General features: G+C 52.8%; 3 protein-coding genes across 4 annotated transcripts in view; 2 read left to right on the top strand and 1 right to left on the bottom strand.

The window, feature by feature from the left end:
- WFDC1 (WAP four-disulfide core domain 1) overlaps positions 1-2,345 on the top strand; it is a 40,864-nt gene extending 38,519 nt beyond the window's left edge. The window contains exons 4-7 of one of the 2 annotated variants that reach the window (XM_069739494.1): positions 462-602; positions 801-842; positions 1,666-1,729; positions 2,115-2,345. In XM_069739494.1, coding sequence (XP_069595595.1) covers positions 462-602; positions 801-842; positions 1,666-1,727 — 245 coding nt within the window. In that variant the 3' untranslated portion in view covers positions 1,728-1,729; positions 2,115-2,345. The remainder of the gene's footprint in view (positions 1-461; positions 603-800; positions 843-1,665; positions 1,730-2,114) is intronic. The other variant, XM_069739495.1, reaches the window with a different exon arrangement.
- Positions 2,346-23,617: 21,272 nt separating this feature from the next.
- Positions 23,618-125,390, top strand: ATP2C2 (ATPase secretory pathway Ca2+ transporting 2). The gene is made up of 27 exons (XM_069739493.1): positions 23,618-24,043; positions 48,124-48,234; positions 61,363-61,479; positions 61,688-61,777; positions 61,863-61,898; positions 63,794-63,855; positions 65,733-65,841; positions 78,501-78,650; positions 82,732-82,800; positions 84,217-84,292; positions 88,378-88,444; positions 88,516-88,640; positions 89,549-89,646; positions 89,749-89,850; positions 90,001-90,090; positions 96,866-96,967; positions 97,059-97,215; positions 97,330-97,500; positions 100,107-100,204; positions 100,284-100,334; positions 100,466-100,632; positions 102,628-102,696; positions 115,944-116,060; positions 118,171-118,318; positions 118,730-118,825; positions 118,908-119,049; positions 124,941-125,390. The coding sequence occupies exons 1-27, from the start codon at positions 23,759-23,761 to the stop codon at positions 125,057-125,059; spliced, it is 3,024 nt and encodes a 1,007-aa protein (XP_069595594.1). The 5' UTR covers positions 23,618-23,758; the 3' UTR covers positions 125,060-125,390.
- Positions 125,391-132,282: 6,892 nt separating this feature from the next.
- On the bottom strand, positions 132,283-143,830 carry MEAK7 (MTOR associated protein, eak-7 homolog). Its single transcript, XM_069739482.1, has 8 exons — positions 143,661-143,830; positions 140,105-140,253; positions 139,406-139,633; positions 139,124-139,271; positions 138,249-138,674; positions 137,726-137,844; positions 133,600-133,779; positions 132,283-132,864 (listed from the first exon to the last, which is right to left on the bottom strand). The coding sequence occupies exons 1-8, from the start codon at positions 143,716-143,718 to the stop codon at positions 132,748-132,750; spliced, it is 1,425 nt and encodes a 474-aa protein (XP_069595583.1). The 5' UTR covers positions 143,719-143,830; the 3' UTR covers positions 132,283-132,747.
- Positions 143,831-144,179: the final 349 nt, after the last annotated feature.

Below are 144,179 nucleotides of genomic sequence, written 5' to 3'. Positions count from 1 at the left end.
GTGTGATGATGATGGGTGGTCATTACTGATGTGTGATGATGATGGGTGATCATTACTGATGTGTGATGATGATGGGTGATCATTACTGATGTGTGATGATGATGGGTGGTCATTACTGATGTGTGATGATGATGGGTGGTCATTACTGATGTGTGATGATGATGGGTGATCATTGCTGATGTGTGATGATGGGTGATCATTACTGATGTGTGATGATGATGGGTGGTCATTACTGATGTGTGATGATGATGGGTGGTCATTACTGATGTGTGATGATGATGGGTGATCATTGCTGATGTGTGATGATGGGTGATCATTACTGATGTGTGATGATGATTGTGATCATCACTGATGTGTGATGATGATGGGTGGTCATTACTGATGTGTGATGATGATGGGTGATGTCTGGATGATGAGCATCTTCCCTTTCCCGCTGAGAATCACCGCTCTGCCCCTCACAGCGGAGGCGTGCAGCACCACAGAGGACGGGGACGAGCCGCTGCACTGCCCCACCGGGTACGAATGTCACATCATTAACCCCGGCAGCCCGGCCGAGGGCATCCCTAACAGAGGCCAGTGCATCAAGCAGAGGGGGAACTCAGGTCAGTGCTCTCGGTCTGCCCCTGGGAAAGCTGGGTATTACAGGGGTCCTGAGGCTGAGGGTGTATAGTGGGATGGGCATGGAGAATGATATTCTGGAGGAAGGCTGGTGGTACCCCAGGGATGGCTGCACTACTGGTGCATGATGGGAGAGGGGTGCACGTGGCATCAGTGACTTCATTTCTCATGTTTCATTGCAGACGGGAGAAGCCTGAGACACAAGTATCCCAAAGATTATCACGGTGAGTGCTCGGCAGCCGCGGGGTCTGCGGCACTGTGGGGTCTGCGGCGCTGCGGGATCTGCGGCGCTGCGAGGTCTGCACCGCTGCGGGGTCTGTGCCTCTGTGGGGTCTGTGCCTCTGTGGGGTCTGTGCCGCTGCGGGGTCTGTGCCGCTGTGAGGTCTGCACCGCTGCGGGGTCTGTGCCGCTGCAGGGTCTGCGGCGCTGCAGGATCTGCGGCGCTGCGAGGTCTGTGCCTCTGTGGGGTCTGTGCCGCTGCGGGGTCTGTGCCGCTGTGAGGTCTGCACCGCTGCGGGGTCTGCGCCGCTGCAGGGTCTGCGGCGCTGCGGGATCTGCGGCGCTGCGAGGTCTGTGCCTCTGTGGGGTCTGTGCCTCTGTGGGGTCTGTGCCTCTGTGGGGTCTGTGCCTCTGTGGGGTCTGTGCCACTGCGGGGTCTGTGCCGCTGTGAGGTCTGCACCGCTGCAGGGTCTGCGCCAGCATCACACACCGACTCATCCCTGGGTCCCTCCTGGGTCACTGCTCGATATCAGCGAATGCCACATTGGAAGCCAGTCGTAATGCCACGTACAGCTGGGGGTTTGTTACAGTGTCTCAGTCTAGTGGCAGCACGCCGTCATCCCCGTATATACCATAATGGAGGGTGATGGTCGGTGTGTGAGCGACCGGGGGATCATCTGACGCCCCCATAATGTGACCTGGACCCTCTCTCCGTCCTGATGCTTGGGGACAGTGTTTCAGTCTGGGCTGCTTTGCCATTGATCAGTCAGTAGGGGGCAGCGTCCGATTACCGCTGATAATATAACGGATGACGCCTCTGTGTTGCAGGCGGCAATTACAACAACGTGGTGGTCACGGGCGATAAACAGAGCAAGAAGCTGCTTGGTTAGAGGTCAGTGCGCCGCGCTCCACCACGTTCGCAGCAGTCCTGTCACTTTCTGGCTTCTTTTTTAGATACTTTACATTGTTTTCTATATTCACATCCAAAGCTGCCACAACATATGTCATCCACATGACGTGATATCTGAGCTCCCAGAATGCACTGTGCTCCCATAATAATAGCGCAGCAGAACTGTGATTGCAGCTCTGGAAGTAACTGGAGACATGAGACTGAACCTCGCTACTTCTCGTGTCCTGAGTTTGTTACACTGTATCAGTGCAGGCTGTTTAGCTGGCAGAGATGGATACATTGTAACAAACCCTCAGCTGTGACAAGCATTGGGTTCAGTGATGGCAGGGTTGCAGCTTTAGGATGTGTGTAATTGATGTATCTGCAGGTAGTCGGTGACCCCTATGGAGGACGTATGGAGTGGGCCGCTATCGGACTCCACGCTTCCATCCCCCATCAGCCGATTAGGTAAAGCTGCGCCATTATTCAGGAGAGACGGAGACTCGTGGAGACCAGAGACCAGCGTGTCCGGAGCCCTGGGAGATTCACCCCGTGGTTCGCAGGGAGCGTCGGCGGTGTACACGGAGCTCCACATCCCATTAAAGCTTTTGTGTTTGGAGCCCATGTTGTGATTTGTCCGTCATTGAGCCGCGGTAATGGCGAATACGACCACCGCTGGCGGCCGCCGCTGATTTCCGCCGTCAGTGTTCACGCCACACGGTTCGTCGAGTCCTGCCGGGGGCGCAGAACACAAATCTCCATGTTATCAGCATGCAAAGAATCCAGTGTCACCGCCCATAAGAATGTAATAAAGATGGAAGATTCCAGAAGATCGGGGCCAATGGCCGAGAACGTGTGACCCGGGCAGGTATCTAGGTCAGCCGAGGCTCAGATACTCCAGGCATTCCTCACTAATCATGGCGTGCCTCGGCTGCGCCTGCATTCAGCGCGGTGATGATGGAGAACACCCAGCGCTGCTCCCCTGATGATCTGTATAAAGACAAGGTGCGGAGCGGTGTCGGTGCGGAGCCGGTGCGGAGCCAGCGCGGGCCCCGGGCCCCCACTACACATCATTACTCCTATTCCTGCTCTTACCTGAGGAGAAGCCAAATTATTCAGAAAGTAATAATGTCAGCGCCGCCCCTGTGGCCATAATACCGTGCGACCCCTGACAGCGGGCGAGTGTGCCGCCCGCTATATCTATACGTCAGTATACCTACACCACAGTGCCACCGAATGTGTGTAATATCATGGGGGCATGGCTCAAGACCCTCCGTATACCAGGGACAGCCCACAACACCCGCAATATACCGGGACACCCGCAATATACCGGGGACACCCCACAACACCCGCAATATAGCGGGAACACCCTCCGTATACAGGGAACACAACACCCGCCGTACACCGGGGACAACCCACAACACCCTCTGTATACCGGGAACACCGCACAACTCCTTCCGTATACAGGGAACACCCCACAAGACCCTCTGTATACAGGGAATACTCCACAAGACCTGCCATATACCGGGAACACTCCATAACACCCGCCGTATACCGAGAACACCCCACAACACCCGCAATATACCGGGAACACCGCACAACACCCGCAATATACCGGGAACACAACACCCGCCGTATACCGGGGACACCCCACAACACTCTCCGTATACAGGGAACACCCCACAAGACCTGCCGTGTACCGGAAACACCCCACAAGACCTGCCGTGTACCGGAAACACCCCACAAGACCCTCCGTATACAGGGAACACAACACCCGCCGTATACCGGGAACACAGCACAACACCCTCAATATACCAGGAACACAGCACAACTCCCGCAATATACCGGGATCACCGCACAACTCCCTCCGTATACAGGGAACACCCCACAACACCCTCCGTATACAGGGAACACCCCACAAGACCCTCCGTATACAGGGAATACTCCACAAGACCTGCCGTATACAGGGAACACCCCACAACACCCGCCGTATACCAGGGACACCCCACAACACCCTCCGTATACAGGGAACACCCCACAAGACCCTGCGTATACAGGGAATACTCCACAAGACCTGCCGTATACAGGGAACACCCCACAACACCCGCCGTATACCAGGGACACCCCACAACACCCTCCGTATACAGGGAACACCCCACAAGACCCTCCGTATACAGGGAATACTCCACAAGACCTGCCGTATACAGGGAACACCCCACAACACCCGCCGTATACCAGGGACACCCCACAACACCCTCCGTATACAGGGAACACCCCACAAGACCCTGCGTATACAGGGAATACTCCACAAGACCTGCCATATACCGGGAACACCCGCCGTATACCGGGAACAACCCACAACACCCTCTGTATATAGGGAACACCCCACAAGACCCTCCGTATACAGGGAATACTCCACAAGACCTGCCGTATACAGGGAACACCCCACAAGACCCTCCGTATACAGGGAAAACTCCACAAGACCCTCCGTATACAGGGAACACCCCACAAGACCCTCCGTATACAGGGAAAACTCCACAAGACCCTCCGTATACAGGGAATACTCCACAAGACCCTCCGTATACAGGGAATACTCCACAAGACCCTCCGTATACAGGGAATACTCCACAAGACCTGCCGTATACAGGGAATACTCCACAAGACCCTCCGTATACAGGGAATACTCCACAAGACCCTCCGTATACAGGGAATACTCCACAAGACCCTCCGTATACAGGGAAAACTCCACAAGACCCTCCGTATACAGGGAATACTCCACAAGACCCTCCGTATACAGGGAACACCCCACAAGACCCTCCGTATACAGGGAAAACTCCACAAGACCCTCCGTATACAGGGAATACTCCACAAGACCCTCCGTATACAGGGAATACTCCACAAGACCCTCCGTATACAGGGAAAACTCCACAAGACCCTCCGTATACAGGGAATACTCCACAAGACCCTCCGTATACAGGGAATACTCCACAAGACCCTCCGTATACAGGGAACACCCCACAAGACCCTCCGTATACAGGGGAAACTCCACAAGACCCTCCGTATACAGGGAATACTCCACAAGACCCTCCGTATACAGGGAATACTCCACAAGACCCTCCGTATACAGGGAAAACTCCACAAGACCCTCCGTATACAGGGAATACTCCACAAGACCCTCCGTATACAGGGAATACTCCACAAGACCCTCCGTATACAGGGAATACTCCACAAGACCCTCCGTATACAGGGAATACTCCACAAGACCCTCCGTATACAGGGAAAACTCCACAAGACCCTCCGTATACAGGGAATACTCCACAAGACCCTCCGTATACAGGGAATACTCCACAAGACCCTCCGTATACAGGGAATACTCCACAAGACCCTCCGTATACAGGGAATACTCCACAAGACCTGCCGTATACAGGGAACACCCGCCGTATACCGGGGACACCCCACAACACCCTCCGTATATAGGGAACACCCCACAAGACCCTCCGTATACAGGGAATACTCCACAAGACCCTCCGTATACAGGGAATACTCCACAAGACCCTCCGTATACAGGGAATACTCCACAAGACCCTCCGTATACAGGGAATACTCCACAAGACCTGCCGTATACAGGGAATACTCCACAAGACCCTCCGTATACAGGGAATACTCCACAAGACCCTCCGTATACAGGGAATACTCCACAAGACCCTCCGTATACAGGGAAAACTCCACAAGACCCTCCGTATACAGGGAATACTCCACAAGACCCTCCGTATACAGGGAAAACTCCACAAGACCCTCCGTATACAGGGAATACTCCACAAGACCCTCCGTATACAGGGAATACTCCACAAGACCCTCCGTATACAGGGAAAACTCCACAAGACCCTCCGTATACAGGGAATACTCCACAAGACCCTCCGTATACAGGGAATACTCCACAAGACCCTCCGTATACAGGGAACACCCCACAAGACCCTCCGTATACAGGGGAAACTCCACAAGACCCTCCGTATACAGGGAATACTCCACAAGACCCTCCGTATACAGGGAATACTCCACAAGACCCTCCGTATACAGGGAAAACTCCACAAGACCCTCCGTATACAGGGAATACTCCACAAGACCCTCCGTATACAGGGAATACTCCACAAGACCCTCCGTATACAGGGAATACTCCACAAGACCCTCCGTATACAGGGAATACTCCACAAGACCCTCCGTATACAGGGAATACTCCACAAGACCCTCCGTATACAGGGAATACTCCACAAGACCCTCCGTATACAGGGAATACTCCACAAGACCTGCCGTATACAGGGAACACCCGCCGTATACCGGGGACACCCCACAACACCCTCCGTATATAGGGAACACCCCACAAGACCCTCCGTATACAGGGAATACTCCACAAGACCCTCCGTATACAGGGAATACTCCACAAGACCCTCCGTATACAGGGAATACTCCACAAGACCCTCCGTATACAGGGAATACTCCACAAGACCTGCCGTATACAGGGAATACTCCACAAGACCCTCCGTATACAGGGAATACTCCACAAGACCCTCCGTATACAGGGAATACTCCACAAGACCCTCCGTATACAGGGAAAACTCCACAAGACCCTCCGTATACAGGGAATACTCCACAAGACCCTCCGTATACAGGGAATACTCCACAAGACCCTCCGTATACAGGGAAAACTCCACAAGACCCTCCGTATACAGGGAATACTCCACAAGACCCTCCGTATACAGGGAATACTCCACAAGACCCTCCGTATACAGGGAATACTCCACAAGACCCTCCGTATACAGGGAATACTCCACAAGACCTGCCGTATACAGGGAACACCCGCCGTATACCGGGGACACCCCACAACACCCTCCGTATATAGGGAACACCCCACAAGACCCTCCGTATACAGGGAATACTCCACAAGACCCTCCGTATACAGGGAATACTCCACAAGACCCTCCGTATACAGGGAATACTCCACAAGACCCTCCGTATACAGGGAATACTCCACAAGACCCTCCGTATACAGGGAATACTCCACAAGACCCTCCGTATACAGGGAATACTCCACAAGACCCTCCGTATACAGGGAATACTCCACAAGACCCTCCGTATACAGGGAATACTCCACAAGACCTGCCGTATACAGGGAACACCCGCCGTATACCGGGGACACCCCACAACACCCTCCGTATATAGGGAACACCCCACAAGACCCTCCGTATACAGGGAATACTCCACAAGACCCTCCGTATACAGGGAATACTCCACAAGACCCTCCGTATACAGGGAATACTCCACAAGACCTGCCGTATACAGGGAATACTCCACAAGACCCTCCGTATACAGGGAATACTCCACAAGACCCTCCGTATACAGGGAAAACTCCACAAGACCCTCCGTATACAGGGAATACTCCACAAGACCCTCCGTATACAGGGAACACCCGCCGTATACCGGGGACACCCCACAACACCCTCCGTATACAGGGAACACCCCACAAGACCTGCCGTATACAGGGAGCACCCCACAAGACCTGCCGTATACCGGGGACACCCCACAACACCCTCCGTATAGAGGGAACACCCCACAAGACCTACCGTATACAAAGAACACCCCACAACACCCTCCATATACAGGGAACACCCCACAACACCCGCCGTATACCGGGGACACCCCACAACACCCTCCATATACAGGGAATACTCCACAAGACCCTCCGTATACAGGGAATACTCCACAAGACCCTCCGTATACAGGGAATACTCCACAAGACCCTCCGTATACAGGGAATACTCCACAACACCCGCCGTATACAGGGAACACCTCACAAGACCCTCCGTATACAGGGAATACTCCACAAGACCCTCCGTATACAGGGAATACTCCACAAGACCCTCCGTATACAGGGAACACCCCACAAGACCCTCCGTATACAGGGGAAACTCCACAAGACCCTCCGTATACAGGGAATACTCCACAAGACCCTCCGTATACAGGGAATACTCCACAAGACCCTCCGTATACAGGGAAAACTCCACAAGACCCTCCGTATACAGGGAATACTCCACAAGACCCTCCGTATACAGGGAATACTCCACAAGACCCTCCGTATACAGGGAATACTCCACAAGACCCTCCGTATACAGGGAATACTCCACAAGACCCTCCGTATACAGGGAAAACTCCACAAGACCCTCCGTATACAGGGAATACTCCACAAGACCCTCCGTATACAGGGAATACTCCACAAGACCCTCCGTATACAGGGAATACTCCACAAGACCCTCCGTATACAGGGAATACTCCACAAGACCTGCCGTATACAGGGAACACCCGCCGTATACCGGGGACACCCCACAACACCCTCCGTATATAGGGAACACCCCACAAGACCCTCCGTATACAGGGAATACTCCACAAGACCCTCCGTATACAGGGAATACTCCACAAGACCCTCCGTATACAGGGAATACTCCACAAGACCCTCCGTATACAGGGAATACTCCACAAGACCTGCCGTATACAGGGAATACTCCACAAGACCCTCCGTATACAGGGAATACTCCACAAGACCCTCCGTATACAGGGAATACTCCACAAGACCCTCCGTATACAGGGAAAACTCCACAAGACCCTCCGTATACAGGGAATACTCCACAAGACCCTCCGTATACAGGGAAAACTCCACAAGACCCTCCGTATACAGGGAATACTCCACAAGACCCTCCGTATACAGGGAATACTCCACAAGACCCTCCGTATACAGGGAAAACTCCACAAGACCCTCCGTATACAGGGAATACTCCACAAGACCCTCCGTATACAGGGAATACTCCACAAGACCCTCCGTATACAGGGAACACCCCACAAGACCCTCCGTATACAGGGGAAACTCCACAAGACCCTCCGTATACAGGGAATACTCCACAAGACCCTCCGTATACAGGGAATACTCCACAAGACCCTCCGTATACAGGGAAAACTCCACAAGACCCTCCGTATACAGGGAATACTCCACAAGACCCTCCGTATACAGGGAATACTCCACAAGACCCTCCGTATACAGGGAATACTCCACAAGACCCTCCGTATACAGGGAAAACTCCACAAGACCCTCCGTATACAGGGAATACTCCACAAGACCCTCCGTATACAGGGAATACTCCACAAGACCCTCCGTATACAGGGAACACCCCACAAGACCCTCCGTATACAGGGGAAACTCCACAAGACCCTCCGTATACAGGGAATACTCCACAAGACCCTCCGTATACAGGGAATACTCCACAAGACCCTCCGTATACAGGGAATACTCCACAAGACCCTCCGTATACAGGGAATACTCCACAAGACCCTCCGTATACAGGGAATACTCCACAAGACCTGCCGTATACAGGGAACACCCGCCGTATACCGGGGACACCCCACAACACCCTCCGTATATAGGGAACACCCCACAAGACCCTCCGTATACAGGGAATACTCCACAAGACCCTCCGTATACAGGGAATACTCCACAAGACCCTCCGTATACAGGGAATACTCCACAAGACCCTCCGTATACAGGGAATACTCCACAAGACCTGCCGTATACAGGGAATACTCCACAAGACCCTCCGTATACAGGGAATACTCCACAAGACCCTCCGTATACAGGGAATACTCCACAAGACCCTCCGTATACAGGGAAAACTCCACAAGACCCTCCGTATACAGGGAATACTCCACAAGACCCTCCGTATACAGGGAATACTCCACAAGACCCTCCGTATACAGGGAAAACTCCACAAGACCCTCCGTATACAGGGAATACTCCACAAGACCCTCCGTATACAGGGAATACTCCACAAGACCCTCCGTATACAGGGAATACTCCACAAGACCCTCCGTATACAGGGAATACTCCACAAGACCTGCCGTATACAGGGAACACCCGCCGTATACCGGGGACACCCCACAACACCCTCCGTATATAGGGAACACCCCACAAGACCCTCCGTATACAGGGAATACTCCACAAGACCCTCCGTATACAGGGAATACTCCACAAGACCCTCCGTATACAGGGAATACTCCACAAGACCCTCCGTATACAGGGAATACTCCACAAGACCCTCCGTATACAGGGAATACTCCACAAGACCCTCCGTATACAGGGAATACTCCACAAGACCCTCCGTATACAGGGAATACTCCACAAGACCCTCCGTATACAGGGAATACTCCACAAGACCTGCCGTATACAGGGAACACCCGCCGTATACCGGGGACACCCCACAACACCCTCCGTATATAGGGAACACCCCACAAGACCCTCCGTATACAGGGAATACTCCACAAGACCCTCCGTATACAGGGAATACTCCACAAGACCCTCCGTATACAGGGAATACTCCACAAGACCTGCCGTATACAGGGAATACTCCACAAGACCCTCCGTATACAGGGAATACTCCACAAGACCCTCCGTATACAGGGAAAACTCCACAAGACCCTCCGTATACAGGGAATACTCCACAAGACCCTCCGTATACAGGGAACACCCGCCGTATACCGGGGACACCCCACAACACCCTCCGTATACAGGGAACACCCCACAAGACCTGCCGTATACAGGGAGCACCCCACAAGACCTGCCGTATACCGGGGACACCCCACAACACCCTCCGTATAGAGGGAACACCCCACAAGACCTACCGTATACAAAGAACACCCCACAACACCCTCCATATACAGGGAACACCCCACAACACCCGCCGTATACCGGGGACACCCCACAACACCCTCCATATACAGGGAATACTCCACAAGACCCTCCGTATACAGGGAATACTCCACAAGACCCTCCGTATACAGGGAATACTCCACAAGACCCTCCGTATACAGGGAATACTCCACAACACCCGCCGTATACAGGGAACACCTCACAAGACCCTCCGTATACAGGGAATACTCCACAAGACCCTCCGTATACAGGGAATACTCCACAACACCCGCCGTATACAGGGAATACTCCACAACACCCTCCATATACAGGGAACATCCCACAAGACCCGCTGTATACAGGGAACACCTCACAAGACCGGACTTTTCCGGATGCATACAGCTCTATATGCCGTAATTAAGCTGTGAACCTGTAGTCAGTCATGTGACTGTGCCACCAGCAATAACCAATCATACTGCGGCTTTCATTTTTTCAGTGCAGACTAAATGATAAAGGCAGTGATCTGACTGGCTGATAATGAGGGGGGAATTCAGCAGTTTCTATGACAACAGCTCTGGTGATGGAGACTACAGGACAGACAGGGCCCAGGTCACTGCTCTCCCTGCGTCTGCCCGGCTGGCTGCTCCGCCGAAAAGTAAGGACCCTACATAATGTCACCTGCCACATAGCGGCACGAGCGAGTGCGGGTCAGTAGCAGGAGTCTGTCTGTACATTACTGGTAATAGTGGAGTAGTTGAGGTAATAGTGGGGTAGTTGAAGTAATAGTGGGGGTAGTTGAGGTAATAGTGGGGGTAGTTGAGGTAATAGTGGGGGTAGTTGAGGTAATAGTGGGGTAGTTGAGGTAATAGTGGGGGTAGTTGAGGTAATAGTGGAGTAGTTGAGGTAATAGGGGTAGTTGAGGTAATAGTGGAGCAGTTGAGGTAATAGTGGGGTAGTTGAGGTAATAGTGGGGGTAGTTGAGGTAATAGTGGGGGTAGTTGAGGTAATAGTGGGGGTAGTTGAGGTAATAGTGGGGGTAGTTGAGGTAATAGTGGGGATAGTTGAGGTAATAGTGGGGTAGTTGAGGTAATAGTGGGGGTAGTTGAGGTAATAGTGGGGTAGTTGAGGTAATAGTGGAGTAGTTGAGGTAATAGTGGGGGTAGTTGAGGTAATAGTGGGGTAGTTGAGGTAATAGTGGAGTAGTTGAGGTAATAGTGGAGTAGTTGAGGTAATAGTGGGGGTAGTTGAGGTAATAGTGGGGTAGTTGAGGTAATAGTGGGGGTAGTTGAGGTAATAGTGGGGTAGTTGAGGTAATAGTGGAGTAGTTGAGGTAATAGTGGGGGTAGTTGAGGTAATAGTGGGGTAGTTGAGGTAATAGTGGAGTAGTTGAGGTAATAGTGGGGGTAGTTGAGGTAATAGTGGGGTAGTTGAGGTAATAGTGGGGGTAGTTGAGGTAATAGTGGGGTAGTTGAGGTAATAGTGGGGGTAGTTGAGGTAATAGTGGGGTAGTTGAGGTAATAGTGGAGTAGTTGAGGTAATAGTGGGGGTAGTTGAGGTAATAGTGGGGTAGTTGAGGTAATAGTGGGGGTAGTTGAGGTAATAGTGGGAGTAGTTGAGGTAATAGTGGAGTAGTTGAGGTAATAGTGGGGGTAGTTGAGGTAATAGTGGGGGTAGTTGAGGTAATAGTGGGGTAGTTGAGGTAATAGTGGGGGTAGTTGAGGTAATAGTGGGGTAGTTGAGGTAATAGTGGAGTAGTTGAGGTAATAGTGGGGGTAGTTGAGGTAATAGTGGGGTAGTTGAGGTAATAGTGGGGGTAGTTGAGGTAATAGTGGGGTAGTTGAGGTAATAGTGGGGGTAGTTGAGGTAATAGTGGGGTAGTTGAGGTAATAGTGGGGGTAGTTGAGGTAATAGTGGGGTAGTTGAGGTAATAGTGGGGGTAGTTGAGGTAATAGTGGGGTAGTTGAGGTAATAGTGGAGTAGTTGAGGTAATAGTGGGGGTAGTTGAGGTAATAGTGGGGTAGTTGAGGTAATAGTGGGGGTAGTTGAGGTAATAGTGGGAGTAGTTGAGGTAATAGTGGAGTAGTTGAGGTAATAGTGGGGGTAGTTGAGGTAATAGTGGGGGTAGTTGAGGTAATAGTGGGGTAGTTGAGGTAATAGTGGGGGTAGTTGAGGGAATAGTGGGGGTAGTTGAGGTAATAGTGGGGGTAGTTGAGGTAATAGTGGGGTAGTTGAGGTAATAGTGGGGGTAGTTGAGGTAATAGTGGGGGTAGTTGAGGTAATAGTGGAGTAGTTGAGGTAATAGTGGAGTAGTTGAGGTAATAGTGGGGGTAGTTGAGGTAATAGTGGAGTAGTTGAGGTAATAGTGGGGGTAGTTGAGGTAATAGTGGAGTAGTTGAGGTAATAGTGGGGGTAGTTGAGGTAATAGTGGGGTAGTTGAGGTAATAGTGGGGGTAGTTGAGGTAATAGTGGGAGTAGTTGAGGTAATAGTGGAGTAGTTGAGGTAATAGTGGGGGTAGTTGAGGTAATAGTGGGGGTAGTTGAGGTAATAGTGGGGTAGTTGAGGTAATAGTGGGGGTAGTTGAGGGAATAGTGGGGGTAGTTGAGGGAATAGTGGGGGTAGTTGAGGTAATAGTGGGGGTAGTTGAGGTAATAGTGGAGTAGTTGAGGTAATAGTGGAGTAGTTGAGGTAATAGTGGGGGTAGTTGAGGTAATAGTGGAGTAGTTGAGGTAATAGTGGGGGTAGTTGAGGTAATAGTGGGGGTAGTTGAGGTAATAGTGGGGGTAGTTGAGGTAATAGTGGAGTAGTTGAGGTAATAGTGGGGGTAGTTGAGGTAATAGTGGGGGTAGTTGAGGTAATAGTGGAGTAGTTGAGGTAATAGTGGGGGTAGTTGAGGTAATAGTGGGGGTAGTTGAGGTAATAGTGGGGGTAGTTGAGGTAATAGTGGAGTAGTTGAGGTAATAGTGGGGATAGTTGAGGTAATAGTGGGGATAGTTGAGGTAATAGTGGGGGTAGTTGAGGTAATAGTGGGGATAGTTGAGGTAATAGTGGGGGTAGATGAGGTAATAGTGGGGTAGTTGAGGTAATAGTGGGGGTAGTTGAGGTAATAGTGGGGGTAGTTGAGGTAATAGTGGGGTAGTTGAGGTAATAGTGGGGATAGTTGAGGTAATAGTGGGGATAGTTGAGGTAATAGTGGGGGTAGTTGAGGTAATAGTGGGGGTAGTTGAGGTAATAGTGGGGGTAGATGAGGTAATAGTGGGGTAGTTGAGGTAATAGTGGGGGTAGTTGAGGTAATAGTGGGGTAGTTGAGGTAATAGTGGGGTAGTTGAGGTAATAGTGGAGTAGTTGAGGTAATAGTGGGGGTAGTTGAGGTAATAGTGGGGGTAGTTGAGGTAATAGTGGGGGTAGTTGAGGTAATAGTGGGAGTAGTTGAGGTAATAGTGGAGTAGTTGAGGTAATAGTGGGGTAGTTGAGGTAATAGTGGAGTAGTTGAGGTAATAGTGGGGGTAGTTGAGGTAATAGTGGGGGTAGTTGAGGTAATAGTGGGGGTAGTTGAGGTAATAGTGGGGTAGTTGAGGTAATAGTGGAGTAGTTGAGGTAATAGTGGGGGTAGTTTAGGTAATAGTGGGGGTAGTTGAGGTAATAGTGGGAGTAGTTGAGGTAATAGTGGGGGGTAGTTGAGGTAATAGTGGGGTAGTTGAGGTAATAGTGGGGGTAGTTGAGGTAATAGTGGGGGTAGTTGAGGTAATAGTGGGAGTAGTTGAGGTAATAGTGGGGGTAGTTGAGGTAATAGTGGGGTAGTTGAGGTAATAGTGGGGGTAGTTGAGGTAATAGTGGGGGTAGTTGAAGTAATAGTGGAGTAGTTGAGGTAATAGTGGGGGTAGTTGAGGTATTAGTGGAGTAGTTGAGGTAATAGTGGCTGTAGTTTAGGTAATAGTGGGGGTAGTTGAGGTAATAGTGGGAGTAGTTGAGGTAATAGTGGGGTAGTTGAGGTAATAGTGGGGGTAGTTGAGGTAATAGTGGGGGTAGTTGAGGTAATAGTGGGGGTAGTTGAGGTAATAGTGGGGGTAGTTGAGGTAACAGTGGGGGTAGTTGAGGTAATAGTGGGGGTAGTTGAGGTAATAGTGGGGGTAGTTGAGGTAATAGTGGAGTACTTGAGGTAATAGTGGGGGTAGTTGAGGTAATAGTGGGGGTAGTTGAGGTAATAGTGGAGTAGTTGAGGTAATAATGGGGGTAGTTTAGGTAATAGTGGGGGTAGTTGTTATAGTGGGGGTAGTTGAGGTAATAGTGGGGGTAGTTGTTATAGTGGGGGTAGTTGAGGTAATAGTGGGGGTAGTTGAGGTAATAGAGGGGGTAGTTGAGGTAATAGTGGGGGTAGTTGAGGTAATAGTGGGGTTAGTTGAGGTAATAGTGGGGTTAGTTGAGGTAATAGTGGAGTAGTTGAGGTAATAGTGGAGTAGTTGAGGTAATAGTGGGGGTAGTTGAGGTAATAGTGGGGGTAGTTGAGGTAATAGTGGAGTAGTTGAGGTAATAGTGGGGGTAGTTTAGGTAATAGTGGGGGTAGTTGAGGTAATAGTGGGGGTAGTTGAGGTAATAGTGGGGTAGTTGAGGTAATAGTGGGGTTAGTTGAGGTAATAGTGGGGTTAGTTGAGGTAATAGTGGAGTAGTTGAGGTAATAGTGGGGGTAGTTGAGGTAATAGTGGGGGTAGTTGAGGTAATAGTGGGGGTAGTTGAGGTAATAGTGGGGGTAGTTGAGGTAATAGTGGGGGTAGTTGAGGTAATAGTGGAGTAGTTGAGGTAATAGTGGGGGTAGTTGAGGTAATAGTGGGGTAGTTGAGGTAATAGTGGGGGTAGTTGAGGTAAAAGTGGGGGTAGTTGAGGTAATAGTGGAGTAGTTGAGGTAATAGTGGGGGTAGTTGAGGTAATAGTGGAGTAGTTGAGGTAATAGTGGAGTAGTTGAGGTAATAGTGGGGGTAGTTGAGGTAATAGTGGAGTAGTTGAGGTAATAGTGGGGGTAGTTGAGGTAATAGTGGAGTAGTTGAGGTAATAGTGGGGTAGTTGAGGTAATAGTGGGGGTAGTTGAGGTAATAGTGGAGTAGTTGAGGTAATAGTGGGGGTAGTTGAGGTAATAGTGGAGTAGTTGAGGTAATAGTGGGGGTAGTTGAGGTAATAGTGGAGTAGTTGAGGTAATAGTGGGGGTAGTTGAGGTAATAGTGGGGGTAGTTGAGGTAATAGTGGGGGTAGTTGAGGTAATAGTGGGGTAGTTGAGGTAATAGTGGGGGTAGTTGAGGTAATAGTGGAGTAGTTGAGGTAATAGTGGGGTAGTTGAGGTAATAGTGGAGTAGTTGAGGTAATAGTGGGGGTAGTTGAGGTAATAGTGGGGTAGTTGAGGTAATAGTGGGGTAGTTGAGGTAATAGTGGGGGTAGTTGAGGTAAAAGTGGGGGTAGTTGAGGTAATAGTGGGGGTAGTTGAGGTAATAGTGGGGGTAGTTGAGGTAATAGTGGGGTAGTTGTAATAGTGGGGGTAGTTGAGGTAATAGTGGAGTAGTTGAGGTAATAGGGGTAGTTGAGGTAATAGTGGAGCAGTTGAGGGAATAGTGGGGTAGTTGAGGTAATAGTGGGGGGTAGTTGAGGTAATAGTGGGGTAGTTGAGGGAATAGTGGGGGTAGATGAGGTAATAGTGGGGATAGTTGAGGTAATAGTGGGGGTAGTTGAGGTAATAGTGGGGATAGTTGAGGTAATAGTGGGGTTAGTTGAGGTAATAGTGGGGATAGTTGAGGTAATAGTGGGGGTAGTTGAGGTAATAGTGGGGGTAGTGGAGGTAATAGTGGAGTAGTTGAGGTAATAGTGGGGGTAGTTGAGGTAATAGTGGGGGTAGTTGAGGTAATAGTGGGGTAGTTGAGGTAATAGTGGGGGTAGATGAGGTAATAGTGGGGATAGTTGAGGTAATAGTGGGGGTAGTTGAGGTAATAGTGGGGATAGTTGAGGTAATAGTGGGGGTAGTGGAGGTAATAGTGGAGTAGTGGAGGTAATAGTGGGGGTAGTTGAGGTAATAGTGGGGGTAGTTGAGGTAATAGTGGGGGTAGTTGAGGTAATAGTGGGGGTAGTTGAGGTAATAGTGGGGGTAGTTGAGGTAATAGTGGGGTAGTTGAGGGAATAGTGGGGTAGTTGAGGTAATAGTGGGGGTAGTTGAGGTAATAGTGGAGTAGTTGAGGTAATAGTGGGGGTAGTTGAGGTAATAGTGGGGGTAGTTGAGGTAATAGTGGGGGTAGTTGAGGTAATAGTGGGGGTAGTTGAGGTAATAGTGGAGTAGTTGAGGTAATAGTGGGGGTAGTTGAGGTAATAGTGGGGGTAGTTGAGGTAATAGTGGGGGTAGTTGAGGTAATAGTGGGGGTAGTTGAGGTAATAGTGGAGTAGTTGAGGTAATAGTGGGGGTAGTTGAGGTAATAGTGGGGGTAGTTGAGGTAATAGTGGAGTAGTTGAGGTAATAGTGGGGGTAGTTGAGGTAATAGTGGAGTAGTTGAGGTAATAGTGGGGGTAGTTGAGGTAATAGTGGGGGTAGTTGAGGGAATAGTGGGGTAGTTGAGGGAATAGTGGGGTAGTTGAAGTAATAGTGGGGGTAGTTGAGGGGGGTGATGCTCTGCTCTGATGGGGGTGATGCTCTACTCTGATGGGGGTGATGCTCTGCTCTGATGGGGGTGATGCTCTACTCTGATGGGGATGATAATCTGCTCTGATGGGGATGATACTCTGCTCTGATGGGGGTGATGCTCTGCTCTGATGGGGGTGATGCTCTGCCCTGATGGGGATGATGCTCTGCTCTGATGGGGGTGATGCTCTGCTCTGATGGGGGTGATGCTCTGCTCTGATGGGGATAATGCTCTGCTCTGATGGGGGTGATGCTCTGCTCTGATGGGGGTGATGCTCTGCTCTGATGGGGGTGATGCTCTGATGGGGGTGATGCTCTTCTCTGATGGGGGTGATGCTCTGCTCTGATGGGGGTGATGCTCTGCTCTGATGGGGGTGATGCTCTGCTCTGATGGGGGTGATGCTCTGCTCTGATGGGGGTGATGCTCTACTCTGATGGGGGTGATGCTCTGCCCTGATGGGGATGATGCTCTGCTCTGATGGGGGTGATGCTCTACTCTGATGGGGATGATGCTCTGCTCTGATGGGAGTGATGCTCTGCTCTGATGGGGGTAATGCTCTGCTCTGATGGGGGTGATGCTCTGCTCTGATGGGGGTAATGCTCTGCTCTGATGGGGGTGATGCTCTGCTCTGATGGGAGTGATGCTCTGCTCTGATGGGGGTGATGCTCTGCTCTGATGGGGGTGATGCTCTGCTCTGATGGGGGTGATGCTCTACTCTGATGGGGATGATGCTCTGCCCTGATGGGGATGATGCTCTGCTCTGATGGGAGTGATGCTCTGCTCTGATGGGGGTGATGCTCTGCTCTGATGGGGGTGATGCTCTGCTCTGATGGGGGTGATGCTCTGCTCTGATGGGGTGATGCTCTGCTCTGATGGGAGTGATGCTCTGCTCTGATGGGGGTGATGCTCTGCTCTGATGGGAGTGATGCTCTGCTCTGATGGGGATGATGCTCTGCTCTGATGGGGGTGATGCTCTGCTCTGATGGGGGTGATGCTCTGCTCTGATGGGGGTGATGCTCTGCTCTGATGGGGGTGATGCTCTGCTCTGATGGGGGTGATGCTCTGCTCTGATGGGAGTGATGCTCTGCTCTGATGGGGGTGATGCTCTGCTCTGATGGGAGTGATGCTCTGCTCTGATGGGGGTGATGCTCTGCTCTGATGGGGATGATGCTCTGCTCTGATGGGGGTGATGCTCTGCTCTGATGGGGGTGATGCTCTGCTCTGATGGGGGTGATGCTCTGCTCTGATGGGAGTGATGCCCTGCTCTGATGGGGATGATGCTCTGCTCTGATGGGAGTGATGCTCTGCTCTGATGGGAGTGATGCTCTGCTCTGATGGGGGTGATGCTCTGCTCTGATGGGGGTGATGCTCTGCTCTGATGGGGATGATGCTCTGCCCTGATGGGGGTGATGCTCTGCTCTGATGGGGGTGATGCTCTGTTCTGATGGGGGTGATGCTCTGCCCTGATGGGGGTGATGCTCTGCTCTGATGGGAGTGATGCTCTGCTCTGATGGGGATGATGCTCTGCTCTGATGGGGGTGATGCTCTGCTCTGATGGGGGTGATGCTCTGCTCTGATGGGGGTGATGCTCTGCTCTGATGGGGGTGATGCTCTGCTCTGATGGGGGTGATGCTCTGCTCTGATGGGAGTGATGCTCTGCTCTGATGGGGGTGATGCTCTGCTCTGATGGGAGTGATGCTCTGCTCTGATGGGGGTGATGCTCTGCTCTGATGGGGGTGATGCTCTGCTCTGATGGGGGTGATGCTCTGCTCTGATGGGGGTGATGCTCTGCTCTGATGGGGGTGATGCTCTGCTCTGATGGGAGTGATGCTCTGCTCTGATGGGGATGATGCTCTGCTCTGATGGGAGTGATGCTCTGCTCTGATGGGAGTGATGCTCTGCTCTGATGGGGGTGATGCTCTGCTCTGATGGGGGTGATGCTCTGCTCTGATGGGGATGATGCTCTGCCCTGATGGGGGTGATGCTCTGCTCTGATGGGGGTGATGCTCTGTTCTGATGGGGATGATGCTCTGCCCTGATGGGGGTGATGCTCTGCTCTGATGGGAGTGATGCTCTGCTCTGATGGGGATGATGCTCTGCTCTGATGGGAGTGATGCTCTGCTCTGATGGGGATGATGCTCTGCTCTGATGGGGGTGATGCTCTGCTCTGATGGGGGTGATGCTCTGCTCTGATGGGGGTGATGCTCTGCTCTGATGGGGGTGATGCTCTGCTCTGATGGGGGTGATGCTCTGCTCTGATGGGGGTGATGCTCTGCTCTGATGGGGGTGATGCTCTGCTCTGATGGGGGTGTTGCTCTGCTCTGATGGGGGTGATGCTCTGCTCTGATGGGGGTGATGCTCTGCTCTGATGGGGGTGATGCTCTGCTCTGATGGGGTGATGCTCTGCTCTGATGGGGGTGTTGCTCTGCTCTGATGGGGGTGATGCTCTGCTCTGATGGGGGTGATGCTCTGCTCTGATGGGGGTGATGCTCTGCTCTGATGGGGTGATGCTCTGCTCTGATGGGGGTGATGCTCTGCTCTGATGGGGGTGATGCTCTGCTCTGATGGGGGTAATGCTCTGCTCTGATGGGGGTGATGCTCTACTCTGATGGGGATGATGCTCTGCCCTGATGGGGATGATGCTCTGCTCTGATGGGAGTGATGCTCTGCTCTGATGGGGGTGATGCTCTGCTCTGATGGGGGTGATGCTCTGCTCTGATGGGGGTGATGCTCTGATGGGGGTGATGCTCTGCCCTGATGGGGGTGATGCTCTGTTCTGATGGGGATGATGCTCTGCCCTGATGGGGGTGATGCTCTGCTCTGATGGGAGTGATGCTCTGCTCTGATGGGGGTGATGCTCTGCTCTGATGGGAGTGATGCTCTGCTCTGATGGGGATGATGCTCTGCTCTGATGGGGGTGATGCTCTGCTCTGATGGGGGTGATGCTCTGCCCTGATGGGGGTGATGCTCTGCTCTGATGGGGGTGATGCTCTGTTCTGATGGGAGTGATGCTCTGCTCTGATGGGGATGATGCTCTGCTCTGATGGGAGTGATGCTCTGCTCTGATGGGGATGATGCTCTGCTCTGATGGGGGTGATGCTCTGCTCTGATGGGAGTGATGCTCTGCTCTGATGGGGATGATGCTCTGCTCTGATGGGGGTGATGCTCTGCTCTGATGGGGATGATGCTCTGCTCTGATGGGAGTGATGCTCTGTTCTGATGGGAGTGATGCTCTGCTCTGATGGGGGTGATGCTCTGCTCTGATGGGGGTGATGCTCTTTTCTGATGGGAGTGATGCTCTGCTCTGATGGGAGTGATGCTCTGCTCTGATGGGGGTGATGCTCTGTTCTGATGGGGTGATGCTCTGCTCTGATGGGAGTGATGCTCTGCTCTGATGGGGATGATGCTCTGCTCTGATGGGAGTGATGCTCTGCTCTGATGGGGGTGATGCTCTGCCCTGATGGGGGTGATGCTCTGCTCTGATGGGGGTGATGCTCTGTTCTGATGGGAGTGATGCTCTGTTCTGATGGGGGTGATGCTCTGCTCTGATGGGGATGATGCTCTGCTCTGATGGGGATAATGCTCTGCTCTGATGGGAGTGATGCTCTGCTCTGATGGGGGTGATGCTCTGCTCTGATGGGGGTGATGCTCTGCTCTGATGGGGGTGATGCTCTGCTCTGATGGGAGTGATGCTCTGCTCTGATGGGGATGATGCTCTGCTCTGATGGGGATGATGCTCTGCTCTGATGGGGATAATGCTCTGCTCTGATGGGAGTGATGCTCTGCTCTGATGGGGATGATGCTCTGCTCTGATGGGAGTGATGCTCTGTTCTGATGGGGGTGATGCTCTGCTCTGATGGGGATGATGCTCTGCTCTGATGGGGATAATGCTCTGTTCTGATGGGAGTGATGCTCTGTTCTGATGGGGGTGATGCTCTGCTCTGATGGGGATGATGCTCTGCTCTGATGGGGATAATGCTCTGCTCTGATGGGAGTGATGCTCTGCTCTGATGGGGGTGATGCTCTGCTCTGATGGGGGTGATGCTCTGCTCTGATGGGGGTGATGCTCTGCTCTGATGGGAGTGATGCTCTGCTCTGATGGGGATGATGCTCTGCTCTGATGGGGATGATGCTCTGCTCTGATGGGGATAATGCTCTGCTCTGATGGGAGTGATGCTCTGCTCTGATGGGGATGATGCTCTGCTCTGATGGGAGTGATGCTCTGTTCTGATGGGGGTGATGCTCTGCTCTGATGGGGATGATGCTCTGCTCTGATGGGGATAATGCTCTGCTCTGATGGGAGTGATGCTCTGCTCTGATGGGGGTGATGCTCTGTTCTGATGGGGATGATGCTCTGCTCTGATGGGGATAATGCTCTGCTCTGATGGGGGTGATGCTCTGCTCTGATGGGGGTGATGCTCTGTTCTGATGGGAGTGATGCTCTGTTCTGATGGGGATAATGCTCTGCTCTGATGGGAGTGATGCTCTGCTCTGATGGGGGTGATGCTCTGCTCTGATGGGGGTGATGCTCTGCTCTGATGGGGGTGATGCTCTGCTCTGATGGGGGTGATGCTCTGCTCTGATGGGGGTGTTGCTCTGCTCTGATGGGGGTGATGCTCTGCTCTGATGGGGGTGATGCTCTGCTCTGATGGGGGTGATGCTCTGCTCTGATGGGGTGATGCTCTGCTCTGATGGGGGTGTTGCTCTGCTCTGATGGGGGTGATGCTCTGCTCTGATGGGGGTGATGCTCTGCTCTGATGGGGGTGATGCTCTGCTCTGATGGGGTGATGCTCTGCTCTGATGGGGGTGATGCTCTGCTCTGATGGGGGTGATGCTCTGCTCTGATGGGGGTAATGCTCTGCTCTGATGGGGGTGATGCTCTACTCTGATGGGGATGATGCTCTGCCCTGATGGGGATGATGCTCTGCTCTGATGGGAGTGATGCTCTGCTCTGATGGGGGTGATGCTCTGCTCTGATGGGGGTGATGCTCTGCTCTGATGGGGGTGATGCTCTGATGGGGGTGATGCTCTGCCCTGATGGGGGTGATGCTCTGTTCTGATGGGGATGATGCTCTGCCCTGATGGGGGTGATGCTCTGCTCTGATGGGAGTGATGCTCTGCTCTGATGGGGGTGATGCTCTGCTCTGATGGGAGTGATGCTCTGCTCTGATGGGGATGATGCTCTGCTCTGATGGGGGTGATGCTCTGCTCTGATGGGGGTGATGCTCTGCCCTGATGGGGGTGATGCTCTGCTCTGATGGGGGTGATGCTCTGTTCTGATGGGAGTGATGCTCTGCTCTGATGGGGATGATGCTCTGCTCTGATGGGAGTGATGCTCTGCTCTGATGGGGATGATGCTCTGCTCTGATGGGGGTGATGCTCTGCTCTGATGGGAGTGATGCTCTGCTCTGATGGGGATGATGCTCTGCTCTGATGGGGGTGATGCTCTGCTCTGATGGGGATGATGCTCTGCTCTGATGGGAGTGATGCTCTGTTCTGATGGGAGTGATGCTCTGCTCTGATGGGGGTGATGCTCTGCTCTGATGGGGGTGATGCTCTGTTCTGATGGGAGTGATGCTCTGCTCTGATGGGAGTGATGCTCTGCTCTGATGGGGGTGATGCTCTGTTCTGATGGGGTGATGCTCTGCTCTGATGGGAGTGATGCTCTGCTCTGATGGGGATGATGCTCTGCTCTGATGGGAGTGATGCTCTGCTCTGATGGGGGTGATGCTCTGCCCTGATGGGGGTGATGCTCTGCTCTGATGGGGGTGATGCTCTGTTCTGATGGGAGTGATGCTCTGTTCTGATGGGGGTGATGCTCTGCTCTGATGGGGATGATGCTCTGCTCTGATGGGGATAATGCTCTGCTCTGATGGGAGTGATGCTCTGCTCTGATGGGGGTGATGCTCTGCTCTGATGGGGGTGATGCTCTGCTCTGATGGGGGTGATGCTCTGCTCTGATGGGAGTGATGCTCTGCTCTGATGGGGATGATGCTCTGCTCTGATGGGGATGATGCTCTGCTCTGATGGGGATAATGCTCTGCTCTGATGGGAGTGATGCTCTGCTCTGATGGGGATGATGCTCTGCTCTGATGGGAGTGATGCTCTGTTCTGATGGGGGTGATGCTCTGCTCTGATGGGGATGATGCTCTGCTCTGATGGGGATAATGCTCTGCTCTGATGGGAGTGATGCTCTGCTCTGATGGGGGTGATGCTCTGTTCTGATGGGGATGATGCTCTGCTCTGATGGGGATAATGCTCTGCTCTGATGGGGGTGATGCTCTGCTCTGATGGGGGTGATGCTCTGTTCTGATGGGAGTGATGCTCTGTTCTGATGGGGATAATGCTCTGCTCTGATGGGAGTGATGCTCTGCTCTGATGGGGGTGATGCTCTGCTCTGATGGGGGTGATGCTCTGCTCTGATGGGGGTGATGCTCTGCTCTGATGGGGGTGATGCTCTGCTCTGATGGGGGTGATGCTCTGCTCTGATGGGGGTGATGCTCTGCTCTGATGGGGGTGATGCTCTGCTCTGATGGGGGTGATGCTCTGCCCTGATGGGGGTGATGCTCTGTTCTGATAGGTGTGATACTCTGCAGACCCCTCCTCGGGCTCTGCCGCAGCCTCAGTGCTGACTCCACACATGCGCGGTGCGGCCGGTGATGAGGAGCTGCTCTCCCCGTCCTCCTCTTCCTCCTTCGGGCATGGCCTCCTCCTCCTGTCCCCAGTGCTCGGGCTCCGGGATGGGCCGGCACCTGCTGGAGGAGGGCGGGGCCGCGCTCACCTGTCCCAGGTATAGTCCGGAGCCCCCCGCCCCTCTCCCTCCGGAGCCGCCGCTCGTGTCCCCGGGGAACATGGGGGGGAAGCGGCTGCAGCGACTGATGCACAACGTGCGCCGCCTGCCACATAAATACCATCTGCTGGGGGGCAGCGAGCTGAAGGCGGAGGTGAGTGCGGAGGATGGGGGGTACACACCGGGCACTGATCACACCTGAGGGTACACACCGGGTACTGATCACAGCTGGGGGTACACACCGGGCACTGATCAAACCTGAGGGTACACACCGGGTACTGATCACAGCTGGGGGTACACACCGGGCACTGATCAAACCTGAGGGGTATATACGGGGCACTGATCACAGCTGGGGGTACACACCGGGCACTGATCACACCTGAGGGGTATATACGGGGCACTGATCACAGCTGGGGGTACACACCGGGCACTGATCACACCTGAGGGGTATATACGGGGCACTGATCACAGCTGGGGGTACACACCGGGCACTGATCACACCTGAGGGGTATATACGGGGCACTGATCACAGCTGGGGGTACACACCGGGGACTGATCACAGCTGGGGGGTATATACGGGGCACTGATCACAGCTGGGGGTACACACCGGGCACTGATCACACCTGAGGGGTATATACGGGGCACTGATCACAGCTGGGGGTACACACCGGGGACTGATCACACCTGAGGGGTATATACGGGGCACTGATCACAGCTGGGGGTACACACCGGGCACTGATCACAGCTGGGGGTACACACCGGGGACTGATCACAGCTGGGGGGTATATACGGGGCACTGATCACAGCTGGGGGTACACACCGGGCACTGATCACACCTGAGGGGTATATACGGGGCACTGATCACAGCTGGGGGTACACACCGGGGACTGATCACAGCTGGGGGGTATATACGGGGCACTGATCACAGCTGGGGGTACACACCGGGCACTGATCACAGCTGGGGGTACACACCGGGGACTGATCACACCTGAGGGGTATATACGGGGCACTGATCACAGCTGAGGGTACACACCGGGCACTGATCACAGCTGGGGGTACACACCGGGGACTGATCACAGCTGGGGGGTATATACGGGGCACTGATCACAGCTGGGGGTACACACCGGGCACTGATCACACCTGAGGGGTATATACGGGGCACTGATCACAGCTGGGGGTACACACCGGGCACTGATCACACCTGAGGGGTATATACGGGGCACTGATCACAGCTGGGGGTACACACCGGGGACCGATCACAGCTGGGGGGTATATACGGGGCACTGATCACAGCTGGGGGTACACACCGGGCACTGATCACACCTGAGGGGTATATACGGGGCACTGATCACAGCTGGGGGTACACACCGGGGACTGATCACAGCTGGGGGGTATATACGGGGCACTGATCACAGCTGGGGGTACACACCGGGCACTGATCACACCTGAGGGGTATATACGGGGCACTGATCACAGCTGGGGGTACACACCGGGGACTGATCACAGCTGGGGGGTATATACGGGGCACTGATCACAGCTGGGGGTACACACCGGGGACTGATCACAGCTGGGGGGTATATACGGGGCACTGATCACAGCTGGGGGTACACACCGGGGACTGATCACAGCTGGGGGTACACACCGGGGACTGATCACAGCTGGGGGTACACACCGGGGACTGATCACACCTGAGGGGTATATACGGGGCACTGATCACAGCTGAGGGTACACACCGGGTACTGATCACAGCTGGGGGTATATACGGGGCACTGATCACAGCTGGGGGTACACACCGGGCACTGATCACAGCTGAGGGTACACACTGGGGACTGATCACACCTGAGGGGTATATACGGGGCACTGATCACAGCTGGGGGTACACACCGGGTACTGATCACAGCTGGGGGTACACACCGGGGACTGATCACAGCTGGGGGTACACACCGGGGACTGATCACACCTGAGGGGTATATACGGGGCACTGATCACAGCTGGGGGTACACACCGGGGACTGATCACAGCTGGGGGTACACACCGGGCACTGATCACAGCTGGGGGTACACACCGGGGACTGATCACAGCTGGGGGTACACACCGGGCACTGATCACACCTGAGGGGTATATACGGGGCACTGATCACAGCTGGGGGTACACACCGGGGACTGATCACAGCTGGGGGTACACACCGGGCACTGATCACAGCTGGGGGTACACACCGGGGACTGATCACAGCTGGGGGTACACACCGGGCACTGATCACACCTGAGGGGTATATACGGGGCACTGATCACAGCTGGGGGTACACACCGGGCACTGATCACAGCTGGGGGTACACACCGGGCACTGATCACAGCTGGGGGTTCACACCGGGGACTGATCACAGCTGGGGGTACACACCGGGCACTGATCACAGCTGGGGGTACACACCGGGCACTGATCACAGCTGAGGGTACACACCGGGCACTGATCACAGCTGGGGGTACACACTGGGCACTGATCACAGCTTGGGGTACACACCGGGCACTGATCACAGCTGGGGGTACACACCGGGCACTGATCACAGCTTGGGGTACACACCGGGCACTGATCACAGCTGGGGGTACACACCGGGGACTGATCACAGCTGGGGGTACACACCGGGCACTGATCACACCTGAGGGGTATATACGGGGCACTGATCACGGCTGGGGGTACACACCGGGCACTGATCACAGCTGGGGGTACACACCGGGCACTGATCACAGCTGGGGGTTCACACCGGGGACTGATCACAGCTGGGGGTACACACCGGGCACTGATCACAGCTGGGGGTACACACCGGGCACTGATCACAGCTGAGGGTACACACCGGGCACTGATCACAGCTGGGGGTACACACCGGGCACTGATCACAGCTGAGGGTACACACCGGGCACTGATCACAGCTGGGGGTACACACCGGGCACTGATCACAGCTTGGGGTACACACCGGGCACTGATCACAGCTGGGGGTACACACCGGGCACTGATCACAGCTTGGGGTACACACCGGGGACTGATCACAGCTGGGGGTACACACCAGGCACTGATCACACCTGAGGGGTATATACGGGGCACTGATCACAGCTGGGGGTACACACCGGGGACTGATCACAGCTGGGGGTACACACCGGGCACTGATCACAGCTGGGGGTTCACACCGGGGACTGATCACAGCTGGGGGTACACACCGGGGACTGATCACAGCTGGGGGTACACACCGGGCACTGATCACAGCTGGGGGTACACACCGGGGACTGATCACAGCTGGGGGTACACACCGGGGACTGATCACAGCTGGGGGTACACACCGGGCACTGATCACAGCTGGGGGTACACACCGGGCACTGATCACAGCTGGGGGTACACACCGGGCACTGATCACAGCTGGGGGTACACACCGGGCACTGATCACAGCTGAGGGTACACACCGGGCACTGATCACAGCTGAGGGTACACACCGGGCACTGATCACAGCTGGGGGTACACACCGGGCACTGACTGATCACAGCTGAGGGTACACACCGGGCACTGATCACAGCTGAGGGTACACACCGGGCACTGATCACAGCTGGGGGTACACACCGGGGACTGATCACAGCTGGGGGTACACACCGGGCACTGATCACAGCTGAGGGTACACACCGGGCACTGATCACAGCTGGGGGTACACACCGGGCACTGATCACAGCTGGGGGTACACACCGGGCACTGATCACAGCTGAGGGTACACACCGGGCACTGATCACAGCTGGGGGTACACACCGGGGACTGATCACAGCTGGGGGTACACACCGGGCACTGATCACAGCTGGGGGTACACACCGGGGACTGATCACAGCTGGGGGTACACAGCGGGGACTGATCACAGCTGGGGGTACACACCGGGGACTGATCACAGCTGGGGGTACACACCGGGGACTGATCACAGCTGGGGGTACACACCGGGCACTGATCACAGCTGAGGAGTACACACCGGGCACTGATCACAGCTGGGGGTACACACCGGGCACTGATCACAGCTGGGGGTACACACCGGGCACTGATCACACCTGAGGGGTATATACGGGGCACTGATCACAGCTGGGGGTACACACCGGGCACTGATCACAGCTGAGGATACACACCGGGCACTGATCACAGCTTGGGGTACACACCGGGCACTGATCACAGCTGAGGATACACACCGGGCACTGATCACACCTGAGGGTACACACCGGGCACTGATCACAGCTTGGGGTACACACCGGGCACTGATCACAGCTTGGGGTACACACCGGGCACTGATCACACCTGAGGGGTATATACGGGGCACTGATCACAGCTGGGGGTACCCACCGGGCACTGATCACAGCTGAGGATACACACCGGGCACTGATCACAGCTGGGGGTACACACCGGGCACTGATCACACCTGAGGGGTATATACGGGGCACTGATCACAGCTGAGGGTACACACCGGGCACTGATCACAGCTGAGGGTACACACCGGGCACTGATCACAGCTGAGGGTACACACCGGGCACTGATCACAGCTGGGGGTACACACCGGGCACTGATCACAGCTGGGGGTACACACTGGGCACTGATCACAGCTGGGGGTACACACCGGGCACTGATCACAGCTGGTGGTACACACCGGGCACTGATCACAGCTGGGGGTACACACCGGGGACTGATCACAGCTGGGGGTACACACTGGGCACTGATCACAGCTGAGGGGTACACACCGGGCACTGATCACAGCTGAGGGGTACACACCGGGCACTGATCACAGCTGGGGGTACACACCGGGCACTGATCACAGCTGAGGGGTACACACCGGGCACTGATCACAGCTGAGGAGTACACACCGGGCACTGATCACACCTGAGGGGTACACACCGCGCACTGATCACAGCTGAGGGTACACACCGCGCACTGATCACAGCTGAGGGGTACACACCGGGCACTGATCACAGCTGGGGGTACACACCGGGCACTGATCACAGCTGAGGGTACACACCGCGCACTGATCACAGCTGAGGGTACACACCGGGCACTGATCACAGCTGGGGGTACACACCGGGCACTGATCACAGCTGGGGGTACACACCGGGCACTGATCACAGCTGAGGGTACACACCGGGCACTGATCACAGCTGAGGGGTACACACCGGGCACTCATCACAGCTGGGGGTACACACCGGGCACTGATCACAGCTGAGGGTACACACCGGGCACTGGTCACAGCTGTTACATACAGGGCATGATGGTGATGCGTTGTATATGAGCAGGGTACATACAGTTAGGTCCATATATATTTGGACAGAGACAACATTTTTCTAATTTTGGTTATAGACATTACCACAATGAATTTTAAACAAAACAATTCAGATGCAGTTGAAGTTCAGACTTTCAGCTTTCATTTGAGGGGATCCACATTAAAATTGGATGAAGGGTTTAGGAGTTTCAGCTCCTTAACATGTGCCACCCTGTTTTTAAAGGGACCAAAAGTAATTGGACAGATTCAATAATTTTAAATAAAATGTTCATTTCTAGTATTTGGTTGAAAACCCTTTGTTGGCAATGACTGCCTGAAGTCTTGAACTTATGGCCATCTCCAGACGCTGTTTATGATGCTCGGCCTTCACTGCGGTGGTTTTCAGTTGCTGGTTGTTTGTGGCCTTTCTGTCTGAAGTTTAGTCTTTAACAAGTGAAATCCTGCTCTATTGGGTTGAGATCAGGTGACTGACTTGGCCGTTCAAGAATATTCCACTTCTTTGCTTTAATAAACTCCTGGGTTGCTTTGGCTTTATGTTTTGGGTCATTGTCCATCTGTAGTATGAAACGACGACCAATCAGTTTGGCTGCATTTGGCTGGATCTGAGCACACAGTATGGCGGCTCTGAAGACCTCAGAATTCATTCCTGTGTCACATCATCAATGAACACTAGTGACCCAGTGCCACTGGCAGCCATGCATGCCCGCGCCATCATCACACTGCCTCCGCCGGGTTTATGCATGCCCGCGCCATCATCACACTGCCTCCGCCGGGTGTTACAGATGATGTGGTATGCTTTGGATCATGAGCTGGACCTCGCCTTCGCCATACTTTTCTCTTTCCATCATTCTGGTAGAGGTTGATCTTGGTTTCATCTGTCCATAGAATGTTCTTCCAGAACTGTGCGGCTTTTTTAGATGTTTTTTAGCCTTTTTATTCTTGATGCTTATGAGTGGCTGCACCGTGCAGTGAACCCTCTGTATTTACTTTCATGTAGTCTTCTCTTTATGGTAGGTTTGGATATTGATACGCCGACCTCCTGGAGAGTGTTGTTCACTTGGTCGGCTGTTGTGAAGGGGTTTCTCTTCACCATGGAGATTATTCTGCGATCATCCACCACTGTTGTCTTCCGTGGGCGCCCAGGTCTTTTTGCATTGATGAGTTCACCAGTGCTTTCTTTCTTTCTCAGGATGTATCAAACTGTAGATTTTGCCACTCCTAATATTGTAGCAATTTCTCGGATGGGTTTTTTCTGTTTTTGCAGCTTAAGGATGGCTTGTTTCACCTGCATGGAGAGCTCCTTTGACCGCATGTTTACTTCACAGCAAAACCTTCCAAATGCAGCACCACACCTCAAATCAACTCCAGGCCTTTTATCTGCTTAATTGAGAATGACATAGCGAAGGGATTGCCCACACCTGTCCATGAAATAGCCCTGGAGTCAATTGTCCAATTACTTTTGGTCCCTTTAAAAACAGGGTGGCACATGTTAAGGAGCTGAAACTCCTAAACCCTTCATCCAATTTTAATGTGGATCCCCTCAAATGAAAGCTGAAAGTCTGAACTTCAACTGCATCTGAATTGTTTTGTTTAAAATTCATTGTGGTAATGTCTATAACCAAAATGAGAAAAATGTTGTCTCTGTCCAAATATATATGGACCTAACTGTGTATATATATATATATATATATATATATATATATATACGTGTGTGTTGTGTTTGCTGCCATTCCGCTGACCCCCGTTCTTAGCTCTACCCTCACCTGGGGGGATTGTATTATTATGTAGTGAATACAGTGCATCCTGGGGGGCCGATCATAGAGGCGAGGAGCCGGGGGTCTTCTGTGGATTATTATTACACCCTCATTATGATAAACCCTAAGAATGTTCTTCACACATCCAGTTGCCGGTGTTGCGTGCTGATGATTTGAGGTGTTTGTGCCTCGCTTCTCAATGTGAGGGGCTGCTCAGCAGTCATGGTCAGGGGGTCGCTGGCAGGCAGCAGCATTACTCAGCTGTTAGGGCCGCGGGCGCCAGCTGCGCTGTGCACATGTGCTGGAGAATGAGATGTGGCGGGTGCTGCGCCCCCAGACCTCCCTGGTTGGGTGTAACTGGGGTGAAGTGTCCTCAGCGCTGGGTGCAGAGGCCAATGTCATCCTGCAGACCGGCGCCTCGTGGTCCGTGGTTTGTCCTGCGGAGCGCTGCCAGGTGATATTACAGGGAGTCGCGCAGCCATGATGACCGGCACAAGCGCCACTTAGTCTGTGCGCAGTTTGCACCCAACAGATGGAGCCACCAGTCAGCAGCTCTGTGGTTTGGGCCGGATGCTTTGCCGCTGTGAGCCTCTGCCCTCACTCACGGGTAGCGCTTCTGTACACGTGATGGAGATAACGTTACCTGTAATTACCTGCTCATGTGAGGGTCCATTCATCCTGAACACTGAACCCTCATCCTTCCTTTTTGTGCCCCTGATGTAACGAGGGTCTTGTCTCAGTTATCACAGGTCATCATGCTGCGGAATCTCAGACAATCACAGTACTGGAGTCACCAACTTCTGGCCAGCCCCATGTTTTCAGAAGGATATTTGTCCGAAACATGAGTCATCCTCACATGCTTAGAAATACGGTCGACTGGGCCCCCGCTGGCTGGTGGAGCTGGGCATCTGGGCCTCCGCTAGCCAGTGGAGCTGGGCGACTGGGCCCCTCTAGACCTGTGGAGCTGGTTGACTGGGCCCCCGTTGGCCAGTGGAGATGGCCGACTGGGCCTCTGATGGCCGGTGGAGCTGGTTGATTGGGCCCCCGTAGGCCGGTGGAGCTGGGCGACTGGGCCTCTCTGGTGGCATTTTCATAGTGCTGTGCTACAATGTGCTCAGGCATGGATGGGTTTGGGCAGTATTCTGGGTAAGGGTCCTTGGCATGCAGAGGTCTGTATGGGGCAGTGGTCTCATTAGCTATCACATAGGTCACGGGCGTTGTGTCATGGGTTTTGGGATGATTGACACTTGTCCCTGTCCCTAATTCTTGGTTACTTAGGACGGTTGCCACAACGTTCCAGTCATGGTGGCAAAGCTTTTCTGGACGCCTCCTGCTCCTCCAGATAAACCTGTTCTTAAACATATAATGCAGCGAGATAAGCGTGCAGTCTCCGTCCTAGAAGCTTCTTGGTTGTGGATGTGTCGTGTGGTCTGGATGTCAGATAAGGGCCGACCTCGGGTTTGAAAATGAATTTTCTGATAGTTTAATATGGCGGCGTCCGGGCCCCTCTGTCCGATATCGGCTGTGCAGAGTATCCCCCCGTTAGGAGGAGCCGGCGCGTCCTGCATTGTACTGAGCATTGAGTTTAGTGCCTTGTTACCCCCGATTGCCCGCTGCCAGGTCACCCCATGATTACAGCTGATCTTATGGGGCGCCGTTAGGAGGCACCCTGCTATTTTACCCCCTGCAGCCCCAGTACAGTAGGCCACTGCTCAGCTCGGGGGTCTTACTGTTTGGTGTCACCCTCCCCATCATGTGTCCAGAAATAAAGTTCCTGCCATCAAGCAATTTCCCTTATAAAGCGAAGCATTCATGTAAACAGTATGCTGTGACCGGGGTGATTATCGGGGGGACAGTGCATTAGTGCAGCACTATGAGCTCGGCTCTGTGGCTCTGGTGTCCACGCTGCTCCCGGAGGACCCATGCCCGGGCCGTGTCTAACGCTACATTGTGGTTTGTGTTTGACTTCTGGGCGTTCAGCTTCTGAGAATCCGCATCATTCTACGGTACAATAGATTATTCCTACTACGTGTCAGGGAAAGCAAATATCGGGTTCTGTGTGAACGGACCGAGCAGGAACACAACCCCAAGAGCTCGGACCAGCACTGTTACCTCTCACCATAGACCCCACAGGCCATCACTAGCCTTCATCCTGGCACCCTTATGTCCCGGCCTGTGTCCTGGCACCCTTATGTCCCCGGCCTGTGTCCTGGCACCCTTTTGTCCCCGGCCTGTGTCCTGGCACCCTTATTTCCCCGAGCCCTTATCCTGGCATCTTATGTCCCGGGCCTGTGTCCTGGCACCCTTATGTCCCCGACCTGTGTCCTGGCACCCTTTTGTCCCCGGCCTGTGTCCTGGTACCCTTATGTCTCCAGGCCTGTGTCCTGGCACCCTTATGTCCCCGGCCTGTGTCCTGGCACCCTTTTGTCCCCGGCCTGTGTCCTGGCACCCTTTTGTCCCCGGCTTGTGTCCTGGCACCCTTATGTCCCCGGCCTGTGTCCTGGCACCCTTATGTCTCCAGGCCTGTGTCCTGGCACCCTTATGTCCCCGGCCTGTGTCCTGGCACCCTTATGTCCCCGGCCTGTGTCCTGGCACCCTTATGTCCCCGGCCTGTGTCCTGGCACCCTTTTATTCCCGGCCTGTGTCCTGGTACCCTTATGTCTCCAGGCCTGTGTCCTGGCACCCTTATGTCCCCGGCCTGTGTCCTGGCACCCTTATGTCCCCGGCCTGTGTCCTGGCACCCTTATGTCCCTGGCCTGTGTCCTGGCACCCTTATGTCCCCGGCCTGTGTCCTGGCACCCTTTTATTCCCGGCCTGTGTCCTGGCACCCTTTTGTCCCCGGCCTGTGTCCTGGTACCCTTATGTCTCCAGGCCTGTGTCCTGGCACCCTTATGTCCCCGGCCTGTGTCCTGGCACCCTTATGTCCCCGGCCTGTGTCCTGGCACCCTTATGTCCCCGGCCTGTGTCCTGGCACCCTTATGTCCCCGGCCTGTGTCCTGGCATCTTATGTCTCCAGGCCTGTGTCCTGGCACCCTTATGTCCCCGGCCTGTGTCCTGGCACCCTTTTATTCCCGCCCTGTGTCCTGGCACCCTTTTGTCCCCGGCCTGTGTCCTGGCACCCTTATGTCCCCGGCCTGTGTCCTGGCACCCTTATTTCCCCGGCCTGTGTCCTGGCATCTTATGTCCCCGGCCTGTGTCCTGGCACCCTTATGTCCCCGGCCTGTGTCCTGGCATCTTATGTCCCCGGCCTGTGTCCTGGCATCTTATGTCCCCGGCCTGTGTCCTGGCATCTTATGTCTCCAGGCCTGTGTCCTGGCACCCTTATGTCCCCGGCCTGTGTCCTGGCACCCTTTTATTCCCGCCCTGTGTCCTGGCACCCTTTTGTCCCCGGCCTGTGTACTGGCACCCTTATGTCCCCGGCCTGTGTCCTGGCACCCTTATGTCCCCGGCCTGTGTCCTGGCATCTTATGTCTCCAGGCCTGTGTCCTGGCACCCTTATGTCCCCGGCCTGTGTCCTGGCACCCTTATGTCCCCGGCCTGTGTCCTGGCACCCTTATGTCCCCGGCCTGTGTCCTGGCACCCTTTTATTCCCGGCCTGTGTCCTGGCACCCTTTTGTCCCCGGCCTGTGTCCTGGCACCCTTATGTCCCCGGCCTGTGTCCTGGCACCCTTTTATTCCCGCCCTGTGTCCTGGCACCCTTTTGTCCCCGGCCTGTGTACTGGCACCCTTATGTCCCCGGCCTGTGTCCTGGCACCCTTATGTCCCCGGCCTGTGTCCTGGCATCTTATGTCTCCAGGCCTGTGTCCTGGCACCCTTATGTCCCCGGCCTGTGTCCTGGCACCCTTATGTCCCCGGCCTGTGTCCTGGCACCCTTATGTCCCCGGCCTGTGTCCTGGCACCCTTTTATTCCCGGCCTGTGTCCTGGCACCCTTATGTCCCCGGCCTGTGTCCTGGCATCTTATGTCTCCAGGCCTGTGTCCTGGCACCCTTATGTCCCCGGCCTGTGTCCTGGCACCCTTATGTCCCCGGCCTGTGTCCTGGCACCCTTATGTCCCCGGCCTGTGTCCTGGCACCCTTTTATTCCCGGCCTGTGTCCTGGCACCCTTTTGTCCCCGGCCTGTGTCCTGGCACCCTTATGTCCCCGGCCTGTGTCCTGGCACCCTTTTATTCCCGCCCTGTGTCCTGGCACCCTTTTGTCTCCGGCCTGTGTACTGGCACCCTTATGTCCCCGGCCTGTGTCCTGGCACCCTTATGTCCCCGGCCTGTGTCCTGGCACCCTTTTATTCCCGGCCTGTGTCCTGGCACCCTTTTGTCCCCGGCCTGTGTCCTGGCACCCTTATGTCCCCGGCCTGTGTCCTGGCACCCTTTTATTCCCGGCCTGTGTCCTGGCACCCTTTTGTCCCCGGCCTGTGTCCTGGCACCCTTATGTCCCCGGCCTGTGTCCTGGCACCCTTATTTCCCCGAGCCCTTATCCTGGCATCTTATGTCCACCAACAGATGACAGGCCTTTATCTTGGTTCTGTATACAGCCATGTCCTCCCTGTATCCTGTTTCTACGCACCCAGTTCACTGTACCCACCCACGCCCACTGACACCCATGTTGACCAGTTTTATGGCCCCTCATAGTGAAGTGATTATGTGGCTTGTATTATCTGTGTCAACACTGAGGATCCCGACAGCTGAATGATGGGTCCCTAGGACCGGCGTCAGTGTTGTCATGTTCCCGTTGTGGGAGCCCAGTAAATACCCACGGTACGAGGCTGCGGTGAGTGGTGGAGCTCCAACATGGCGGATGGACTGATTCCTACACGACGCACTTCTAGGGCCCGGAGCAGTTTGTGCACCTGGTCCGGGCATCAGATCGCCACAGGCAGCCGCATATTATAACCTCTCGTCATTGCACGAGGGCCATGATTTGTGGTCTGCTCCTTCTCTCTATCTTGTGGGCGGCCGCAGTCTCGGGGGTCTTCATCGTATCACAGTGCCATGAATGAGTGGGCTCCATAAGGAGTTAAGCCCATAATCCTCCTGTGCCAGGTCCAGGAGCTGCAGGAACAATGCCCTGTGTGTACCTGTGCCGCCACATTGGGGGACGTGGTTATCCGCCTCAGCTGCTCTTTGTTCCCCTTTTTTCGGGAAAGCGAAGATTCCAGGTAGCAATTAATAGAGCGGCAGCGCTGGCTCCCCGGTGCTGAATTCTGGCAGAAATAGGTCACCGGGAGGAGGATGGTGATGGAGGCAGGACGACCTGGGACGAGGATCTGCTCATCGTCTGCGCTGATACCACGGCTTTACGTTCGCCATCTTTGTAGCGCTGTTCTCCTCACGGGATGTTAGGAGATGCATTTCCAGCCCGGCGTCCGCTATTTCACCACACAATAGCGCGGCACGCTGCTGCATTCTGTGCGGCATTATTAGCGGGTCCTGCATGTAAATGCAGCAGGAATCGGTGCCTCAGACTGGGCAGGACGTTTCCATTCAGTCCAGCAAGCAGAGACCCTGCACTGATGAGTAATGGGCAGACAAAGCCTCTGAGGAACAAGTGGGACCTCTCGCCATACGCCGATGAATATTTATGTGCAGGGACAGGGCGGGTATGAGGCATTGATAGCAGATGGGGTGTGGGAGGACAAGTCCCAGCATTCCCGTCATCCTGTGGTGACGCTTATCCTCCAGGATTGCAGCGGTAACTGTAAGGGTGGCGCCGCTGATCGCTGACGTCTGGGGCCTTGTCACCTGCGGGAAGGAGCTGTCACTGGAGCTGTCACTCAGGATGGAGCTGTCACTACTGTCACTGGAGCTGTCACTCAGGATGGAGCTGTCACTCAGGTGAACCAAAAGAAAAAGAAGACATGCTATATAACTGGGACCACCAAAATATATACAATAGTAAAGTTTACTAAACACCAAAAAATTGCATCATTTAAAAACGACAACAGTAATGTACATCCCCACAGTGGGGACCAGCCACCGGACAGACACTAAAGACACCCAACTAAATACTTCACGGTATAACAAAGATACTGACAATAATCATATATCAGAACTGGATCATGCATAGAAGAAACCAGGGGTACTGAATTGCCCAACCTCCTAAGGGAAATCCCAAAATTCTGGAGCAAAAATTCACAATAAGAATAAAAGAATAATCAGCTGCCAAGAACATAAAGTGCTTAGTGCAACAGATGAAACAGGAGCAGGAATGGCCAAAACTCACATGATCATGTGTGCAAAATAAGACACAAATTATTGCAGCTTCACAGAATGCAAGAGATTTAGCTAAAGCCTTAAATCAGGCTGGGGGTGATTTTACCCCATGGAACGAATACCTGATAGGGGGCCTAATGAGCATGAGCAGTAAGGATGAAGGTCCAACAGTCCGGGGGCACTAGAGCCCAACACGTATGTAGTGTGATGGATAAACGAACGCACATATAAAGCGTACCCAAATAGCATGAATCGCAAACAGCAGAGCCGGCCGGCGTGCGGAATTGCAGAGCGGTAAACCCAGGGGAGGCTTCACAGAGCATCTGGGTGCAGCAAGATGGCTAAATGATAAACTACGGCGCATGCACAAAACAGTGCGCCGAACAAAATAGGATGGCTGAGCAGCAATATACTGCCGGACCCAGAGGGTAAAATCCAGTGCATGCGCAGACCAGGTGTAAGGCTAATGATGGCTAAATGATAGGCTATGGCGCATGCGCAAAGCGGCGCGCCGGACGACATAAGATGGCCAAACAGCAATATACGGCGCTTGCGCAGATCAATGCACCGGAACCAGAGAATAAATGAAATCAGAGGTGTCGGGCGCATGCACAGACCAGGTGTAAGGCTAAAGATGGCTAAATGATAGGCTATGGCGCATGCGTAAAGCGGCGCGCCGGACGACATAAGATGGCCAAACAGCAATATACGGCGCTTGCGCAGATCAATGCACCGGAACCAGAGAATAAATGAAATCAGAGGTGTCGGGCGCCTGCACAGACCAGGTGTAAGGCTAAAGATGGCTAAATGATAGGCTATGGCGCATGCGTAAAGCGGCGCGCCGGACGACATAAGATGGCCAAACAGCAATATACGGCGCTTGCGCAGATCAATGCACCGGAACCAGAGAATAAATGAAATCAGAGGTGTCGGGCGCATGCACAGACCAGGTGTAAGGCTAAAGATGGCTAAATGATAGGCTATGGCGCATGCGTAAAATGGCGCGCCGGACGACATAAGATGGCCAAACAGCAATATACGGAGCTTGCGCAGATCAAAGCGCCGGAACCAGAAAATAAATGAAATCAGAGGTGTCGGGCGCATGCACAGACCAGGTGTAAGGCTAAAGATGGCTAAATGATAGGCTATGGCGCATGCGTAAAACGGCGCGCCGGACGACATAAGATGGCCAAACAGCAATATACGGAGCTTGCGCAGATCAAAGCACCGGAACTAGAGAATAAATGAAATCAGAGGTGTCGGGCGCATGCTCAGACCAGGTGTAAGATAAGAGGGGTATAGGACTAGTACGAGAAAAGTATTGGATATAAACCAACGCAAATAAACTAAGCACTGAGGTGATGTTGATAACACACATCTAAGTACCAAATAAAGGGCGCCCTAGAAATGTAATAATTCCCCAAAAAGAACGGTATTATAAAGGGAAAGCCGAGTGGAAATAATTGCCATTTCCATAGATCAGTCAGACAGACCTGAAGGGTGAATATCGCAGATTATCCCAGATAATATATAGCGCATATAGGGCGCTGATTCAAGCACGCATAGAATTGATGCCATATAAATTGTGCCCATGACAAAAGGGAAAAGAAAAAAAAAAAGTAAAAATAATAATATGGAGCTCCATACTGTACATGAATTACTCATGTGAATGCAAAATGCAAAACGTATAGAAATTGTTGTTATTGTTTATGTTATGAGTATTTTTTACTTATTAGTTCCGTTGAAGAACCACTGTTTCAATTATGCGTATCATACCCACTCGATACAACGCTCAGAAAGATGAGTATTGAAGAAACCTATATCAATTATAAGGGGATCAAAAGAGGGAAAAGGGGATGAACCCCCCCAAAATTACATGCACCAACATCCTGACTAACTAGGAATATGCAACCATAATGCCCACAAGGCATGGGGTAGGGGGGAAGGGAAAAGGAAACATGAAGGGAAAGAGAACAATAAATGAGGAAAGAAAAAAAAATGAGGCAAAAAATGGAAAAGCCCCCCACTCAGGTGCTGCACATTCTCATGTCACTGGAGCTGTCACTCAGGTGCTGCACATTCCGATGTCACTGGAGCTGTCACTCAGGTGCTGCACATTCTCATGTCACTGGAGCTGTCACTCAGGTGCTGCACATTCCGATGTCACTGGAGCTGTCACTCAGGTGCTGCACATTCTGATGTCACTGGAGCTGTCACTCAGGTGCTGCACATTCCGATGTCACTGGAGCTGTCACTCAGGTGCTGCACATTCCGATGTCACTGGAGCTGTCACTCAGGTGCTGCACATTCCGATGTCACTGGAGCTGTCACTCAGGTGCTGCACATTCTGATGTCACTGGAGCTGTCACTTAGGTGCTGCACATTCTGATGTCACTGGAGCTGTCACTCAGGTGCTGCACATTCTGATGTCACTGGAGCTGTCACTCAGGTGCTGCACATTCTGATGTCACTGGAGCTGTCACTCAGGTGCTGCACATTCTGATGTCACTGGAGCTGTCACTCAGGTGCTGCACATTCCGATGTCACTGGAGCTGTCACTCAGGTGCTGCACATTCCGATGTCACTGGAGCTGTCACTCAGGTGCTGCACATTCCGATGTCACTGGAGCTGTCACTCAGGTGCTGCACATTCTGATGTCACTGGAGCTGTCACTCAGGTGCTGCACATTCCGATGTCACTGGAGCTGTCACTCAGGTGCTGCACATTCCGATGTCACTGGAGCTGTCACTCAGGTGCTGCACATTCTGATGTCACTGGAGCTGTCACTCAGGTGCTGCACATTCTGATGTCACTGGAGCTGTCACTCAGGTGCTGCACATTCTGATGTCACTGGAGCTGTCACTCAGGTGCGGCACATTCCGATGTCACTGGAGCTGTCACTCAGGTGCTGCACATTCCGATGTCACTGGAGCTGTCACTCAGGTGCGGCACATTCTGATGTCACTGGAGCTGTCACTCAGGTGCTGCACATTCTGATGTCACTGGAGCTGTCACTCAGGTGCTGCACATTCTGATGTCACTGGAGCTGTCACTCAGGTGCTGCACATTCCGATGTCACTGGAGCTGTCACTCAGGTGCTGCACATTCCGATGTCACTGGAGCTGTCACTCAGGTGCTGCACATTCTGATGTCACTGGAGCTGTCACTCAGGTGCTGCACATTCCGATGTCACTGGAGCTGTCACTCAGGTGCTGCACATTCTGATGTCACTGGAGCTGTCACTCAGGTGCTGCACATTCTGATGTCACTGGAGCTGTCACTCAGGTGCTGCACATTCTGATGTCACTGGAGCTGTCACTCAGGTGCTGCACATTCCGATGTCACTGGAGCTGTCACTCAGGTGCGGCACATTCTGATGTCACTGGAGCTGTCACTCAGGTGCTGCACATTCTGATGTCACTGGAGCTGTCACTCAGGTGCTGCACATTCTGATGTCACTGGAGCTGTCACTCAGGTGCTGCACATTCTGATGTCACTGGAGCTGTCACTCAGGTGCTGCACATTCTGATGTCACTGGAGCTGTCACTCAGGTGCTGCACATTCCGATGTCACTGGAGCTGTCACTCAGGTGCTGCACATTCCGATGTCACTGGAGCTGTCACTCAGGTGCTGCACATTCTGATGTCACTGGAGCTGTCACTCAGGTGCTGCACATTCCGATGTCACTGGAGCTGTCACTCAGGTGCTGCACATTCTGATGTCACTGGAGCTGTCACTCAGGTGCTGCACATTCTGATGTCACTGGAGCTGTCACTCAGGTGCTGCACATTCTGATGTCACTGGAGCTGTCACTCAGGTGCTGCACATTCCGATGTCACTGGAGCTGTCACTCAGGTGCGGCACATTCTGATGTCACTGGAGCTGTCACTCAGGTGCTGCACATTCTGATGTCACTGGAGCTGTCACTCAGGTGCTGCACATTCCGATGTCACTGGAGCTGTCACTCAGGTGCTGCACATTCCGATGTCACTGGAGCTGTCACTCAGGTGCTGCACATTCCGATGTCACTGGAGCTGTCACTCAGGTGCTGCACATTCCGATGTCACTGGAGCTGTCACTCAGGTACAGCACATTCTGATGTCACTGGAGCTGTCACTCAGGTGCTGCACATTCTGATGTCACTGGAGCTGTCACTCAGGTGCTGCACATTCTGATGTCACTGGAGCTGTCACTCAGGTGCTGCACATTCTGCTGTCACTGGAGCTGTCACTCAGGTGCTGCACATTCTGATGTCACTGGAGCTGTCACTCAGGTACAGCACATTCTGCTGTCACTGGAGCTGTCACTCAGGTACAGCACATTCTGATGTCACTGGAGCTGTCACTCAGGTGCTGCACATTCTGATGTCACTGGAGCTGTCACTCAGGTGCGGCACATTCTGATGTCACTGGAGCTGTCACTCAGGTGCTGCACATTCTGATGCCACTGGAGCTGTCACTCAGGTGCTGCACATTCTGATGCCACTGGAGCTGTCACTCAGGTGCTGCACATTCCGATGTCACTGGAGCTGTCACTCAGGTGCGGCACATTCTGCTGTCACTGGAGCTGTCACTCAGGTGCTGCACATTCTGCTGTCACTGGAGCTGTCACTCAGGTGCTGCACATTCTGATGTCACTGGAGCTGTCACTCAAGTACAGCACATTCTGCTGTCACTTGAGCTGTCACTCAGGTACAGCACATTCTGATGTCACTGGAGCTGTCACTCAGGTACAGCACATTCTGCTGTCACTGGAGCTGTCACTCAGGTACAGCACATTCTGCTGTCACTGGAGCTGTCACTCAGGTACAGCACATTCTGATGTCACTGGAGCTGTCACTCAGGTACAGCACATTCTGCTGTCACTGGAGCTGTCACTCAGGTGCTGCACATTCCGATGTCACTGGAGCTGTCACTCAGGTGCTGCACATTCTGATGTCACTGGAGCTGTCACTCAGGTGCTGCACATTCCGATGTCACTGGAGCTGTCACTCAGGTGCTGCACATTCTGATGTCACTTTTTTTATCGCCTTCTGGGTATTTCCTCTTAAAGGCACAGTACACCTATATCTTTCTCCTGTTAGTCACTGTGAGGGGCACTGCAGCATCAGTGGTCACTGCTGACAATAAACGTGAAGAACCCACCGGAGGCGATCTCGTGCCCCACCAAGACTGAATGCCCGTACCCTGTCGATTTTGCGCTGACCAAGCAGCGGATATAGTAAAACTGAATGAGCCGTACAACTTTCTCAGACTGTGTGTTAGATCTCTGCTTCCTGTGAGTGAATGGGATCCTTGTTTGTCTCCAGAGGAGGAGGACACGTCTGCTTCTGCACATGCCGCTGAAGGCCTCGTTACAGTGTGGCAGAGGTTTGTGTCTGTGCCCTGAGGATTGGAAATGCCATCCACGGCTGCGTCCGGTTGTGTCCTCGCCTCTGGATATGATCCATTATGGTCCTGATGTGCTGACAGCAAGCAGAGGTATTGAAAATAATGAGCAATTTTCAGAACTTTTCCTCCTTTAGTCAATGATTTGAATTCACTGACTGGTGACCCCAGCACAGCGGCAGACCCCTCGCTCTGTGCCCATTATCCAGCTGGAGTATAAGGGTCTGGAGACCACCCGGCCCCTCCATTCCTCTCACAGCGGTGCTATTTCTGCCTTTCTTGCTTGTCCAGTTCCTCCCTTTCTTCAGTTCTTTATATAAACCTTGAACATTCCTGCATCACCTGAGATCTGACACCATTGATCCGCGCCTGTCCTGATCTCAATGGAGGATTAATCACATATAGCTCCGAGCACTTCATTACCGAAGATAGGGCAGCGACGGCAGAGGGCCATGTCAGAAACTGCAGGAGTCCATGGCCAAGAGATCTCTGGTCACTAGCCAGGATTCTGATACATATAGTAACAACTGTGACATTTACATAGGATTAGCGCATTCTGTACTGGGAGTGGCGGTAATCAGATCCACAACCATTCATGAACCTGTCAGGTGGCAGCAATGACCTATTTACACCCTGCAAGTACATGGACCCTACCCTCAAAAAAACACACACCTATGAACTAAATATAACTACTATAATACTGCCCCTATGTACAAGAATATAACTACTATAATACTGCTCCTATGTACATGAATATAACTACTATAATACTGCTCCTATGTACAAGAATATAACTACTATAATACTGCTCCTATGTACAAGAATATAACTACTATAATACTGCTCCTATGTACAAGAATATAACTACTATAATACTGCCCCTATGTACAAGAATATAACTACTATAATACTGCCCCTATGTACAAGAATATAACTACTATAATACTGCTCCTATATACATGAATATAACTACTATAATACTGCTCCTATGTACAAGAATATAACTACTATAATACTGCTCCTATGTACAAGAATATAACTACTATAATACTGCTCCTATGTACAGGAATATAACTACTATAATACTGCCCCTATATACATGAATATAACTGCTATAATACTGCCCCTATGTACAAGAATATAACTACTATAATACTGTCCCTATGTACAAGAATATAACTACTATAATACTGCTCCTATGTACAAGAATATAACTACTATAATACTGCTCCTATGTACAAGAATATAACTACTATAATACTGCTCCTATGTACAAGAATATAACTACTATAATACTGCCCCTATATACATGAATATAACTGCTATAATACTACTCCTATGTACAAGAATATAACTACTATAATACTGCCCCTATGTACAAGAATATAACTACCATAATACTGCTCCTATGTACAGGAATATAACTACTATAATACTGCTCCTATGTACAAGAATATAACTACTATAATACTGCTCCTATGTACAAGAATATAACTACTATAATACTGCCCCTATATACATGAATATAACTGCTATAATACTACTCCTATGTACAAGAATATAACTACTATAATACTGCCCCTATGTACAAGAATATAACTACTATAATACTGTCCCTATGTACAGGAATATAACTACTATAATAATGCTCCTATGTACAAGAATATAACTACTATAATACTGCTCCTATGTACAAGAATATAACTACTATAATACTGCTCCTATGTACAGGAATATAACTACTATAATACTGCCCCTATATACATGAATATAACTGCTATAATACTGCCCCTATGTACAAGAATATAACTACTATAATACTGTCCCTATGTACAGGAATATAACTACTATAATACTGCTCCTATGTACAAGAATATAACTACTATAATACTGCTCCTATGTACAAGAATATAACTACTATAATACTGCTCCTATGTACAGGAATATAACTACTATAATACTGCCCCTATATACATGAATATAACTGCTATAATACTGCTCCTATGTACAAGAATATAACTACTATAATACTGCCCCTATGTACAAGAATATAACTACTATTATACTGCTCCTATGTACAAGAATATAACTACTATAATAATGCTCCTATGTACAAGAATATAACTACTAGAATACTGCCCCTATGTACAAGAATATAACTACTATTATACTGCTCCTATGTACAAGAATATAACTACTATAATACTGCTCCCTATGTACAAGAATATAACTACTATAATAATGCTCCTATGTACAAGAATATAACTACTATAATACTGCCCCTATGTACAAGAATATAACTACTATTATACTGCTCCTATGTACAAGAATATAACTACTATAATACTGCTCCTATGTACAAGAATATAACTACTATAATACTGCCCCTATGTACAAGAATATAACTACTATAATACTGCTCCTATGTACAAGAATATAACTACTATAATACTGCTCCTATGTACAAGAATATAACTACTATAATACTGCTCCTATGTACAAGAATATAACTACTATAATACTGCTCCTATGTACAAGAATATAACTACTATAATACTGCTCCTATATACAAGAATATAACTACTATAATACTGCCCCTATGTACAAGAATATAACTACTATAATACTGCTCCCTATATACAAGAATATAACTACTATAATACTGCTCCTATGTACAAGAATATAACTACTATAATACTGCCCCTATGTACAAGAATATAACTACTATTATACTGCTCCTATATACATGAATATAACTACTATAATACTGCTCCTATGTACAAGAATATAACTACTATAATACTGCTCCTATATACAAGAATATAACTACTATAATACTGCCCCTATGTACAAGAATATAACTACTATAATACTGCTCCCTATATACAAGAATATAACTACTATAATACTGCTCCTATGTACAAGAATATAACTACTATAATACTGCCCCTATGCACAAGAATATAACTACTATAATACTGCTCCTATGCACAAGAATATAACTACTATAATACTGCCCCTATGTACAAGAATATAACTACTATAATACTGCCCCTATGTACAAGAATATAACTACTATAATACTGCTCCTATGTACAAGAATATAACTACTATAATACTGCCCCTATGTACAAGAATATAACTACTATAATACTGCCCCTATGTACAAGAACATAACTACTATAATACTGCTCCTATGTACAAGAATATAACTACTATAATACTGCTCCTATGTACAAGAATATAACTACTATAATACTGCTCCTATGTACAAGAATATAACTACTATAATACTGCTCCTATGTACAAGAATATAACTACTATAATACTGCTCCTATGTACAAGAATATAACTACTATAATACTGCCCATATGTACAAGAATATAACTACTATAATACTGCTCCTATGTACAAGAATATAACTACTATAATACTGCCTCTATGTACAAGAATATAAGTACTATAATACTGCCTCTATGTACAAGAATATAAGTACTATAATACTGCTCCTGTGTACAAGAATATAACTACTATAATACTGCCCCTATGTACAAGAACATAACTACTATAATACTGCTCCTATGTACAAGAACATAACTACTATAATACTGCCTCTATGTACAAGAATATAAGTACTATAATACTGCTCCTTTGTACAAGAATATAACTACTATAATACTGCCCCTATGTACAAGAATATAACTACTATAATACTGCCCCTATGTACAAGAATATAACTACTATAATACTGCCCCTATGTACAAGAATATAACTACTATAATACTGCCCCTATGTACAAGAATATAACTACTATAATACTGCCCCTATGTACAAGAATATAACTACTATAATACTGCCCCTGTGTACAAGAATATAACTACTATAATACTGCTCCTGTGTACAAGAATATAACTACTATAATACTGCCCCTATGTACAAGAATATAACTACTATAATACTGCCCCTATGTACAAGAATATAACTACTATAATACTGCCCCTATGTACAAGAATATAACTACTATAATACTGCTCCTGTGTACAAGAATATAACTACTATAATACTGCCCCTATGTACAAGAATATAACTACTATAATACTGCCCCTATGTACAAGAATATAACTACTATAATACTGCTCCTATGTACAAGAATATAACTACTATAATACTGCTCCTGTGTACAAGAATATAACTACTATAATACTGCCCCTGTGTACAAGAATATAACTACTATAATACTGCTCCTATGTACAAGAATATAACTACTATAATACTGCCCCTATGTACAAGAATATAACTACTATAATACTGCCCCTATGTACAAGAATATAACTACTATAATACTGCTCCTATGTACAAGAATATAACTACTATAATACTGCTCCTGTGTACAAGAATATAACTACTATAATACTGCTCCTGTGTACAAGAATATAACTACTATAATACTGCCCCTATGTACAAGAATATAACTACTATAATACTGCTCCTATATACAAGAATATAACTACTATAATACTGCTCCTATGTACAAGAATATAACTACTATAATACTGCCCCTATGTACAAGAATATAGCTACTATAATACTGCTCCTATGTACAAGAATATAACTACTATAATACTGCTCCTATGTACAAGAATATAGCTACTATAATACTGCTCCTATGTACAAGAATATAACTACTATAATACTGCCCCTATGTACAAGAATATAACTACTATAATACTGCTCCTATATACAAGAATATAACTACTATAATACTGCTCCCTATGTACAAGAATATAACTACTATAATACTGCTCCTATGTACAAGAATATAACTACTATAATACTGCTCCTATGTACAAGAATATAGCTACTATAATACTGCTCCTATGTACAAGAATATAACTACTATAATACTGCTCCTATGTACAAGAATATAACTACTATAATACTGCTCCTATGTACAAGAATATAGCTACTATAATACTGCTCCTATGTACAAGAATATAACTACTATAATACTGCTCCTATGTACAAGAATATAACTACTATAATACTGCTCCTATGTACAAGAATATAACTACTATAATACTGCTCCTATGTACAAGAATATAACTACTATAATACTGCTCCTATGTACAAGAATATAACTACTATAATACTGCTCCTATGTACAAGAATATAGCTACTATAATACTGCTCCTATGTACAAGAATATAACTACTATAATACTGCCCCTATGTACAAGAATATAACTACTATAATACTGCTCCTATATACAAGAATATAACTACTATAATACTGCTCCTATGTACAAGAATATAACTACTATAATACTGCTCCTATGTACAAGAATATAACTACTATAATACTGCCCCTATGTACAAGAATATAACTACTATAATACTGCCCCTATGTACAAGAATATAACTACTATAATACTGCCCCTATATATAAGAATATAACTACTATAATAATATAACTTCTATAATGCTGCCCCATGGACTGTTATGTTGGGGACTTTTGCTGCGTGCTCTTCAGTGTATCATATGTTGGGGTTTGGCGTTACTTGGGTTGATTCTTCACATATATTAATGATGTTGTCTTATTTCTGCAGGCGGATGATCAGTGTGAGCTTAAATCCGTGGGACAGGAGGATGATGTCATCCCATTACCTGCAAAAGAAGCAAGTCGGCTGGAAGAGAGCGAGCTGCTTAAATATTTGCATGTGAGCATTTCCTTCACATGTTGGCAGTGATGGCGTCTGACCCTCCACTGATTTGCATTTCCTGGAGCTGTTTATACTATGTTTTATATTGTTCTGTCTTGTCACAGTTTTGTGCCCAATGTGGCTGGAGAGCGTTACATAATGTAATGTATATATGTACTAGTGTAGATCATATGCTCATGTTACATATAGAAACCAGAATGATGCCCTCTGTACTTTACATTGCAGGCGGCATCAACTAAACAAAGAAAAATCAAAAGGTTTATTTCGCTGTTGACTAAATGGCTTAACCCCTTAGCGACCGCCGATACGCCTTTTAACGGCGGCCGCTAAGGGTACTTAAACCACAGCGCCGTTAATTAACGGCGCTGTGGAAAAAGTGAATAGCGCCCCCCAGAGTCGGATTTTCTCCGGGGTCTCGGCTGCCGGGGGTAGCCGAGACCCCAGAGAACATGATTCGGGGGGTTTTTAACCCACCCCGCATTTGCGATCGCCGGTAATTAACCGTTTACCGGCGATCGCAAAAAAAAAAAAAAAAATGCGATCTCTTTAATTTCTCTGTCCTCCGATGTGATCGCACATCAGAGGACAGAGAAAAGGGGTCCCAGGTAGCCCCCCAATACTCACCTATCTCCCCCGATGCTCCTCGTGTCTCCCGGTGGGCGCCGCCATCTTCAAAATGGCGGGCGCATGCGCAGTGCGCCCGCCGTCCGGCCCCGCGAGAATCTTTGGGGTCTTGGCTGCTGGGGGTAGCCGAGACCCCAAAGAACATGATCGGGGTCGGTTTTACCGACCCCTGTTTTGCGATCGCCGGTAATTAACTGTTTACTGACGATCGCAAAAAAAAAAAAAAAAGTAAAGTGTAATTCTCTGTCCTCTGATGTGATCGCACATCAGGGGACAGAGAAATAGGGGGATTCGGGGACTCTGCCATACTCACCTGTGTCCCTGGATCCTCTTGCTGCTCCTCCTGGCCGCACGCATGCGCAGTGCGCCCGCCATCTGTCTCCATCTGCCGGCCGGCAGGAGAAGAGCAGTTGGGGCTAAAATTAGGGTTAGGGGTAGGGTTAGGGGTAGGGGTAGGGTTAGGGCTAGGGTTATAGGTAGGGTTAGGGGTAGGGGTAGGGTTAGGGGTAGGGCTAGGGTTAGGGGTAGGGGTAGGGTTAGGGCTAGGGTTAGGGTTAGGGCTAGGGTTAGGGTTAGGGCTAGGGTTGGGGCTAAATTTAGGGTTAGGGTTGGGGCTAAATTTAGGGTTAGGGTTGGGGCTAAATTTAGGGTTAGGCTTCTTTCACACTTACGTCGGTAGGGGGCTGTCGCAATGCGTCGACCCGACATACCGACGCACTTTGTGAAAATTGTGCACAACGTGGGCAGCATCTGTAGTTTTTCAACGCATCCGCTGCCCAATCTATGTCCTGGGGAGGATGGGGCGGAGTTACGGCCACGCATGCGCGGTCAGAAATGGCGGATGCGACGTACAAAAAACGTTTCATTGAACGTTTTTTTGTGCCGACGGTCCGCCAAAACACAACTGATCCAGTGCACGACGGACGCGACGTGTGGCCATCCGTCACGATCCGTCGGCAATACAAGTCTATGGGCAAAAAACGCATCCTGCGGGCACATTTGCAGGATCCGTTTTTTGTCCAAAACGACGGATTGCGACGGATGCCAAACGATGCAAGTGTGAAAGTAGCCTTAGGGTTAGGGTTGGGGCTAAAGTTAGGGCTAGGGTTGGGGCTAAAGTTAGGGTTAGAGTTGGGATTAGGGTTAGGGTTTGGATTAGGGTTGGTATTAGGGTTAGGGTTGGCATTAGGGTTTGGATTAGGGTTAGGTTTGGGATTAGGGTTAAGGTTAGGGTTGTGATTAGGGGTGTATTGGGATTAGGGTTAGGTTTGAGGTTAGTGTTGAGATTAGGATTAGGGGTGTGTTGGATTTAGGGTTTTGATTAGGGTTATGGTTAGGGTTGACATTAGGGTTGTTTTGGGGTAAGGGTTGATTATCATTAGGGTTAGTGATTAGGATTATGGATCAGGTTGGGATTAGGGTTAGGGGTGTGTTGGGGTTAGGGTTGGAGCTAGAATTGGGGGGTTTCCACTGTTTAGGTACATTAGGGGGTCTCCAAACACGACAGCCAATTTTGCGCTCAAAAAGTCAAATGGTGCTCCCTCCCTTCTGAGCTCTGCCGTGTGCCCAAACAGTGGGTTACCCCCACATATGGGGCATCAGCGTACTCGGGATGAATTGGACAACAACTTCTGGGGTCCAATTTCTCTTGTTACCCTTGTGAAAATAAAATCTTGGGGGCCACAATATCTTTTTTGTGAAAAAAAAAATATTTTTTATTTTCACGACTCTGCATTCTAAACTTCTGTGAAGCACTTGGGCATTCAAAGTTCTCACCACACATCTAGATAAGTTCCTTGGGGGGTCTAGTTTCCAAAATGGGGTCACTTGTGGGGGGTTACTACAGTTTAGGTACATCAGGGGCTCTGCAATCGCAACATAATGCCCACAGACCATTCTATCAAAGTCTGCATTCCAAAAAGGCGCTCCTTCCCTTCCGAGCTCTGCCGTGCGCCCAAACAGTGGTTTACCCCCACATATGGTGCATCAGCGTACTCGGGATAAATTGGACAACAACTATTGCAGTCCAATTTCTCCTCTTACCCTTGTGAAAATAAAAACTTGGGGGCTACAATATCTTTTTTGTGCGAAAAAAAAATATTTTTTATTTTCACGACTCTGCATTCTAAACTTCTGTGAAGCACTTGGGCATTCAAAGTTCTCACCACACATCTAGATAAGTTCCTTGGGGGGTCTAGTTTCCAAAATGGGGTCACTTGTGGGGGGTTACTACAGTTTAGGTACATCAGGGGCTCTGCAATCGCAACATAATGCCCACAGACCATTCTATCAAAGTCTGCATTCCAAAACGGCGCTCCTTCCTTCCGAGCTCTGCCGTGTGCCCAAACAGTGGTTTACCCCCACATATGGGGTACCAGCATACTCAGGACAAATTGGACAACAACTTTTGGGGTCCAATTTCTCTTGTTACCCTTGTGAAAATAAAAACTTGGGGGCTAAAAAATCTTTTTTGTGGAAAAAAAATTTTTTTTTATTTTCACGGCTCTGCATTATAAACTTCTGTGAAGCACTTGGGCATTCAAAGTTCTCACCACACATCTAGATAAGTTCCTTAAGGGGTCTAGTTTCCAAAATGGGGTCACTTGTGGGGGGTTTCCACTGTTAAGGCACATCAGGGGCTCTCCAAACATGACATGGCGTCCAATCTCAATTCCAGCCAATTCTACATTGAAAAAGTAAAACGGCGCTCCTTCACTTCCAAGCTCTGCGGTGCGCCCTAACAGTGGTTTACCCCCACATATGGGGTATCGACGTACTCAGGAGAAATTGCACAACAACTTTTGTGGTCTAATTTCTCCTGTTACCCTTGTGAAAATAAAAATTTGTGGGCAAAAAGATCATTTTTGTAGAAAAAATGCGATTTTTTTTTTTTTTTTTTTTCACGGCTCTACATTATAAACTTCTGTGAAGCACATGGGGGTTCAAAGTGCTCACCACACATCTAGATATGTTTCTTAAGGGGTCTAGTTTCCAAAATGGGGTCACTTGTGGGGGGTTTCCACTGTTTAGGCACATCAGGGGCTCTCCAAACGCGACATGGCGTCCAATCTCAATTCCAGCCAATTCTACATTGAAAAAGTAAAACGGCGCTCCTTCACTTCCAAGCTCTGTCATGCGCCCTAACAGTGGTTTACCCCCACATATGGGGTATCAGCGTACTCAGGAGAAATTGTACAACAACTTTTGTGGTCTAATTTCTCCTGTTACCCTTGTGAAAATAAGAATTTGTGGGCGAAAAGATCATTTTTGTATAAACAAAAGAGATTTTTTATTTTCACGGCTCTACATTATAAACTTCTGTGAAGCACTTGGGCATTCAAAGTTCTCACCACACATCTAGATAAGTTCCTTAAGGGGTCTAGTTTCCAAAATGGTGTCACTTGTGGGGAGTTTCCACTGTTTAGGCACATCAGGGGCTCTCTAAACGTGACATGGCGTCCGATCTCAATTCCAGCCAATTCTGCATTGAAAAAGTCAAACGGCACTCCTTCACTTCCAAGCTCTGCGGTGCGCCCAAAAAGTGGTTTACCCTCACATATGGGGTATTGGCGTATTCAGGAGAAATTGCATAACAAAATTTATGGTTACATTTCTGTTTTTACACTTGTAAAAATAAAAAAAATGGTTCTGAATTAAGATGTTTGCAAAAAAAAGTTAAATGTTCATTTTTTCCTTCCACATTGTTTCAGTTCCTGTGAAGCACGTAAAGGGTTAATAAACTTCTTGAATGTGATTTTGAGAACCTTGAGGGGTGCAGTTTTTAGAATGGTGTCACACTTCATTATTTTCTATTATATAGACCCCTCAAAATGACTTCAAATGTGATGTGGTCCCTAAAAAAAATGGTGTTGTAAAAATGAGAAATTGCTGGTCAACTTTTAACCCTTATAACTCCCTAACAAAAAAAAATTTTGTTTCCAAAATTGTGCTGATGTAAAGTAGACATGTGGGAAATGTTATTTATTAACTATTTTTCGTGACATATCTCTCTGATTTAAGGGCATAAAAATACAAAGTTTGAAAATTGCAAAATTTTAAAAATTTTCGCCATATTTCCGTTTTTTTCATAAATAATCGCAAGTAATATCAAAGAAATGTTACCACTAACATGAAGTACAATATGTCACGAAAAAACAGTCTCAGAATCAGCGGGATCCGTTGAAGCGTTCCAGAGTTATAACCTCATAAAGTGACAGTGGTCAGAATTGCAAAAATTGGCCTGGTCATTAAGTACCAAATTGGCTCTGTCACTAAGGGGTTAAACAGTAGAGAAATGTGACAAGAATGAGGGTTATTTGTGAGCTAGAGACTAAAGAAGTTCCCATCAGCGGTCCCCATATTGCAATCGGTCCCTGTGTGTAGCCCCCTCTTGCAGTCCTGGCGTGCAGTCGTTCCCTGTGTGCAGCCCCCTCTGGCAGTCCTGGCGTGCAGTCGTTCCCTGTGTGTAGCCCTTTCTGGAAGTCCTGGCGTGCAGTCGTTCCCTGTGTGTAGCCCCCTCTAGCAGTCCTGGTGTACACTCGTTCCTTGTGTGCAGTGCCCTCTGGCAGTCCTGGCGTGCAGTCGTTCCCTGTGTGTAGCCCCCTCTGGCAGTCCTGGCGTGCAGTCGTTCCCTGTGTGCAGCCCCCTCTGGCAGTCCTGGCGTACACTCGTTCCCTGTGTGTAGCCCCCTCTGGCAGTCCTGGCGTGCAATCGTTCCCTGTGTGTAGCCCCCTCTAGCAGTCCTGGCGTACACTCGTTCCCTGTGTGCAGTGCCCTCTGGCAGTCTTTGCGTGCAGTCGTTCCCCGTGTGCAGCCCCCTCTGGCAGTCCTGGCGTGCAGTTGTTCCCCGTGTGCAATGCCCTCTGGCAGTCCTCGCATGTAGTCGTTCACCGTATGCAGTGCCCTCTGGCAGTCCTGGTGTGCAATCGTTCCGCGTGTGCAGTGCCCTCTGGCAGTCCTGGCATGCAGTCGTTCCCCGTGTGCAGTGCCCTCTTGCAGTCCTCGCATGCAGTCGTTCACCGTGTGCAGTGCCCTCTGGCAGTCCTGGCGTGCAGTCATTCCCTGTGTGCAGCCCCTTCTGGTAGTCCTGGCGTACACTCGTTCCCTGTGTGTAGCCCCCTCTGGCAGTCCTGGCGTGCAATCGTTCTCTGTGTGTAGCCCCCTCTAGCAGTCCTGGCGTACACTCGTTCCCTGTGTGCAGTGCCCTCTGGCAGTCTTTGCGTGCAGTCGTTCCCCGTGTGCAGCCCCCTCTGGCAGGCCTGGCGTGCAGTCATTCCCCCGTGTGCTGCACCCTCAGGCAGTCCTTGCGTGCAATCGTTCCCTGTGTGCAGCACCCTCTGGCTGTCCTGGCGTGCATTCGTTCCCTGTGTGCAGTGCCCTCTGGTAGTCCTTGCGTGCAGTCGTTCCCTTTGTGCAGAGCCCTTTGGCAGTCCTTGCATGCAGTTGGTCCCTGTGTGCAGTCCCCTCTGGCAGTCCTGGCGTGTAGTCGTTCACCGTGTGTAGTGCCCTCTGGCAGTCCTGGTGTGCAGTCGTTCCCCGTGTGCAGTGCCCTCTGGCCGTCCTGGTGTGCAATTGTTCCCTGTGTGCAGTGCCCTCTGGCAGTCCTCGCATGCAGTCGTTCACCGTGTGCAGTGCCCTCTGGCAGTCCTGGCGTGCAGTTGTTCCCCGTGTGCAGTGCCCTCTGGCAGTCCTCGCATGTAGTCGTTCACCGTGTGCAGTGCCCTCTGGCAGTCCTGGTGTGCAGTCGTTCCCCGTGTGCAGTGCCCTCTGGCAGTCCTTGCGTGCACTCGGTCCCTGCGTGGATCCCCCTCCGCCAGTCCTTGCGTGCATTCGGTCCCTGCGTGCATCCCCCTCCGGCAGTCCTGGCGTGCTGTCGTTCTCTATGTGTAGTGCCCTCTGGCAGTTCTTGTGTGCAGTTGGTCCCTGTGTTCAGCACCCTCTGGCAGTCCTGGCGTGCAGTCGGTCCCCGTGTGCAGTGCCCCCCGGCAGTCCTGGCGTGCTGTCGTTCCCTGTGTGCAGTGCCTTCTGGCAGTCCTCACGTGCATTCAGTCCCTGTGTGCAGCCCCCTCTGGCAGTCTTGGCGTGCAGCCGATCCCTGTGTGCAGTGCCCTCTGGCAGTCCTGGAGTGTAGTCGTTCCCCGTGTGCAGTGCCCTCTGGCAGTCCTGGCGTGCAGTCGTTCCCCGTGTGCAGTGCGCTCTGGCAGTCCTTGCGTGCATTTGTTCCCCGTGTGCAGGCCCTCTGGCAGTCCTTGCGTGCAGTCGTTCCCCGTGTTCAGTGTCCTTTGGCAGTCCTGGCATGCAGTCGTTCCCTGTGTGCAGTGCCCTCTGGCAGTCCTGGCGTGCAGTCGGTCCCTGTGTGCAGCACCTTCCGGAAGTCCTCACGTGCAGTCGGTCCCCGTGTTCAGTGCCCTCTGGCAGTCCTGGCGTGCAATCGGTCTCTGTGTGCAGCACCCTCCGGAAGTCCTCACGTACAGTCAGTCCCCGTGTGCAGTGTCCTCTGGCAGTTTTGGAGTGCAGTCGTTCCCCAAGTGCAGTGCCCTCTGGCAGTCCTGACATGCAGTCGTTCCCCGTGTTCAGTGCCCTCTGGCAGTCTGTAACAACTCTGCTGGCATCATGGCATGGCCTCTGATCTCTCACACTATCTTACCCACTGCTCCAGGTCATATTGTGGTTTCTGTTTCTTGCCAGCTCCATATTCTGTGCCTCTGCTCTCTCCATGCTTCCTGGCTGTGTGCATAGGGGGGCGGCGTCTGAACTCTCTGGTTCTTATAGGAATCAGTTGCAACTGTCTAATCTGTTCCTGACCAATTACCAGGCCTCCAGTATTTAGTGCAGCTCTACCCAGTGGACTGGGCCTGTGCAATGTGTTAGCTTAGTTTGTGCTTAGCTTCGGAGTTGCCAGGCCTTGCTCTGTGTTACTCCCTCTCTAGAGGCTTTTCTCCTTGCCTTGCCTTGATCTTGTTTGTCTGCCCTCCAGGAGGCTGTATATCCTGGTCCCTGTGTCTTTGTTCTTGTACCTTGTCTTGTTCCATTACCTTGTCTGAACTTAGTCCTCTCTCTTTCTCCTTGTCTGTGACTTCCTTCCCTGCTGTGTCTTTCCTTGTGTTCTCAGTTTGCTTATGCTCCGCAATCTTGCGGCTCTGCCTGCTCTGAACTCTTGTGATTTTGCCTGGGCTCCGCTCCCTTGCAGCGTTGCCTCTGCTCCTTATTCCAGTGGTTCTGCCCCGTTCTACTCTGCTCTGCTGCTGCAGAAACCTCTTGCTGCAGCTCCTCTCCGCATTCCTTGCAGTTCCGCTCTGCTTAGCTTCTGTTGCTGCACTATCTTTTGCTGCTCTCCCATTCCTATCTGCAGCCTTGCGGTTCTCTTCCTGTGTGAACGGTCCCAACCTGTTGCTTCCCACTCGATTCCTTCCTGCTTGTTTCCGTACCTGCATCTTCTGTGTGAACAAGTCCCTACCTGTTCCTTCATACTCCTTTCCTTCTGGCTTGTTGCTGTACCTGCACTTCCTGTGTGAACAGGTCCCTACTTGTTCCTTCATACACCACACCAACCTGCCCTGTGTCTGTGTCGTTCCTGCCAGCTCTGTTTTTGTGTCGTTCCTGCCAGCCCTGTGTCTGTGCCGTTCCTGCCAGCCCTGAGTCTGTACCGTTCCTGCCAGCCCTGTGTCTGTGCCGTTCCTGCCAGCCCTGTGTCTTTGCCGTTCCTGCCAGCCCTGTGTCTGTGCCGTTCCTGCCAGCCCTGTCTGTGCCGTTCCTGCCAGCCCTGTGTCTGTGCCGTTCCTGCCAGCCCTGTGTCTGTGCCGTTCCTGCCAGCCCTGTGTCTGTGCCGTTCCTGCCAGCCCTGTGTCTGTGCCGTTCCTGCCAGCCCTGTGTCTGTGCCGTTCCTGCCAGCCCTGTGTCTGTGCCGTTCCTGCCAGCCCTGTGTCTGTGCCGTTCCTGCCAGCCCTGTGTCTGTGCCGTTCCTGCCAGCCCTGTGTCTGTGCCGTTCCTGCCAGCCCTGTGTCTGTGCCGTTCCTGCCAGCCCTGTGTCTGTGCCGTTCCTGCCAGCCCTGTGTCTCTGCCGTTCCTGCCAGCCCTGTGTCTCTGCCGTTCCTGCCAGCCCTGTGTCTCTGCCGTGCCTGCCTGCCTTGTGTCTCAGCCGTGCCAGCCTACTCTTCTGAGTTTCATCTGTGCTTTCTGCCAGTCCTGCCTGATGCCCACACCTGTCCTAGTGTTCCTGTTCTTCAAGTGGGATCACCAGCCACGGCCGGACACCACCCTGGAGTAGCACCTGGCAGCTGCCTACCGCACAAGCCTGACCTCACCATCAGAGGCTCCAGTGAAAACCAAGGCAGCTGTCATGGTCACGCCCCTTCCAGGGTAGTCTGGTTCGTGGCACAGTGGGGTCACAAACCCCCCAAGCTCACGCCCACCAGTCCGGGCGTGACCTTGACACAGTCCTGGCATGCAGTCGTTCCCCGTGTGCAGTGCCCTCTGGCAGTCCTGGCGTGCAGTTGTTCCCCGTGTGCAGTGCCCTCTGGCAGTCCTCGCATGTAGTCGTTTACCGTGTGCAGTGCCCTCTGGCAGTCCTGGTGTGCAGTCGTTCCCCGTGTGCAGTGCCCTCTGGCAGTCCTCGCATGCAGTCGTTCACCGTGTGCAGTGCCCTCTGGCAGTCCTGGCGTGCAGTTGTTCCCCGTGTGCAGTGCCCTCTGGCAGTCCTCGCATGTAGTCGTTCACCGTGTGCAGTGCCCTCTGGCAGTCCTGGTGTGCAGTCGTTCCCCGTGTGCAGTGCCCTCTGGCAGTCCTTGCGTGCACTCGGTCCCTGCGTGGATCCCCCTCCGCCAGTCCTTGCGTGCATTCGGTCCCTGCGTGCATCCCCCTCCGGCAGTCCTGGCGTGCTGTCGTTCTCTATGTGTAGTGCCCTCTGGCAGTTCTTGTGTGCAGTTGGTCCCTGTGTTCAGCACCCTCTGGCAGTCCTGGCGTGCAGTCGGTCCCCGTGTGCAGTGCCCCCCGGCAGTCCTGGTGTGCAGTCGTTCCCCGTGTGCAGTGCCCTCTGGCAGTCCTTGCGTGCACTCGGTCCCTGCGTGGATCCCCCTCCGCCAGTCCTTGCGTGCATTCGGTCCCTGCGTGCATCCCCCTCCGGCAGTCCTGGCGTGCTGTCGTTCTCTATGTGTAGTGCCCTCTGGCAGTTCTTGTGTGCAGTTGGTCCCTGTGTTCAGCACCCTCTGGCAGTCCTGGCGTGCAGTCGGTCCCCGTGTGCAGTGCCCCCCGGCAGTCTTGGCGTGCAGCCGATCCCTGTGTGCAGTGCCCTCTGGCAGTCCTGGAGTGTAGTCGTTCCCCGTGTGCAGTGCCCTCTGGCAGTCCTGGCGTGCAGTCGTTCCCCGTGTGCAGTGCGCTCTGGCAGTCCTTGCGTGCATTTGTTCCCCGTGTGCAGGCCCTCTGGCAGTCCTTGCGTGCAGTCGTTCCCCGTGTTCAGTGTCCTTTGGCAGTCCTGGCATGCAGTCGTTCCCTGTGTGCAGTGCCCTCTGGCAGTCCTGGCGTGCAGTCGGTCCCTGTGTGCAGCACCTTCCGGAAGTCCTCACGTGCAGTCGGTCCCCGTGTTCAGTGCCCTCTGGCAGTCCTGGCGTGCAATCGGTCTCTGTGTGCAGCACCCTCCGGAAGTCCTCACGTACAGTCAGTCCCCGTGTGCAGTGTCCTCTGGCAGTTTTGGAGTGCAGTCGTTCCCCAAGTGCAGTGCCCTCTGGCAGTCCTGACATGCAGTCGTTCCCCGTGTTCAGTGCCCTCTGGCAGTCTGTAACAACTCTGCTGGCATCATGGCATGGCCTCTGATCTCTCACACTATCTTACCCACTGCTCCAGGTCATATTGTGGTTTCTGTTTCTTGCCAGCTCCATATTCTGTGCCTCTGCTCTCTCCATGCTTCCTGGCTGTGTGCATAGGGGGGCGGCGTCTGAACTCTCTGGTTCTTATAGGAATCAGTTGCAACTGTCTAATCTGTTCCTGACCAATTACCAGGCCTCCAGTATTTAGTGCAGCTCTACCCAGTGGACTGGGCCTGTGCAATGTGTTAGCTTAGTTTGTGCTTAGCTTCGGAGTTGCCAGGCCTTGCTCTGTGTTACTCCCTCTCTAGAGGCTTTTCTCCTTGCCTTGCCTTGATCTTGTTTGTCTGCCCTCCAGGAGGCTGTATATCCTGGTCCCTGTGTCTTTGTTCTTGTACCTTGTCTTGTTCCATTACCTTGTCTGAACTTAGTCCTCTCTCTTTCTCCTTGTCTGTGACTTCCTTCCCTGCTGTGTCTTTCCTTGTGTTCTCAGTTTGCTTATGCTCCGCAATCTTGCGGCTCTGCCTGCTCTGAACTCTTGTGATTTTGCCTGGGCTCCGCTCCCTTGCAGCGTTGCCTCTGCTCCTTATTCCAGTGGTTCTGCCCCGTTCTACTCTGCTCTGCTGCTGCAGAAACCTCTTGCTGCAGCTCCTCTCCGCATTCCTTGCAGTTCCGCTCTGCTTAGCTTCTGTTGCTGCACTATCTTTTGCTGCTCTCCCATTCCTATCTGCAGCCTTGCGGTTCTCTTCCTGTGTGAACGGTCCCAACCTGTTGCTTCCCACTCGATTCCTTCCTGCTTGTTTCCGTACCTGCATCTTCTGTGTGAACAAGTCCCTACCTGTTCCTTCATACTCCTTTCCTTCTGGCTTGTTGCTGTACCTGCACTTCCTGTGTGAACAGGTCCCTACTTGTTCCTTCATACACCACACCAACCTGCCCTGTGTCTGTGTCGTTCCTGCCAGCTCTGTTTTTGTGTCGTTCCTGCCAGCCCTGTGTCTGTGCCGTTCCTGCCAGCCCTGAGTCTGTACCGTTCCTGCCAGCCCTGTGTCTGTGCCGTTCCTGCCAGCCCTGTGTCTTTGCCGTTCCTGCCAGCCCTGTGTCTGTGCCGTTCCTGCCAGCCCTGTCTGTGCCGTTCCTGCCAGCCCTGTGTCTGTGCCGTTCCTGCCAGCCCTGTGTCTGTGCCGTTCCTGCCAGCCCTGTGTCTGTGCCGTTCCTGCCAGCCCTGTGTCTGTGCCGTTCCTGCCAGCCCTGTGTCTGTGCCGTTCCTGCCAGCCCTGTGTCTGTGCCGTTCCTGCCAGCCCTGTGTCTGTGCCGTTCCTGCCAGCCCTGTGTCTGTGCCGTTCCTGCCAGCCCTGTGTCTGTGCCGTTCCTGCCAGCCCTGTGTCTGTGCCGTTCCTGCCAGCCCTGTGTCTGTGCCGTTCCTGCCAGCCCTGTGTCTGTGCCGTTCCTGCCAGCCCTGTGTCTCTGCCGTTCCTGCCAGCCCTGTGTCTCTGCCGTTCCTGCCAGCCCTGTGTCTCTGCCGTGCCTGCCTGCCTTGTGTCTCAGCCGTGCCAGCCTACTCTTCTGAGTTTCATCTGTGCTTTCTGCCAGTCCTGCCTGATGCCCACACCTGTCCTAGTGTTCCTGTTCTTCAAGTGGGATCACCAGCCACGGCCGGACACCACCCTGGAGTAGCACCTGGCAGCTGCCTACCGCACAAGCCTGACCTCACCATCAGAGGCTCCAGTGAAAACCAAGGCAGCTGTCATGGTCACGCCCCTTCCAGGGTAGTCTGGTTCGTGGCACAGTGGGGTCACAAACCCCCCAAGCTCACGCCCACCAGTCCGGGCGTGACCTTGACACAGTCCTGGCATGCAGTCGTTCCCCGTGTGCAGTGCCCTCTGGCAGTCCTGGCGTGCAGTTGTTGCCCGTGTGTAGTGCCCTCTGGCAGTCCTGGCATGCAGTCGTTCCTCATGTGCAGTGCCCTTTGGCAGTCCTGGCATGCAGTTGTTCCCCGTGTGCAGTGCCCTCTGGCAGTCCTGGCGTGCAGTCGTTCCTCGTGTGCAGTGCCCTCTGGCAGTCCTGGCGTGCAGTCGTTCCGCGTGTGCAGTGCCCTCTGGCAGTCCTGGCGTACAGTCGTTCCTCATGTGCAGTGCTCTTTGGCAGTCCTGGCATGCAGTTGTTCCCCGTGTGCAGTGCCCTCTGGCAGTCCTGGCGTGCAGTCGTTCCTCGTGTGCAGTGCCCTCTGGCAGTCCTGGCGTGCAGTCGTTCCCCGTGTGCAGTGCCCTCTGGCAGTCCTGGCATGCAGTCGTTCCCCGTGTGCAGGGCACTCTGGCAGTCCTGGCATGCAGTCGTTCCCCGTGTGCAGGGCCCCCTGGCAGTCCTGGCATGCAGTCGTTCCCCGTGTGCAGTGCCCTCTGGCAGTCCTCGCGTGCAGTTACCTTGACTTTTCTGTGACATTTTGTTGCAGGAAGTGTTTCCTGAGTGTCCCCGCGCCCTGCCTCTGTACCCGCCACATTCTTCTCGCTATTGTCTTTGTTGTGTGGGAAAGTGTCTCGCCCATGGTGTGTCTTCACCTCCACCATTGTGATACTGGAGTTTACGGTTATCAGATAGCCATTAAGAACAGCTGCACAAGATATAGAGGCAGGGCCCCCGGGGGCCCAGGATGTGACCCCGTAGTGGCTGGATGCTCTAACCCGCTATAATCTTCTTCTCCTGCCAGGTGGATGTGAACGCCGGGTTGTCGGAGTGCACCGTGCTGCAGCGCCGCCACCGACATGGCTGGAATGAGTTTCAGGTGCAAAATTCAGATCCCATCTGGAAGAAATACCTGGGACAGGTACGACCCTTCTGCCTAGTGTCATCCTGGTACAGACTGGCTGAGCTGTATGCAAGCTATTGTTCCCTGTTATCAGCCGTTCCAGGCATTATGTCACATGTCTCCTCTACTCGTCAGCTTCTCAGATCAAATTGATCTAAATGTTGGTGTCGTTTTACGTGAATGGAGGAATTAAGGGTCTTTTTTTTTTACATGTTTGTAACCCCAGTTCACAAACCCCCTCATCCTGCTGCTGCTGGGCTCCGCTCTGGTCAGTGTTGCAACCAAGGAATATGAAGACGCCGTCAGCATCACTGTGGTAAGATACAGGGCGGATGACACCGTTCTGCTGGAGGCTGTCATAGTGTCTGGTTCTTTAAATGTCTGATGTCATATCTCCGCAGGCGATTTTAATCGTGGTGACAGTGGCTTTCGTGCAGGTAGGAACTGTCAGACGTCACCTGAGGACGGTGAAGCAATGGAGGGCACCGCCAGCTATTGACACCGCCATCCCAGCACACACTGTCCTCCTATCTCGTGCCGTCCTGTATAGAAACCTCCGATACATTATAGATTGCGCCACAAACCCTCCTTATTCCTGTCTGTGGAGTCCTGCACCTTGTGCCCTATGCAGGGGCCCACAGAACCAATCCCCCCCAACCCTCCATCTCATCACCTCACAGACCCCAGCGTCCATGATGAATACCCTGTAATAATGTTACTGGTTACTGAGAAGCGGATGACCCCATAACCTACATAATGATGACATAACCCACCGTCGAGAAGAGAAAAAGTGAGATAAGATATCAGTCATTTGGGGGGTGACTGCAGAGGTTTGTGGTGGTGAATGGGCCTCAGGTGCAGGGGATTGCGGCGGTGAACGGGCCTTAGGTGCAGAGGATTGCGGCGGTGAATGAGCTTTAGGTGCAGGGGATTGCGGCAGTCCGTCGGTGCAGAGGATTGCGGCCGTGAATGGGCTTTAGGTGCAGGGGATTGCGGCAGTCCGTCGGTGCAGAGGATTGCGGCCGTGAATGGGCTTTAGGTGCAGGAGATTGCGGCAGTCCGTCTGTGCAGAGGATTGCGGTGGTGAATGGGCTTTCTGTGCAGGGGATTGCAGCAGTCCGTCGGTTCAGTGGATTGCGGCGGTGAATGGGCTTTAGGTGCAGGGGATTGTGGCAGTCCGTCGGTGCAGAGGATTACGGCGGTGAATGGGCTTTAGGTGCAGGAGATTGCGGCAGTCCGTCTGTGCAGAGGATTGCGGTGGTGAATGGGCTTTCTGTGCAGGGGATTGCAGCAGTCCGTCGGTTCAGTGGATTGCGGCGGTGAATGGGCTTTAGGTGCAGGGGATTGTGGCAGTCCGTCGGTGCAGAGGATTGCGGCGGTGAATGGGCTTTAGGTGCAGGGGATTGTTGCTGTCCGTCGGTGCAGAGGATTGCGGTGGTGAATGGGCTTTATGTGCAGGGGATTGCGGCAGTCCGTCAGTGCAGAGGATTGCGGCCGTGAATGGGCTTTAGGTGCAGGAGATTGCGGCAGTCCGTCTGTGCAGAGGATTGCGGTGGTGAATGGGCTTTATGTGCAGGGGATTGCAGCAGTCCATCGGTTCAGTGGATTGCGGCGGTGAATGGGCTTTAGGTGCAGGGGATTGCGGTAGTCCGTCTGTGCAGAGGATTGCGGTGGTGAATGGGCTTTATGTGCAGGGGATTGTGGCGGTGAATGGGCTTTAGGTGCAGGGGATTGTGGCAGTCCGTCGGTGCAGTGGATTGCGACGGTGAATGGGCTTTATGTGCAGGGGATTGTGGCGGTGAATGGGCTTTAGGTGCAGGGGATTGTGGCAGTCCGTCGGTGCAGTGGATTGCGACGGTGAATGGGCTTTATGTGTAGGGGATTGCAGCAGTCCGTCGGTGCAGAGGATTGCGACGGTGAATGGGCTTTATGTGTAGGGGATTGCAGCAGTCCGTCGGTGCAGAGGATTGCGGTGGTGAATGGGCTTTAGGTGCAGGGGATTGCAGCAGTCCGTCGGTGCAGAGGATTGTGGCGGTGAATGGGCTTTAGGTGCAGGGGATTGCGGTAGTCCGTCTGTGCAGAGGATTGTGGCGGTGAATGGGCTTTAGGTGCAGGGGATTGCGGTAGTCCGTCTGTGCAGAGGATTGCGGTGGTGAATGGGCTTTATGTGCAGGGGATTGTGGCGGTGAATGGGCTTTAGGTGCAGGGGATTGTGGCAGTCCGTCAGTGCAGAGGATTGCGGCAGTGAATGGGCCTTGGGTGCGGAGGATTGCGGCGGATCATTTGCCGTAGCTGCAGATCTAATCCTGATCTCATTATTTTATATCTTCAGGAATATCGCTCAGAAAAGTCTCTTGAGGAGTTAAATAAACTGGTTCCCCCTGAATGTAACTGGTGAGTAATCCAAAAATCCAGATGAAAACCCCAAATTCTCCATGTGGTCATGTGACCGAGTCCGTTGTGTAAGACAAGCGGTCATAGATACATGTGTAGATATTAACAATATCACTGCTTGCTGCTTGTGAACGTTCGCAGAGGTTGAAGCCCGAGTTCTTACAGACTTCTGTGCTTTGCTCTGGGACGGCCCTGTGCACAACAGCTTTGCTCTGTGATGGATTTGTATGCAATGATTATGCTGTGCGGCAACTTTGTGCGCAATGATTTTGCTGTGCGGCGACTTTGTGCGCAATGATTTTGCTGTGCGGCTGCTTTGTGCGCAATGATTTTGCTGTGCGGCGGCTTTGTGTGCAATGAGTTTGCTGTGCGGCGGCTTTGTGCGCAATGATTTTGCTGTGCGGCCGCTTTGTGCGCAATGATTTTGCTGTGCGGCCGCTTTGTGTGCAATGATTTTGCTGTGCGGCGGCTTTGTGCGCAATGATTTTGCTGTGCGGCGGCTTTGTGTGCAATGGTATAGTCTCTAACTGGGTCGCTGTGACCAGTGGGGTACCGCAGGGGTCAGTATTGGGACCTGTTCTCTTCAACATATTCATTAATGATCTGGTAGAAGGTTTACACAGTAAAATATCGATATTTGCAGATGATACAAAACTATGTAAAGCAGTTAATACAAGAGAAGATAGTATTCTGCTACAGATGGATCTGGATAAGTTGGAAACTTGGGCTGAAAGGTGGCAGATGAGGTTTAACAATGATAAATGTAAGGTTATACACATGGGAAGAAGGAATCAATATCACCATTACACACTGAACGGGAAACCACTGGGTAAATCTGACAGGGAGAAGGACTTGGGGATCCTAGTTAATGATAAACTTACGTGGAGCAGCCAGTGCCAGGCAGCAGCTGCCAAGGCAAACAGGATCATGGGGTGCATTAAAAGAGGTCTGGATACACATGATGAGAGCATTATACTGCCTCTGTACAAATCCCTAGTTAGACCGCACATGGAGTACTGTGTCCAGTTTTGGGCACCGGTGCTCAGGAAGGATATAATGGAACTAGAGAGAGTACAAAGGAGGGCAACAAAATTAATAAAGGGGATGGGAGAACTACAATACCCAGATAGATTAGCTAAATTAGGATTATTTAGTCTAGAAAAAAGACGACTGAGGGGCGATCTAATAACCATGTATAAGTATATAAGGGGACAATACAAATATCTCGCTGAGGATCTGTTTATACCAAGGAAGGTGACGGGCACAAGGGGGCATTCTTTGCGTCTGGAGGAGAGAAGGTTTTTCCACCAACATAGAAGAGGATTCTTTACTGTTAGGGCAGTGAGAATCTGGAATTGCTTGCCTGAGGAGGTGGTGATGGCGAACTCAGTCGAGGGGTTCAAGAGAGGCCTGGATGTCTTCCTGGAGCAGAACAATATTGTATCATACAATTATTAGGTTCTGTAGAAGGACGTAGATCTGGGGATTTATTATGATGGAATATAGGCTGAACTGGATGGACAAATGTCTTTTTTCGGCCTTACTAACTATGTTACTATGTTACTATGTTACTATTTTGCTGTGCGGCGGCTTTGTGCGCAATGATTTTGCTGTGCGGCGGCTTTGTGTGCAATGATTTTGCTGTGCGGCCGCTTTGTGTGCAATGATTTTGCTGTGCGGCCGCTTTGTGCGCAATGATTTTGCTGTGCGGCGACTTTGTGCGCAATGATTTTGCTGTGCGGCTGCTTTGTGCGCAATGATTTTGCTGTGCGGCGGCTTTGTGTGCAATGATTTTGCTGTGCGGCGGCTTTGTGCGCAATGATTTTGCTGTGCGGCGCACTTCCGCAGCACATTCACCCTTGTCTCATCGTTTGCAGTGTCCGTGATGGGAAGCTTCAGCACCTTCTTGCTCGAGATCTGGTCCCTGGAGACGTGGTTTGCCTAGCGGTTGGTGACCGGGTCCCTGCCGACATCAGGCTGATAGAGGTAGTTGTGAGGGTATTAAAGAGGTTCTGCAGCAGTGTGACATTTGGGGAACAGGGCGCTGGTATTACGCCCATGTGCTGATGCCCCGGCGGATTTTGCTCTTGGCTAGGAGACTTGTGAGAAGAGTCACCTGTACTTGACACCCCCAGCCAAACCCAGTCATCGCTGAACTGGTTCCCAGCAGGTTTACACCAGTGCCGCTGACCATCCCCCGGTGGAGGAGCAGAATTGTGTGCAGCATTGTTCCTGGTATGACCATGACGTGTGATCATAGACAGCAGCGTCCGGGTTGTGTGATCACAGCGTACGACCGTCCCCTGCCCGGGGCGCTCCTGTACCCCCTCAACTACTGATGTGATATGTGGCCCTGTGCAGTCACGCTTCCCCCACCATTATCTGTTGGGTGGAGCAGTGTGGTGCGGCCTGGTGGAGAGTATTGTGCTCACTGCATCCCTTATGTAATGGCTGTATGTGATCAGGGTTGTAGTCATCACCCCACATCGTGACTGAGTCTACAAGCGGTCAGCAGCCAGCTTTACCTGTGTGTTATGCTCACATACGGGTGAACCACAAGTCCCAGCAAGACTTGAAGCATGCCAGCTGCGAATAGTTACTCTCTGAGCCCGACACACCTGTTATCGATCTTTATCAGGACGTCGGAGGTAGTGTGCTTCTTTCTGCAGATAGGAACGGGTTAAGACTATGTTTCGCCCCTTTCTCTGGGGGATCGTTACATTTGGATATTTGACATTGGAGATCAGCGTCGGCCTGTCCACGCTGCGCCATGTGTTATGAATCAGTCATGTGTTAGGTCTGAGCGAACTGAAGGATTCGAGGACACGCGGTACGATGACGCTGCTCAGCTGAGAAGCCCGAGTGATGCCTCCACGATGACATGCGGTACGATGACGCTGCTCAGCCACGGAGCCCGAGTGATGCCTCCATGATGACACGCGGTACGATGACGCTGCTCAGCCACGGAGCCCGAGTGATGCCTCCATGATGACACACGGAACGATGATGCTGCTCAGCCACGGAGCCCGAGTGATGCCTCCATGATGACACACGGAACGATGATGCTGCTCAGCCACGGAGCCCGAGTGATGAATCCACGATGGCACGCGGTACGATGCTGCTCATCCGCATAGCCCGAGTGATGCCACCATGATGACACACGGAACGATGATGTTGCTCAGCCACTGAGCCCGAGTGATGCCTCCACGATGACATGCGGTACGATGATGCTGCTCATCCGTGGAGCCCAAGTGATGCCTCCATGATAACACACGGAACGATGACGCTGCTCAGCCACGGAGCCCGAGTGATGCCTCCATGATGACACGCGGTACGATGACGCTGCTCAGCCACGGAGCCCGAGTGATGCCTCCATGATGACACACGGAACGATGACGCTGCTCAGCCACGGAGCCCGAGTGATGCCTCCATGATGACACACGGAACGATGATGCTGCTCAGCCACGGAGCCCGAGTGATGAATCCACGATGGCACGCGGTACGATGCTGCTCATCCGTGGAGCCCAAGTGATGCCTCCATGATAACACACGGAACGATGACGCTGCTCAGCCACGGAGCCCGAGTGATGAATCCACGATGGCACGCGGTACGATGCTGCTCATCCGCGTAGCCCGAGTGATGCCACCATGATGACACACGGAACGATGATGTTGCTCAGCCACTGAGCCCGAGTGATGCCTCCACGATGACATGCGGTACGATGATGCTGCTCATCCGTGGAGCCCAAGTGATGCCTCCATGATGACACACGGAACGATGACGTTGCTCAGCCACTGAGCCCGAGTGATGAATCCATGATGACACGCGATACGATGATGCTGCTCAGCTGCAAAGTCCAAGTGATGCCTCCACGATGACACACAGTACGATGACGCTGCTCAGCCACGGAGCCAGAGTGATGCCTCCACGAGGACACGCAGTACGATGACGCTGCTCAGCCGCAGAGCCTGAGTGATGCCTCCACGATGACACACGGAACGAAGATGCTGCTCAGCCACGGAGCCCGATTGATGCCTCCACGAGGATATGCGGTACTATGACGCTGTTCAGCCACGGAGCCCAAAGAATGCCTCCACGATGATACATGGAACAATGACACTGATCAGGCCACAGAGCCCGAGTGATGCCTCCACGAGGACACGTGGTACGATGACGCTGCTCAGCCGCAGAGCCTGAGTGATGCCTCCACGATGACACACGGAACGAAGATGCTGCTCAGCCACGGAGCCCGATTGATGCCTCCACGAGGATATGCGGTACTATGACACTGTTCAGCCACGGAGCCCAAAGAATGCCTCCACGATGATACATGGAACAATGACACTGATCAGGCCACGGAGCCCGAGTGATGCCTCCACGAGGACACGTGGTACGATGACGCTGCTGAGCCGCGGAGCCCGAGTGATGCCCCCACGATGACACACAGAACGATGATGCTGCTCAGCCACGGAGTCCGAGTGATGCCTCCATGAGGATATTCGGTACGATGATGCTGCTAAGCTGCGGAGCCCGAGTGATGTCTCCACGAGGACACACAGTACGATGACGCTGCTCTGCCGCGGAGCCCGAGTGATGCCTCCATGATGACACACGGAACGATGACGCTGCTTAGCCACGAAGCCCGAGTGATGCCTCCACATGAACACACGGTACGATGACTGTCACGGTTCACGGGGAGGATACCATTATCATCCCAACCACTCACACCAATTTGTCATGCACCGGGGTTGTTTGGTTTCCCCTGGTTCTTTCTGAAGGGGATTTATCTATATCCCACTTCCGAGTTCCGGTTTTGAACTTGCAGCTCTCTGGCGCCCCCCTTACCCTCAGGTCAGACCGGGAACTGCACCTAGGATAATTAGTCGCCAGGCAGGCTGCTTTACTTTGTACTGTCTAATGGGCACACTGCAGCAAGGGCGATATACCTACTCCCACTCAGGCGGGAACAATAATTATCAACGCCTCCCAAATGCACAGGACAAATCCCGCTGCCACCAGTTCCGATTTCTTAATTATTAACAGGTCCGGAGCCAACCCAGATTAGTAGTGTAATTCACTTCAGAGGATGCGACAGTTCGTTATAGAGCAAGGAGAGACAAAGCTAGTAATTTTATATTTTACTCCAAAAAAGGTAGGCAGTGTTTACAGAAGTATAAAAAGATATTATAAAGAAGACAAGTATCGTATGTGCAATACAAATAAAATGAGATTAATGTTGAAGATAACACTTACATTTCGTTCAGATCATTTCATTTCCTGGCTGCCCATGTGCTCAAGGGCCACATCTAGCTGCATATCACACATCTGTATAGTAGCTAGACCCCGGACAAAAGACACGTGAAGACTGCTGCTTCACTCACTTATTTCACAGCCTAAAACCAAGGCACTCCCCCTTTGGTGACCTCACTTAGAGGCTGAATCCTCCCCTTTTCTTAGAGTTATGGCAACCGTTTTTATACCTAGCTCGCTGTATGAACCTCGTATACGAAAGACACAATGATCAGGATGTGCACTCCATCAGGGGTATTCTTTTAAGTGTAAACACGGCGTAGTTACATGACCCACTTATGGAGAAACCCGCTCCTTGCACTCTAGTGATTTCCGTGAGCTATAGATCTCTCGATGGACATCCAAAATATATAATCCTTATATATGGGGGGACAGCTAGTGAGAAGTGCGAGAGCTCCAGAGGACAGCAGCAGCTCGGGAGGAGTTGGAGAGTTCCAGAGGAGGGGAGCAGTTCGGAAGGAGCTGGAGGATTCCATAGGAGGAGAGCAGCTCAGGAGGAATGAGAGAGCTCCAGAGGACAGGGGCAGCTCGGGAGGAACGGGAGAGCTGCAGAGGATGGAGGGTAGATCAGGAGAAGCTGGAGAGCTCCAGAGGATGGGGGACAACTAGAGAGGAGCGGGAGAGCTCCAGTGGACAGGGGGGCAGCTCAGGAGTGCAGGAGAGCTCCACAGGACGGGGGGCAGCTCGGGAAGGGGGACCAGGAGAGCTCCAGATGATGGATGCAGCTCGGGAGGAGTGGGAGAGCTCCAATGGACAGGGTGGAGCTTGGGGAGTGCGGGAAAGCTCCAGAAGATGGGGGGCAGCTGGGGGAGGGGGTGCGGGAGAGCTCCAGAGGACGGGGGGCAGCAGGGGGAGGGGTGTTATGGACCTGGTGGTTAGGAGCACCCGGAATGACCTGATGGTTAAACTAACACAGGACAAGCTCTGGGAAGTGGGAGCTCTGCTGACCGCAACCCCTAATCCTATCACACACACTAGAAATAGCCGTGGAGCGAACCTAACGCTGCCTAGACGCCTCTTCACAGCCTAAGAGCTACCTAGCCCTAGAGATAGAAAATAAAGCCTACCTTGCCTCAGAGAAATTCCCCAAAGGAAAAGGTAGCCCCCCACAAATATTGACTGTGAGTTAAGATGAAAGTCACAAACACAGAAATGAAACAGGTTTCAGCAAAGGAGGCCAGACTTACTAAATAGACTGAGGATAGGAAAGGTATCTTTGCGGTCAGCACAAAATCTACAAAAAGACCACGCAGAGTGTGCAAAAAGACCCCCGCTGTTATGACCCCAATGGCGAGGGTCTCAGAGGAACGTGGAAGTCTGCAAGATACAAAAATCCAGCTCATAGGGCAGTGGTAACTGGGTTGACCATATATCTACTCCTAACGCCAACACTAGAAGTAGCCGGGGGTCATACCTACGTTGATCCTAGATGACTCGCGCCAGCCGGAGAATCTAAATACCCCTAGTAGAGGAAAACAAAGACCTCTCTTGCCTCCAGAGAAAGGGACCCCAAAGCAGGATAGAAGCCCCCCACAAATAATAACGGTGAGGTAAGAGGAAATGACAAACACAGAAATGAACCAGGTTTAGCACAGAGAGGCCCGCTAACTAATAGCAGAATATAGAAAGGTAACTTATATGGTCAACAAAAAACCCTATCAAAAATCCACACTGGAAATTCAAGAACCCCCGAACCGTCTAACGGTCCGGGGGGAGAACACCAGCGCCCTAGAGCTTCCAGCAAAAGTCAGGATACAGATTAGGAACAAGCTGGACAAAAATACAAAACCAAAAACAAATAGCAAAAAGCAAAGTAAATGACTTAGCTGAATAACCGGACCAGGATCAGTAGACAAGAGCACAGCAGATTAGCTCTGATAACTACGTTGCCAGGCATAGAACTGAGTGTCCAGGGAGCTTATAAAGCAACGCCCCTAACTAACGACCCAGGTGCGGATAAAAGAAAAGACAGAAAAACCAGAGTCAAAAAACTAGTAACCACTAGAGGGAGCCAAAAAGCAAATTCACAACAGTACCCCCCCCTTAGTGAGGGGTCACCGAACCCTCACCACGACCACCAGGGCGATCAGGATGAGCGGCATGAAAGGCACGAACTAAATCGGCCGCATGAACATCAGAGGCGACCACCCAGGAATTATCCTCCTGACCATAGCCCTTCCACTTGACCAGGTACTGAAGTCTTCGCCTGGAGAGGCGAGAATCCAAGATCTTCTCCACCACGTACTCCAACTCGCCCTCAACCAACACCGGAGCAGGAGGCTCAGCAGAAGGAACTACAGGCACAACGTACCGCCGCAACAAGGACCTATGAAATACATTGTGAATAGCAAACGACACAGGAAGATCCAGACGAAAAGATACAGGATTAAGGATTTCCAATATCTTGTAAGGACCAATAAAACGAGGTTTAAATTTGGGAGAGGAGACCTTCATAGGAACAAAGCGGGAAGAAAGCCATACCAAATCCCCAACGCGTAGTCGGGGACCCACACCGCGGCGGCGGTTGGCAAAGCGCTGAGCCCTCTCCTGTGACAACTTCAAGTTGTCCACCACATGATTCCAGATCCGCTGCAACCTATCCACCACAGAATCCACCCCAGGACAGTCAGAAGACTCCACATGACCTGAAGAAAAGCGAGGATGGAAACCAGTGTTGCAGAAAAAAGGCGAAACCAAGGTGGCGGAACTAGCCCGATTATTAAGGGCAAACTCAGCCAACGGCAAGAATGTCACCCAATCGTCCTGATCAGCAGAGACAAAACACCTCAAATAAGCCTCCAAAGTCTGATTGGTTCGCTCCGTCTGTCCATTAGTCTGAGGATGGAAAGCAGAGGAAAACGACAAATCAATGCCCATCCTACTACAAAAGGATCGCCAGAACCTGGAAACGAACTGGGATCCTCTATCTGACACAATATTCTCAGGGATGCCGTGCAAACGAACCACGTTCTGGAAAAACACAGGAACCAGATCGGAAGAGGAAGGCAGCTTAGGCAAAGGAACCAAATGGACCATCTTGGAGAAGCGATCACATATCACCCAGATAACAGACATGCCCTGAGATAGCGGAAGATCAGAAATGAAATCCATGGAGATATGTGTCCAAGGTCTCTTCGGGACAGGCAAGGGCAAGAGCAACCCGCTGGCACGAGAACAGCAAGGCTTAGCTCTAGCACAAGTCCCACAGGACTGCACAAATGACCGCACATCCCTTGACAAAGAAGGCCACCAAAAGGACCTGGCCACCAGATCTCTGGTGCCAAAAATTCCCGGGTGACCTGCCAACACCGAGGAATGAACCTCGGAAATGACTCTGCTGGTCCACTTATCCGGAACAAACAGTCTGTCAGGTGGACAAGACTCAGGCCTATCAGCTTGAAATCTCTGCAACACACGTCGCAGATCCGGAGAAATAGCTGATAAGATAACTCCATCCTTAAGAATACCAACAGGATCAGCGACTCCAGGAGCATCAGGCACAAAGCTCCTAGAAAGAGCATCGGCCTTCACATTCTTTGAACCTGGTAAATACGAGACAACAAAATCAAAGCGGGAGAAAAACAATGACCAGCGGGCCTGTCTCGGATTAAGGCGTTTAGCAGACTCGAGATACATCAGATTTTTGTGATCAGTCAAGACCACCACACGATGCTTAGCACCCTCGAGCCAATGACGCCACTCCTCAAATGCCCACTTCATGGCCAACAACTCCCGATTGCCCACATCATAATTTCGCTCGGCAGGCGAAAACTTCCTAGAGAAAAAGGCACAAGGTTTCATAACAGAGCAACCAGGGCCTCTCTGCGACAAAACGGCCCCTGCTCCAATCTCCGAAGCATCCACCTCAACCTGAAAGGGAAGTGAGACATCGGGCTGGCACAAAACAGGCGCCGAAGTAAACCGGCGTTTCAACTCCTGGAAAGCCTCCACGGCAGCAGGAGCCCAGTTAGCTACATCGGAGCCCTTCTTGGTCATATCCGTCAAAGGTTTCACAACGCTAGAAAAATTAGCGATAAAACGACGGTAGAAGTTAGCGAAACCCAAGAACTTCTGAAGACTCTTAACTGACGAGGGCTGAGTCCAATCAAGAATAGCTCGGACCTTGACCGGGTCCATCTCCACAGCAGAAGGGGAAAAAATAAACCCCAAAAAGGGAACCTTCTGTACACCAAAGAGACACTTTGAGCCTTTGACAAACAAAGAATTTTCACGCAAAATTTTAAAGACCAACCTGACCTGCTCCACATGCGAGTCCCAATCATCAGAAAAAACCAAAATATCATCCAGATAAACGATCAAAAATTTATCCAGATACTTCCGGAAAATGTCATGCATAAAGGACTGAAAAACTGAAGGCGCATTGGAGAGCCCAAAAGGCATCACCAAGTACTCAAAATGACCTTCGGGCGTATTGAATGCGGTTTTCCATTCATCACCTTGCTTAATGCGCACAAGGTTGTACGCACCACGAAGGTCTATCTTGGTGAACCACTTGGCACCTTTAATTCGGGCAAACAAGTCAGACAACAGCGGCAGAGGATACTGAAATTTGACAGTGATCTTATTTAAAAGCCGATAATCAATACAAGGCCTCAAAGATCCGTCCTTTTTAGCCACAAAAAAGAATCCTGCACCAAGAGGGGAAGAAGACGGACGAATATGTCCTTTCTCCAAAGACTCCTTGATATACGAACGCATAGCGGTATGTTCAGGTACCGACAGATTAAAGAGTCTTCCCTTAGGAAATTTACTGCCTGGAATCAAATCTATAGCACAGTCACAGTCCCTATGAGGAGGCAATGCACTGGACCTGGACTCGCTAAAGACATCCTGATAATCAGACAAATACTCCGGAACTTCCGAAGGCGTAGAAGAAGCAATAGACACAGGCAGGATATCCCCATGAATACCACGACAGCCCCAACTAGAAACTGACATAGCCTTCCAGTCCAGGACGGGATTATGGGTCTGTAACCATGGCAGCCCTAAAACAACCAAATCATGCATTTTATGTAAAACAAGAAAACGTATCACCTCGCGGTGTTCAGGAGTCATGCACATGGTAACCTGTGTCCAATACTGCGGTTTATTTGCTGCCAATGGCGTAGCATCAATACCCCTAAGAGGAATAGGATTTTCTAATGGTTCAAGAGTAAAACCACAGCGCTTAGCAAATGACAGATCCATAAGACTCAGGGCAGCACCTGAATCTACAAACGCCATGACAGGATAAGACGACAGTGAGCAAATCAAAGTTACAGACAGAATAAATTTAGGTTGCAAATTTCCAGCGGTGACCGGACCAACAACCTTAGCTATACGTTTAGAGCATGCTGAGATAACATGTGTAGAATCACCACAGTAGTAGCACAAGCCATTCCGGCGTCTATGAATTTTCCGCTCATTTCTGGTCAGGATTCTATCACATTGCATTAAATCAGGTGTCTGTTCAGACAACACCATGAGGGAATTTGCGGTTTTTCTATCACATTGCACCGAATTAGGTGTCTGTTCAGACAACACCATGAGGGAATTTGCGGTCTTGCGCTCCCGCAATCGCCGGTCAATTTGAATAGCCAGTGCCATAGCATCATTCAGACCTGTGGGAATGGGAAAACCCACCATAACATCTTTAATGGCATCAGAAAGACCATTTCTAAAATTAGCGGCCAGTGCACAGTCGTTCCAATGTGTCAGCACGGACCATTTCCGAAATTTTTGGCAATACACTTCAGCCTCGTCCTGCCCCTGAGACATAGCCAGCAGGGCCTTTTCTGCCTGAATCTCAAGATTGGGTTCCTCATAAAGTAAACCGAGCGCCAGAAAAAACGCATCAATATCAGCCAATGCCGGATCTCCTGGCGCCAGCGAAAAAGCCCAATCTTGAGGGTCACCCCGTAAGAACGAAATAACAATTTTTACTTGCTGAGCGGAGTCTCCAGATGAACAGGGTCTCAGGGACAAAAACAATTTACAATTATTCTTGAAATTCCTAAACTTAAACCTGTCTCCGGAAAACAGTTCAGGAATCGGTATCTTAGGTTCTGACCCAGGACTTCTGATAACATAATCTTGTATGCCCTGCACACGAGTAGCCAGCTGGTCCACACTTGTAATCAAGGTCTGGACATTCATGTCTGCAGCAAGCATAAGCCACTCTGAGGTAAAGGGGATGAAGAAAAAAAAAAAAAAAAAAAAAAAAAATGAGAGAGGAGAAAAAAAAAAAACTCAGAATCTTCTTTCTTATAATCCCTCTTTTGCAATGCATTAAACATTTAATATAGGCCTGGCAAACTGTTATGACCCCAATGGCGAGGGTCTCAGAGGAACGTGGAAGTCTGCAAGATACAAAAATCCAGCTCATAGGGCAGTGGTAACTGGGTTGACCATATATCTACTCCTAACGCCAACACTAGAAGTAGCCGGGGGTCATACCTACGTTGATCCTAGATGACTCGCGCCAGCCGGAGAATCTAAATACCCCTAGTAGAGGAAAACAAAGACCTCTCTTGCCTCCAGAGAAAGGGACCCCAAAGCAGGATAGAAGCCCCCCACAAATAATAACGGTGAGGTAAGAGGAAATGACAAACACAGAAATGAACCAGGTTTAGCACAGAGAGGCCCGCTAACTAATAGCAGAATATAGAAAGGTAACTTATATGGTCAACAAAAAACCCTATCAAAAATCCACACTGGAAATTCAAGAACCCCCGAACCGTCTAACGGTCCGGGGGGAGAACACCAGCGCCCTAGAGCTTCCAGCAAAAGTCAGGATACAGATTAGGAACAAGCTGGACAAAAATACAAAACCAAAAACAAATAGCAAAAAGCAAAGTAAATGACTTAGCTGAATAACCGGACCAGGATCAGTAGACAAGAGCACAGCAGATTAGCTCTGATAACTACGTTGCCAGGCATAGAACTGAGTGTCCAGGGAGCTTATAAAGCAACGCCCCTAACTAACGACCCAGGTGCGGATAAAAGAAAAGACAGAAAAACCAGAGTCAAAAAACTAGTAACCACTAGAGGGAGCCAAAAAGCAAATTCACAACACCCCGCACCGACTCACGGTGCGGAGGTGCCACTCTGCATCCCAGAGCTTCCAGCTAGCAAGGCAAAATCATGATAGCCAACTGGACAAGGAAACAATGAACAAATAATTAACTAGCAGGGACTTAGCTTCTGCTGGAGTAGACAGGTCACCAGAAAGATCCAAGAGCGAACTGAACCAGTACAAGAACATTGACAGCTGGCATGGAGTAACGATCTGAGTGGAGTTAAATAGAGCAGCCAGCCAAAGAATAAACTAAGTCACCTGTGGAAGGAACCTCAAAACCAGCAGCTCCACTCTCAGCCACCAGAGGGAGTCCATGGACAGAACTCGCCGAAGTACCATTCATGACCACAGGAGGGAGTTCGATAACAGAATTCACAACAGAGGGGGTGCGGGAGAGCTCCAGAGGATGGGGGGCAGCTCGGGGGGTGCAGGAGAGCTCCAGAGGACGGGTGGTGGGGGTAGCTTGAGGGATGTGGGAGGGCTCCAGATGATGGAGGCAGCTCGGGAGGAGTGGGAGAGCTCCAGAGGACAGGGGGCAGCTTGCGGGTTGCGGAAGAGTTCCAGAGGACAGCGGGGCAGCTCGGGGGGTGCAGGAGAGCTCCAGAGGATGGGGGGGGGCGCTCAGGGGCGTGCGGGAGAGCTCCAGATGATGGAGGTAGCTCGGGAGGAGTGGGAGAGCTCTAGAGGACATGGGGCAGCTCGGGGGGAGTGGGAGAGCTCCAGAGGACAGGGGGCAGCTCGGGGGGTGCAAGAGAGCTCTAGAGGACAGGGGGCAGCTCGGGGGGTGCAGGAGAGCTCCAGAGGACAAGGGACAGCTCGGGGGGTGCAGGAGAGCTCCAGAGGACAGGGGGCAGCTCGGGGGGTGCAGGAGAGCTCCAGAGGACAGGGGGCAGCTCGTGGGGTGCGGGAGAGCTCCAGAGGACGGGGGGGGGGGGCAGCTCGGGGGGTGCGGGAGAGCTCCAATGGACAGGGGGTAGCTTGGGAGGAGTGGGAGAGCTCTAGAGGACATGGGGCAGCTCGGGGGAGTGGGAGAGCTCCAGAGGACAGGGGGCAGCTCGGGGGGTGCAGGAGAGCTCCAGAGGACAAGGGACAGCTCGGGGGGTGCAGGAGAGCTCCAGAGGACAGGGGGCAGCTCGGGGGGTGCAGGAGAGCTTCAGAGGACAGGGGGCAGCTCGGGGGGTGCAGGAGAGCTCCAGAGGACAGGGGGCAGCTCGGGGGGTGCAGGAGAGCTCCAGAGGACAGGGGGCAGCTCGGGGGGTGCAGGAGAGCTTCAGAGGACAGGGGGCAGCTCGGGGGGTGCAGGAGAGCTCCAGAGGACAGGGGGCAGCTCGGGGGGTGCAGGAGAGCTCCAGAGGACAGGGGGCAGCTCGGGGGGTGCAGGAGAGCTCCAGAGGACGGGGGGGCAGCTCGGGGGGTGCGGGAGAGCTCCAATGGACAGGGGGTAGCTTGGGAGGAGTGGGAGAGCTCCAGAGGACGGGGAGACAGCTCTTGGGGGGGGGGGATAGCGGGAGAGCTCCAGAGGACGGGGAGACAGCTCTTGGGGGGGGGGGATAGCGGGAGAGCTCCAGAGGATGGGGAAACAGCTCTTGGGGGGGGGGGATAGCGGGAGAGCTCCAGAGGACAGGGGCAGCTCGGGGGGAAAGCGGGAGAGCTCCAGAGGACGGAGGTCATATAAGTATATAAAGCTATTGACACCATCACAAAACTCTTCAAGTCTTTATCTCCTTATTACATGGTGTCCTGTTAGCCCAGGACGTTATATTACAGTACAAGACATTATATTTTTTCTGATTGGCCCAATTATCCCAACCCCAAAGTTTTGTAATGGTGACCTGTTCTGACCGCCACGTTTAGGACACGTGTGGTCAAGGTCATATCTGTTTGCGTCCGCCTGGTTCTCAGTACCACATGAAGGTATTTGTAGCCGCCCCTCCCCCCGTGTCAATATGGGAAAGCAAATAATAGAATATAAATTGAGTTTTACCTGCAGCGTGAATGGAGACCGGAAGCTCCCTGACTGTAGCCATCTGCCCTCACCCCGAAGTGCTGGTTCGCTGAGGTCAGGACATCTTCACAGTTATCAGCACATCAGTCCCCAATCATCTGCTAATAAACTGTACAGAGTCCGACCTGATAATCCAGATCGGGACAGCAGCCTTGTGGAATGGGGGAGCTACAAAGCCCACATAAACCCAACCTGCGCCCCCCCCTCCCCCGGTGCTGCAGACCTCTAACGCTCCCTTTCTCTCCCATCAGACGACTGATCTTCTAGTTGATGAATCCAGTTTTACTGGCGAGACAGAACCATGCAGCAAAACGCACGGATCCGTGGACGAAGCGAGCGGCCTCAGCACCCTGAGCAACATCGTGTTCATGGGCACGCTGGTCCGGTACGGGAAAGGAAAGGTAAGAGGCAACCACACTACCTCCATCACCAGAGATCAGTGGTGACATTACTGAGAATTCCGACCTATCCATCATCTCCATCACTAGAGATCAGCGGTGACATCACTGAGAATGCCTCCTATCCATCACTAGAGATCAGCGGTGACATCACTGAGAATGCCTCCTATCCATAACCAGAGATCAGAGGTGACATCACTGAGAATGTCTCCTATCCATCACCAGAGATCAGAGGTGACATCACTGAGAATGTCTCCTACCCATCACCAGAGATCAGAGGTGACATCACTGAGAATGTCTCCTATCCATCACTAGAGATCAGCGGTGACATCACTGAGAATGTCTCCTATCCATCACCAGAGATCAGCGGTGACATCACTGAGAATGTCTCCTATCCATCACCAGAGATCAAAGGTGACATCACTAAGAATGTCTCCTATCCATCACCAGAGATCAGAGGTGTCATCACTGAGAATGCCTCCTATCCATCACCAGAGATCACAGGTGACATCACTGAGAATGCCTCCTATCCATCATGAGATCAGAGGTGACATCACTGAGAATGTCTCCTATCCATCACCAGAGATCAGCGGTGACATCACTGAGAATGCCTCCTATCCATCACCAGAGATCAGCGGTGACATCACTGAGAATGCCTCCTATCCATCACCAGAGATCAGCGGTGACATCACTGAGAATGCCTCCTATCCATCACCAGAGATCAGCGGTGACATCACTGAGAATGCCTCCTATCCATCACCAGAGATCAGAGGTGACATCACTGAGAATGCCTCCTATCCATCACCAGAGATCAACGGTGACATCACTGAGAATGCCTCCTATCCATCACCAGAGATCAGAGGTGACATCACTGAGAATGTCTCCTATCCATCACCAGAGATCAGCGGTGACATCACTGAGAATGCCTCCTATCCATCACTAGAGATCAGAGGTGACATCACTGAGAATGTCTCCTATCCATCACCAGAGATCAGCGGTGACATCACTGAGAATGCCTCCTATCCATCACCAGAGATCAGCGGTGACATCACTGAGAATGTCTCCTATCCATCACCAGAGATCAGAGGTGACATCTCTGAGAATGTCTCCTATCCATCACCAGAGATCAGAGGTGACATCACTGAGAATGTCTCCTATCCATCACCAGAGATCAGAGGTGACATCACTGAGAATGCCTCCTATCCATCACCAGAGATCAGAGGTGACATCACTGAGAATGTCTCCTATCCATCACTAGAGATCAGAGGTGACATCACTGAGAATGTCTCCTATCCATCACCAGAGATCAGAGGTGACATCACTGAGAATGCCTCCTATCCATCACCAGAGATCAGCGGTGACATCACTGAGAATGCCTCCTATCCATCACCAGAGATCAGCGGTGACATCACTGAGAATGCCTCCTATCCATCACCAGAGATCAGAGGTGACATCACTGAGAATGTCTCCTATCCATCACCAGAGATCAGCGGTGACATCACTGAGAATGCCTCCTATCCATCACCAGAGATCAGCGGTGACATCACTGAGAATGCCTCCTATCCATCACTAGAGATCAGAGGTGACATCACTGAGAATGCCTCCTATCCATCACCAGAGATCAGAGGTGACATCACTGAGAATGCCTCCTATCCATCACCAGAGATCAGCGGTGACATCACTGAGAATGTCTGCTATCCATCACCAGAGATCAGCGGCGACATCACTGAGAATGTCTCCCATCCATCACCAGAGATCAGCGGCGACATCACTGAGAATGCCTCCTATCCATCACCAGAGATCAGAGGTGACATCACTGAGAATGCCTCCTATCCATCACCAGAGATCAGCGGTGACATCACTGAGAATGTCTCCTATCCATCACCAGAGATCAGCGGTGACATCACTGAGAATGTCTCCTATCCATCACCAGAGATCAGAGGTGACATCACTGAGAATGCCTCCTATCCATCACCAGAGATCAGAGGTGACATCACTGAGAATGTCTCCTATCCATCACCAGAGATCAGAGGTGACATCACTGAGAATGCCTCCTATCCATCACCAGAGATCAGCGGTGACATCACTGAGAATGCCTCCTATCCATCACTAGAGATCAGAGGTGACATCACTGAGAATGTCTCCTATCCATCACCAGAGATCAGTGGTGACATCACTGAGAATGCCTCCTATCCATCACCAGAGATCAGAGGTGACATCACTGAGAATGTCTCCTATCCATCACCAGAGATCAGCGGCGACATCACTGAGAATGCCTCCTATCCATCACCAGAGATCAGCGGTGACATCACTGAGAATGCCTCCTATCCATCACCAGAGATCAGCGGTGACATCGCTGAGAATGTCTCCTATCCATCACCAGAGATCAGAGGTGACATCACTGAGAATGTCTCCTATCCATCACTAGAGATCAGCCGAGACATCACTAAGAATGCCTCCTATCCATCACCAGAGATCAGCGGTGACATCACTGAGAATGTCTGCTATCCATCACCAGAGATCAGAGGTGATATCACTGAGAATGTCTCCTATCCATCACCAGAGATCAGCAGTGACATCACTGAGAATGTCTCCTATCCATCACCAGAGATCAGGGGTGACATCACTGAGAATGCCTCCTATCCATCACCAGAGATCAGCGGTGACATCACTGAGAATGCCTCCTATCCATCACCAGAGATCAGGGGTGACATCACTGAGAATGTCTCCTATCCATCACCAGAGATCAGCGGCGACATCACTGAGAATGCCTCCTATCCATCACCAGAGATCAGAGGTGACATCACTGAGAATGCCTCCTATCCATCACCAGAGATCAGAGGTGACATCACTGAGAATGCCTCCTATCCATCACCAGAGATCAGCGGTGACATCACTGAGAATGCCTCCTATCCATCACCAGAGATCAGGGGTGACATCACTGAGAATGCCTCCTATCCATCACCAGAGATCAGCGGTGACATCACTGAGAATGCCTCCTATCCATCACCAGATATCAGCGGCGACATCACTGAGAATGCCTCCTATCCATCATCAGAGATCAGAGGTGACATCACTGAGAATGTCTCCTATCCATCACCAGAGATCAGCGGCGACATCACTGAGAATGCCTCCTATCCATCACCAGAGATCAGCGGTGACATCACTGAGAATGTCTCCTATCCATCACCAGAGATCAGCGGCGACATCACTGAGAATGTCTCCTATCCATCACCAGAGATCAGAGGTGACATCACTGAGAATGCCTCCTATCCATCACCAGAGATCAGAGGTGACATCACTGAGAATGTCTCCTATCAATCACCAGAGATCAGAGGTGACATCACTGAGAATGCCTCCTATCCATCACCAGAGATCAGAGGTGACATCACTGAGAATGTCTCCTATCCATCACCAGAGATCAGAGGTGACATCACTGAGAATGTCTCCTATCCATCACCAGAGATCAGAGGTGACATCACTGAGAATGCCTCCTATCCATCACCGAGATCAGAGGTGACATCACTGAGAATGCCTCCTATCCATCACCAGAGATCAGCGGTGTCATCACTGAGAATGTCTCCTATCCATCACCAGAGATCAGCGGTGACATCACTGAGAATGTCTCCTATCCATCACCAGAGATCAGAGGTGACATCACTGAGAATGCCTCCTATCCATCACTAGAGATCAGAGGTGACATCACTGAGAATGCCTCCTATCCATCACCAGAGATCAGAGGTGACATCACTGAGCATGTCTCCTATCCATCACCAGAGATCAGAGGTGACATCACTGAGAATGTCTCCTATCCATCACCAGAGATCAGAGGTGACATCACTGAGAATGCCTCCTATCCATCACCAGATATCAGCGGCGACATCACTGAGAATGCCTCCTATCCATCACCAGATATCAGCGGCGACATCACTGAGAATGTCTCCTATCCATCACCAGAGATCAGAGGTGACATCACTGAGAATGTCTCCTATCCATCACCAGAGATCAGCGGCGACATCATGGATATAAATGTCGGATCTTCGTAGATTTTTCGCTTTTCTCATTTCTTGTTGTTGCTTTTCAGGGAATCGTCATTTGTGTCGGGGAGAAGTCTCAGTTCGGAGAGGTGTTTCAGATGATGCAGGCGGAGGAGGTTTGTGCTTTGCAGATTTTCCTGCTTGATGTCTATGATTTGTATTGTGTTTGATGCTTTTTATGCTTTTTTTGTCAGAGATGCCTGAGATACGGTACCCGGGCAGAGCTTGTGCCATGAGTTGTCTGTGGGGCATATAATGGGGCGTCTGTGCTGTAGGCTCACAATGTTACACATGTATTGTGTTGGTGCAGATGGTCGGGGGACACCCAGCTCCTCCACCATGACTTTTCTCGGGTGTGATCCTCCCGCTGTCTGCTTGCACATAACACTTTAACGCTTTCTCACCTGATACGAGTCTTCTCATCCTTCATTGTATTGTAGATGTCTCTCGCCCTTCTACCCGTCCCGCCATTGTCCCAGGCTGACCATCTGCACCAATACATGGTAAATGTCACCTACTACGAGGGGACAACAATCCATGTGGCACATTATTAGCCTCCAGCACAATATGCACCGTATCCACCTCACTGGCACACGTTCTGCTCCGCGGTCGTCTTTCCTGTATCGTGTCTCCGGCTTCTCTGTATTTATAATTGTTTTTATGCTTTTTTGTCAATAAAAACCGAGCATTTAATCCTTCGTTCGGTTGGAGGACCCTTTTCTTCTGTAGGTCTCTCTATATCTTTAGTGCATCGTAGTCATTCATGATGTCATTTAGGATTATTGCACTGGTGACATCATCATTAACCCTTCACGTAGGAGCTGCCCCAGAGATCTGCGGTTCACCTGGCAGCGGTAGCTCGGCGCTGGCAGGGATCAGTATTGTGGGGGTTTTATGATCACCTTCTACTCCAGGATCCCAGGGGGAACGTTTCTCCTTGTGAAGCCTGGCATGCCACGGTGAGGAGACTTTTATGCTGCAATGCTCCTCTGGGAAATATGCAAATTGTCTCTTCAGAGAGGAAGAAACTAGATCTCTAGCGCCCCCTGTTGGAAGTAGCAATGCTAAAAGTCAATATCCACTTCCTAAGGAGCCTTGTCAAATGACGGATGAGAGCAGATGGTGGTCTCTGTGGCTCCGGCCTCCACCTGTGTATGTTGAGTTTTGGCGTCATTTACATTCTGCAGTTTCTCCTCTGTCCTCAGATCTGTGTCTCTGGGCCGAGCAGTCGCTTGTACATGTCCTCACACCCGGTGTGATCATGTGCAGGGTCTGAGAAGTCCAGATGGAATTCCTCATATGAGGGTTCAGGTCTGGGAACATCACACCGAGCCCCCCCATCTGATTCCTGACTGTGCCCCTAAAGTCACATACTTCTCCCAGTAGAACCCAGTGATATAATGGTCGCCTGATGGGAGCCAATCTCCCCAGGTTTATCACCTGTGACCAGGACGTTGGGTGGGTGGTGGCGCTGGCGTCCTGTTTCTCACCACTTTCAGACGCTATTTCTCATCACATTCTCTTTATTTCAGACACCTAAAACACCTCTACAGAAAAGTATGGACAGGCTGGGGAAGCAGCTATCCCTCTGCTCATTTGGGATAATAGGTGAGCCCATCCCCAATATCAGCCATCCCTCTGATCACAGCTGCTCTGTCAGCACAGCCAGCAAATATAGAGGGGGTATTGGGGGTACGGCAGTGGCAGCATGTGTGGGGTATGGCAGGGGCAGCATGTGTGGAGTAATATGGGGTCTTTGTGGGGTACGGCGGGGGCGTCATGTGTGGAGTAAGATGGGGTCTGTGTGGGAGACGGCAGAGGCAGCTTATGTGGAGTAAGATGGGGTCTGTGTGGGGTACGGCAGGGGCAGATTGTGTGGGGTACGGCAGGGGCAGATTGTCTGGGGTACGGCAGGGGCAGCTTATGGTGGAGTAAGATGGGGTACGGCAGGGTCGGCCTATGTGGAGTAAGATGAGGTCTCTGGGGTACAGCAGTGGCGGCCTATGTGGAGTAAGAAGGGGTCTGTGTGGGGTACGGCAGGGGCAGATTCTGTGTGGTATAGCAGTGGCCGCCTATGTGGAGTAAGATGGGGTCTGTGTGGGGTATGGCAGTGGCGGCCAATGTGGAGTAAGATGGGGTCTGTGTGGGGTATGGCAGTGGCAGCCTATGTGGAGTAAGATGAGGTCTCTGTGGGGTATGGCAGTGGCGGCCTATGTGGAGTAAGATGGGGTCTCTGTGGGGTATGGCAGTGGCAGCCTATGTGGAGTAAGATGGGGTGTGTGTGGGGTACGGCAGAGGCGGCCTATGTGGAGTAAGATGGGGACTGTGTGGGGTAGGGCAGTGGCAGCCTATGTGGAGTAAGAAGGGGTCTGTGTGGGGTACGGCAGGGGCAGATTGTGTGTGGTATAGCAGTGGCGGCCTATGTGGAGTAAGATGGGGTCTCTGTGGAGTAGAGCAGTGGCGGCCAATGTGGAGTAAGATGGGGTCTGTGTGGGGTATGGCAGTTGCGGCTAATGTGGAGTAAGATGGGGTCTGTGTGGGGTATGGCAGTGGCGGCCTATGTGGAGTAAGATGGGGTCTGTGTGGGCTATGGCAGTGGCAGCCTATGTGGAGTAAGATGGGGACTGTGTGGAGTACGGCAGTGGCGGCCTATGTGGAGTAAGATGGGGTCTGTGTGGGGTATGGCAGGGGCGGCCTATGTGGAGTAAGATGGGGACTGTGTGGGGTACGGCAGTGGCGGCCTATGTGGAGTAAGATGGGGACTGTGTGGAGTACGGCAGTGGCGGCCTATGTGGAGTAAGATGGGGTCTGTGTGGGGTATGGCAGGGGCGGCCTATGTGGAGTAAGATGGGGTCTGTGTGGGGTACGGCAGTGGCGGCCTATGTGGAGTAAGATGGGGACTGTGTAGGGTACGGCAGTGGCGGCCTATGTGGAGTAAGATGGGGTCTCTGTGGGGTATGGCAGTGGCAGCCTATGTGGAGTAAGATGGGGTCTTTGTGGGGTATGGCAGTGGCGGCCTATGTGGAGTAAGATGGGGTCTCTGTGGGGTATGGCAGTGGCGGCCTATGTGGAGTAAGATGGGGTCTCTGTGGGGTATGGCAGGGGCAGGTTGTTTGGGGTACGGCAGTGGCGGCCTATGTGGAGTAAGATGGGGTCTCTGTGGGGTATGGCAGTGGCGGCCTATGTGGAGTAAGATGGGGTCTCTGTGGGGTATAGCAGTGGTGGCCTATGTGGAGTAAGATGGGGTCTCTGTGGGGTATGGCAGGGGCAGGTTGTTTGGGGTACGGCAGTGGCGGCCTATGTGGAGTAAGATGGGGTCTGTGTGGGGTATGGCAGGGGCAGGTTGTGTGGGGTATGGCAGTGGCGGCCTATGTGGAGTAAGATGGGGTCTCTGTGGCGTATGGCAGGGGCAGGTTGTGTGGGGTACGGCAGTGGCGGCTTATGTGGAGTAAGATGGGGTCTCTGTGGGGTATGGCAGTGGCGGCCTATGTGGAGTAAGATGGGGTCTGTGTGGGGTATGGCAGGGGCAGGTTGTGTGGGGTACGGCAGTGGCGGCTTATGTGGAGTAAGATGGGGTCTCTGTGGGGTACGGCAGTGGCGGCCTATGTGGAGTAAGATGGGGTCTTTGTGGGGTATGGCAGTGGCAGCCTATGTGGAGTAAGATGGGGTCTGTGTGGGGTACGGCAGTGGCGGCCTTTGTGGAGTAAGATGGGGTCTCTGTGGGGTATGGCAGTGGCGGCCTATGTGGAGTAAAATGGGGTCTCTGTGGGGTATGGCAGGGGCAGGTTGTGTGGGGTACGGCAGTGGCGGCCTATGTGGAGTAAGATGGGGTGTGTGTGGGGTATAGCAGTGGTCGCCTATGTGGAGTAAGATGGGGTCTGTGTGGGGTACGGCAGGGGCAGGTTGTGTGGGGTACAGCAGGGGCGGCCTATGTGGAGTAAGATGGGGTCTGTGTGGGGTACGGCAGTGGCGGCCTATGTGGAGTAAGATGGGGTGTGTGTGGGGTATAGCAGTGGCGGCCTATGTGGAGTAAGATGGGGTGTGTGTGGGGTATAGCAGTGGCGGCCTATGTGGAGTAAGATGGGGTCTGTGTGGGGTATGGCAGTGGCGGCCTATGTGGAGTAAGATGGGGTCTGTGTGGGGTATGGCAGTGGCGGCCTATGTGGAGTAAGATGGGGTCTGTGTGGGGTATGGCAGGGGCGGCCTATGTGGAGTAAGATGGGGTCTGTGTGGGGTATGGCAGTGGCGGCCTATGTGGAGTAAGATGGGGTCTCTGTGGGGTACGGCAGTGGGGGCCTATGTGGATTAAGATGGGGTCTGTGTGGGGTATAGCAGTGGCGGCCTATGTGAAGTAAGATGGGGTCTGTGTGGGGTATGGCAGTGGCGGCCTATGTGGAGTAAGATGGGGTCTTTGTGGGGTATGGCAGTGGCGGCCTATGTGGATTAAGATGGGGTCTGTGTGGGGTATGGCAGTGGTGGCCTATGTGGAGTAAGATGGGGTCTTTGTGGGGTATGGCAGGGGCAGGTTGTTTGGGGTACGGCAGGGGCGGCCTATGTGGAGTAAGATGGGGTCTGTGTGGGGTATGGCAGTGGCAGCCTATGTGGAGTAAGATGGGGTCTTTGTGGGGTATGGCAGTGGCGGCCTATGTGGAGTAAGATGGGGTCTGTGTGGGGTACGGCAGGGGCAGGTTGTTTGGGGTACGGCAGGGGCGGCCTATGTGGAGTAAGATGGGATCTGTGTGGGGTACGGCAGGGGCAGGTTGTGTGGGGTACAGCAGGGGCGGCCTATGTGGAGTAAGATAGGGTCTCTGTGGGGTATGGCAGGGGCAGGTTGTTTGGGGTACGGCATTGGCGGCCTATGTGGAGTAAGATGGGGTCTGTGTGGGGTACGGCAGGGGCAGGTTGTGTGGGGTACAGCAGGGGCGGCCTATGTGGAGTAAGATGGGGTCTTTGTGGGGTATGGCAGTGGCGGCCTATGTGGAGTAAGATGGGGTCTTTGTGGGGTATGGCAGTGGCGGCCTATGTGGAGTAAGATGGGGTCTGTGTGGGGTATGGCAGTGGCGGCCTATGTGGAGTAAGATGGGGTCTTTGTGGGGTATGGCAGTGGTGGCCTATGTGGAGTAAGATGGGGTCTTTGTGGGTTATGACAGTGGCGGCCTATGTGGAGTAAGATGGGGTCTTTGTGGGGTATGGCAGTGGCGGCCTATGTGGAGTAAGATGGGGTCTGTGTGGCGTATGGCAGGGGCAGGTTGTGTGGGGTACAGCAGTGGCGGCCTATGTGGAGTAAGATGGGGTCTGTGTGGGGTATGGGAGGGGCAGGTTGTTTGGGGTACGGCAGGGGTGGCCTATGTGGAGTAAGATGGGGTCTGTGGGGTACGGCAGGGGCAGGTTGTGTGGGGTACAGCAGTGGCAGCCTATGTGGAGTAAGATAGGGTCTCTGTGGGGTACAGCAGGGGCGGCCTATGTGGAGTAAGATGGGGTCTGCGTGATGTGTAGGAACGGCGGGGGCGGGCTCACTATTTTGTTTGCTGTTGGTTCTCTTGGGGGGGTAGAGAGAGTACATAGATTGTGATGCGCTGCTCTTATTAGAGAGGGTCTGTCTTGCCCGTCCTTCTGACCATTGCCCTTCTCGCCCGTCCTGACCCTTGCCCGTCTCTCCCGTCCTCCTGACTGTTGCCATCTCTCCCTCACAGGGCTCATCATGCTGATTGGCTGGCTCCAGGGGAAGCCTCTGCTCAGTATGTTCACCATCGGAGTCAGGTATGTTCCTCAGATCTCGGATGATGGGGGTTTTCCCACCTCAAGCCATGAGCTCTCGTCTTTGCTTTCAGTTTGGCTGTTGCTGCTATTCCTGAAGGTCTGCCCATCGTGGTCACAGTGACGCTGGCGCTCGGGGTCATGAGAATGGCCAACAAGCGGGTGATCGTCAAGAAGCTGCCGATTGTAGAGACGCTGGGTGAGTGTGAGCGGAAGCTGACAAGGGTGGAAAGTGCCAGTCCCGGCAATGCCAACCTCACCCACAGCCCTTCAACAATGCCAACATGGCCGAGAGCCCCTGAACAACAACAACAACCTGGCCTAGAGCCCCTGAACAACACCAACCTGGCCCAGAGCCCCTCGACAATGACAACCTGGCCTAGAGCGCCTCAACAACGCCAAACTCACCCACAGCCCCGCAACAACACCAATCTGGCCTACAGCCCCTCTACAACGCCAGCCTGGCCCAGAGCCCCTCAACAACGCCAACATGGCCCAGAGCCCCTCAACAACACCACCCTCGCCTAGAGCCCCTGAACAAGGACAACCTGGCCCAGATCCCCTGAACAATGACAACCTGGACCAGATCCCCTGAACAACGCCAGCATGGCCCAGAGCCTCTCAACAACGCCAACCTGGCCCAGAGCCCCTCAACAACACAACCCTCGCCCAGAGCACCTGAACAAGGACAACCTGGCCCAGAGCCTCTCAACAACGACAACCTGGCCCAGAGCCTCTCAACAACGACAACCTGGACCAGAGCCTCTCAACAATGATAACCTGGCCCAGAGGCTCTCAGCAACGACAACCTGGACCAGAGCCACTGAACAACGACAACCTGGCCCAGAGCCCCTCAACAAGACCAACCTGGACCAGAGCCCCTCAACAACACTAACATGGTCCAGAGCCCGTCAACACTGCCACCCTCACACAGAGCCCCTCAACACCGCCACCCTCACCCAGAGCCCCTCAACAGCACCACCCTGGCCCAGAGTCCTGACCGGATTTCATTTCCCAGCTTTCGGTTGTCATTGTGGCGTGAGGGCCACAGGGACCCCTCCAGTCACCGCGGCGGCACTTTAACTCTCGCTTGTTCTTCGCTGTCAGGTTGCTGCAACGTCATCTGCTCTGACAAGACCGGCACTCTGACCGCCAACGAGATGACGGCCACCAGATTAGTGACGTCGGATGGGCTGCACGCGGAGGTAACGAGCTGCCATTCCTATATAGCGGCCCCTCGTGGCCGTCGTGGCTGTGGCCCCTGGAGCTCCCCCTCTGCTTCTTTACATTTCTCTCTGCTCCCTCAGGTCACTGGCGTCGGCTACGTTGGGAAAGGATCCGTCAACTTACTGCCAGCAAATGAGGCGGTGCGGGAATTCTCCAACGTCTCCATAGGAAAACTGGTGGAGGTGAGACATCCGTGGGGGCAGAGTAGTACAGCTCTTTAGGTTATTCAGCATATGTACATTGGGAGGATCCTGGTGAATGCCCCCAGCAGCACAGAGTATTTTTTGGGAGGGTTCTTCTGATGTCATTGATCCACTCTCTCATCTGCTCAGGCCGGCTGTGTCGCCAACAATGCCGTCATCCGGGGTGACACGCTCATGGGTCAGCCAACGGAGGGTGCCTTACTGGTCCTGGCAAAAAAGGTAAGAGGTCAGTGGTCACAGACAAGAGACGGAGGGTTGCCAGACAGGAAGGGGTTAACGTGCACCAGATACATGTCACACAACCTAGTCTGCTGCTTGTTAGTGGAAACAGTCAGCAAGATGGAAGACACTGCCCAACAGCTTAGCTGGACACTGTTATGTGGGGGGCACTTAGATTCTCCTACATCAGAGTCAACTGGTAAAGATAAAGGTCTGTTGACCGAAACATCACTACAGGAGGCAGAATAAATGTTAGCTCTTGTTTTTTCACCATCCACTGTGGCGCTGTCTTTTTGGTCTTTGTGGTCTTGGTACTGTCCGGGATGGGCTCCCTGGTTTTGGACGTGCGCTCTTGTGTCCGCTGAGACCTTCAATCTATAAAGAAAAGGGTGCGGTTTTGACTTTCTTTAGTTTTGTCTCCTACATCAGAGTCTGGTATAAAGAGGACACTTCCCAGAATGCAATTCATCAAAACACGCTCTGTGCAGAATTATGAGTGCAGCTCTGGAGTTGCCTGCGACCTGTATAATCTGTGCCCACCATACCCCATAGCGACATCATGTAGGCTTGGTGGTAATGGACACGGCTGGGGGTCTACACACACCGCTGTGAGTGTGGACTGTGACTGTAGCACAAGATACTGCAGTCTATTACTCCCCGTTATCAGCCATTTCAGTCATTCCTTTCCCACAATTCCCTGTAGGACGTGTTGAAGGATAGCATAGGATGTGCCAAGTTTGGCACCATGCTTGTGCCGCAACTTTCCTCCGGACACTTTCGTCTGATAAGTGATCCCACGCAGCCGCGATCTGCGCCGTATTCTACAGACGCCCATTCTCGTGGTGGTGCTGTACGCAGTGATCCCCGGACGCCTGTTCTCGTATTGGTGACCTACATGGTGATCCCCGGATGTCCGTTCTCATAGTGGCGCCATATGCAGTGATCCCTGGATGCCCGTTCTCGCAGTGGTTTCTGGACACCTGTTCTCACAGAAGTGCAATACAGGGTGGTCTCCGGACGCGTGTTCTCACAGAGGGTTAGGGTACACGGTGGTCTCTGGACGCATGTTGTTGCAGTGGTGCCGTATGTGGTGGTCTCTGGATGCCTGTTCTCACAGAGGTGCAGTACACGATGGTCTCCAGATGTCTGTTGTCGCTGTGGCGCCATACACGGTGGTCTCTGTACACCTGTTCTCACAGAGGTGCCGTACAAGGTCGTCTCCAGATGTCTGTTGTCGCAGTGGCACTGTACACGGTGGTCTCTGGACGCATGTTGTTGCAGTGGTGCCGTATGTGGTGGTCTCTGGACGCCTGTTCTCACAGAGGTGCAGTACACGGTGGTCTCTAGATGCCTGTTCTCACAGAGGTGCAGTACACGGTGGTCTCTAGATGCCTGTTCTCACAGAGGTGCAGTACACAGTGGTCTCTAGATGCCTGTTCTCACAGAGGTGCAGTACACGGTGGTCTCTAGATGCCTGTTCTCGCAGAGGTGCAGTACACGATGGTCTCTAGATGCCTGTTCTCGCAGAGGTGCAGTACACGGTGGTCTCTAGATGCCTGTTCTCACAGAAGTGCAGTACACGGTGGTCTCTAGATGCCTGTTCCCACAGAGGTGCAGTACACGGTGGTCTCTAGATGCCTGTTCTCACAGAGGTGCAGTACACGGTGGTCTCTAGATGCCTGTTCCCACAGAGGTGCAGTACACGGTGGTTTTTAGATGCCTGTTCTCACAGAGGTGCAGTACACGGTGGTCTCTAGATGCCTGTTCTCGCAGAGGTGCAGTACACGATGGTCTCTAGATGCCTGTTCTCGCAGAGGTGCAGTACACGGTGGTCTCTAGATGCCTGTTCTCACAGAAGTGCAGTACACGGTGGTCTCTAGATGCCTGTTCCCACAGAGGTGCAGTACACGGTGGTCTCTAGATGCCTGTTCTCACAGAGGTGCAGTACACGGTGGTCTCTAGATGCCTGTTCCCACAGAGGTGCAGTACACGGTGGTCTCTAGATGCCTGTTCTCACAGAGGTGCAGCACACGGTGGTCTCTAGATGCCTGTTCTCACAGAGGTGCAGTACACGGTGGTCTCTAGATGCCTGTTCTCACAGAGGTGCAGTACACGGTGGTCTCTAGATGCCTGTTCTCGCAGAGGTGCAGTACACGGTGGTCTCTAGATGCGTGTTCTCACAGAGGTGCAGTACACGGTGGTCTCTAGATGCCTGTTCTCACAAAGGTGCAGTACACGGTGGTCTCTAGATGCCTGTTCTCACAGAGGTGCAGTACACGGTGGTCTCTAGATGCCTGTTCTCACAGAGGTGCAGTACACGGTGGTCTCTAGATGCCTGTTCTCGCAGAGGTGCAGTACACGGTGGTCTCTAGATGCCTGTTCTCGCAGAGGTGCAGTACACTGTGGTCTCTAGATGCCTGTTCTCACAGAGGTGCAGTACACGGTGGTCTCTAGATGCCTGTTCTCACAAAGGTGCATGCAGTACACGGTGGTCTCTAGATGCCTGTTCTCACAGAGGTGCAGTACACGGTGGTCTCTAGATGCCTGTTCTCACAGAGGTGCAGTACACGGTGGTCTCTAGATGCCTGTTCTCACAGAGGTGCAGTACACGGTGGTCTCTAGATGCCTGTTCTCACAAAGGTGCATGCAGTACACGGTGGTCTCTAGATGCCTGTTCTCACAGAGGTGCAGTACACGGTGGTCTCTAGATGCCTGTTCTCACAGAGGTGCAGTACACGGTGGTCTCTAGATGCCTGTTCTCACAGAGGTGCTGTACACGGTGGTCTCTAGATGCCTGTTCTCACAGAGGTGCATGCTGTACACGGTGGTCTCTAGATGCCTGTTCTCACAGAGGTGCAGTACACGGTGGTCTCTAGATGCCTGTTCTCACAGAGGTGCAGTACACGGTGGTCTCTAGATGCCTGTTCTCACAGAGGTGCAGTACACGGTGGTCTCTAGATGCCTGTTCTCACAGAGGTGCAGTACACGGTGGTCTCTAGATGCCTGTTCTCACAGAGGTGCAGTACACGGTGGTCTCTAGATGCCTGTTCTCACAGAGGTGCAGTACACGGTGGTCTCTAGTTGCCTGTTCTCACAGAGGTGCAGTACACGGTGGTCTCTAGATGCCTGTTCTCACAGAGGTGCAGTACACGGTGGTCTCTAGATGCCTGTTCTCGCAGAGGTGCAGTACACGGTGGTCTCTAGATGCCTGTTCTCGCAGAGGTGCAGTACACTGTGGTCTCTAGATGCCTGTTCTCACAGAGGTGCAGTACACGGTGGTCTCTAGATGCCTGTTCTCACAAAGGTGCATGCAGTACACGGTGGTCTCTAGATGCCTGTTCTCACAGAGGTGCAGTACACGGTGGTCTCTAGATGCCTGTTCTCACAGAGGTGCAGTACACGGTGGTCTCTAGATGCCTGTTCTCACAGAGGTGCTGTACACGGTGGTCTCTAGATGCCTGTTCTCACAAAGGTGCATGCAGTACACGGTGGTCTCTAGATGCCTGTTCTCACAGAGGTACATTACACGGTGGTCTCTAGATGCCTGTTCTCACAGAGGTGCAGTACACGGTGGTCTCTAGATGCCTGTTCTCACAGAGGTGCTGTACACGGTGGTTTCTAGAAGCCTGATCTCATAGAGGTGCAGTGCACGGTGGTCTATAGATGCCTGTTCTCACAGAGGTGCAGTACACAGTGGTCTCTAGGTGCCTGTTCTCACAGAGGTACAGTATACGGTGGTCTCTAGATGCCTGTTCTCACAGAGGTGCAGTACACGGTGGTCTCTAGATGCCTGTTCTCACAGAGGTGCAGTACACGGTTGTCTCTAGATGCCTGTTCTCACAGAGGTGCAGTACACGGTGGTCTCTAGATGCCTGATCTCACAGAGGTGCAGTACACGGTGGTCTCTAGATGCCTGTTCTCACAGAGGTGCAGTACACAGTGGTCTCTAGGTGCCTGTTCTCACAGAGGTGCTGTACACTGTGGTCTCTAGATGCCTGTTCTCACAGAGGTGCAGTGCACGGTGTTCTCTAGATGCGTGATCTCACAGAGGTGCACTACACGGTGGTCTCTAGATGCGTGTTCTCACAGAGGTGCAGTACACGGTGGTCTCTAGATACCTGTTCTCACAGAGGTGCAGTACACGGTGGTCTCTAGATGCCTGTTCTCACAGAGGTGCTGTACACGGTGGTTTCTAGAAGCCTGATCTCATAGAGGTGCAGTGCACGGTGGTCTATAGATGCCTGTTCTCACAGAGGTGCAGTACACAGTGGTCTCTAGGTGCCTGTTCTCACAGAGGTACAGTATACGGTGGTCTCTAGATGCCTGTTCTCACAGAGGTGCAGTACACGGTGGTCTCTAGATGCCTGTTCTCACAGAGGTGCAGTACACGGTTGTCTCTAGATGCCTGTTCTCACAGAGGTGCAGTACACGGTGGTCTCTAGATGCCTGATCTCACAGAGGTGCAGTACACGGTGGTCTCTAGATGCCTGTTCTCACAGAGGTGCAGTACACAGTGGTCTCTAGGTGCCTGTTCTCACAGAGGTGCTGTACACTGTGGTCTCTAGATGCCTGTTCTCACAGAGGTGCAGTGCACGGTGGTCTCTAGATGCCTGTTCTCACAGAGGTGCAGTACACGGTGGTCTCTAGATGCCTGTTCTCACAGAGGTGCAGTACACGGTGGTCTCTAGATGCCTGTTCTCACAGAGGTGCAGTACACGGTGGTCTCTAGATGCCTGTTCTCACAGAGGTGCTGTACACGGTGGTCTCTAGATGCCTGTTCTCACAAAGGTGCATGCAGTACACGGTGGTCTCTAGATGCCTGTTCTCACAGAGGTGCAGTACACGGTGGTCTCTAGATGCCTGTTCTCACAGAGGTGCAGTACACGGTGGTCTCTAGATGCCTGTTCTCACAGAGGTGCTGTACACGGTGGTTTCTAGAAGCCTGATCTCATAGAGGTGCAGTGCACGGTGGTCTATAGATGCCTGTTCTCACAGAGGTGCAGTACACAGTGGTCTCTAGGTGCCTGTTCTCACAGAGGTACAGTATACGGTGGTCTCTAGATGCCTGTTCTCACAGAGGTGCAGTACACGGTGGTCTCTAGATGCCTGTTCTCACAGAGGTGCAGTACACGGTGGTCTCTAGATGCCTGTTCTCGCAGAGGTGCAGTACACGGTGGTCTCTAGATGCCTGTTCTCACAGAGGTGCTGTACACGGTGGTCTCTAGATGCCTGTTCTCACAAAGGTGCATGCAGTACACGGTGGTCTCTAGATGCCTGTTCTCACAGAGGTGCAGTACACGGTGGTCTCTAGATGCCTGTTCTCACAGAGGTGCAGTACACGGTGGTCTCTAGATGCCTGTTCTCACAGAGGTGCAGTACACGGTGGTCTCTAGATGCCTGTTCTCACAGAGGTGCTGTGCACGGTGGTTTCTAGAAGCCTGATCTCATAGAGGTGCAGTGCACGGTGGTCTATAGATGCCTGTTCTCACAGAGGTGCAGTACACAGTGGTCTCTAGGTGCCTGTTCTCACAGAGGTACAGTATACGGTGGTCTCTAGATGCCTGTTCTCACAGAGGTGCAGTACACGGTGGTCTCTAGATGCCTGTTCTCACAGAGGTGCAGTACACGGTTGTCTCTAGATGCCTGTTCTCACAGAGGTGCAGTACACGGTGGTCTCTAGATGCCTGATCTCACAGAGGTGCAGTACACGGTGGTCTCTAGATGCCTGTTCTCACAGAGGTGCAGTACACAGTGGTCTCTAGGTGCCTGTTCTCACAGAGGTGCTGTACACTGTGGTCTCTAGATGCCTGTTCTCACAGAGGTGCAGTGCACGGTGTTCTCTAGATGCGTGATCTCACAGAGGTGCACTACACGGTGGTCTCTAGATGCGTGTTCTCACAGAGGTGCAGTACACGGTGGTCTCTAGATACCTGTTCTCACAGAGGTGCAGTACACGGTGGTCTCTAGATGCCTGTTCTCACAGAGGTGCAGTACACGGTGGTCTCTAGATGCCTGTTCTCACAGAGGTGCAGTACACGGTGGTCTCTAGATGCCTGTTCTCACAGAGGTGCTGTACACGGTGGTTTCTAGAAGCCTGATCTCATAGAGGTGCAGTGCACGGTGGTCTATAGATGCCTGTTCTCACAGAGGTGCAGTACACAGTGGTCTCTAGGTGCCTGTTCTCACAGAGGTACAGTATACGGTGGTCTCTAGATGCCTGTTCTCACAGAGGTGCAGTACACGGTGGTCTCTAGATGCCTGTTCTCACAGAGGTGCAGTACACGGTTGTCTCTAGATGCCTGTTCTCACAGAGGTGCAGTACACGGTGGTCTCTAGATGCCTGATCTCACAGAGGTGCAGTACACGGTGGTCTCTAGATGCCTGTTCTCACAGAGGTGCAGTACACAGTGGTCTCTAGGTGCCTGTTCTCACAGAGGTGCTGTACACTGTGGTCTCTAGATGCCTGTTCTCACAGAGGTGCAGTGCACGGTGTTCTCTAGATGCGTGATCTCACAGAGGTGCACTACACGGTGGTCTCTAGATGTGTGTTCTCACAGAGGTGCAGTACACGGTGGTCTCTAGATACCTGTTCTCACAGAGGTGCAGTACACGGTGATCTCTAGATGCCTGTTCTCACAGAGGTGCCGTACACGGTGGTCTTCAGACATCTGTTGTCGCAGTGGCACTGTAATCGGTGGTGTCTGGACTCATGTTGCCGCAGTGGTGCGTAGCTGCTGCTGTTCTTTGCACCATTCACTTTCTTCTCCATTTCCAGATGGGCCTCGGAAACGCCGGCGAGAATTACATCCGCAAGAAGGAGATTCCCTTCAGCTCGGAGCAGCGGTGGATGGCCGTGAAGTGCGCAGACAAGATGGAGGTAAAGCATGCTACCCCCCTCCCAGCTAATCATCGTCCGCCCCTCCCCAGCTGGTCGGCCGCCATCCGTTACCTGACGCACTTTCTTCCAGGACCAGGAGGAGGTTTACTTCATGAAGGGCGCGTACGAGGAGGTGGTCCAGTACTGCACCGTCTATAACAGCGGCGGGATGGCCCTGCCTCTGACCCCTCAGCAGAGGGCGCAGTACCTGCAGGAGGAGAAGACTATGGGAAGCCAGGGCCTGCGAGGTATGAGCCCCCCACCCGGGATCTGATCACCACTGACACATTGTAACAGACCCCCAGCACAGGAGGTAAACTGATGGGAGTTATAGTGCTATAATGGCATCTCCCATCTTCCAGTCTTGGCTTTGGCCTCCGGAGCGGAGCTGGGGAAGCTCACCTTCCTGGGACTGATCGGGATAATAGACCCCCCACGTAGCGGAGTGAGCGACGCCGTGCAGACCCTGCTGGACTCCGGGGTCGCAGTGAAGATGATCACAGGGGACGCGCTGGAAACGGCACAGGCCATTGGTGAGCTGCAACCAAACCTCTGCTGGTCTACTGTTATCAGACTGCAGAGGTACAATTCAGTACAGGATCAGCAGAATAGTGAGTGCAGCTCTGGAGGTGACTGGAGGATAAGACATGATGTAACAGCAGAATAGTAAGTGCAGCTCCGGAGGTGACTGGAGGATAAGAAAGGATGTAACAGCAGAATGGTGAGTGCAGCTCCGGAGGTGACTGGAGGATAAGACACAATGTAACAGCAGAATAGTGAGTGCAGCTCTGGAGGTGACTGGAGGATAAGACATGATGTAACAGCAGTGTCACGGTTCACGGGGAGGAGACCTTTATCATCCCCACCGCTCACACCAATTTGTCATGAACCGGGGTTGTTTGGTTGCCCCTGGTTACTTTCTGAAGGGAATTTATCTATATCCCTCTTCCCAGTTCCGGTTTGGAACTTGCGGCTCTTTGGCGTTCCCTTACCCTCAGGTCAGACAGGGTACTGCACCTTTTATAATTAGTCGCCAGAAAGGCTGCCTTACTTTGTCCTGGCTAATGGGCACACTGCAGCGAGGGCGATATAACTACTCCCACTCAGGCGGGAACAATAATTATCAACGCCTTCGTCGCTACAAAGCCTCCCAACCACCCAGGACAAATCTGCTGCCACCAGCTCCAATTTCTTAATAACAGGTCTGTATTAGCGTAGTAGCGTAATTCACTTCAGAGGATGTGACAGTTCGTTATAGAGCAAGGAGAGACAAAGCTAGTAATTATATATATTTTACTCTGAAAGGGTAGTCAATGTTTACAGAAATATAAAAAGGTATTATAAAAGTAGGCAAATATCATATGTACAATACAATTAAAAATGAAATAGGATTAAAGTTGAAAACACTTACCTTTCTTTCATATCATTTCAACTCATGGCTGACATGTGCTGTGGGGAGGGGAACACATCTAGATGCATCACACACCTATCTCGCAGCTAGACCCGGGACCAAAGACTAGTGAAGACTGATGTCAACTCACTTATCTCCCTGCCCAAAACCCAGGCACTCCCCCTGTGGTGACCTCACTCAGAGGCTGAATCCTCCCCTTTCTTAGAGTTATTACAAACCATTTCTATACATAGCTCGCTGTATGAACCTCAAATAAGAATGACACAATGATCAGGATGTTCGCCACGTCGGGGGTTCTTTTCAGTATAAACATGGCGTAGGTATATGACTCGCTTATGGAGAAAGCCGTTCCTTGCATGCCATTAGGTGTAGCTCCTTGCGATTTTAGGGAGTTATAGATCTCTCGGTGGATAACCAGAATATATAATCCATATATCTCTAGCCCTGATCGGTGCCAGTAGACATAACTTTAAAAGTACAAAAGAGTCCCATGCAGTTTAGGAAGTGGCTGTACCAGTTTTGGCTGGTATTAGGCGGGAGGGGGGATTGTTGTGAATTCTGTGGCAGAGCTCCCTCCTGTGGTCACAAGTGGTACTTCGGCTGATTCTCTCTGGGAGCTTCCGTTTGTGGAGGAAACTGGTACTGCTGCTTCTGAGTTTCCTCCCTCAGGTGATCTGGTGAGGTCGTTAGGTGCTTCTCTACTTAACCCCACCTAATGCTTTGATTCATGCTTCCTGTCAATGTTCCAGTGTTGGACTTGTGTTTCTCTGGATCATTCCTGTGGCCTGCTGCTCTGCATAGCTAAGTGCTTCTTTGCTATTTGTTGCTATTTTTTCTGTCCAGCTTGTCTATTTGTTTTGCTGGAAGCTCTGGGACGCAAAGGGTGTACCTCCGTGCCGTTAGTTCGGTACGGAGGGTCTTTTTGCCCCTTTGCGTGGTTTTCTTTAGGGTTTTGTGTAGACCGCAAAGTTATCTTTTCTATCCTCGTTCTGTCTAGAATATCGGGCCTCACTTTGCTGAATCTATTTCATCCCTACGTTTGTCTTTTCATCTTACTCACAGTCATTATATGTGGGGGGCTGCCTTTTCCTTTGGGGTATTTCTCTGAGGCAAGGTAGGCTTATTTTTTCTATCTTCAGGCTAGTTAGTTTCTCAGGCTGTGCCGAGTTGCATAGGGAGCGTTAGGCGCAATCCACGGCTGCCTCTAGTTGTGTTTGGAGAGGATCAGGGATTGCGGTCTGCAGAGTTCCCACGTCTCAGAGCTCGTTCTATTATTTTGGGTTATTGTCAGATCACTGTATGTGCTCTGACCTCCATGTCCATAGTGATACTGAATTACCTATCATAACAGGGGATGAGGGGTTTAGGGAGACTGGCTTTCGCAGCACAGAGCCATAAAAATTTGGCTGGTCTCACATTACAACGAGATTGCAGGGGGAGGGAGTTGTCTGCAGGCTAAGAGAGAAGCAGAGCTTTCTAGGCAGAGTGAAGGTGGTGGTTGGAAAACCATAGACCTTTTAGATATATATTCAAAACATGGCATATTCATATTATCGTGACTAGCAGAATAGTGACTGCAGCTCTGAAGGTGACTGGAGGGTAAGGCATGATGTAACAGCAGAATAGTGACTGCAGCTCTGAAGGTAACTGGAGGATAGCAGTGAGTGCTTCCCCTGGGTACAGTGCCCCTCTAGACCTCCCCCCGCACTCACGCCCCGTGTCTCTCAGGCAGGAGCATCGGTCTGACTAACGGACACCTGACGGCGATCTCGGGGGACGAGCTGGACGCTCTGGATGAGTCGGCGCTGCCGTCGGTGGTCACTAAGGTCCGGTTTCTTTCTTCTTTCTGGGGGGCTGCAGCTCGTGGGTGGTTTGGGTTCTGACTTCTGGTTTTGGATCTTCAAGGTGTCCGTCTTCTACAGAACCAGCCCCAAGCACAAGCTGAAGATCATCAAGGTAACGCGGCCCCGCGCTGATCCCCGTGCTGATCCTCTGCGCTCCGCTTTATAATCTGGGGGCTGCTGTCACACCCCATCTGTCCGGCTGTGTAGTAACTCTGCTGCTTGTCTTGTGGCGCACCCCTCCAGGCTCTGCAGCGCACTGGAGCCATTGTGGGTATGACGGGGGATGGTGTCAATGATGCAGTCGCTCTCAAGTCGGCCGACATTGGCGTCGCAATGGGAAAAACCGGCACAGACGTCAGTAAGGAGGCGGCGGACATGATCCTGGTGGACGACGACTTCTCTACTATCATGTGAGTAAATAAGCCAGGAGCCTGACACATTGTCACAACACTTCACCTCTGAACACTAGATGGCGTCCAGTCTTTCACTGACAACAAGTAGTGATCTGGAGACAAACTTTGTGAAGTCCATAAAAAGTTTCAGAACTGTCCGGATTCTGATGACTACTTTCTGTACAAGACGTGACTGGCCCTTTAATCTCCAGTAGTCGTTCTGCCGCTATGAGATGATGGGGGTAGTCATCCTGCAGTGTTTGCTATCAGCGGCTGACACATGTAATGTTTCTGCACCATTAGGCCGCATTAGTGGCAGCAGTGGAAGTGTGTAGCGGGTGACTGGACACAGCACCCCCTCATCCCGCACCGCCAAATCCGTATGTACAGAGATGACAAAAGGATCCTGCTGTCTCCTGGCAAATAGCCGTCGGCCACAGGTGACATTACCGCTGCAGCGGCCCCCGACCATCGTGTGCGTCACCGGATCTTTCTTCACCACCAGTCCAGCTATACTGCACAGATGTGTGACCTGCAGTGTAAAGCAAGGAGGTGCAGAGCCACAGCCTGATAGGGCAGAAGCTTCACACTCCACAGATGAGTAGTAGTAAAGCAGAACCGGATGCACAACGTACGGCCTCGCAGAGAGGGGCGTATTGCATGACAAACATCATAGACTGAGCCGAGGGCGTGCTGCCCGCTGTAGATTCATCCGAGAGAGCGCTGCCCAGTGTAGACTGAACCGATGGAACGCTGCCCGGGGTAGACTGATCCGAGGGAGCGCTGCCCGGGGTAGACTGATCTGAGGGAGCGCTGCTCGAGGTAGAATGATCCGAGGGAGCGCTGCCCGCTGTAGACTGATCCGAGGGAGCGCTGCCAGGGGTAGACTGATCCGAGGGAGCGCTGCCCGGTGTAGACTGATCCGAGGGAGCGCTGCCCAGTGTAGACTGAACCGAGGGAGTGCTGCCCGGGGCAGACTGATCCGAGGGAGCGCTGCCCGGGGTAGACTGATCCGAGGGAGCGCTGCCCAGGGTAGAATGATCTGAGGGAGCGCTGCCCGCTGTAGACTGATCCGAGGGAGCGCTGCCAGGGGTAGACTGATCCGAGGGAGCTCTGCCCGGGGTAGACTGATCCGAGGGAGCGCTGCCCGGTGTAGACTGATCCTAGGGAGCGCTGCCCAGGGTAGACTGAGCCGAGGGAACGCTGCCCGGTGTAGACTGATCCGAGGGAGCGCTGCCTGGGGTAGACTGATCCGAGGGAGCGCTGCCCGGGGTAGACTGATCCGAAGGAGCGCTGCCCGGGGTAGACTGATCCGAAGGAGCGCTGCCCAGGGTAGACTGATCCGAGGGAGCGCTGCCCGGGGTAGACTGATCCGAGGGAGCGCTGCCCAGGGTAGACTGATCCGAAGGAGCGCTGCCCGGGGTAGACTGATCCAAAGGAGCGCTGCCCGGGGTAGACTGATCCGAGGGAGCGCTGCCCAGTGTAGACTGAACCGAGGGAGCGCTGCCCGGGGTAGACTGAGCCGAGGGAGCGCTGCCCGGGGTAGACTGATCCGAGGGCGCGCTGCCCGGGGTAGACTGATCCGAGGGAGCGCTGCCCGGGGTAGACTGATCCGAGGGAGCGCTGCCCGGGGTAGACTGATCCGAGGGCGCGCTGCCCGGGGTAGACTGATCCGAGGGAGCGCTGCCCGGGGTTGACTGATGCGAGGGAGCGCTGCCCGGGGTAGACTGATCTGAAGGAGCGCTGCCAGGGGTAGACTGATCCGAGGGAGCGCTGCGCAGGGTAGCCGAGTCAGGGTCTCTGTCCTGCCACTTTCAAGGTCTCTGCCCCACTGCCGCCATGTTCAGAGTCTCTGCCCTGCTGCTACCACGTTCAGGGACTCTGACCCCCTGCATTCAGAGTCTCTGCCCCACCGCCGCCATGTTCAGGGTCTCTGTCCAACCACAATCAGGGTCTCTGACCCGCCACATTCAGGGTCTTTGCTGTCCGTGAACTGATTTCTGTGTCTTTCAGGAACGCCATCGAGGAGGGGAAAGGAATCTTCTACAACATCAAGAACTTCGTCCGCTTCCAGCTCAGCACGTAGGTGTCAGGGTTGTCGCCCACGGACACATTGGAGTACAACGTGTGTGTTGGCCGCCATATTGTCAAAGTGTCCTGTCATAGACATGTGCAGCATCATATCTCTTACTCCAGTCACACCCAGAGTTGCAGACTGGGGCAATACCAACAGCCCCGCTGGGCTCCTGTCATGTGCGGCACTCTGCAGCATTGCATTGTGGGAGATGTAGTGTTTACAGCTGAAGATTTGTATGAAACCACTTCTCCCACAATGCTCTGCAGCAGATCACGCTCCGACTCTGAGCAAGCGCCAACACCTCACTTTAGAAATTGAAATCAATGAACAGATTGGTTAGATGTGTTGGGCAGCTATGTCTATTTGTCCCGACCGTCCCATAGGTGCCGGGAGTCATATAGATATAAAGGCACAGATGATTGGCCTCGGGGAGACCAAAACATCCAACACCGCGGAGACACCATCACGTGTTTCTCAACGCAGTGATTCCAGAACACTGCCCCCATCCCTTATGGGAAATATGCAGATGCATGTAAAGAAGCTGGCTATTCACTGCTTGCGTCGAGAAACACGTGATGGTGTCTCCGCCGTGTTGGATGTTTTGGTCTCCCTGAGGCCAATCATCTGTGCCTTTATAGCCTTTTTACTAGGCACTGCTCCTAATAGCCAGATTCCTACTCCACACTGATGAGGGGCAAACACCCTGAAACAGTTGTCTGTGGATGGATATCATGCTTGGCATAGGTGGCTTTCCTTCATAGGATGCTGCCCTTCCCGTGGTTGTTCCTTCCCGGGGAAAGGCCTGGCTATTCACTGCTTGCGTCGGGAGTCATATAGATGACTTACCCAGAGGTTAGCACTCGGGCAGCATGGTGGTGCAGTGGTTAGCACTGCTGGCGTCCTGGGTTCAGCTCTGACTGAGGGCGATGAGATTCCTCCTCTCAGGTGTATTGTAGAAATTGTAGTCAGTGATTGTAATGGGACCTGCTCTAGTTTTTTCTCACTTTCCCATAAATGCTGCGAGTCCTATTGATGATCTGGCCAGAAATAAGCTCTCAGGCAGCACAGTGGCTCAGTGGTTACCTCCATTGCCATCATACACTTGGGTCCTTAGTTCAACTCTGTCAATGAGATTCCTCCTTTCAGACACATTAGAAAATGAAAACAGAGACCTCAAATGAAACCTGCTCTTCCTTTTCAAGACCTGTCGGTGGGCACTGATCGACATATTGATGACCTTGCCATCAGGTAATGCTATGGTGGCACAGTGTTAAATACTTATTGCGTATATTTAATTATTATTATTATTATTATTATACATTTTTATAGCGCCATTTATTCCATGGCGCCTTACATGTGAATACGGGGCAAATATAGACAAATACATTAAACATGAGCAGATAACAAGGCACACGAGTACATAAGGAGGGAGGACCCTGCCCGCGAGGGCTCACAGTCTGCAGGGGGTGGGTGAGGATACACTAGGAGAGGGAAGAGCTGGCTGTGCGGCTGTTCAGTAGGTTGAGGATCACTGCACGCTGTAGGCTTGTCGGAAGAGATGAGTCTTCAGGTTCTTTTTGAAGGTTTCTATGGTAGGCGCGAGTCTGATGTGTTGGGGTAGAGAGTTCCAGAGTATGAGGGAAGCACAGGAGAAGTCTTGGATGCGGTTGTGGGAAGAAGAGATGAGAGGGGAGTAGAGAAGGAGGTCTTGGGAGGATCGGAGGTTGCGTGTAGGTAGGTACCGGGAGACCATGTCACAGATGTATGGAGGAGACTGGTTGTGGATGGCTTTGTATGTCAGTGTGAGGGTTTTGAACTGGAGTCTCTGGGCAATGGGGAGCCAGTGAAGGACTTGACACAGGGGAGAGGCTGCGGAATAGCGGGGGGACAGGTGGATTAGTCGGGCAGCAGAGTGTAGGATGGATTGGAGTGGTGCTATAGTGCTAGAGGGGAGTCCAGAGAGTAGGAGGTTGCAGTAGTCGAGGCGGGAGATGATAAGGGCATGCACTAGCGTTTTTGCAGTGTTGCGGTCAAGGAAAGCACGGATCCGGGAAATATTTTTGAGTTTGAGACGACAGGAGGAGGCAAGGGCTTGGATATGTGGCTTGAAAGAGAGGGCAGAGTCGAGGATCACCCCGAGGCACCGGGCGTGTGGGACTGGGGATAGTGAGCAGCCATTGACATTGATGGATAGGTCTGGTGGAGGGGTAGAGTGAGATGGGGGAAAGATGATGAATTCTGTTTTGTCCATGTTCAGTTGTAGAAAGCGAGCAGAAAAGAAGGCTAAAATGGCAGACAGACAGTGCGGGATTTTGGTAAGCAAGGAGGAGAGGTCAGGTCCGGAAAGGTAGATCTGCGTGTCATCAGCGTAGAGATGGTACTGCATACCGTGGGATTCTATGAGCTGTCCCAGGCCGAAAGTGTTGATGGAGAAGAGTAGGGGTCCCAGAACAGAGCCTTGAGGAACACCGACTGACAAGGGGCGAAGTGAGGAGGTGGTGTGGGGGAGGGAGACACTGAATGTTCGGTCTGTCAGATATGACGAGATCCAGGAAAGGGCCAAGTCTGTGATGCCAAGGGATGAGAGGATTTGTAGCAAAAGGGAGTGGTCTACAGTGTCAAAGGCAGAAGACAGGTCCAGGAGAAGGAGGACAGAGTAGTGTCGCTTGCTCCTGGCAGTTAGTAGGTCGTTGGTGACTTTAGTTAGGGCAGTTTCAGTTGAGTGATGGGAACGGAAGCCTGATTGTAACCGATCAAAGAGGGAGCAGGAGGAGAAGTGGGAGGACAGTTCAAGATGGACGTGTTGCTCCAGGACTCTTTCCCAGATGTGATACTCTAAAGAAAATATCATGATATTTCTTATAAAAAATGTAGTGATTTATTGGCTTGTCCACCAAAATGCATCATTGCAGCAAAAACATAAAATAAGTGAAATAGTTACAAAGAGACTGTCCATTTGTCCATATCAAAGTTTGTTCCCCATCTGTGCTGAGATTCTTAATGGTAAATGGTGTCTGTCTTTGTAAAAAGCATGATAGAAGCCATCAAGAAGCACATGGCGAACTCACATACCAGCTGTCCATTCCGTCTGAAGTCTGTGTGTCGTGTGTAGTCCGTAGAGAGTGAAGAGACCCCAAGAGCTAGAGAGCCCCTCCATCCTGTGAGTCGTAGATATATATACTGTATATATATGTCCCATAGAGCACGTGTTCTCTCTATGTGGTGTTAACTTTCACTCTGAGCTAAATATACAGCAGCAATACATGTAATGTCAGTGTCACGAATCCCACCGTATATGTCAGGGATCCTACCACGCTGTCACCAATATCTCAGAGGTCCCACCGCTCACACCAATTTGTCACAAACCGGGGTTGTTTGGTTGCCCCTGGTTCTTTCTGAAGGGGATTTATTTATATCCCACTTCCCAGTTCTGGTTTAGAACTTTCAGCTCTCTGGTGCCCCCTTACCCTCAGGTCAGTCATGGTACTGCACCTAGGGTAATTAGTCACCAGAAAGACTGCCTTCTATGTACTGGCTAATGGGCACACTGCAGCAAGGGCGATATTACTACTCCCACTCAGGCGGGAACAATAATTATCATTGCCGCCGGTCGCTACAAAGCCTCCCAAACGCACAGGACAATTCCGCTGCCACCAGCTCCGATTTTCCAAGTATTAACGGGTCTGGAGCCAACCCAAAACAGTAGCGTAATTCACCTCAGAGGATGCAACAGTTTGTTATAGAGCATGGAGAGACAAGCTAGTAATTTTATATTTTACTCCAAAAAAAAGGTAGGCAGTGTTTACAATGTATAAAAAGATGTTATAAAGGAGGCAAATTTCATATGTACAGTACAATTACAAATAAAATGGGATTAACGTTTAAAAGAACACTTACATGTCGTTATGTCATGTTATCTCATAGCGGGCCGTGTGCTGTGGAGGAGAAGGACGACCATATATCCAGATGCATAGCACCCCTCTGTTTAGCAGCTAGACCCTGGACAAAAGACACACGCATAACTCAGCAGGGTTAAGATAAGCCCTCGTCGTGACATCACTGAGTGGGTTGAGTTAGGAAATGCACTCCTCTTTTCTACTCTTTACGTTTTTGCTTCAAAGGGCAAACAAAGACATTCCTGGGGGGAGGAGGGGAAACGAGTGGCTTGAATTCCACTGTGCTGCCGGCAGAGAAAAGAAGGGTCGAATCTGCAGCGTGTGTCTGTGCCATGATACCTTCTAGAACTAATCTCATATTAGGACATTTTTACATTATTGTGACAGTCAGCAAAAGTCAATGTGCTCAGTATAGAATTGAGTGTAATAAATGAACAACCAATAATTCATATTTAACACTCAGTGATTAGCTCCCTTACCTTTCAATGCTTGGATCCTTAGTTCTACTCGGAATGAAGTTGGAGTAATTCCTCCTCACAGGTCCACTTTAGAAATTGCAAATGGACCTGCTCCACTTTTTTCCTGATCTTCCCATTGGTGCTGGTAGTGATATCAATGACTTCGGCAAAGATTATCTTCAGAGCAGCATGGTGGCCCAGTGGAAAGCACTGATGCTTTGTAGCAATGAAGTCCGGGGTTCAAATCCCACCATGTGAATTTGCAAATTGACCTCCTCTAGTTTTTCCTCATCTTCACAATGGTGCTGGTAGTAATATCAATGACTTTGCCAAAGTTTAATTTCCAAGCAGCACGGTGGCCCAGTGGAAAGGACTGGTGCTTTACAACATAAGAGTCCTGGGTTCTAATCCCACCATGGGAAATACCAAATAGACCTGCTCTAGTTTTTCCTGATCTTTCTGGTGCTGGTAGTAATATCAATGACCTCGGAGAAGGTTACTTTGTGAGCAGCACGGTGGCCCAGTGGAAAGGACTGGTGCTTTGCAGCATGGGAGTCCAGGGTTCTAATCCCACCATGGGAAGTAAGGAATGGACCTGCTCTAGTTTTTCCTGATCTTGCTGGTGCTGGTAGTAATATCTATGACTTCCGAAAAGGTTATTTTCAGAGCAGCACGGTAGCCCAGTGGAAAGGACTGGTGCTCTGCAGCATGGGAGTCCAGGGTTCTAATCCCACCATGGATGACATCTGCAAGGAGTTTGTATGTTCTCCCTGTGCTCAGGTGGTGGCCACCCATGATGTAAAGACATACAGGTAAGGTTGAGTGATACAAGCACTGTGGTGTTACCTATGTCAAGAAGGTATCATGTGTTTGTGAAGACATCAGGATTTAGGTAAATGAGTATGAAGAAATGGTGAAAATTTTGGCTAAGTCCAAAAGGACTTTGTGCAGCTCAGCTAGGCTGAGCTGCATATATAACAGCTGATCAGGATACTTGCCCAAAGGGGGGACAGGCAAGTAGCCCTCCTGGATGCTGTTCAGGTGACACATCATTAGCCACAGCACTTGTCCACACCTGTATGTTTTTAGAGCCGCCCACCTGAGCACGGGGAGAACATACAAACTCCTTGCAGATGTCGTCCATGGTGGGATTAGAACCCTGGACTCCCATGCTGCAGAGCACCAGTCCTTTCCACTGGGCTACCGTGCTGCTCACAAAAATACCTTTTCGGAAGTCATAGATATTACTACCAGCACCAGGAAGATCAGGAAAAACTAGAGCAGGTCCATTCCTTACTTCCCATGGTGGGATTAGAACCCTGGACTCCCATGCTGCAGAGAACCAGTCCTTTCCACTGGGCTACCGTGCTGCTCACAAAGAAACCTTTTCGGAAGTCATAGATATTACTACCAGCACCAGGAAAAACTAGAAAAGGTCCATTTGTTATTTCCCATGGTGGGATTAGAACCCTGGACTCCCATGCTGCAGAGAACCAGTACTTTCCACTGGGCCACCATGCTGCTCGGAAAATAACCTTTGCCAAAGTCATTGATATTACTACCAGCACCAGGAAAAACTAAAGAAATTACATTTACAATTTCCCATGGTGGGATTAGAACCCTGGACTCTCACGCTGCAAAGCACCAGTCCTTTCCACTGGGCCACCGTGCTGCTCAGAAAATAACCTTTGACGAATTCATTGATATTACTATCAGCACATATGGGAAGATCAGGAAAAACTACATCAGGTCCATTTGGTATTTCCCATGCTGCAGAGCACCAGTCCTTTCTGCTAGGCTATCATGCAGCTCGAGAGACAAACTTTGGCGAAGTCATTGTTATTACTACCAGCACCTATGGGAAGATCAGGAAAAGCTAGAGAAGGTCTATGTGCAATTTCTAAAGTACAACTGAGAGGTAGAATTACTCAGATCTCATTCAGAATTGAACTAAGGACCCAGCGTTAAAAGGCTGGTGAGCTAACCACTGAGCCACCGTGCTACCTGAGGATTACCTGATGGCTCGGTCATTAATATGTCTATCAGTGCCCACCAACAGGTCATGAAAAGGAAGAGCAGGTTTTATTTGAGGTCTCTGAATGAGGCAATGGGATTCCTCCTCTCAGACACATCTTAGAAAATGAAATCAGAGACCTCAAATAAAACCTGCTCTTCCTTTTCATGACCTGTTGGTGGCCCAGTGGAAAGTTCTGGTGCTTTAGAGAATGTGAGTCATTGGTTCAAATCTCACATTAGGAAATTTCAAACGGAGCTGATCTCGCTTTTTCCTAGTCTTTCCATAGGTGCTGGAAGTAATATCACTGACATTGCCAAGGACTATATTCTGAGCAGCACGGTGGCCCAGTGGAAAGGACTGGTGCTTTGCAGCATGGGAGTCCAGGGTTCAAATCCCACAATGGGAAAATGTAAATGGAATTTCTATTGTTTTTCGTGATCTTCCTGGTGCTCGTAGTAATATCAATGACATCAGAAAAGGTTTCTTTCCGAGCAGCACAGTGGCCCAGTGGGAAAGACTGGTGCTCTGCAGCATGGGAGTCCAGGGTTCTAATTCCACCATAGGAAATTCCAAATGGACCTGCTCTAGTTTTTCATGATCTGCCTGGTGCTGGTAGTAATAGCTATGACTTCGTCAAAGGTTGTCTTCAGAGCAGCACGGTGGCCCAGTGGAAAGGACTGGTTCTCTGCAGCATGGGAGTCCAGGGTTCTAATCCCACCATGGGAAGTAACAAATGGACCTGCTCTAGTTTTTCCTGATCTTCCTGGTGCTGGTAGTAATATCTATGACTTCCGAAAAGCTTTCTTTGTGAGCAGCATGGTAGCCCAGTGGAAAGGACTGGTGCTCTGCAGCATGGGAGTCCAGGGTTCTAATCCCACCATGGATGACATCTGCAAGGAGTTTGTCTGTTCTCCCTGTGCTCAGGTGGTGGCCACCCATGATGTAAAGACATACAGTGATGAAAGTGTTACTTGTGTCAAGTAACTGACCTGTGTTTCTGAAGAAAAGAGGAATATCAGGATTTAGAGAAATGAGAGGGAAGAAATGGTGAAAATTTTGGCTAAGTCCAAAAGGACTTTGTGCAGCTCAGCTAGGCTGAGCTGCATATATAACAGCTGATCAGGATACTTGCCCAAAGGGGGGACAGGCAAGCAGCCCTCCTGGATGCTGTTCAGGTGACACATCATTAGCCACTGCACATGTCCATACCTGTATGTTTTTAGAGCTGCCCACCTGAGCACGGGGAGAACATACAAACTCCTTGCAGATGTTGTCCATGGTGGGATTAGAACCCTGGACTCCCATGCTGCAGAGCACCAGTCCTTTCCACTGGGCTACCGTGCTGCTCACAAAGTAACCTTCTCCGAAGTCATATATATTACTACCAGCACCAGGAAGATCAGGAAAAACTAGAGCAGGTCCATTCCTTACTTCCCATGGTGGGATTAGAACCCTGGACTCCCATGCTGCAAAGCACCAGTCCTTTCCACTGGGCTACCGTGCTGCTCTGAAAATAACCTTTTCGGAAGTCATAGATATTACTACCAGCACCAGAAAGATCAGGAAAAACTAGAGCAGGCCCATTTGGTATTTCCCATAGTGGCATTAGAACCCTGGACTCCCATGCCACAAAGCACCAGTCCTTTCCACTGGGCCACCGTGCTGCTCTGAAGATAACCTTTGACAAAGTCATAGCTATTACTACCAGCACCAGGCAGATCATGAAAAACTGGAGCAGGTCCATTTGGTATTTCCTATGGTGGAATTAGAACCCTGGACTCCCATGCTGTAAAGCACCAGTCCTTTCCACTGGGCCACCGTGCTGCTCAGAAGTTAAACTTTGGATAAGTCATTGATATTACTACCAGGACAAAAGGGAAGATCAGAAAAGACAAGAGCTAGTCTACTGCAAATTATACATGGCAGGATTTGAACTCTGGATTCCCATGCTTCAGAAAACCCGTATTTTCCACTGGGCCACTATGCTGCTTGGAAGACTTAATTTGGCAAATTCATAGATATTACTACCAGCACCATTGTGAAGATGAGGAAAAACTAGAGAAGGTCCATTTGCAACTTCCCATGGTGGGATTTGAACCCTGGACTCCCATGCTGCAAAGCACCAGTCCTTTCCACTGGGCCACTGTGCTGCTCGGGAAACAACCTTTGGGAAAGTCATTGATATTACTACCATCACCAGGAAGATGAGGAAAAACTAGAGCAGGTCCTTTTGGTATTTCCCATGGTGGGATTTGAACCATGGACTCCCATGCTGCAAATTGCCAGTGCTTTCCACTGGGCCACCGTGCTGCTTGGAAGAAAGATCTTTGCCAAAGTCATTGATATCACTACCAGCACCAATGGGAAAATCAGGAAAAAAGAGGAGCAGGTCCATTTGCAATTTCTAAAGTACAACTGGCAGGCCGAATTACTCTAATCTAAGTCAGAATTGTACTAAGGACCCAGCATTGAAAGGTAATGGAGCTAACCACTGAGCCACCATAGAATTACCTGATGGCTCGGTCATCAATATGTCTATCAGTAACCACCGACAGGTCATGAAAAGGAAGAGCAGGTTCCCTTGTGGTCACTGATCATTTTCTGAGATGTGTCTGAGAGGAGGAATCTCATTGTTCTTGGTCAGATCTGAACCAATGACAACAGCAACAAGAAATAAAAAAGCAACAGTGTTACCATGCTGCCCCATGGGCGCTTAACCACCAGCAACAGCAGGCTGTGCACGATCTATGAGATGGGAAGAAAAGGCTTTTAGGCTAGGTTCACATTGCGTTCCTGGCGTCCGTTAGACTACGTTACACCGCGGCATAACGCAGTGTAACGTAGTCCAGTAATGCCGCCATCGAATGCAATGTCGGACACATCGCTAGCGCATGCCCACAATTGGCGTGCGCTAGCCATGTGCCGTCATTGAGCGACAGACCGCGAGATGCAGGCTGCAGTTTTTCCGTGAATCCTAGCGCAGATAGAGCTAGCGGGCTGTCATAACGGCACTTGCGTTAACCACAGCCCGTTAAACACATACGTTAACGGGCTGCTATTAACGCAATGTGAACCCAGCCTTAGTCTCTGTGTTCTCAGATAAGAGACCGGCGACGGCGGCCGTTCACTGTGGGACATTTCTGACACGTCCATGTACTAGAAAACATCTATATATATATATATATATATAATTGTCTAAGGGTTTAATTGTCTGTCTGTCCTGGAAATCTCACGTTGCTGATTGGTCGAGGCTGCCAGGCCTTGACGAATCAGCGACGGGCACAGTCTGCCGCGAATTCTGGAATCATCATTGTCCTGCTGGCCGGAACCAATCAGCGATATTAGTGCGGGATTTAAACACCACTCACAGCGCAACATACATACTGTACATACATATTCTAGAATACCCGATGCCTTTGAATCGGGCCACCATCTAGTCAAGTAATAATCTCCATGACACGGCCTCCAGAGCTCAGTGCACAAGTTTCCTAGATCCATCCCATTCTTGAATGGAGCAGAGGTGCGCAGGCTTATCCTCCACTACATTCATTGTCTATGGGACTGTCTGGAAATAACGGAGCTCTGCGTTCTCAGACAGTCCCATAAACAATGAATGGAGCAGAGTACGAGCAGCTCCACTTCCAAAGACATACTGATAGGATGTGAGTCCTGACGGGGCAATAATGTCTGCAATGTGAGATCGTTCTTATGAAGCATAATAAATAAGCATATTGATTGTACAGCACGTTACAGAAATCACTGCACCCATCAGGGGTCAGATCTACAGGTCTGCCTTCAGAACATGGGAGGAAACCCACAGTCACACAAAATCCGGGCTGTGGAGTCGGTAAGCCAAACCTCCGACTCCTCAATTTCCATGACACCGACTCCACGACTCCCTCATACATGGCTCATGTTTAAGGCTATGTGCAAACGTTGCGGATTAGGCTTAGGAATTTCTGGTGCGGATTCTGCCTCTCATGGCAGAAAACGCACCTGCAGTTCCGCTGCGTTTTTTGTGCGGTTCCGCAGCATTTTTTGTGCGTTTTTGCGGCGGTTTTCTTGAGGATTTGCTGCGGTTTTTACCCCTGCGGTTTTCTATAATGCAATGGGTACGAAAACGCTGCAGATTCACAAAAAAGAAGTGACATGCTACTTCTTTTAAACCGCAGCATTTCCGCAGCGCATTTTCCGCAAAGTGTGCACAACATTTTTTTTTCTCACTGATTTACATTGTACTGTAAATCAATTGCGGATCTGCAGCGTTTCTGCACCCCAAAAAACGCTGCGGATCCGCAGAAAATCCGCAATCTGTGCACATAGCCTAAGTGATAAATTTACTGTAGTAAAATGGTAACATCAGGCCTTTAATCATTATGATATAGTAATCAAGCCATTTAGATAGAATATAAAGTATATTGGAAATAAACTTTAGAACAAAAAAACATTTGTAGCATACTTACAATTTATTATACACTCTGCAGTAAGTGGAAAAAAAATTATTTTCAACAAAAACGTACTGAACAACATTTGTGCAGTCTATGAATTTGTTCTGAGAAATAGTATCGCCTCCATCAGATCCTCCTCCATAGATGACCTCACATCTGACCTAATTATTTTAAGGCCAGAGAACAACCTCCCTACAGTAACTTGGGTTGGTGGTAAAGCAGTGACCACATGGGCGACATCTCTAACAATTTCAGGGTGTAAAGGAATTGCCTCGTGCGCAGTCAGTTTTGATTGAACTCTTCTACTTTGAGAACAAGTGAGAAATGTTGCTGAAATATGGTCAATCTGTTTTCTATGGGAGTGGAATCTTTTTCCCTGCGGCGACGCTTTGCCTGCTACATGTCGTCCAAATACTTGTCGAAATCAAACTCCTCATCTGATGAGGATGAAGGAACGGCAGCAGCAGCACTGGCAGGACCCGAGTCCTCTTGCTCTTGGCCGTCCTGTAGCCACTCATCCTGTTACCTCAGTCAGAGCTTCTTTTCCTTTAGTAAGCTGTTGATCATCCAGCAATATACGATGACTCGGGTCCACATAAACAGCTGCCAGAAGAATTTTACTTTCTAATAGCAGTGTCTCCATTTCATTGAAGCAGCAATGCCATTTGCCATTAAACCTCCTCTTTGGGACAGGCCAAACAACAAGTTCTTCCACTCCTTTATAAAAATGTCAGGAGGCAATCCTCAGCTTGTAACTTTTCAGTCACTGTAAATGGGTGATGAAGCAATTCCTTCAATTCAGCCACTTGTGTCCATTCACCTTCATGTAGTCTTACCTGAGGGTTGTCCGTATCTACAAGGAAGGGTTTCATCTCAAGCAGTCGCTCAATCATTAAATAGGTGCTGCCCCACCGAGGGGCTTGATCCACAATCGCCCCTTCTCCAGCACGTCTCTTCAAGATGGAATCAATTTTAGGGGTTCTGGCAGCAATCGCCAATTTCCTCACTTGGCTAATCAGAGTTCCAGCATGTCCCTCTTGCAGACTATCTCTTATTGCCAGCTGCAGCGTGTGCACAACACAGCGCATGTGATGGATAGGAAAGAGGTGTGAAGCAGCTGCACCAAGATCATCTCCATCAGTCGTGTTCATGCCCAGCGGTGCCAAGAGAAGCAAAGAGAAACTGGTATAAATGTATATGGGAGAAAGAGGGACGAAACGGGCCCCGAGAGACGACAGTCAGGTCCTCTACAGCCGCACTGTGCTCCGTAAGGCTACTTTCACACTAGTGTATGTACGGGCCTGTCGCAGTGCGTCGGGCCAACGTACCGATGCATGCTGTGAAGTAAAAGCACAACAGGGGCAGCGGATGCAGTTTTTCACGCATCCGCTGCCCCATTGTAAGGTGCAGGGAGGAAGGGGCGGAGTTCCGGCCGCGCATGCGCGGTCGGAAATGGCGACACGACGCACAAAAAAAGTTACATGTAGCGTTTTTTTGTGCCGACGGTCCGCCAAAACATGACACATACGTCGCACGAAGGATGAGACGTGTGGCAATCCGTCGCTAATGAATGTCTATGGAGAAAAATCGCATCTTGCGGGCAAATTTGCAGGATGCGTTTTTTCTCTAAAACGACGCATTGCGGCAGAGGCCAAACGACGCTAGTGTGATAGTAGCCTAACATGGATGGCTGATGATGTAGATGGGTGATGGAAGCATTATGGATGGATAGGATTGAAGCAGAGATTATATAAGAAAGCTACAGAACTTTTGATATCACAATAATTAAATGATTGAATGGGTATTCCTTCCCAGTTTACCATTTTTGTCATATTTAGGTCAAGCAATCTAGTCCTGCACATGCATATGTATGATGCCATATACAAAGTGCTGTGCCCTGCGGCCGCCTGTCACGATATGTAGCGACCCCACGGGATAGCTCAGCGGATGGCACAGCACATACACAACAGGATGGAAATATGGAGAGGAAGCCCCTACAGCTAGGGAAATGAGGGATGGACACCTCCTGCTCAAACCTGAGACTGACCCTGCTCTCCCCTAACGCCCTAAGTGGGTCCTTTCCCTAAATACCATCAGGAACCTCATCCCTAGCTGTCACCTAGCACTGCCCTGACTAGTGCACTGTCCGGCAAGGGTGCTAGCCTCATCACTGCATTGCAGGTTTCCATTGCTCGGGTTATTGATTGACATCTAACCAAGGACAAGCATTTTCCACCAAAATGCCAGCCTGGATGTAGGTGCAGCTTTAGATGTGAATGGAGTAATTCAGCAGAGATGATGGGAGTCGTCCTTTATGCTCCTGATCTCTTCTTGTACTATCTGCGCATGCAGCTTTTCTTAATATTCCCTCCGATGTCATGAGCGTTTATAAAAGGGGGCAAAAGTATCTCTGACCGCTGTGTCCTCCCCCAGGAGCATCTCCGCCCTGAGTCTCATCACACTGTCCACCATCATGAATCTCCCCAACCCCCTGAACGCCATGCAGATACTATGGATAAACATCATCATGGATGGACCCCCAGCCCAGAGGTAATGCCAGCAGCAGAACAGTGAGTGCAGCTCCGAAGGACGATGTAGGTACACAGTGACTGCACCAGCAGAATAGAGAGTGCAGCTCTGGATTATCATACAGAATGTTACTCAGGATCAGTAATGTAATGTATGTACACAGTGACTGCACCAGCAGAATAGTGAGTGCAGCTCTGGGGTATAATACAGGATGTAACTCAGGATCAGTAATGTAATGTATGTACACAGTGACTGCACCAGCAGAATAGTGAGTGCAGCTCTGGATTATCATACAGGATGTTACTCAGGATCAGTAATGTAATGTATGTACACAGTGACTGCACCAGCAGAATAGTGAGTGCAGCTCTGGAGTATAATACAGGAGGTAACTCAGGATCAGTAATGTAATGTATGTACACAGTGACTGCACCAGCAGAATAGTGAGTGCAGCTCTGGATTATCATACAGAATGTTACTCAGGATCAGTAATGTAATGTATGTACACAGTGACTGCACCAGCAGAATAGTGAGTGCAGCTCTGGAGTATAATACAGGATGTAACTCAGGATCAGTAATGTAATGTATGTACACAGTGACTGCACCAGCAGAATAGTGAGTGCAGCTCTGGAGTATAATACAGGATGTAACTCAAGATCAGTAATGTATGTACTCAGTGACTGCACCAGCAGAATAGTGAGTGCAGCTCTGGGGTATAATACAGGATGTAACTCAGGATCAGTAATGTAATGTATGTACACAGTGACTGCACCAGAAGAATAGTGAGTGCAGCTCTGGGGTATAATACAGGATGTAACTCAGGATCAGTAATGTATGTACACAGTGACTGCACCAGCAGAATAGTGAGTGCAGCTCTGGGGTATAATACAGGATGTAACTCAGGATCAGTAATGTAATGTATGTACACAGTGACTGCACCAGAAGAATAGTGAGTGCAGCTCTGGGGTATAATACAGAATGTAACTCAGGATCAGTAATGTATGTACACAGTGACTGCACCAGCAGAATATTGAGTGCAGCTCTGGAGTATAATACAGGATGTAACTCGGGATCAGTAATGTAATGTATGTACACAGTGACGGCACCAGCAGAATAGTGAGTGCAGCTGTGGGGTATAATACAGGAGGTAACTCAGGATCAGTAATGTAATGTATGTACACAGTGACTGCACCAGCAGAATAGTGAGTGCAGCTCTGGGGTATAATACAGGAGGTAACTCAGGATCAGTAATGTAATGTATGTACACAGTGACTGCACCAGCAGAATAGTGAGTGCAGCTCTGGAGTATAATACAGGAGGTAACTCAGGATCAGTAATGTAATGTATGTACACAGTGACTGCACCAGCAGAATAGTGAGTGCAGCTCTGGAGTATAATACACGATGTAACTCAGGATCAGTAATGTAATGTATGTACACAGTGACGGCACCAGCAGAATAGTGAGTGCAGCTCTGGGGTATAATACAGGAGGTAACTGAGGATCAGTAATGTAATGTATGTATACAGTGACTGCACCAGCAGAATAGTGAGTGCAGCTCTGGGGTATAATACAGGAGGTAACTCAGGATCAGTAATGTATGTACACAGTGACTGCACCAGCAGAATAGTGAGTGCAGCTCTGGGGTATAATACAGGATGTAACTCAGGATCAGTAATGTAATGTATGTATACAGTGACTGCACCAGCAGAATAGTGAGTACAGCTCTGGGGTATAATACAGGAGGTAACTCAGGATCAGTAATGTAATGTATGTACACAGTGACTGCACCAGCAGAATAGTGAGTGCAGCTCTGGGGTATAATACAGGATGTAACTCAGGATCAGTAATGTATGTACACCGTGACTGCACCAGCAGAATAGTGAGTGCAGCTCTGGGGTATAATACAGGATGTAACTCAGGATCAGTAATGTAATGTATGTACACAGTGACTGCACCAGCAGAATAGTGAGTGCAGCTCTGGGGTATAATACAGGATGTAACTCAGGATCAGTAATGTAATGTATGTACACAGTGACTGCACCAGCAGAATAGTGAGTGCAGCTCTGGGGTATAATACATGATATACACAGTGACTGCACCAGGCCTCCCTTTAATTAACCATTTTTTGTCTAGTTTGGGGGTGGAGCCTGTGGATAAAGACGCCATTAAGCAGCCCCCCAGAAACGCCAAGGAAGCGATCCTCAGTAAAGCGTTACTCCTGAAGATCCTGCTCTCGGCCGCCATCATCATCAGCGGGACGCTCTTCGTCTTCTGGAAGGAGGTTAGATGACTGAAATTGTGGGATAATTGGCAGTGAGTGCAGATGTGGGGGCCCGGGGATGATGGGGGGCCGGGACGGGCGTAGTGGCTAATTGCTGGTTGTTTCCTGCACTAAGTGACTAATTTGCGCAGTGAGGGGAGATGGCGGCACGGATCATTAGCTCATTAGCTGCAGCCATTTGTACTCGTTAGAGCCTGAATCATGTGCGGAGGAGATGGGGTGAGTCGCTGCTGTCGGGGCGGTCCTGCACTACAACCCCCAGCATCCTCAAACTGCCAATTTTTGTTCTGCCCATTGTTGGATTACATTAGAAGGGGGTCTCTGAAGTGAGCCCCCGTCAGCTGTATTCGGGCCGAGCCCCCCGCCCCGTGTCTGTGTCACATGACCTTGCAGTTTATTCTTCACTGTCAGATTCCAGATGGGAAAGTGACTCCGAGAACGACCACCATGACCTTCACCTGCTTCGTGTTTTTTGACATGTTCAATGCCTTGTCCTGCCGCTCCCTGGTAAGTGCACGCACCTTCATGCTGGGGATCCAGTACGGCCTCCTTTACTGCTTCAGGCCTTTAAGACTTCCATCTTTTCCAGAACAAAACCATCTTTGAGATCGGCCTCTTCAGGAATCGGATGTTCTGGTTATCGGTAGTGGGGTCCATCCTCGGGCAGATGGCCGTCATCTACATTCCTCCCCTGCAGAAAGTGTTCCTGACACAGAACCTGCATGCACTGGGTGAGTCAGCAGGGACGATGGGAGTGATGGTCTGTCATTACTACCTGATCGCAGGGCAATGATGAGAGTCAGGTCATGGCGCCTATTGACAATGGTGCAGGTGAGAGGAGAAAGCTGGGTGTGCCGATTCAGGACCTATGCTCTCAGGATTATTACTTTCTTGGAAAGCAGAGAGGCTCCCAGCGCGATGTCCACTTTTCGTCTCGTCTTCTCCCAGCGCGACGTCCACCTTCTGTCTCGTTGACACCCAGAGCGGTGTCCACCTTCCTTCTCGTCTTCTCCCCGTGTGCGATGTCCACCTTCCGTCTCATCGGCTCCCTGCGCGACACGACGTCCACCTTCTGTCTCATCGGCTCCCTGCGTGTCGTCCACCTTCCGTCTCATCAGCTCCCATCGCAATGTTCACCTTCCGTCTCATCGGCTCCCAGCGCGACGTCCACCTTCCATCTCATCGACTCCTCGCGCAATATCCACCTTCCGTCTCATCGACTCCTCGTGCAATATCCACCTTCCGTCTCATCGGCTCCCCATGCGACGTCCACCTTCCGTCTCATCGGCTCCCAGTGCGACGAACACTTTCCATCTCATCGGCTTCCAGCGTGACGTCCACCTTCCATCTCATCGACTCCTCGCGCAATATCCACCTTCCGTCTCATCGGCTCCCCATGCGACGTCCACCTTCCGTCTCATCGGCTCCCAGCGCGACATTCACCTTCCGTCTCATCGGCTCCCCACGCGACGTCCACCTTCCTTCTCATCGGCTGCCAGCGCGACGTCCACCTTCAGTCTCATCGGCTCCCAGCGCGACATTCACCTTCCGTCTCATCAGGTCCCTGTGCGACGTTCACTTTCCATCTCATCGGCTCCCAGCGCGACATCTACCTTCAGTCTCATCAGCTCCCTGTGCGAAGTCCACCTTCCATCTCATCGGCTCCCAGCGCGACGTCCACCTTCAGTCTCATCGGCTCCCAGCACGACATTCACCTTCCGTCTCATCGGCTCCCAGTGCGACGTTCACCTTCCGTCTCATCGGCTCCCAGTGCGATGTCCACCTTCCGTCTCATCGGCTCCCATCGCGACGTCCACCTTCCGTCTCATCGGCTCCGAGCGCGACATTCACCTTCTGTCTCATCGGCTCCCCACGCGACGTCCACCTTCCTTCTCGTCTTCTCCCCGTGTGCGATGTCCACCTTCCGTCTCATCGGCTCCCTGTGCGACACGACGTCCACCTTCTGTCTCATCGGCTCCCTGCGTGTCGTCCACCTTCCGTCTCATCAGCTCCCATCGCAATGTTCACCTTCCGTCTCATCGGCTCCCAGCGCGACGTCCACCTTCCATCTCATCGACTCCTCGCGCAATATCCAGTCTCATCGGCTCCCAGCGCGACATTCACCTTCCGTCTCATCAGGTCCCTGTGCGACGTTCACTTTCCATCTCATCGGCTCCCAGCGCGACATCTACCTTCAGTCTCATCAGCTCCCTGTGCGAAGTCCACCTTCCATCTCATCGGCTCCCAGCGCGACGTCCACCTTCAGTCTCATCGGCTCCCAGCACGACATTCACCTTCCGTCTCATCGGCTCCCAGTGCGACGTTCACCTTCCGTCTCATCGGCTCCCAGTGCGATGTCCACCTTCCGTCTCATCGGCTCCCATCGCGACGTCCACCTTCAGTCTCATCGGCTCCCAGCACGACATTCACCTTCCGTCTCATCGGCTCCCAGTGTGATGTCCACCTTCCGTCTCATCGGCTCCCATCGCGACGTCCACCTTCAGTCTCATCGGCTCCCAGCACGACATTCACCTTCCGTCTCATCGGCTCCCAGTGCGACGTTCACCTTCCGTCTCATCGGCTCCCAGTGCGATGTCCACCTTCCGTCTCATCGGCTCCCATCGCGACGTCCACCTTCAGTCTCATCGGCTCCCAGCACGACATTCACCTTCCGTCTCATCGGCTCCCAGTGCGATGTCCACCTTCCGTCTCATCGGCTCCCATCGCGACGTCCACCTTCAGTCTCATCGGCTCCCAGCACGACATTCACCTTCCGTCTCATCGGCTCCCAGTGTGATGTCCACCTTCCGTCTCATCGGCTCCCATCGCGACGTCCACCTTCAGTCTCATCGGCTCCCAGCACGACATTCACCTTCCGTCTCATCGGCTCCCAGTGCGACGTTCACCTTCCGTCTCATCGGCTCCCAGTGCGATGTCCACCTTCCGTCTCATCGGCTCCCATCGCGACGTCCACCTTCAGTCTCATCGGCTCCCAGCACGACATTCACCTTCCGTCTCATCGGCTCCCAGTGTGATGTCCACCTTCCGTCTCATCGGCTCCCATCGCGACGTCCACCTTCCGTCTCATCGGCTCCCAGCGCGACATTCACCTTCTGTCTCATCGGCTCCCCACGCGACGTCCACCTTCCTTCTCGTCTTCTCCCCGTGTGCGATGTCCACCTTCCGTCTCATCGGCTCCGTGCGCGACACGACGTCCACCTTCTGTCTCATCGGCTCCCTGCGTGTCGTCCACCTTCCGTCTCATCAGCTCCCATCGCAATGTTCACCTTCCGTCTCATCGGCTCCCAGCGCGACGTTCACTTTCCATCTCATCGGCTCCCAGCGCGACATCTACCTTCAGTCTCATCAGCTCCCTGTGCGAAGTCCACCTTCCATCTCATCGGCTCCCAGCGCGACGTCCACCTTCAGTCTCATCGGCTCCCAGCACGACATTCACCTTCCGTCTCATCGGCTCCCAGTGCGACGTTCACCTTCCGTCTCATCGGCTCCCAGTGCGATGTCCACCTTCCGTCTCATCGGCTCCCATCGCGACGTCCACCTTCCGTCTCATCGGCTCCCAGCGCGACATTCACCTTCTGTCTCATCGGCTCCCCACGCGACGTCCACCTTCCTTCTCGTCTTCTCCCCGTGTGCGATGTCCACCTTCCGTCTCATCGGCTCCCTGCGCGACACGACGTCCACCTTCTGTCTCATCGGCTCCCTGCGTGTCATCCACCTTCCGTCTCATCAGCTCCCATCGCAATGTTCACCTTCCATCTCATCGGCTCCCAGCGCGACGTCCACCTTCAGTCTCATCGGCTCCCAGCACGACATTCACCTTCCGTCTCATCGGCTCCCAGTGCGACGTTCACCTTCCGTCTCATCGGCTCCCAGTGCGATGTCCACCTTCCGTCTCATCGGCTCCCATCGCGACGTCCACCTTCCGTCTCATCGGCTCCCAGCGTGACATTCACCTTCTGTCTCATCGGCTCCCCTCCCCACGCGACGTCCACCTTCCTTCTCGTCTTCTCCCCGTGTGCGATGTCCACCTTCCGTCTCATCGGCTCCCTGCGCGACACGACGTCCACCTTCTGTCTCATCGGCTCCCTGCGTGTCGTCCACCTTCCATCTCATCAGCTCCCAGTGCGATGTCCACCTTCCGTCTCATCGGCTCCCATCGCGACGTCCACCTTCTGTCTCATCGGCTCCCTGCGTGTCATCCACCTTCCGTCTCATCAGCTCCCATCGCAATGTTCACCTTCCATCTCATCGGCTCCCAGCGCGACGTCCACCTTCAGTCTCATCGGCTCCCAGCACGACATTCACCTTCCGTCTCATCGGCTCCCAGTGCGACGTTCACCTTCCGTCTCATCGGCTCCCAGTGCGATGTCCACCTTCCGTCTCATCGGCTCCCATCGCGACGTCCACCTTCCGTCTCATCGGCTCCCAGCGTGACATTCACCTTCTGTCTCATCGGCTCCCCTCCCCACGCGACGTCCACCTTCCTTCTCGTCTTCTCCCCGTGTGCGATGTCCACCTTCCGTCTCATCGGCTCCCTGCGCGACACGACGTCCACCTTCTGTCTCATCGGCTCCCTGCGTGTCGTCCACCTTCCGTCTCATCAGCTCCCATCGCAATGTTCACCTTCCGTCTCATCGGCTCCCAGCGCGACGTCCACCTTCCATCTCATCGACTCCTCGCGCAATATCCACCTTCCGTCTCATCGGCTCCCCATGCGACGTCCACCTTCCGTCTCATCGGCTCCCAGTGCGACGTACACTTTCCATCTCATCGGCTTCCAGCGTGACGTCCACCTTCCATCGCATCGACTCCTCGCGCAATATCCACCTTCCGTCTCATCGGCTCCCCATGCGACGTCCACCTTCCGTCTCATCGGCTCCCAGCGCGACATTCACCTTCTGTCTCATCGGCTCCCCACGCGACGTCCACCTTCCTTCTCATCGGCTGCCAGCGCGACGTCCACCTTCAGTCTCATCGGCTCCCAGCGCGACATTCACCTTCCGTCTCATCAGGTCCCTGTGCGACGTTCACTTTCCATCTCATCGGCTCCCAGCGCGACATTCACCTTCCGTCTCATCGGCTCCCAGTGCGACGTTCACCTTCCGTCTCATCGGCTCCCAGTGCGATGTCCACCTTCCGTCTCATCGGCTCCCATCGCGACGTCCACCTTCCGTCTCATCGGCTCCCAGCGCGACATTCACCTTCTGTCTCATCGGCTCCCGACGCGACGTCCACCTTCCTTCTCATCGGCTGCCAGCGCGACATTCACCTTCCGTCTCATCGGCTCCCCACGCGACGTCCACCTTCCTTCTCATCGGCTGCCAGCGCGACGTCCACCTTCAGTCTCATCGGCTCCCAGCACGACATTCACCTTCCGTCTCATCGGCTTCCAGCGCAACGTCCACCTTCCGTCTCATCGGCTCCCAGGGTGACGTACACTTTACATCTCATCGGCTTCCAGCGCGACGTCCACCTTCCAACTCATCGACTCCTCGCGCAATATCCACCTTCCGTCTCATCGGCTCCCCATGCGACGTCCACCTTCCGTCTCATCGGCTCCCAGCGCGACATTCACCTTCCGTCTCATCGGCTCCCCACGCGACGTCCACCTTCCTTCTCATCGGCTGCCAGCGCGACGTCCACCTTCAGTCTCATCGGCTCCCAGCGCGACATTCACCTTCCGTCTCATCAGCTCCCTGTGCGACGTTCACCTTCCATCTCATCGGCTCCCAGCGCGACGTCCACCTTCAGTCTCATCGGCTCCCAGCACGACATTCACCTTCCGTCTCATCGGCTCCCAACACGACATTCACCTTCCGTCTCATCGGCTCCCAGTGCGACGTTCACCTTCCGTCTCATCGGCTCCCAGTGCGATGTCCACCTTCCGTCTAATCGGCTCCCATCGCGACTTCCACCTTCCGTCTCATCGGCTCCCAGCGCGACGTCCACCTTCCTTCTCATCGGCTGCCAGCGCGACATTCACCTTCCGTCTCATCGGATCCCAGCGTGACGTCCACATTCCGTCTCATCGGCTCCCAGCGCGACGTTCACCTTCCGTCTCATTGGCTCCCCACGCAACGTCCACCTTCCGTCTCATCGGCTCCCAGCCCGACGTTCACCTTCCTTCTCATCGGCTCCCTTTGCGACATTCACCTTCTGTCTCATCGGCTCCCTGCGTGAAGTCCACCTTCCGTCTCATCCGCTTCCTGCGCGACGTTCACCTTCCGTCTCATCGGCTCTGCACAGATCTTATGTGGCCATAAAGCTCCGCTCATATTGAGGGGAAGGCTGGGAGACTTCTTGCTGTTGGCTGATATTGTGGGGAAAGCTGGGCGAAGACTCCTAACCAAACCCAAACAGCGAGGATGTCACCCAGCTTTCCTGTCGATATCGGCACTGCTAGCAGGACCGTCCACAGCGACACTCATCTGCTCCACGAGGAACAGAAAGATTGATTATCAGGATCCTGGGACTCTGGGTGAGAGCAGTTTTGTTTCCCACCTTTCCCAGAATTCTGAAAAGAATATGTTCCCATTTTTCTGTGGATTGGTAGTGGCAGCCATATTGGTGGGCTTCGGTCTGACCGTGTCTCATCCCGCAGATCTGCTCTTCCTCACTGGTTTGGCGTCCTCGGTCTTTGTGGTGTCGGAGCTGATGAAGTTCTGCGAGCAGTGCTGCTGCCGGAAGAGGACGGTGACCGTTCTGGAGGAAGAAATCTGAGGCCGGGCGCCCCAACCTCCCGCACTGCGCCCCGTCTTCCAGCACTGCGCCCCGTCCTCCCGCACTGCGCCGGCCGCTGCATCACCTATTTATGCTGAGTTTTATGGGAGGAAACGTTTACCAGAAAGACTAAACTGAGATGTCAGCGCCCGGCGGAAGGAACAATCGCCCCCATCGGAAGGAACAATCGCCCCCATCGGAAGGAACAATCGCCCCCATCGGAAGGAACAATCGCCCCCATCGGAAGGAACAATCGCCCCCATCGGATACTTGTTGTTTTCATTTACTGATTAATTTACAATTAAAGACGAATCTTTTATTTTTTAAATAATGAGAAAGTAACAATGACAATGTGTACAGCGCGGCCCCCGCAGAGCATCGCACCCGGGAGACAGCAGCTGTGTACAGCGCGGCCCCCGCAGAGCATCGCACCCGGGAGACAGCAGCTGTGTACAGTGCGGCTCCTGCAGAGCATCGCACCCGGGAGACAGCAGCTGTGTACAGTGCGGCTCCTGCAGAGCATCGCACCCGGGAGACAGCAGCTGTGTATAGTGCAGCCCCCTGCAGAGCATCACGCCGTGGAGACAGCGGCTGTGTACAGTGCGGCCCCCGCAGAGCATCGCACCCGGGAGACAGCAGCTGTGTATAATGCAGCCCCCTGCAGAGCATCGCACCCAGGAGACAGCGGCTCTGTACAGCGCAGCCCCCGCAGAGCATCGCACCCGGGAGACAGCGGCTGTGTAGTGTTCCCCCCGCAGAGCATCGCACCCAGGAGACAGCAGCTCTGTCTGTACAGCGCGGCCTCCACAGAGCATCGCACCCGGGAGACAGCAGCTGTGTACAGTGCGGCTCCTGCAGAGCATCGCACCCGGGAGACAGCAGCTGTGTATAGTGCAGCCCCCTGCAGAGCATCACGCTGTGGAGACAGCGGCTGTGTACAGTGCGGCCCCTGCGGAGCATCGCACCCAGGAGACAGCGGCTCTCTGTACAGCGCTGCCCCCAGCAGAGCATCACACCCGGGAGACAGCAGCTGTGTACAGTGCTGCCCCCTGCAGAGCATTGCACCGAGGAGACAGCGGCTGTGTACAGTGCGGCTCCTGCAGAGCATCGCACCCGGGAGACAGCAGCTGTGTACAGCACGGCCCCCTGCAGAGCATCGCACCCGGGAGACAGCAGCTCTGTACAGCACGGCCCCCGCAGAGCATCGCACCCAGGAGACAGCGGCTCCCTGTACAGCGCTGCCCCCAGCAGAGCATCACACCCCGGAGACAGCGGCTGTGTACAGTGCGACCCCTGCAGAGCATCGCACCCAGGAGACAGCAGCTGTCTGTACTGCAAAGCCCCCTGCAGAGCATCGCACCCGGAGACAGCGGCTGTCTTTACAGTGCAGCCCCTGCAGAGCATCGCGCCTGGGAGACAGCGGCTGTGTATTGCGCAGCCCCTGGAGAGCATCACACCCAGGAGACAGCGGCTCTGTACAGCGCCCCCCTGCAGAGCATCGCACCCGGGAGACAGCGGCCCTGTCTGTACAGCATGGCCCACTGCAGAGCATCGCACCCGGGAGACAGCAGCTGTGTACAGTGCGGCCCCCGCAGAGCATCGCACCCAGGAGACAGCGACTCTGTACAGAGCCCCCCCTGCAGAGCATCGCACCCGGGAGACAGCAGCTGTGTACAGTGTGGCCCCTGCAGAGCATCGCACCCAGGAGACAGCGACTCTGTACAGAGCCCCCCCTGCAGAGCATCGCACCCGGGAGACAGTGGCTGTCTGTACTCCACAGCCCCCTGCAGAGCATCGCACAGCCCCCTGCAGAGCATCGCACCCGGGAAACAGCGGCTGTGTACAGTGCGGCCCCCGCAGAGCATCACACCCAGGAGACATCGGCTCTGTCTGTTCAGCGCCTCCCCTGCAGAGCATCGCACCCGGGAGACAGCGGCTCAGTACAGCGCTGCCCCCGCAGAGCATTGCACCGAGGGGACAGTGGCTCTGCAGAGCATCGCACCTGCGAGACAGCAGCTCTATGTACAGCACGGCCCCCTGCAGAGCATCACGCCTGGGAGACAGCAGTTGTGTACAGCGCGGCCTCCGCAGAGCATCGCACCCAGGGGACAGCGGCTGTGTACAGTGTGACCCCTGCAGAGCATCGCACCCGGGAGACAGCAGCTGTGTATAGTGCAGCCCCATGCAGAGCATCACGCCTGGGAGACAGCGGCTGTGTACAGTGTGCCCCTGCAGAGTATCGCACCCCGGAGACAGCGGCTGTCTTTACAGTGCAGCCCCTGCAGAGCATCGCGCTTGGGAGACAGCGGCTGTGTATAGAGCAGCTTCTGAAGAGCATCGCACCCCGGAGACAGCGGCTGTGTATAGCACAGTCCCTGCAGAGCATCGCACCCAGGAGACAGCGGCTCTGTACAGCGCGGTCCCCGCAGAGCATCGCACCCAGGTGACAGCGGCTCTGTCTGTACAGCGCCCCCCTGCAGAGCATCGCACCCAGGAGACAGCGGCTGTCTGTACAGCACGGCCCACTGCAGAGCATCGCACCCGGGAGACAGAGGCTGTGTACAGTGTGCCCCCTGCAGAGTATCGCTCCCCGGAGACAGCGGCTGTGTACAGCACGGCCCCCTGCAGAGCATCGCACCCGGGTGACAGCAGCTGTGTACAGTGCTGCCCCCTGCAGAGCATCGCACCCAGGAGACAGCGGCTGTCTGTACAGCGCGGCCCCATGCAGAGCATCGCACCCGGGAGACAGCAGCTGTGTATAGTGCAGCCCCCTGCAGAGCATCGCACCCGGGAGACAGCAGCTGTCTGACTGCACAGCCCCCTGCAGAGCATCGCACCGGGAGACAGCAGCTGTGTATAGCACGGCCCCCGCAGAGCATCGCACCCAGGAGACAGCGGCTGTGTAGTGTTCCCCCTGCAGAGCATCTCACCCGGGAGACAGCGGCTGTGTATAGCACAGCCTCTGCAGAGCATCGCACCCAGGAGACAGCGGCTGTCGTTACAGTGCAGCCCCTGCAGAGCATCACACCCGGGAGATAGCGGTTGTGTAGTCTTCCACCTGCAGAGCATCGCACCCTGGAGACAGCGGCTGTCTGAACAGCGCGGTCCCCTGCAGAGCATCGCACCCGGGAGACAGCGGCTGTCTACTGCACAGCCCCCTGCAGAGCATCACACCCAGGAGACAGCGGCTGTGTATAGCGCAGCCCCTGCAGAGCATCGCACCCGGGAGACAGTGGCTGTGTAGTGTTCCCCCTGCAGAGCATCGCACCCTGGAGACAGCGGCTGTGTATAGCGCAGCCCCTGCAGAGCATCGCACCCGCGAGACAGCAGCTCTATGTACAGCACGGCCCCCTGCAGAGCATCACACCCAGGAGACAGCGGCGGTCTGTACAGCGCGGCCCCCGCAGAGCATCGCACCCAGGTAACATAGTAACATAGTAACATAGTAACATAGTTAGTAAGGCCGAAAAAAGACATTTGTCCATCCAGTTCAGCCTATATTCCATCATAATAAATACCCAGATCTACGTCCTTCTACAGAACCTAATAATTGTATGATACAATATTGTTCTGCTCCAGGAAGACATCCAGGCCTCTCTTGAACCCCTCGACTGAGTTCGCCATCACCACAGCGGCTGTCTGTACAGCACGGCCCTCTGCAGAGCATCGCACCCGGGAGACAGCGGCTGTGTACAGTGCGGCCCCCTGCAGCGCATCGCACCCGGGAGACAGCGGCTGTGTACAGCACGGCCCCCTGCAGAGCATCGCACCCACGAGACAGCGGCTGTGTACAGCACGGCCCCCTGCAGAGCATCGCACCCAGGAGACGGCGGCTCTATGTATAGCACGCCCCACTGCAGAGCATCGCACCCGGGAGACAGCGGCTCTGTACAGCGCGGCCCCCGCAGAGCTTTGCACCCAGGGGACAGCAGCTCTGCAGAGCATTGCACCCGCAAGACAGCAGCTCTATGTACAGCACGGCCCCCATGCAGAGCATCGCACCCGGGAGACAGCATCTGTGTACAGCGCGGCCCCCGCAGAGCATCTCACCCAGGAGACAGCGGCTGTCTGTACAGCACAGCCCCCGCAGAGCATCGCACCCAGAAGGCAGCGGCTCTGCAGAGCATCACACCCGCGAGACAGCAGCTCTATGTACAGCACGGCCCCTGCACAGTATCGCACTCGGGAGACAGCGGCTGTGTAGTGTTCCCCCTGCAGAGCATCGCACCCGGGAGACAGTGGCTGTGTATAGTGCAGCCCCTGCAGAGCATCGCACCCGGGAGACAGTGGCTGTGTAGTGTTCCCCCTGCAGAGCATCGCACCCGGGAGACAGTGGCTGTGTATAGTGCAGCCCCTGCAGAGCATCGCACCCAGGAGACAGCGGCTATGTAGTGTTCCCCCTGCAGAGCATCACACCCGGGAGACAGTGGCTGTGTAGTGTTCCCCCTGCAGAGCATCACACCCGGGAGACAGTGGCTGTGTAGTGTTCCCCCTGCAGAGCACCACATCCAGGAGACAGCGGCTGTGTATAGCGCAGCCCCTGCAGAGCATCGCTCCCGGGACAGTGGCTGTGTAGTGTTCCCCCTGCAGAGCATCTCACACGGGAGGCAGCGGCTCTATGTACAGCACGGCCCCGCAGAGCATCACACCCGGGAAACAGTGGCTGTGTACAGTGTGGCCCCTTCAGAGCATCGCACCCGGAAGGCAGCGGCTCTGCAGAGCATCGCACCCGCGAGACAGCAGCTCTATGTACAGCACGGCCCCCTGCAGAGCATCGCACCCAGGAGACAGCAGCTGTCTGTACAGCACGGCCCCCGCAGAGCATCGCACCCAGGAGACACCGACTCTATACAGCGCTGCCCCCTGCAGAGCATCACATCCAGGAGACAGCGGCTGTGTATAGCGCAGCCCCTGCAGAGCATCGCACCCGGGAGACAGTGGCTGTCTACTGCACAGCCCCCTGCAGAGCATCACACCCAGGAGACAGCAGCTGTCTGTACAGCGCGGTCCCCTGCAGAGCATCACACCCAGGAGACAGCGGCTGTCTGTACAGCGCGGTCCCCTGCAGAGCATCGCACCTGGGAGACAGCGGCTGTCTACTGCACAGCCCCCTGCAGAGCATCACATCCAGGAGACAGCGGCTGTGTATAGCGCAGCCCCTGCAGAGCATCACACCCGGGAGACAGCAGCTGTGTAGTGTTCCCCCTGCAGAGCATCTCACCAGGGAGGCAGCGGCTCTATGTACAGCACGGCCCCCGCAGAGCATCGCACCCAGGAGACAGCGGCTCTGTACAGCGCCCTCCCTGCAGAGCATCACACCCGGGAGACAGTGGCTGTCTGTACAGCACGGCCCCCTGCAGAGCATCGCACCCGGGAGACAGCAGCTGTCTGTACAGCACGGCCCCCTGCAGAGCATCGCACCTGGGGGACAGCAGCTGTCTGTACAGCACAGCCCCTGCAGAGCATCGCACCCGGGAGACAGTGGCTGTCTGTACTGCAAGCCCATGCAGAGCATCGCACCCGGGAGACAGCGGCTGTGTACAGTGCAGCCCCCTGCAGCGCATCGCACCCGGGAGACAGCGGCTGTGTACAGTGCAGCCCCTTCAGAGCATCGCACCCGGGAGACAGCGGCTCTGCAGAGCATCACAACCGCGAGACAGCAGCTCTATGTATAGCACGGCCCACTGCAGAGCATCGCACCCGGGAGACAGCGGCTGTCTGTACAGCACGGCCCCCGCAGAGCATCACGCCTGGGAGACAGCGGCTGTGTAGTGTTCCCCCTGCAGAGCATCTCACCCGGGAGACAGCAGCTGTCTGTACAGCGCGGTCCCCTGCAGAGCATCGCACCCGGGAGACAGTGGCTGTGTAGTGTTCCCCCTGCAGAGCATCGCACCCGGGAGACAGTGGCTGTGTAGTGTTCCCCCTGCAGAGCATCTCACCCGGGAGACACCAGCTGTCTGAACAGCGCGGTCCCCTGCAGAGCATCGCACCCGGGAGACAGCGGCTGTCTACTGCACAGCCCTTTGCAGAGCATCACATCCAGGAGACAGCGGCTGTGTATAGCGCAGCCCCTGCAGAGCATCGCTCCCGGGACAGTGGCTGTGTAGTGTTCCCCCTGCAGAGCATCGCACCCGGGAGACAGCAGCTGTGTAGTGTTCCCCCTGCAGAGCATCTCACCCCGGAGGCAGCGGCTCTATGTACAGCACGGCCCCCGCAGAGCATCGCACCCAGGAGACAGCGGCTCTTGTACAACGCACCCCCTGCAGAGCATTGCACCCGGGAGACAGCAGCTGTCTGTACAGCACGGCCCCCGCAGAGCATCGCACCCAGTAGACAGCGGCTGTCTGTACAGCGCCCCCCTTGCAGAGCATCGCACCCAGGAGACAGCGGCTGTCTGTACAGCACGGCCCCCGCAGAGCATCACGCCTGGGAGACAGCGGCTGTGTGCAGTTCGGCCCCTGCAGAGCATCGCACTCGGGAGACAGCAGCTGTCTGTACAGCACGGCCCTCTGCAGAGCATCGCACCCGGGAGACAGCAGCTGTGTACAGTGTGGCCTCCGCAGAGCATCACACCCAGGAGAGAGCAGATGTCTGTACAGCATGACCCCCTGCAGAGCATCGCACCCGGGAGACAGCGGCTGTCTGTACAGTGCGCCCCCCACAGAGCATTGCACCCAGGAGACAGTGGCTCTGTACAGCGCGGCCACCGCAGAGCATCGCACCCAGGGGACAGCGGTTCTGCAGAGCATCGCACCCGTGAGACAGCAGCTCTATGTACAGCACGGCCCCCGAAGAACATCGCACCCAAGAGACAGCAGCTGTCTCTACGGCACGGCTCCCTGCAGAGCATCGCACCTGGGAGACAGCAGCTGTGTACAGCGTGGCCTCCGCAGAGCATCACGCCTGGTAAACAGCGGCTGTGTACAGTGCGGCCTCTGCAGAGCATCGCACCCTGGAGACAGCGGCTGTGTCTGTACAGTGCGGCCCCTGTACCAGGGCCACGGCCGGCCGCCCACATCTTACACTAACACCCGGGAAGTGTAGTTGTTTCCAGAGACTGCGGTAGATACAGGGAGAGCGGAGACATCGGAAGAGGAACGTGGCCCCCGCAGAGCGCACTGCACCGCTGCAGTCAGTCCTCCCTCTGTAGCTGCAGCAGTGGTGCTCGAAGGAAAATGAAGGAGTTACTGAGCGATGATCTGCGGCGCTGAATAAGTCACAGAGAAGATCGATTTCAATTTAATTCAGAGCCGACATTATAGGAAATACAGACATCAGTCCATCCAACGTTTCACCATCATCGGCTTCATCAAGGGTATCTAAGGGGTATCTGTTGGCGAGCTCCTGGTGCTGTGGTCGGGGCCCAGCGTGGCCTGTGGTCGTGGCCCAGTGTGGCCTGTGGTCGGGGCCCGGCGTGTCCGCACATAATAAGCGCAGTATGAGTGGACACTGTAGAGGAGGATGGGACGGCAGTGCGGGGGGGGGGCACAGTAGGCAGAGGATGAGGCCTTGGTGCCTTTATCTTGCATGAATTTGCTGCCATCTTGTGGTGATTACAGGTAGCTGCAGACCCCAGCTGAGTTATGAGCAGTAACAATGGTGGATGAGGTGGACGTTGCCCACGTGTAACAATCATCATCCACAGTCAGCACTTCTGCCGACCACCTCTGGCCTCCCGGCCGCTCCTACTACGTTTCCTCATCCTCTTTATCTCTCAGTCCTTCGCTCTGCCGCGTCCGTCCCATCATCTCTAGCAGCGCCTTCGCCTCGGGGTCGGCGTCCAGGATGCTCTTCTTGTTCTTAATCTGGAACGTAGAGAGAAGGGAAGAGGCCGGAGAGAGGCGAGACGACTGTTACATGGGACTGCACTCAGGAAAATATCAAACATCTCGGCCCCCGCCTCAGCCACATCTCGGCCCCCGCCTCAGCCACATCTCGGCCCCCGCCTCAGCCACATCTCGGCCACCGCCTCAGCCACATCTCGGCCACCGCCTCAGCCACATCTCGGCCACCGCCTCAGCCACATCTCGGCCCCCGCCTCAGCCACATCTCGGCCCCCGCCTCAGCCACATCTCGGCCCCCGCCTCAGCCACATCTCGGCCCCCGCCTCAGCCACATCTCGGCCCCCGCCTCAGCCACATCTCGGCCCCCGCCTCAGCCACATCTCGGCCCCCGCCTCAGCCACATCTCGGCCCCCGCCTCAGCCACATCTCGGCCCCCGCCTCAGCCACATCTCGGCCCCCGCCTCAGCCACATCTCGGCCCATAAAACACAATGCTGCACAGAGGCAGTGAGATCTGGGCGAGCAAACGAAAGACATATGGTACACGCAGAGATGGGGGTGCGGTATATACAGAGACGGAGGTGTGGTATATACAGAGTCAGGGGTGCGCGGTATATACAGAGACAGGGGTGCAGTATATACAGAGATGGGGGGATGTGGTACACACAAGGACGGGGGGATGCGCTACATAGAGATGGGGGTGCGCTACACACCAGGACAGTTATTCCCCTCCGCGCGCTCTGTGTAGGGCACCCACCTGGAGCTCCTCGGACAGCTCGCCCAGCCCCCACACCTCCATGGCGTCTATACAGAAGTCCTCGGTGGCGGACAGCTGTGGGCTGTTATACGTCGTACATCGTGGCTTCGCTTTGCTGTGGCCTTTTCCAAAATTACTGTCGATCCAAAGTCCAAAATAGTCGTGCTGCCCCCCCATACCCTGAGGAACAAAGGGGGGTATGTTACCAATACAGGAGGTCATCACACCGCACCAGGACCCCACACATCCCATGGAGGGGCACTATATTCTCCAGTACTTCTCTGCTGCCATCTTGTGGCAAACACAGTTAACTGCAGCCTGTAGAAGTGGGGGGGTCAGGATGAGATTTAACTCTTGCCGCCTCATCTACTATATAATTGTCTAAGGGTCACTTCCGTCTGTCCCGGAATTCCCGCGTCGCTGATTGGTCGCGGCCGTCAGGCACAGTCCGGCTGAGAATTAGTTCCTCCATACTTCATTCCAGTCAGCGCCCGGCGCCATACTCCCCGCAGTCACTGCCCGGCGCCCGCTCCTTACTCCCCGCAGTCACTGCCCGGCGCCCGCTCCTTACTCCCCGCAGTCAGCGCCCGGCGCCCGCTCCATACTCCCCGCAGTCACTGCCCGGCGCCCGCTCCTTACTCCACGCAGTCAGCGCCCGGCACCCGCTCCATACTCCCCGCAGTCAGCGCCCGGCACCTGCTCCATACTCCCCGCAGTCAGCGCCCGGCACCTGCTCCATACTCCCCGCAGTCACTGCCCGGCGCCCGCTCCTTACTCCCCGCAGTCACTGCCCGGCGCCCGCTCCTTACTCCCCGCAGTCAGCGCCCGGCGCCCGCTCCATACTCCCCGCAGTCACTGCCCGGCACCTGCTCCATACTCCCCGCAGTCACTGCCCGGCGCCCGCTCCTTACTCCCCGCAGTCACTGCCCGGCGCCCGCTCCTTACTCCCCGCAGTCACTGCCCGGCGCCCGCTCCTTACTCCCCGCAGTCAGCGCCCGGCGCCCGCTCCATACTCCCCGCAGTCACTGCCCGGCGCCCGCTCCATACTCCCCGCAGTCAGCGCCCGGCGCCTGCTCCATACTCCCTGCAGTGAGTGCCCGGCGCCCGCTCCATACTCCCCGCAGTCAGCGCCCGGCGCCCGCTCCATACTCCCCGCAGTCAGTGCCCGGCGCCCGCTCCATACTCCCCTCAGTCAGTGCCCGGCGCCCGCTCCTTACTCCCCGCAGTCACTGCCCGGCGCCCGCTCCTTACTCCCCGCAGTCACTGCCCGGCGCCCGCTCCTTACTCCCCGCAGTCAGCGCCCGGCGCCCGCTCCATACTCCCCGCAGTCACTGCCCGGCGCCCGCTCCTTACTCCCCGCAGTCAGCGCCCGGCGCCTGCTCCATACTCCCTGCAGTGAGTGCCCGGCGCCCGCTCCATACTCCCCGCAGTCAGCGCCCGGCGCCCGCTCCATACTCCCCGCAGTCAGTGCCCGGCGCCCGCTCCATACTCCCCGCAGTCAGTGCCCGGCGCCCGCTCCATACTCCCCGCAGTCACTGCCCGGCGCCCGCTCCATACTCCCCGCAGTCAGTGCCCGGCGCCCGCTCCTTACTCCCCGCAGTCAGTGCCCGGTGCCCGCTCCATACTCCCCGCAGTCAGTGCCCGGCGCCCGCTCCATACTCCCCGCAGTCACCGCTCACACAGGGTTAATGCCAGCGGTAACAGACCGTGTTATGCCATGGGTAACTCACTCCGTTACCGCCGCTATTAACCCTGTGTGACCAAGTTTTACTATTGATGCTGCCTATGCGGAATCAATAGTAAAAAGATCTAATGTTAAAAATAATAAAAAAACAAAAAATTATTATATACTCACCTCTTCCATCGGCCCCCCGGATACAGCCCAGGCCTTTCCCGCTCTTCGCGACGGTGCGGTCCATGCATTGCGGTCTCACGAGACCACTACATCATCATCTCGCCAGACAGCAATGCACTCTTCAGACCGGAGCGCGCGAGGAGCATCGGTAACCGCCTCGGCTGGATCCGGGGGCTCCGGAAGGTGAGTATATAACTATTTTTTATTTTAATTCTTTTTTTAACAGAGATATGGTGCACACACTGCTATATACTACATCTCTGTGCTGTAGACTACGTGGCCTGTGCTATACGTGGCTGGGCAGTATACTACGTGGCTGGGCAATATACTACGTGGCTGGGCAATATACTACGTGGCTGGGCAATATACTACGTGGCTGGGCAATATACTACGTGGCTGGGCAATATACTACGTGGCTGGGCAATATACTACGTGGCTGGGCAATATACTACGTGGCTGGGAAATATACTACGTGGCTGGGCAATATACTACGTGGCTGGGCAATATACTACGTGGCTGGGCAATATACTACGTGGCTGGGCAATGTACTACGTGGCTGGGCAATGTACTACGTGGCTGGGCAATGTACTACGTGGCTGGGCAATGTACTACGTGGCTGGGCAATGTACTACGTGGCTGGGCAATATACTACGTGGCTGGGCAATATACTACGTGGCTGGGCAATATACTACGTGACTGGGCAATATACTACGTGACTGGGCAATATACTACGTGGCTGGGCAATATACTACGTGGCTGGGCAATATACTACGTGGCTGGGCAATATACTACGTGGCTGGGCAATATACTACGTGGCTGGGCAATATACTACGTGGCTGGGCAATATACTACGTGGCTGGGCAATATACTACGTGGCTGGGCAATATACTACGTGGCTGGGCAATATACTACGTGGCTGGGCAATATACTACGTGGCTGGGCAATATACTACGTGACTGGGCAATATACTACGTGGCTGGGCAATATACTACGTGGCTGGGCAATATACTACGTGGCTGGGCAATATACTACGTGGCTGGGCAATATACTACGTGGCTGGGCAATATACTACGTGTCTGGGCAATATACTACGTCACTGGGCAATATACTACGTGACTGGGCAATATACTACGTGGCTGGGCAATATACTACGTGGCTGGGCAATATACTACGTGGCTGGGCAATATACTACGTGGCTGGGCAATATACTACGTGGCTGGGCAATATACTACGTGGCTGGGCAATGTACTACGTGGCTGGGCAATATACTACGTGGCTGGGCAATATACTACGTGACTGGGCAATATACTACATGACTGACCAATATACTACGTGGCTGGGCAATATACTACGTGGTTGGGCAATATACTACGTGGCTGGGCAATATACTACGTGACTGGGCAATATACTACGTGACTGGGCAATATACTACGTGACTGGGCAATATACTACGTGGCTGGGTAATATACTACGTGACTGGGCAATATACCACGTGGCTGGGCAATATACTACGTGACTGGGCAATATACTACGTGACTGGGCAATATACTACGTGGCTGGGCAATATACTACGTGGCTGGGCAATATACTACGTGGCTGGGCAATATACTACGTGGCTGGGCAATATACTACGTGGCTGGGCAATATACTACGTGGCTGGGCAATATACTACGTGGCTGGGCAATATACTACGTGGCTGGGCAATATACTACGTGACTGGGCAATATACTACGTGACTGGGCAATATACTACGTGGCTGGGCAATATACTACGTGACTGGGCAATATACCACGTGGCTGGGCAATATACTACGTGACTGGGCAATATACTACGTGGCTGGGTAATATACTACGTGACTGGGCAATATAGTACGTGACTGGGCAATATACTACGTGACTGGGCAATATACTAGGTGGTCTGGGCAATATACCACGTGGCTGGGCAATATACTACGTGACTGGGCAATATACTACGTGGCTGGGCAATGCACTACATGACTGGGCAATATACTACGTGGCTGGGCAATATACTACGTGGCTGGGCAATATACTACGTGGCTGGGCAATATACTACGTGGCAATCTGAACCACGCTTCGCTAATTGCTTGCGGCCGGCCGAATCCTGTGTGTAAATTGCATTATTCTGAAAACTTTGTAAATAAACTACATACAGATTCTAGAATACCCAATGCGTTACAATCGGGTCACCATCTAGGTAATTATAAGCCCCCATCCAGGCGTGGCGGGCACACATTCCTCGGCGGGTGCTCACCAGTCCGTTGGGCATGGTCTGCTGGCTGTGGTTCAGGTACATGTAGTGGTCGTTGTATCCGGTGTACGTGAAGATGTCCAAATGCGGAGACACGGTGAAGAGGAAGCATCTGCTGTCACCTGAAGACAAGACACCACAAAGCCGGGGCACGTCACAGCAGCACAGAGTGACTGCAGCACAGCCGTCTGCCCGACATTCCCACTAGAGGAGGGACGTGGCTGACGGTACGAGGAACCACTACTGGGCTCCTGCTATTAGTCCTCAAATATTAAAATCACTGTGTCGGGGAAGGGGGGGGTTCAGTGCCATGTGTCAGAGGGGGGGGTTCAGTGCCACGTGTCAGAGGGGAGACTCGGCGCTAAGTGTCATAGGGGGGGGAGGGAGCATAGGGGGGGGGCTCGGCGCCACGTGTCGGTGCATTCACAGATCTGCCGTGTAACAGTCTGGGAGGTTTTGCTTCTAATATATTCACTGAGAGCAAGCAGAGAGTTGTGATGGAGGTACACCACCTCCCCGGACTCACCCTGAAACTGCGGCTTCACCTCCCAGTTCTGTGCTGCAAATCCCCCGAAGATGAATCCGCCAGCGTCCCTCAGCACCAGCAGGCTGGGTCCCTGGTCCACCACGTGGCCGCACAGCTGGGAGAAGCTCTCGCCGTGGACCCTGGTGGAGAAGAGCAGCCGCCATTTGTACTGCATCTCAGAGGGCAGGTGTGCGTTCAGGTACATGATGGCGGGCAGGTCCAGGAGGCTGACGAAGGAGAGTGCCTTCCCCCGGCGGCAGCGCGGCACCAGGCAGCCGACATCCCCGCTCTGCCGCAGGACGGAGAAACCCAACGTCACGACCACTCTCAGCAGCGCAGAGACCATGGGGACCTTGTAGAGCCAGTCCTCAATGGCCGCCCTGGAGAAGGAGGAGGAAAGCTCTGCACTGACCAGCGGGGGCCCACCTGCAACAAGAGGGCGACAGCCAGGGTCAGCGCCGCGAGGGCGACAGCCGGGGTCAGCGCCACGAGGGTGACAGCTGGGGTCAGCGCCGCGAGGGCGACAGCCGGGGTCAGCGCCACGAGGGCACCGAGAGCGACAGCCGGGGTCAGCGCCACTGCAGTTCTGTCCTACCCTCCATCCATTTTTGGGTGGTCTCAGCCCCTGGGGCTCCAATTTTGCAGTATGGCCGGGGGGTCCCACCAGTCCGGTAGGATCTGGCACCCCTCCCTACCCAGGACAGCGTAATCCAGCGCAGGAAACGTCCACGGACCCCACATCCCCCTGTGACCCCGACTTTCCTACATACACAGCGGGGGGCAATATCCGAGACGTCACATGACCTGGGGGATAACGCGTCGCGGCTCTCATGTTTCTCAGGTATAATTAACCCTTTGCCCTCTGGGCTCGTTACCGCTGGGCTCCTGTAACTGTGACATCAGCTGCGTCGCCAGCGTGCGGACCCCAGAGTCGCAGTCCCGCGTATTTTCCAGGCTCCATCCGGAGAGCGCGTTCTGCTGATGTAGGACGTGGACCGCTGCGCCGATCAGATCCTCCAGGAACTGGAAGAAAAGAGAAGTCGTAGACGAGCCGACATCCGGTGAAACACACGAAGCGCGCAGTAGTCACCGGAAGCGTGCACACCTCCCTGGAAGCATGCACCCCTCCCCCGATCATTAGGACCGTGCATATTCACCTGCTGCACCCGCGGGCCCGTTACTTTCCCGCTGTTGTCAGCCCCGATCATCGGTGCTATAAGCGCGCTCTTCTCCTCGGCCGTCCCGCGCAGGAGCTCAATGATGAACACGGCGTGCTGTTCGCGGGTCACCTCCGGGGCTGCGGGGGCACCACTGACATCCACACTCTGCATCCCGTGGAATATGCGCTGAGACATAGAGGCCGGGAGCGAGGACGCGAGAGAGTCCTGGAGGAAGAAGCAGAGGATGGGGGCAGTAGTACAACGACCATGTAATAATGATGAGTCGCAGCAGCACATGATCCCACCGCCAAACTACAGCGGGGGCTGACATCACTGACAGAGGTGGACAGACCCCCATGTCCTGAGGATACGGCCGGATCGCTGCACTCTAGCGATTGTTTCTCTGGTTTCTTGCTGCTGTCAGTGAATAGAAACCCTTATATCCAGAATCTGAAAACTACTTTTCACAGCTGAGGGTCCGTGACATTGTATCCGGCAATGCTCTGCAGGGCGCCAGCTGTGAACACTAAGGTTTCCATTCATTGACAGCAAGCAGAGACCAAGGTCACGTATCAATCACTCCCAGGGCAAATCTTTACCACATTGCTCACCTGTCTGCAGCCTCCGCTGGCTGATAACAGGGAACAGTGGCAGCTGTGCCTGCACCGCAGACCCTCAGAAAAGGGCGCGTCTCACCTGGAATGTCGTCAGTCCCACACATTTCTTGCTCGGGTTTCTTGACAAATTGTCAAAGCTCTTCTCTATCTGTGCCCGCTCCTCAGGGGGCACCCGAGACGCTCGTCTCTGATAACCGCTGCTCTCCACATTCCCCATCACCGAAGACTCTGCGAAATACAAGACACAGCCGTCAGCAAAGGGGAGAGTGGGGCGACAGAGAGGGCCGGGGGCGGCAGAGAGGGCAGCAGAGAGGGCAGGGGGGCGGCAGAGAGGGCAAGGGGGTGGCAGAGAGGGCAAGGGGGCGGCAGAGAGGGCAAGGGGGCGGCAGAGAGGGCAAGGGGGCGGCAGAGAGGGCAAGGGGGCGGCAGAGAGGGCAAGGGGGCGCCAGAGAGGGCAAGGGGGCGCCAGAGAGGGCAAGGGGGAGCCAGAGAGGGCAAGGGGGAGGCAGAGAGGGCAAGGGGGCGGCAGAGAGGGCAAGGGGACGACAGAGAGGGCAAGGGGACGACAGAGAGGGCAAGGGGCGGCAGAGAGGGCGGCGGTGAGAGCTGGGGCGGCGGAGAAAGCAGGGGGCAGCAGAGGGGGTGGCAGAGATGGCAGGGGGCAGCAGAGAGGGCAGGGGTCACCAGAGTGGGAAGGGGGCAGCAGAGTGGACGGTGTAGGGCAGGGGGCATCATAAAGGGTGGCGGGGAGAGCAGAGGGCAGCGGAGAGTGCGGCGGAGAGGGCAGGGTGCAGCAGAGATGGCGGCGGAGAGGGCAGGGGGCAGCACAGAGGATGGCAGGGAGAGCCGGGGGCAGTGGGGAGTGCGGCAGAGAAAGCAGGGGGCAGCAGAGAAGGCGGCGGAGAGGGCAGGGTGCAGCAGAGAGGGTGGCGGAGAAGGCAGCACAAAGGGCGGCAGGGAGAGCCGGGGGCAGCAGAGAGGGCAGAAGAGAGGGCGGCGGCGAAGCCAGGGGGCAGCGGAGAGGGCGGTGGCGAAGCCAGGGGGCAGCGGAGAGGGCGGCGGCGAAGCCAGGGGGCAGCAGAGAGGGCGGCGGAGAAGCCAGGGGGCAGCGGAGAGGGCGGCGGAGAAGCCAGGGGGCAGCGGAGAGGGCGGCGGAGAAGCCAGGGGGCAGCGGAGAGGGCGGCGGAGAAGCCAGGGGGCAGCGGAGAGGGCGGCGGAGAAGCCAGGGGGCAGCGGAGAGGGCGGCGGCGAAGCCAGGGGGCAGCGGAGAGGGCGGCGGAGATGCCAGGGGGCAGCGGAGAGGGCGGCGGAGATGCCAGGGGGCAGCGGAGAGGGCGGCGGCGATGCCAGGGGGCAGCGGAGAGGGCGGCGGAGATGCCAGGGGGCAGCGGAGAGGGCGGCAGAGAAGGCAGGGAGCAACGGTGGAGAAGGCGGCGGGCCGACAGGTGGCAGAGAGGACGACGGAGACGGCTGCGGGCTGACGGTCGGCATCAGCAGTGAGGACAGTGGCGGAGAGGGCAGCGGGATGACGGAGAAAGAGGGCTGTGGCTGGAAAGAAGAGCGGCCTGACGAGTGGCGGGCAAACGGGTGGCGGAGAGGGCAACAGCAGAGAACCAACAGGCAACGGAGAGGACAGCGGGAGGAGCGGGCAGCGTGTTTACGGATGGCGGAAAGGGAAGGCAGAGATGGGAGAGGAGAGCGAGCAGAGAGAGCAGCGGGTCGACGGGCGTCAGAGGTATAAACCACATGGAGGAAGGGTGGCACAAAATACACAGACATCAATGCTGTCCACCCAGACCACTCAGTTAAGGCAATCAATAGCACTCAGGGCAGAGGATGCGCCACCGCCCTCATGTCTCCAATCACCTCCAGAGCTGCAACCAAATCTATGTCACTTGTACAGGGTATAATGTGGAAGCTCAAGACAGTTTCACAGAGTATTTCAGCAGAGCAGTGAGCGCAGCTCTGGAGGTGACACAGTGGGGGCAGGCAGGTTCTCCTGATGTTTCCACTATAAATATTATAAACAATCACATGTTATGTCTCAGCCTCCAAGAACCGAGATTCTAGGCTTAACCCCACGCCTGCCGGAGAGGAATAGACATCATATAGCCCAACCATAGAGATATAGCCCCCCCCCATGTGACAGTCCTACAGATATATACCCCCCACGTCACAGTCCTACAGATATATAGCCCCCACGTCACAGTCCTAGAGATATATACCCCCCACGTCACAGTCCTACAGATATATACCCACCACGTCACAGTCCTAGAGATATATACCCCCCACGTCACAGCCCTACAGATATATAGCCCCCACGTCACAGTCCTACAGATATATACCCCCCACGTCACAGCCCTACAGATATATACCCCCCCACGTCACAGTCCTACAGATATATACCCCCCACGTCACAGCCCTAGAGATATATACCCCCCACGTCACAGCCCTACAGATATATAGCCCCCACGTCACAGCCCTACAGATATATACCCCCCACGTCACAGTCCTAGAGATATATACCCCCCACGTCACAGTCCTAGAGATATATACCCCCCACGTCACAGTCCTAGAGATATATAGCCCCCACGTCACAGTCCTACAGATATATACCCCCCACGTCACAGTCCTAGAGATATATACCCCCCACGTCACAGTCCTACAGATATATACCCCCCACGTCACAGTCCTAGAGATATATACCCCCCACGTCACAGTCCTAGAGATATATAGCCCCCACGTCACAGTCCTAGAGATATATAGCCCCCACGTCACAGTCCTAGAGATATATACCCCCCACGTCACAGTCCTAGAGATATATACCCCCCACGTCACAGTCCTAGAGATATATAGCCCCCACGTCACAGTCCTACAGATATATACCCCCCACGTCACAGTCCTAGAGATATATACCCCCCACGTCACAGCCCTACAGATATATACCCCCCACGTCACAGCCCTACAGATATATACCCCCCACGTCACAGTCCTACAGATATATACCCCCCACGTCACAGTCCTAGAGATATATACCCCCCACGTCACAGTCCTAGAGATATATAGCCCCCACGTCACAGTCCTACAGATATATACCCCCCACGTCACAGTCCTAGAGATATATACCCCCCACGTCACAGTCCTACAGATATATACCCCCCACGTCACAGTCCTACAGATATATACCCCCCACGTCACAGTCCTAGAGATATATACCCCCCACGTCACAGCCCTACAGATATATACCCCCCACGTCACAGCCCTACAGATATATACCCCCCACGTCACAGCCCTACAGATATATACCCCCCACGTCACAGCCCTACAGATATATACCCCCCACGTCACAGCCCTACAGATATATACCCCCCACGTCACAGTCCTACAGATATATACCCCCCACGTCACAGCCCTACAGATATATACCCCCCACGTCACAGCCCTACAGATATATAGCCCCCACGTCACAGCCCTACAGATATATAGCCCCCACGTCACAGTCCTACAGATATATACCCCCACGTCACAGCCCTACAGATATATACCCCCCACGTCACAGCCCTACAGATATATACCCCCCACGTCACAGTCCTACAGATATATACCCCCCACGTCACACACGCTGCGCTCTTTACCTTCTTCTCCTGCGACTTTGTAAGCTCCGCCCACCGTGACGTCAGCTGTTCTCTCCATTCTCCGCCCTGTTCATTCGTTGCAGCAGGTGAAGGTTTGATGAATGGCAGGATCATGGTCCAATCAGTGTTGCAGTAGTGGGCGGAGACACCGTAGGGCGTAATGCGGCCGTCGCCATCTTTGTGACTGGCGGATCAGCAGGGTCCTAGTGCCCTCGTCCAGGTGTCCCCTGTGCAGGGTCCGCACCTGCTCCTGTCTCCATGGTGACCGCAGGAATGGCCACAGACACCGACGTGTGACCAGGCTGAAGTTGGTTTCTTATTTTGCATTTTTTTTCATCATTTTTTTACAAGTTTAAAACCAAAATAAAAAGTCCGAATAAAACCCACTGCAGCGAGGAGCCTGGTGTGAACACAGTGAAAAGCAGCAAATGATAAAACTGGCACAAAAAGGGGCATCAAAGTGGCAACTTCAGATCCGTAGATTTAGCCACTTTCATGCCCAGAACCTGCAGTGACTGA

Source organism: Ranitomeya imitator, chromosome 9 (genome assembly GCF_032444005.1).
Source record: "Ranitomeya imitator isolate aRanImi1 chromosome 9, aRanImi1.pri, whole genome shotgun sequence".
NCBI lineage: Eukaryota > Metazoa > Chordata > Amphibia > Anura > Dendrobatidae > Ranitomeya > Ranitomeya imitator.
The sequence above is the reverse complement of the archived record's forward strand: the minus strand, read 5'-3'. Positions and strand labels throughout refer to the sequence as shown.

Coding starts and splice junctions, on each gene's coding strand:
- ATP2C2 (XM_069739493.1), top strand. CDS start 23,759: ATGAGGAGCTGCTCTCCCCGTCCTCCTCTTCCTCCTTCGGGCATGGCC. Junction 89,851..90,000: donor CCATAGGAAAACTGGTGGAG/GTGAGACATCCG, acceptor TCATCTGCTCAG/GCCGGCTGTGTCGCCAACAA. Junction 118,319..118,729: donor TCTTCGTCTTCTGGAAGGAG/GTTAGATGACTG, acceptor CTTCACTGTCAG/ATTCCAGATGGGAAAGTGAC.
- MEAK7 (XM_069739482.1), bottom strand. CDS start 143,718: ATGGAGAGAACAGCTGACGTCACGGTGGGCGGAGCTTACAAAGTCGCA. Junction 137,845..138,248: donor GGTGAAGCCGCAGTTTCAGG/GTGAGTCCGGGG, acceptor TCTTGTCTTCAG/GTGACAGCAGATGCTTCCTC. Junction 133,780..137,725: donor AGACCATGCCCAACGGACTG/GTGAGCACCCGC, acceptor TTTGTTCCTCAG/GGTATGGGGGGGCAGCACGA.